General features: G+C 39.9%; 2 protein-coding genes across 6 annotated transcripts; both read left to right on the forward strand.

Annotated features, from left to right (window-relative positions):
* Nucleotides 1-751: 751 nt before the first annotated feature.
* Nucleotides 752-82,485, forward strand: PPP2R2A (protein phosphatase 2 regulatory subunit Balpha). Of its 4 annotated transcripts, none has more exons than XM_061425883.1 (10): nt 752-1,074; nt 2,919-2,993; nt 51,741-51,838; nt 64,455-64,620; nt 71,145-71,257; nt 72,820-72,997; nt 74,914-75,078; nt 76,154-76,323; nt 78,389-78,480; nt 79,325-81,489. In XM_061425883.1, exons 1-10 carry the CDS (start codon nt 1,068-1,070, stop codon nt 79,518-79,520), a joined length of 1,260 nt encoding a protein of 419 aa, XP_061281867.1. In that variant the 5' UTR covers nt 752-1,067; the 3' UTR covers nt 79,521-81,489. The 4 variants fall into 4 exon arrangements, with proteins under 4 accessions (XP_061281867.1, XP_061281865.1, XP_061281866.1 ...); XM_061425881.1 differs by lacking the exon at nt 79,325-81,489 and adding an exon at nt 81,496-82,485 and having other exon boundaries at nt 758-1,074; XM_061425882.1 differs by lacking the exons at nt 752-1,074; nt 2,919-2,993; nt 79,325-81,489 and adding exons at nt 33,352-33,455; nt 81,496-82,485.
* A 10,789-nt stretch (nt 82,486-93,274) lies between these two features.
* Nucleotides 93,275-118,647, forward strand: BNIP3L (BCL2 interacting protein 3 like). 2 transcript variants are annotated; one of them, XM_061425886.1, is made up of 6 exons: nt 93,275-93,524; nt 101,075-101,258; nt 107,052-107,124; nt 112,918-113,021; nt 113,136-113,285; nt 115,918-118,647. In XM_061425886.1, exons 1-6 carry the CDS (start codon nt 93,425-93,427, stop codon nt 115,964-115,966), a joined length of 660 nt encoding a protein of 219 aa, XP_061281870.1. In that variant the 5' UTR covers nt 93,275-93,424; the 3' UTR covers nt 115,967-118,647. The 2 variants fall into 2 exon arrangements, with proteins under 2 accessions (XP_061281870.1, XP_061281871.1); XM_061425887.1 differs by lacking the exon at nt 93,275-93,524 and adding an exon at nt 100,287-100,350.
* The last annotated feature ends 25,532 nt before the right edge of the window (nt 118,648-144,179 follow it).

Genomic DNA, 144,179 nt, shown 5'->3' on the forward strand with positions numbered 1-144,179 from the left:
AATAATCTAATCTTTGAAACAATCCTATAAGGTAGGATTGTTACCCTCATTTCCTGCATGGAGTCAGGATCTGCTGCGTGGTTTCAGAGCCCAGCACTTAACTACTGTTTCTGCACTTTTGGAGGAACAGATCTGGGTCACCTTTTCGACCATAATCTACTAACAAACTCAGTTTTTCTTTTTGAAACCATTCTCAACTGCCTTCACTTATCAAGGGCTCTCGCCTTCGTTCCCGGGCCCAAGAGAAGGTAATTTAATTCACCCAAATGGCACCCGCCCAGCCACGTCCTTCTCAGATTCGCGAACTTTCACCTTGGCTGAGCAGCGAGTCTGCACCACCGTCCCTGTATTTTATTGGTCTCGGGGCTGCCCGATAGTCATTATTTTAAGTAGCAATACAGTACGAGTATTATCTAAAAAGACACAGGACCCCATCAACTCTTACGAGCGAGCACGTTAACTGGACCACTGAGCCTGCCCCAGAGTGCAGGCACTGACGCGAAGGTGTGGGCACCGAAGCGCAGCAGGACCTCGGACTGGTACGGAAGCGAGCACAGGGAGGGTTACAGCCAGGGACCAGAAACGCGCGGGCCCGGCCGGCTGGGACGCAGCGGGCGGGGCGGGGCGGGGCGGGGCGGGGCCAGGAGCCCGCCGGGCCGCTCCCCCGCCCCTCCCCCTCCGCTCCCCTCCACAGCCCCGCCCCGCCCCTCCGGCCCAGCCCGGCGGCTCCGCCCTCCGGGTGACGTCACTGGCCAGGCCAGCCGGCGCCATTTTGAAAGTGGAGTCGCCTGCCCTGCCGCCGCCGCCGCCGTCGCTGTCGTAGCCGCCGCCGCCGCCGCCGCCGCTGGAGAAAGAGCAAGAGTGGGGAAGCCCCTGAGTGAAATCCACCATCCCGCCGGCTGGTCTGCCCGCCCCTCCTTCCTTCTCCCCCGACCCCTGCCCCCTCCCCCCTCAGGTGCCATCCGCCGCCATCCGCCCTCTCTACCCCCCCATCCCCAGGTGAGGGGGGTGAGTTCAGGAAGCGGAGACCCCGAGGAACCCAGCAGGGTCACCATTTGCAGCGCAACATGGCAGGTAAAGGAGAAATCACCCTCTCCACTGACAAGGCACCGCTTCCTTCCTCCTCCCTCCATCACCCCCTAGCGACCGCCTGCGCCTATCGGAGAGCCACGGGGCGCCCCTCGGATTTCAGGGAATTGGTCGGGTGGGGTGGGGGTGGGGAGGGTTCTGGGGAGGCGAGTGGTCGCTGTGGCATCGCAGTGGCTTTTAAAATGAGGGCTGGAGCCTGGGCATGGGTGGGGGTGGGGTGTGTGCCGGCGAGCCCAGGGGTAAGGCGTGGGTGGGGCGGGGTGGGGGCGACTGCCGATTTGTCCCTGCGGCCTGGGAGCCGGGAGAAACCTCCGCCCCCGCCCACCCGCGCCCCCCCCGGGGGGCTTTTTTGCGGCTCTTCCTTCCGGTAGTTCCTATTTTTCTCCCTTCTGCAAGCCTTCTCCGGTGTTTTTACGAATAAATCTATTTTGCACCGAGAAGGAAGAGTGCTTTACAAGTTAAAATACAATGGGGACATAGTGTATTTCTTTCCACTGTGGGTACGTATATTTTTGAGACTGTAAGCCTGAATTTTTTGGAGGGTCTGGAACCATTCTGCCTTTGGTTTCTTACCCTTTACATCCAAAGAGTGCAAGGCCTCTACTACAGCAAGTTGCGTGGAAAATGTAATTTAAACTTAGGTTTTGCATGTTAGCTTTTGTGCAGATGTCCTTTTCCCAAAAGGGTTTCATGGAGTTAGTTAAAATAGTTGTGGAGTTCAGAGATATAAATAGCCAACGGAAGAGAGATTTAGGTAAAAGCTTGGAGGGGGAAAAAGATGCAGAGAGAAAACCAGGTTGGAATATTTAGCAAAGAATGGAGGTGAAGGGGGAGAAAGGCAATTGCTTCGAGGATTATTTTTGTACATTTTGATGTTGCTGAATATCTTCATTCATCTAATAGAATCAATTCTAGATCCCGATCCAGTTTCTTGATAGATCCAGGACATTTCCCTCTCCGTGCTTGAAAGTGACATAGAAACATTCAGGGACTAAACCAGTTTTCTGTGCTTTCATCAATATTTAGACAGATCATTAAGTCTGCAAAAAAGTTAACACGTTGGATCGACTTAAGGTTTGCTGTGAATAAGTTGCTTTTTGGCCTCGTTGAATAATTAATGTGAAATTACAGTTGTTTTGCACAAGATGATGACAAATGAGCAGAATTCAATTCTTTGCAAGGTCCTTTGGCTTCTGAGGGATTAGGTGAAAGGGAGGGGAAACAAGCTTCCTGTGGCAGTCCCTTCAGCATTCAATTCAGTTTCTCTTCCTCTCAGTCTGGAGCCAGTGATTTGCCGGTAATGAACTGCAAAGAAATGGGTGGTGAGGTTGTGTTTGCTGTATGTGCGCCTGTGGTGATAGGGTTCATATGAATCACTGCTCCTCACCCAGGCAGTAATGTTCCTGAAGTTTTCTCTTCGTTCGGTGTTTTATGGTAGCTTAACCTTATTAACTCTTCTGCAGGCTTTTGTACCCTTAAAGAAAAACTCTGACTTTTGGTATTTACGTTTTTCTGGTAGGTCTTGCTTGAAGTGAGGCTTTTACTGTATTTGAGGGGAAGGAAAACTGGAAGGAAAGTTTTGCACTCATGTACAGTGGTGATGATAGTACATGGACAATAAATATTTCAGACCTGGAATCTCTCTCTTTTGAACACAATACCAACTATTGGGGACTAACCTTTTTCCAAATTAGTGCTCTGAGGTGGTGGTTGTATCTGTGGGTAGTACCAGGCGGTTAGTCTCATGCCAGCCATGGATACCATCACTGTGTTTACGAGAGTAAACATGAGCAGAACTCAGTTTTAATTGGTATGTTTTCTTTTTCCAGGAGCTGGAGGAGGGAATGATATTCAGTGGTGTTTTTCTCAGGTGAAAGGAGCAGTAGACGATGATGTAGCAGAAGGTAAGAGAGCTTTTAATAATGCAGAATTTGGATATAGAATCTTTTCAAAATCTCAGTTGCTGAAGGGCTTCCTTGCAGCTGAGTCTGTAATAGTTTAAGAACGTTTTATGTTTGTTGTCCAAGCAGTGGGAGAACAGTTTTAAAAGATAGTCTTAAAATATTTTATTGTTTATGTGTGTTTTATTTTTTTTCCTGATTAAAATAAGGAGCACTAGATAATGATGTATATAAAACTGTCACAAGAAGAGTCTAAGGTCCATATGGTAAAAGTGTCTTTGCTGTGTAAATTTCATGTACCAATAAATGATGATACATTTTCATGGTTATACACTGTATTTTTAGATAGTTGAAATAGATGCCATCAGCATTTAGCTCAGAAATATTCTTGATAGCATCTTTCATTTTTAAGGGGCGTTTTTAGTTTGTTTTTTTTTTAACTTGCCTACTTTGAGAGTGTGGTGTTGAAATTGGCATATTCTGTGAAGAAGTGCTGGCTCAAATGATGCCTTTAATTGTCTTTTAAAGGTTAATTTAGGTGGATAAGAAAAGACAGTGTAATGGATATAGAGCATGTCTTCTGTATTCTTAGAAACTGGATTTGATCAGTTGAATTTCTTAAGTATTTATTTTCCCCCCAGATTTGTTTATTAGCATATTTCAGAATTCTCAATTTTTGAAACTTCAAGATTTTTGATTTTTGATGGCATTTGAGATGGTCTTAGACGGAGGAGACATTTTTCTTAGAGTAGTTGTATTACGTCATTGTTCAGAAATATTAAGGTATGAATTTTAATAGTATTTTGTGTCTTGAATTACAGTAGGAATTGTCTAAAACTCAGATAAATTAAAATAGGTACTTTTCAAAAGTCTGTCTAGTGAAAATTTATAAATTCTCTAGATTGTATTGTCCTCATAATAAGGTCCTATTTCTGACCTCCTGTCAGTGTACCGTTTGTTCTGACAGTTTTTCCAGGTGATGGTAGGATGATGGCCTTGTGTTGAGCCAGTTGAATGCTTGGATTTGCTCGTGTCAGTGTCATTCTTGATTAAGTACCTGATCAGAGTTTGTGGAGCCGTGTGGGGGAGCCAGCTGGCTACCATGGCACTTCTGAGACAGCTCTCTCACGTTTCCTTCTCTTGAATCCTCATCCGTTTTGCAGATGAGAAACTGGAAGCTTAAAGGAGTCGAGACTCACTGCTGGTCATACAAATAGTGCAAATCAAGGTTTTCTGGTGAAGCCTGTGGCATTCAGCTTGTCCAGAGAAAGAAATCCTAAGTTCAAGGGAGGAGTCATGTGTTACTCATTTTGTAACTCCATTACCTGTTGAACAGTAGGCACTCAAATATTGGATCATTAGTTCTGTGCTGTTGTGTAATACCCACCAAGTTATGAAAGTCCTGGATCCTTGAAAAACATTCCTTTGTTGATTTCCATTTATTCCCTTTATCAGAGATCTGCAGGTCCTAAACACACTAGGAATCCAATGTGTCTAGAATATAAACCCTGCCCTGAAGGAGTTCATAGTTTGCTTGTTAAACAGGCAAAGACCACATGAATTTTATTTAATCAGAAGAAATTGATGATTTCAAACTTACCTAACTGAACCAAATGATAGTTTGTGACATATATGATGGATCAGTAGGAGTTTTCTTCTGCTTATACTTAATAGCTGCATTTTGCTACTGATGCATTACATAATTTTCATATGAGGTTGTTAAGTGTTACTTTTACACACAGTATACTCTTGGCATTTTAACATGCCGAAGTGTGGTATGTATTATTTTAATAAAAACATGATTTATTCTAGTACCTGTGTCCATACAAATGTAGTAAGTATAAAAAGCACTCAATTTTCAAAATACATAGCTTTAATTTGGGTATTTTTGCATACTGTAGTTTGCATACTATAGTCTGATATGTTTATTTTACTAAGAAAAGGTTTATTTTTCTGAAATAAAAAAAGATTAGTACATTTTCCCCTGGCTTCAGAGTGTGATCTGTAAATGATTACATCTGGCTCAGTCTTTGGCTTGCCTGCTTTCTGTTAACGATACATCCCAAGTTCTTTTCCATCAAAGGCTCCAAATTGTCTTTTCCTCCTACACACAGTCAGCTGTCATGGCATGCCCTTTTTACCTCTGTAATGCTTTAATCTTCTTTCCATGCCCACTTTCACCTTGGTTAAGGTTCTCAGTATTTCTCATCAGGATTGCTGTAACTTCCTAAATGATTCCTTGCTTCTTGTTAAATGTTTTGCTTCTAAGTTAATCTTAAATGCTGCCCAAGTTTATTTTCCTTAGACATTTGTAGTGGTCACTGTATCCACAGGATTATGAATGATATTTTAGCCTAGAATGTGAGGTGAGACTTCTCACCAATATGACTCCTACTTCTTTGTTCTTTGCCAACATGTTTTACTGTCCAGGTGAATGGATACTGTTCTTCAGACAAGCCCTGTACTTATTTTGAGGTCTTCGTTTTGTTTTTGTTTTTCTTTTTTGCGTGGGAAGACCCTTGGAATGCCTGACACTCCTCCCACTCTTCTCTTATCAGAATCATATTCATCCTTCACGTCATGTCTGTAACCCTTATACTCATCTCCCGTTTCCAGAAATATTTAAAATCGTCCTTCTTAGCACTTGGTATCTATAATATTTAGATATTAATCCCATCCTTCACTGTTGCTCTATAAGCTTAGTGCAGGACTGCTGTATCTTTGTCCTCTATGTGGGACTTTCTACATAAAAACTGCTATGCTTAGAACAAAGCCTGGAACCGGTAGGTGTTCAGTGTTTATTGAATGGAGGGATAAAAATGTACTGTTACGGGGTTATGAAGGAGGACAAATATGGATGAAAGATACGATGATTGAGACATACTTTTTACTTGGCAGCTTTTTAAGTGGATTGATGATACACATATAGCTGTATAATAGGAAGAAGTGAGGCGACCTTGAGTTTCTGTCCTAGTAACAGGCTAGTATATGTCACTCTGGGTTCCAGTATGCTTAGCCTTTAGAAAACAGAACTGGATTAGGTGATTTCTGTTGTTCCTGGTCCTCTAATCTTGTTAATTCTCAAAGATGTCTTAGAAAAGAGACAGCCTCATGTTGTTACTACTGGTAAGTTAAGTTGGTTGAGATGTTGGATTCTCTGGGGGCCTTAATTTAAAAAGAAGACAGTGGTCTTGGTTACTCAGGGCTCAGGATTTTTCCTTAAGTACATTTCAGAACATTTCAGGGGGACTTCCCTGATAGGTCATTTGGTAAAGAATCTGCCTGCCATGCGGGGGACTCAGGTTCGATCCCTGGGTTGCGAAGATTCCCCTGGAGAAGCGAATGGCTACCCACTCCAGTATTGTTCCCTGGAGAATCCCATGGACAGGGGAGCCTGGAGGACTGTAGTCCATGGGGTTGCTAAGAGTCAGACAGGACTGAGCGACTGTCAGATTTCAGAACTGAGACAGAATTTTGACATTTGATCATGTTCTCTTATTGTCCTTTGGTCCAAGTAAGCCCTTCAGAATGTTTACAGCCAGTGTTGGGGTGCTTATTCTGTGCCCTGTGCTCTTCAGGCACTTCAAGTAGTTTACCTTTGATGTAGCTGCTTGTCTTGGAGAAGGATGCGGCACTAAAACCCCTAGCACTCACATAGTCTCATGTCATGTAGTTTTTATTTTAGCCTTCATGGTAGCTTTAACTACATTTTATCATATCTTCTGCTTTAAGTTTTTCCTTTGTTGATAGCTGTTCTCTTATGAGATAGTAGTTTGAGCACAGACTCTAGTGCTAGGCTGCATGGTTGGAATACTACCCAGTTGCCTGATAGCTGTGTGGTCCTGGGCCAGTTAACTCAGCCTCTTTATACCTGTTTTCCCCTCTGTAAAACGAGGATGACAGTAAAATGTGTCCTATGATGTTGTTTTGATGATTAAATAAGCTAATGTTCCTAGAAAAGAAACCTAGCACATAGTAAGGGTTTAGCTCTTGTTATTACTTGAACATTTATGGGGAGTAAGGGAGAGTAGGAAACTGGGCAGTTGTCTTTAAAGGCAACTAAAAACTTACCAGCCAAAGTGAGGAAAATGGTGTGTGTGTTTTTGAACTCTGTATGAGTGGAGTCAAAGAATATGTATGTATAAGTGGGATGGTGAATTGACCTGAATGATGGTTGTACAGATGTTCGTAATAATTGATTAATTTTAATTTTCTATATTTAGTAGACTTCACAGTAAAAAAGGTTTCTAAAAAATCCAATACTGTACTGAAGGATTTGAATGAAAAACGACAGTCCCTTCCACACTCTGTCTCATATCCTCTCTAGTCCCTCTCCTAAGGGCAGTTATATTGAACTCTTCTAGCTGTATTCCATTGGGCTTAATTACATTTTGTTTGGTAAATAAAATGATATTTCTGTTTCTCGTTGATTTTAAACATTTCCGATTGACTTCCTTCCCTGGTAGATGAAGATTTAGCTGTTGATGTGGTTGTCCCCTTGCCCCAGTGCTGCATCACGTGTTATGGTCAAATTAGAAATCAGTGCTTGCATTGTCATGAGGATGCAAATAATTCATTCCTGAGCCAACACTACTCTGCGATGTTGCTCACTTTTTGTGCATCCCTTTGTTTTCTCTGAAGCTAATGACTGCCTCCTTTATAATTTGCCTAGTTCTTTAAAAAATGTTTTTAAAATACTTCATTGTGGAGATTTTGAACATTACAGGAAGTAGATGGATGGAATAGTGTGATGAACTCTCATCACCCAACATTGACATGTGGCTGGTGCTGTGGATCTCTTGACTCCTTCCCAGCTCTTATTATTTAGTAATAGAAATACCATTGGTTTTGTTTTTAAAATCTAGATTCAACAAACTTGAAAATAAAGTTCATCATTTTAATGTGAAACAGTAAGGAATTTTTCCTAATGATTTTTTGCAGTGACAATTCTCCTAATTCGTTAATTTGTTCAAATTTGACTTGTGAACATAGGATTGTTAAAAATTCAGATACATGTGGGCAATCTGAAGTGTGTAATTTTGAGTAAAAAAAAAAAAAATTTAACCAATATGGTTATTTTAATTATTTTGATGCAGATTTTCACTATTTAATATTGAATATTAAATAATGAATTTTTATTATTTTCATTAAGTGTAATTTTTCTCATCTCCAAGTTTGACCATCTTAAACTTTCTTTCATAGGGTATTATTTTAGGGTATGATTTTCCTACATGAGCCAGTGAAACTTGGATCCAAATGTATTGCGTCTTTTCAACACTGCTTCCTGTTTATTTTTGGACTTAGACTTGTGGACTAGTTCTTGGGAAAAAAATTTGCAGTGGGAGAATCTAAATACTCCCCAAGTAATGAAGTAAATAAAATTTAAGAAACAGTCTTTGGGACATCACAGAATTTCACAGTTTTAAATCCATTCAGCATGTTTAATGCTATAGTATCACAGAACTTAACATCATTTGTGGTCTATGTTTCTTAGAGTAGTATGCGTGTTAGATTTACGCACTAGGGTCAGTTAGTAGAAAAAACTAGTAGAACCTAGTTTTTTGCAAATTTTAGAGTATTGGCACATCGGCTGTATTCCAGAACTTAATGACTCGGGGTGAAGGTCTTAACATTTTCACTTTGTAACACACGTGACAACTTCTTTCTCTTAACAGTAGCATTACTGCTGACAGAAGTCTGGTACTAATGCAGTGCCATTGCATAGAGTAGTCACTTTGCCCATTAAACAACATGGATGACTGTATTTCTCTAGTAGTAGGCAGTATCCTTGTTTTCTCCTAAGGTACTAAGGAGTTTTTTTGTACTCCTTTATTGGTTTAAAAAAGGAAAAACGAAGTAATGGTGTTGATTGTCTCAGCCTATAAACCAAAAATGACACTTAGGTTTTTCTCAGTACTCTCTTTTAGTGAACTATACTTTAAAATTCTTGAAAATTGTGGAATAAGCAGAATGATGAGAGATTGAAGCAAAGAGTTAATTTTATTAAATCAGTAAAAAAAAAAAAAAAAGATTGCCATATATTTTGTGTTTATATATCTGTATTTGCCCAGTTTAGTTGAGTTGCAGGGAGAAGGGTAAACTTTATTTTAAGCTTCTTATGTTGTTAAATAGGAAAACGAAAGGGTTGTAAATAGATATTTTAGCTAATGCCCTCAACTGTCGACTTTTTTCCTTTCTCTTGGGTGATAATGGAAATTAAAATTGAGTAATCACAGGTTTGCAAGTTGCTCCCTTAGTAGAAGGAAAGAGAAGTAAAGGCCTGGTCATACATAAATCAGATCTCTTAATTATGTGCCGCGTGTCGTTGTAGGTGCTTTATGTATGTTAGTAGTCTGTGAAATACATAGATGCTGTTGTTTTTCCACAGAGACAGGAAACAGGCCGGAAAGGTTAATTTACTAACTGTATCCTTAAGCAGGTGGTGGAGCTAGGATTCTCACCTCAAAACTTTAGATTTCCCTAATGTAAGTTTATTTACTTAAAAACTTGAGCTCCTTTTAGTTAAGGTGAAGGTGTTTGAGATTGTTGGAATGTGACTGGTTTAGAGTTAATTTATAATGCCTAGCAGATTATTGTTTTGAAGTAATTGAATCCAACTTGGAGATTTACTGAATTTTCTGCTAATGGAATTCTTAAGCTAGAACATGTAATGTATGTCCTTGTACATTGGTGCATTGTCAAAACAGTGGTCATTCCATTTTGAAGTGTGGTTTGGCAGCCTCTCTTTCTAAAGGTCTCTGAAGTTAAAACTATTTTCATAATCATACTAAGACACTATTTGCCTTTTTCATTATGTTGACATTTGCGCCAATGATACAAAAGCAGTGGTGGGTCAATCTGCTGACTTCTTAGCCTGTATTAAGGCCTTGGCACCAAAGGGTGGTAACAGTACCACCACAGTCATCTTCATTGCATGTATCAGCCATTTGAAAATGCACATTTTACTTAATGTCTTTGATGAAGCAGTAAAAATGGATTTTGTCAAGTCTCTACTATTGAAAGTCTTGACTCTTGAGTACACGTGTTGAACATTCTGTGTGGCAAAATGGAAAGTACACCTGAAGTGTTGTAAACCAGAATACAGTGGTTGGAGGAAAAGCATTAGTGAGTGCAGTTTGAGTTTCAAGATGAACTAACTAGCTGCTTTTGGGGGACATCATTTTTACTAGAAAGAGCTATGTGTGTGTTAGTTGCTCAGTCATGTCCGACTCTTTGTGACTCCATGGACTGTAGCCTACCAGGTTCCTCTGTCCATGGAATTCTCCAGGCAAGAATACTCAAGTGGATTGCCGTGCCCTCCTCCAGGGGCTCTTCCTGGCCCAGGGATTGAACCCATGTCTCCTGTGTCTCTTGCATTGGAGGCAGATTCTTTACCATCTGAGCCAACAGGGAAGCCCCCTGTACTGACAGACTGTTGAGACTTGAATATTTGGCAGACATTTTCTCAAATAAACAGTGAATCTGTTATTGCATTGGACAGTGTTTGTTGCTCTTGATAAAATTTAAGTTTCCAAGCAAAACTCAGAAAGTGTTGGAAAACGTGCATCTCCTGAGCTTGATAACTTCTGAATACTTACAGATAATTTTAGATGAGATCAGTAGTAATATTTAATGACAGTGATTTTTGATACTGTGTAATGAAATGTGTCAACATTTGGAAGATCTACATAACTGAATCAGTATTTTACAAATGGCCAGTACCTGTGATGTTAAAGAATTGTGCATAAGCTGAAGTGTAAGAGCAGTAGGTTTTTTCAGTGTATGTAATTTTATTTATTTATTTGTTGAATTTTGGCTCTGCTGGGTCTTTGTTGCTGCTTGGGCTTTTGTGGTGAGCAGGGGCTACTCTTGTTGTGATGCATGGGCTTCTCATTGTGGTAGCTTCTGTATTGGAGCTGGTGCTGCAATACAACAGAAGCTGGTGCTGGTGCTGGAGCTGGTGCTCCAATACATACTGGCTTCTGTAGTTGCAGCACATGGCCTCAGAAGTTTCGACTCCCAGGCTGGATTTTAATATAACAGACAACTGATAATGGTTTCAGATTCCACAAACTTGTAAGAAACTGTCACATGTTGAGTTTTGCAATAGTATCAAAGGGATATCTGTAACTACCTGAAAAACCTGGAAACTGTTCCTACCTTCCCAACCACATATCTGAGTACGACTGGATTTCTTCATATATTTAACCTACACAACATGGTGTAGTATGTTGACTGCAGAAGGAGTTGAGAGAATCTCAGCATCTTTTGTTAAGTGAGACATTGAAAAGATTGCAGCAGTGTAATCACTGCAGATGGTGACTGCAGCCATGAAATTAAAAGACACTTACTCCTTGGAAGGAAAGTTATGACCAACCTAGACAGCATATTCAAAAGCAGAGACATTAGTTTGCCAACAAAGGTCCGTTTAGTCAAGGCTGTGGTTTTTCCAGTGGTCATGTATGGATGTGAGAGTTGGTCTGTGAAGAAAGCTGAGTGCCAAAGAATTGATGCTTTTGAACTGTGGTGTTGGAGAAGACTCTTCAAGGAGACTCTTGCAAGGAGATCCAACCAGTCCATTCTAAAGCAGATCAGTCCTGGGTGTTCTTTGGAAGGACTGATGCTAAAGCTGAAACTCCAATACTTTGGCCACCTCATGCGAAGAGTTGTCTCATTGGAAAAGACCCTGATGCTGGGAGGGATTGGGGGCAGGAGGAGAATGGTACGACAGAGGATGATACGGCTGGATGGCATCACTGACTCGATGGACGTGACTTTGAGTGAACTTCGGGAGTTGGTGATGGACAGGGAGGCCTGGTGTGCTGCGATTCATGGGGTTGCAAAGAGTTGGACACGACTGAGTGACTGAACTGAACTGAAATGGCATTCTTCACACTAATTTTGGAGGGAGGGGAGATAGTCTTTTTCTTTTTATAACTTCTTTGTTAACATGTAGGGCTGCTTATTACATTTTTAAATGAATAAATATTTTAAAAGGCCTTCGGGGGTCCTCAGATTTTAATAGTGTAAGGAAATCCTGCTATCCAGGAATAGCTTACAACTGTGGGTTTAGTCTGTTAATTTCATTGTACCTTTGCTTTAGATGAGTCTCCTGAACAACAAGATAAGTGAACAAACAGAAAGAATCATAAAGTGCTGCTTTTGTGTGTGAATGTTTAAAGCTTTCCTGTAACTTCAGATTGTTTCAGCGTACTCCCTTGCTGTTCTTTAGGTACCAAATTAAATACCCCTTAAGTTTTTTAGGGGTTTTGTCACTATCTCTGATGAGGTCCACTATCATTAATGTAGGATTAAAAATTCCTTAATGCCTGGTCTACTGCCATTTCTGGGTTGGCTGCCTGGTCATTGGAGATGAGTTGGTTCCCTTGCCATTGTGTTTTATTTTGAACCCAACATGTAGCAGTTTTTATGTGTGTTTTTTTTTTCCTTCTCCCCTTCTGAGAGCTACACAGAATTGGCATGGTAACTATTTCTCAACTCTTAAGGGAGAGGAAAGGAGAAGGAACAGTGTTTTTTAAATTCTGCTTTAAAGTGCAGCATAATCCTATTTTTAAATAGTTGCTGAGTTTTCCATTCTAAGAATGCAGTCTCAACTATTTATTGCTTAGTATTTTCAGTATTTTTGTGGCTATTTTTCTATCCTTTTTAAAAATTTGTCAACCTGTGTACGACTTTTAAAACTAGCTTTACTAATTTTCCATCCATGTTTAAACACTGAGTTTATTAAAAAAAAAAAACAACTAATTTTTTACTACTATGGACATTTTTAATGTTAGCTGTAGCTGACTAAGATGTTGTCTAGATCTTTGCCTGTGACATACATGGAATTCTTGGCAATTTATTATTGAATGCTTCAGTGTGCCACTGTACCAAGGTCAGACTTTTGTAATTTTAGTTTCTGTATGTTGCTTTTCTCTCTGAATGGTCACATATTAACTGGAATTTTCTTTTCCGAAGTCCTTGAATGATCTCTTTTATCCAGTTTGAGGGGATTCATGGACCAGTGACCCTGTTTAAGAACCTCTGCTTTAATCTAAAAATTTGTCTGTGGCTAATACGCCTATATGGTTAATTTGGAGGAGTCAAGGATATTTTATATGAGAACGATAGTTTTTAGTAATCCTATTAAGAGGATTATTCTTTCTTAGGAATCTTTTTAGTACTTAAACTCTCCTGATATAATTTTAGAGGGATGAATTTTCTAAGATATTGGACTTGACAGCTTTAGTGTAGTCCCATCTTAATTTTTTTTTCAATTAAAAACTGTTGTGTCTTTAACCGTGGATCAAAATATTAGAGGAACATATTGGATTTTTTACTTGATTACTTGTTTATACTTCATTCAGAAGGAATCTAAATTTTCTTTATTAGTCTATTAAAAACCGATTGGTGGGAACGTTTTTTAAATTATTTGAACTTCTGAAACAATGTTACCTTTTAGAACTTGCCATTGTAGAGTTTCAGGTCTGCTCTGTGTGAAAGTGGAAACAGCCTTTTTGGTGTTAAACATGCATGCACACACACCCCTCAGCTTCCCACCCCGCCCAGTTTATCTCAAGCTGAGAGTCTTGTGGGCCTGAAGTAGGTGTGTTTTTAAAATAGCATAAGAGGAATCTTTAATATTTTCTGTTGGCTAATAGATTGAGAGGGCTGTATTTCAAGAAAACAAGCTGTGGTAGGCAATCAATAATTCTTGTCAAAGTCTTTACCCAGGGATGCAGCATTAAAAATGATTATTATCAGACTTGGTAGTAGTGAAGGGATTGCTTCTAGTCTTCTTTCTTTCCTTGAAAGGAGAATTATTTTTTTCCTAGCAGAAAAACTTCTTTAAGTATTTTTTTAGTGCCTTGATATTTTTATGTATTTTGCACTGTAAAAAACCCCATGAGTTTACTCTTGTGGCCGCTTTTAAAGGTACAGTTCAGTAGTACCAACTGTATTCACATTATTGTGAAGCAGGTTTCCAGAACAGGTTTTCATCTGCAAAACAGATACTGGACCCTTGAAACAACTCCCCATTCTCTCCTCCCCTCAATCCTGTATCCATCAGGCTACTTTCTGATTCTGTGAATTTGACTGCTTCAAATACTTCATACCGATGGGATCATATATTTGTTTTTTTGAGATTGGCTTATTTCATATCCTCAAGGTTCACCCATGTTGTAGCATATGACAGGATTTCCTTCCTTTTTAAGGTTGAATAATATTCCATTGTATGTCTATCCCACATTTTGTTTTTCCATTCATCTTTTGAACAGACACTTAGGTTGTTTGCACTTCGTAGCCATTGTGTGTGCCCAGCCTCTTTATAGATACACCTGGGGTTCTCTGGGGGAAGAACATTATAAGAACTTTCTGTAAGTGGTTGAAGGTAGACAGGAAGAGCCCTAAGCAGAAAATGGAAGTGTCAGATTAGAGGATATTGAAAAATACAGGTTGTTACTGCTGTGATACAAGTCTGTTATCCCAGATTAACAGTTTGGGGACAAGAACTGGGTTATTTTGTAGGCCATTTCAGGATAAGATTAAGCAAAATCTACATTTTTGACCAGAGTTTCACCTTATTTGTTTTTCAGTTTCTGGTTAAAAGTAGAAAATCCCATGGATTTTGTGTCACATTTCATTACTGTAAAACTAACAATAAAGACAGTACATTGTTTTGTGTGTATTTTAATTAGGCAAAGTCTTCAGCATAAAAGGAAAATTTGATAACTACATTGCATTTCTTTGTAATGAAGTTGTAGATAAGTGATGACCAAGGTTGCATTTCTTAACAAGCCTTTGAGGTAGACATTGTCATTTTGTACAGAAGGACACTGAAGCCAAAAGAAGTTGAGGAATGTTAATCTAAGATTATGAGTTAGTCAGAAAAACTATTCTTTCTGCCTTTTAGGCTCCCATGTTGCTTCTCTGTGGTTCACTTTTAAAAAATACTATTTGATTACATATAAATCACTGGTAATCATAGGGAGTAATGCTCAGGTGAGACCCTAATTATTCATCTACCAGTCAATAAGTGTTTGTTGAGTGCCCAGTATTTTGGAGAATGTGAGGGAAATAGAGGACATGGTTCCATCACTTTAGGTATATTAAGAAAGGTCAGTTTTATTACAGTAAGCATTCTCCATAACACTGTGGCCTTTGGTATTAACTTGTTCATATTACCAGGAGATCCTTGACTAAGCCCATGTAAAAGTTTTATAGATAATGCTGGGAGTAGTAAATTATTTCCCGCGTTTCAGGTTGAGGTTACTCTGCCTGATACTGAGATGGTGTTTAGTAGAATACATAGTTGTTCAAAAAATCACATATATCTCAAGTCTTTTTAAGACACAACTGTGGTTACAAATGGTTGTGAGTTGGATTTACTAATGAAAAACTGGAGATTTCTCCAGGCAGATGTTTGTGGTAGTTTACATGCCCTTTTGTCTCTTTCCTTTGTATCCTATGTTTCAAAATCTTCATTTGAAATTTTGGCAGTTCCTTAAAAAGTTAAACACAGATTTGCTATATACATATAACCCAGCAATTCTACTCCTATGTATATACCTCAGGGAATTGAAAACTTGTGTCCGCAAAACTTGTACCTGAATATTTATAGCAACATTGTTCTTAATAGCCAAAAAGTGGAAACAGACCTCATATCTGTCAACTGGTGATGCATAAAGAAAAGGTGATGTAAGCCATTATTATTGTTGTTCAGTAGCTATGAGACAGTAAATTTCTGTTGTTGGAGCCACCTGTGGTATTTTGTCATGGTGGCCCGGGTAAACTAAAACAGGATTTTTGTTGTTCAGTCGCTAAGTTGTGTTCGACTCTTTGGGACCCCATTAACTGCAGCACACTAGGCTCCTCTGTCCTCTACTATCTCCCAGAGTTTCTTTGCATGTCCTTTGAGTCGGTGATGCTATCTAACCGTCTCATCCTCTGCCACCCTCTTTTCCTTTTGCCTTCAGTCTTTTCTTTTCCAGTGAGTTGGCTGTTCGCATCAGGTAGCCAAAGTATTGGAGCTTCAATATCCGCCCTTCCAATGAATATTTAGGGTTGATTTCCTTTAGGATTGACTGGTTTGATCTCCTTGCAGTCCAAGGGACTCTCAAGAGTTTTCTCCAGCACCATGGTTTGAAAGCATCAGTTCTTTGGTGCTCAGCCTTTATGGTCCAGCTTTCACATCTGTACATGACTACTGGAAAAACCATAGCTTTGACTATACTGACCTTTGTCGACAAAGTGATGTGAGGTCTCTGCCTTTTAATATGTGTCTAGGTTTGTCATAGCTTTCCTTCCAAGGAGCAAGCACTTTTTAGTTTGTAGCCACAATGGAACATTGTATAGTCATAGAAAGGAACAAAGGCCTGGTACATGCTGCAATGTGGATGAACTTTGAAAACATGCTAAGTGAAGAAGCAGTCATAGAACCCACATGTTACATGGTTCTGTATGAAATGTCCACAGTAGACAAATATGTTGAGGCAGAAAATAAATTAGTGGTTGCTAGGGCTTTGAAGTGGAGAAGGAAATGGCAACCCACTCCAGTGTTCTTGCCTAGAGAATCCCAGGTACGGGGGAGCCTGGTGGGCTGTCGTCTCTGGGGTCGTACAGAGTTGGACACAACTGAAGCGACTTAGCAGCAGCAGCAGGGCTTTGAAGGGTGGGAGAAAGGGAAGTGGCTACCAGCAGGTACAGCATTTCTCTAAGGGATGATGGAAGCATTCTGGAATTAGAAAAGTGATGATGGTCACAAAATTCTGTAAATTTAGTAAAAACTACTATAATGTACACTAAATTTGAAAACATAATAATTGTAAGTAAACTAAAAAATAAACAGAGACAAAGTAGGATTCTCTTCCTTAAAAAATTTCTAGAGCCAATTAAAAAAACTCCCATTCACAAAAGAAAAAAGTAGTACTTCTCACACACACACAGCACATCTACATCTGACTTTCCCCTCTGTAATAACCAAATCTAGTTTGCATATCTTTTTTACAAACCAAATGTAAGACAGTTATTTTTGTGTTTTACTAACCAGGATTTAATATAAACACCTCCCACCACCACTGCATACACAGACACATACAGTGGTGAATCCACACGGTACAGGAGGTGTACAGTGAACACGTTTCTCCCTCTTACCCATTCTCCTAGGTCCTACGTCCCAGGTACACTGCCAGAACTTTCATATTGATTATTGCAGAAACATTTCATATTTGATGTTTTTGAGTTAATGCAGCATGTTCATCATTTTAGGTTTAAAGTGGGTAACTATATTCCAGAAGCCCATGATGGGCACGGTCTGTGGGCCGGATGCTTAGAGAGGATCTAATAAATGCCCAAGTAGCTACCGTTTCTTTAACTGCTCTGTGATTTCTATAGCTTCAGTCTGAAGAGTCGCTGAGAAGAGTGTACATGTTTGAGATGTGAATCTAGATATGTGATCAGTGTGCTATAAATACAGCTAAGTAAAATTTATAATAATTAGCTTCTAAGAGATCAGTGTCTTTAAAAATAACATTTGGGTTTATTGATTCCTGGTGTCCATGTCTTACTCCTTTTTAAATTAGACCTTGAGCTGTTTTTAGTTGAATTTTACTGTTCCTGGTAGAGTCTGAAGCCACCTGGTCTTTTTGGTGATTCTTTCATTAGGCTTATTCTAGATGTTATAGAGTAGGCTGGTTCCCAAGGACCTAATTTTTTTTCTTTAATGTGTTTTTCTGACTGTTGAGTAAATACGTAGGTCCTTTAGTTCGTATATCCACTATCTCTAATTCTCAACTGAATTTCTTGGGAATTGGTTAACACTGTATAAAATGCCAAAATTTGGTTAACGTTAGTGCACTGCTCAGGTTGATGAGAACATAGCTTCATCAAACTCTTGCTATGTGGTTATTTGCTAATGTTAAAAAATTTTATTCTTTCTTAATATGTTTTAAAAAATAAGTGCTCAAGGAACATAAAGTGAAAGTCACTCAGTTGTGTCCAACTCTTTGTGAACCTGTGGACTATACAGTCCATGCAATTTCCAGGCCAGAATACTGGAGTGGGTTGCCTTTCCCTTCTCCAGGGGATCTTCCCAACCCAGGGATTGAACCTAGGTTTCCCGCATTACAGGCAGATTCTTTGCCACCTGAGCCACCAGGGAAGCTCCAAGAAACATGGCTGATTGCCTATAGTGTAAGCACTTTGCATGCATTGTCTCGTTTAATCTCTGAGGGTGGGTGATATTATCATTTTCATTTTGTAGATGAGGAAATCAAGGATTAGATAAAGTATCTTGACCAAGGTCACACAGTTGGTAAATGGGAGAGCCAGGGGATGAACCTGGTTCTTTTGATCTCAAAACCATCATAAGTTAATGAAGAAAATTACTTGTAATCTCACTATTTTTAGGTAACGTCTGTTAACATTTTCGCATAGATTTTTCCAATGTACAGTCCTTTTTCTGCTGTGAATATGTGTTTTCAAAGCTGGCATTACATGTATAGTTATGTATTAAGCTTTTTTCCCCAGTTAACATTTAAGAAGATAAATGGCTGTATGATACTTAATTGGCTGTATGCTGTGCTGTGCTTAGTTGCTCAGTCGTGTCCGACTCTTTGTGACCCCATGAACTGTAGCATGGGAATTCTCCAGGCAAGACTGGAGTGGGGTTGCCATGCCCTCCTCCAGGGGATCTTCCCAGCCCAGGGATCGCATCCAGTTCTTCTGCATTGCAGGCAGATTCTTTACTGTCTGAGCCACCAGGGATGCCTAATATATTTAATTTGGACATATTTATAATTTTTGCTATTATAAGTTATGATGAACATCCTTGTGGGAATCTTATTATTACTTTAGGGCATATTTCTAGCAGTAGAAGCTAGTAGTCAAAAGGTGTGATCTTTTTTTTAATGGCTGATGGTATGTACATGGCCACCCACTCCAGCATTCTTGCCTGGAGAATCCCATGGATGAGGAGCCTGGCAGGCTACAGTCCATGGCGTCACAAAGAGTCGGACACAACTACAGCAACTTGGCATGCGTGCAATGGTATGTATTACCAAATTTCAGTAGAACTTGGTGTTGATTTTCCCTTTCTCCACCAGTGAATGGTAGTGCCCATTTCCTGACCTGTTGACAATGTCTGGCACAATACTACCATTCAGAAAAATCTTTTCCACTTATTTGTGCATGTTTTAAGTGTGTAGATTCTGTTCCTGTCCTTTGTTGTTCTTTGGGGACGCTTGTCTTTTTCATATGTATGACCATCCGCACCTTACCCCCTGCCCTTCCCGCACCCCGCTCCCAGTCATGTGATACCTGAGCGAGGTTGTATGGAAGCACAGAGAAGAAATAATTTGGGTCTAGGGTAAATGGGTGAAACTTTCTAAAAGAAGTGGTTTTGTTTGACAGGCAAAGGAAGGCCAGAGGGTAAGAAACCAAACATTTGAGAACTACTGTTGTGTTTTCTGTCTATAAATGGGGATAATTAGTAGACTTGCTTTGTTATTCGGATTAAACACTTGTGTGTCCTTAGTTTTGACTACATACTAAGTGGTCAGAAAATTTAGGTGCAGTTATTTAGCTATTTAACGCTAACAGGTTAGCGATTAACATAAGAATAAAAGCCTATTTGAGCCCATAAATTTTTTTTTAAAAAGCCTAATTGGTTTTGAGACTTGGGGCAGGTTAGGAGGGATTGGGGGCAGGAGGAGAAGGGGACGACAGAGGATGAGATGGCTGGATGGCATCACTGACTCGATGGACGTGAGTCTCAGTGAACTCCGGGAGTTGGTGATGGACAGGGAGGCCTGGCGTGCTGCGATTCGTGGGGTCGCAAAGAGTCGGACACGACTGAGCGACTGAACTGAACTGATAGACACTTTGAACCAGGGTATGTTGCCATGAATACAGCTGTAATTTGGTTGGGTTAGGAATTTGGAAAATCCAAACACACAAGTGGGAAGATTAGTTTCATCAGAATTGGGGTTAGGCTGGGGTTTGACACTTTGCCTATTAATTTAACTAAATCACTCTGTGGCAACAAAATTTCAAACCTTTTTTTTTTTTTTTTTGCTTCCTTTTCCCATTTATCTCAAGTTCCTCCATGTTTTGTTCTTCCCTCTGTATACTCTGCATCTTCTCTGAAGAATACTACAGTTTGGGAGTGAGGGGGAACTTGAGACAGGCAGTAGAGCCCAGAAGCACCCTTCACCATCAGTTTCATTTTCCCTTGGCATTTAAGAGTGGAGTTTGGGACACCTGAGGTTGTGATATGAGGAAAATCCTCTTAGAAGTATTGATCCTTTAATTACTGAGGCTCTAAAAAGCTTTCTCATACCCCCCACTCCCACCCCCCTCCCATGTCGGAGGCAACTTTATACGTGCATTATCCTTCTATATTGTTTAAGTGTTCTCAATATTCTTTCCCTCACTCTTTAGCTGTTTCTATGATGATCTGAGTCTTTTACCAAACCTTGAGTAGACTGATGAATATATGTATGACTCAGAAAAAATTCTACACGAGTCTGAAGAGAAAGTTTTATTATACCAGTGAGCACCCTTATTTGTCTCCTCCATTCTATTTAGAAGTATGCTGTTTGGTTGTCGGAAGGGATGGAGTTAGCCCAGTACAAGTACTTGTCAAGCTTTATGTGCTTGTGAATTTCCTGGGTGGAGCCTTTGATTTTGCGTTTGTAACCAGCTCCAGTGATGGCCATGCTGCTGCTGCTCTGGTGGACTGTGGTCCACAGATTGAGCGACCAGGCGGTTTATAGCCCTTTTTAGGGGAAGGAGAACAGGTAGGGTAGTAACTTAATTTGTTGACTTAGCATTTCTGACAGACTGAATAGATCCATTGTACAGTTGTCACATCAGTTAACGTTTGTTCAATAAATGAATAAACACCTCCTGGAGAGCTTTGTACTAGTGTTAACAGAACAGCTTGCATCATAGTACTATGCTTCAGCTATCTAATTGTTGGGTTAAGTTTGTGTTTGCAAGTGCAGTTTGGCTCAGGCCAAGATCTTACTATACTTATAGCCTTGCTTTTGCTAATGATTTACTTTTATAAGTAGATGGCCTTCCAGTTCTGTGAAAAGGATGAGTTTAAGAAGTGAAGTCTTAACTCCTTAATTGGTTGTTTCATTACCTTTAACACAGATTTTTAATAAGTATAAATGAGCAACCATTTAATTTTTATGTTTGTGATTCCTCTGCTTCACTAGCCTTGAGTTACCTTTTCATTCTCTACCAGAATTTCTCACTCCCCAGCCACCTAATCTTAGTTTTATTTTAGGTTGATTTTCATTTTATGCATATAGTTCATGTATATAATTTAACAAATCAGTAGTTTCACAATGCTTTTGAGGAAGATTAAAAGTTTTCTGTCCCTCCTCACCTGGACTCTCTTAGCAGTTTCTTCTGGTATTTGTTTTTTTGTTTCTAAACAGTATGCTCATACAGTTGTTCTAGACATCCTGAGATGTAAATAGTAGCTAAGAATTGAGCTCTGTTCTGCTCCTGTTACCACTCCTGCTGTTTCCTCAGGATTGTTGTCCCATTATCATTGTTTACACCAGTACTCAGAGTTGTAGCAGGCTGAATAATGGCCTCCCTCCCCCAAAGAAGATCTCTACTTTGTAGCCCCTGGAATGAGTGCATATTACTTGGAAAAGGGATTTGAGATGTGGTTACATTAGGAATTTTTTGAGATGAGGTGGTTATTTGGGTTTATCCTACTAGGCCCTGAATATAATCACAAGGGTACTTGTAAGCAAAAGAGGAGGAGATTAGGATCTAAGGAGGAAGTAGTAGATGCAACCCCAGAAGCAAGAGGTTGGAGTGATGCAGGAAAAGGATTGCAAGCCAAATGATGACCTCCATCAGCTTCCAAAAGGCAAGAAATCCCGTTCTTAGAGCGTCTAGAAGGAGCTAGGCAGCCAATACCTTTATTCCAGTGAAACTGATTTTGGACTTCAGGCTTCCAGAACTGTAAGAAAATAAATTTGTGTTGTGTTCAGCCACCCGATTTAAGGTTAATTTGTTACAGTAGTCATGCGAAAGAAGTACAGAAGTAGACATTATTATGTCCATATAGATACTGTTCACCACTGTCAGATGATGAATTATATCGTTGCTGTTACGACATTGTTTTCTCTAGAGTTTTTAATTATCATGTCTTTCCATTTGTTTTTTTGTTGTTGTTGTTTGTTTCAATCTGCCATCCCTGTTTTCTTTCTGCACCTTTCAGCAGCTTTTCAATATAATTTTCTACATGGCTAAAAGAATCAGATAATCAGTTGTTTATCTCCCCTTGACCCCTGGAGTTCTCCATAGTGTTGTTTCAGTCTGGAGTGATTCATTTTCTTGAATCTGTCATTGAATCACCCTCAAATCCTCTAAGAGACTAGCTCTCCTGATAGTATTTTAAAGTACATCAGGATGTTCTACCAGTTTCAGTTTTTCCTTGAACTCTGTCCCTCTGAGACAGAGGGTGCTTTCTAGGTTTATTGCATACCTTTGGGATTTTTCTTTGTTCTTATCATATTCACATCACCGTTGTGGGAGTTCCTTTTGTCTTTCCTGTGTTGAATCTTCCAGTTTTGGGGTGGCATGTTTTGTTTCGTACCCCTGCCCGCCCCCCCCCCCCCCCAATTGGTAGAAGTTTTTACCTGCTTGGAAAGGATGTCTTTCTGTTTTCACACTTTTGGGTTTGGCTAGTTATTGGGAATCACTTTTCCTCAGAGTTTGGAAGGCATTTCTTCTGTCTGTTAAGAGTCCAGTGTGGCATTTAAGAAGCCTCGTGCTGTTCTGCTCACTATTTTTTTCCCTCTCTGGACAATGTGGCATGGTGTATCTTTTTCACTAGTTAGGCTAGTACCCATTGGCCCCTTTCAACTTGTAGATTCATTTTCTTCGGGTTTTTTTTCCTTCTCTATCTTATTCTCTTATTCTTTCTGGAACCCCTGACATGTGAATCTTGGACTTTCTGCATTGGTCCTCTAGTTTTTGTGGGGGTTTTTTTCCCCCTTCTATTTTCCATCAGCTTTACATTTTGTTTCTTTTTGGGAGAGTTCCCCACTTTTGTTTACAACTATTTCACTGATATTTACAAATCTGACTATTTTTTAAAAGCTTTTTGTGGTGTATTCCTTTTTCAGCAACCTTTGTTTTGTAGATTGGAGTGTCTTTGAGAGGATCAATTCTAATCTTGGCATTCTGTTTCCTTTGAGTTCCTTTTTTTCTTGTGTTAGTAGACTGCAGTATCTGATGATCCTTAGTTGTGAGATGCTCAGAGGAGATTGGAAGGGCTGTGTTCACTGGCAGAGCGAATCAGCTGGTGGGCTCACTGTAAGGTGATGAACTGGGTACTCTCAGTGTCTCAGCAGAAGGAATCCCATTCACAGGGAGTTCTGTGTGTGGGGGGGCATGTCATGTCTTAAGCCTGGCTGCTGACATTCTGAGAGCCAGGAAGGTCAGCTCATGGTTGACTATGCATGCTTTCACTAGGTCTCATTTTCAGTTTGTTACTTGGCCTTCAGCTCCAACCCATATCTCCTCTGGCTCGGTTTCTTCAGAAACTAGTTCTCTCCTTGAGAATTAGACTTCTCTGCCTCTTAAGTAGATCCTTCAACCAACAGTCTTATTTTGAATCTCATGTCTCACTGTTGTATTCCTGACCCCGGGCACCGTCTGCTTGGCAACCCCCTCCACATGCTCTTTGTTGTCAGTTTCCTTTATTTGCTAAGTTAACCTCTTTCCGTCTTCTAGCACATTTGTTGTCTTCTGCTGTTTGCCCACATGTTCTTTTGTTCTTAGTGTCTCAAGCTGTTTTTATTCATTGTCATTTTAGTGGGCTCTAAAGGGGAGCGATAAATGAAGTGTTTTGAATCTTTGTATGTAACAGGTAGATGAATAAACATAGGTCTGTTTCCTCCGTGTGCCAGGAAAGGACACTTGATAATCACTTTCTCTGTCTTGCAATAGGAGAATTCACAGTAGTATTTCTCATTCTTTTAGTGTAAAGGTAGATTTAATTGTTTTCTTAGATGTAAATTCTAACATTGTGTCCTTTTATTCTCAATATAATAAGCCTACAGCAAAAAAAGAGAGAAATTAAGATACACTGTTTTCAAAACAAATTTTAGACATTAAGTAGTCAGCCAAAATGAGTGAAGTTTTAAAAAATTTACTATTACCGTTTTTAAACTTTGAAATGTATTCTGATATGTTAAACTCTACAAGGACCAGTTCCTTACTGTGATACCTTCAGCGCCTGCAACAGTGTCTGCATATGTAATAGCTGCTCATGAGATAATTTGTTGACTAAAATTATATGTGAAATTTGCTCACATTTTTAAAATATCAAGAGAAAGCTTTTGCTCTATTAGAGATGACTTTTACTTTTTTTTTCCAACTCCTAAAATCACTTAATTAATTGAAATATTTGTCCCAAAGTAAATAGAATAAAATTGTAGTCAGTTATTGACTGCAGGGCAGCTGAGTTCATAATTTTCTCCTGGGAACATCACTTACTGAAACCAAGACAGAATTGAGGGAGTGATAGTTCTTCTCCGGTTTTCATCCAGAGCATTCATCCCCTGAAACCAGCACTGTACATTTGTTCACTTAGTGCCAGGGCGCCTCTGCCTGCCTCTGAGATCTTGTCTGTCATCTCATCCTTGTGTTCCATGAACATACACAGTCTTGTCCTTGTTGAAGGTTTTGAGTTTGCTGTTTTAACCTGGAATATCTTAAATTTTTGCATGGCTTTAGTACCTGTGTAAATTGAGTCCCCTCCCAATTCCAAAGTGTACTCAGTGTTATCTGCTTTTCCCCCCTCCTTTTCCCCATATTATTATTTGAAATAATCTTACTATTTGTTTGTTTATTGTAGGCTTCCTCTCACGTTTATAAAGTTTTCATGCATGAGGCAGTGAACTCTTGTTTCTTTATTTCTACCATTTTATTCTTAACATCTTGAGTAGTCTCAGGTATGTAACCGTATTTGGCACTCAGTGGGCATTTGGTAATTATTTGTTGAATGGGTAGATAAATTGTGCAGAGTATTTTCATATGTCATCCCATTTATTCAAATATATGTAAAACTTCAGTTTTTATTTTACCCAAAGTATATATTTGTGCTTTTATTTAATAACAGAAGATACAGCCAGCTAAAGAAGTTAATAGCATTCATATCATTCTAATCAGCTTTGTGAACCAGTAAAATGTTCAGCTGGTAAAAAATCTGCCTGCACCAGGAATTGAATCCACATCTGTATTGGCAGACGGATTCTTTAAAAAAAAAAAAAAAAAATCCGCCTGCAATGCAGGAGACCCTGGATTGATTCTTGATCGGGAAGATCCTCTGGAGAAGGGATGGGCTACCCACTCCAGTATTCTTGGGCTTCCCTGATGGCTCAGCTGGTGAAGAATCCACCTGCAATGCAGGAGACCTGGGTTCGATCCCTGGGTTGGAAAGATCCCCTGGAGAAGGGAACAGCTGCCCACTCCAGTATTCTGGCCTGCAGAATTCATGGACTGTATAATTCATGGGGTCACGAAGAGTTGGACATGACTGAGTGACTTTCACTTTCACAAAATGAGACCCAGAAAAATACCCCAAGTCATACAAGCTGTTACAGACCATGCTGCTGTAAAAGACCCAAATACACAGTGGTTCCTCAAATTGCAAGCTTATTTCTCTCATAAGCCACCAGTGGTAGAGAGGAGTCATAAATGCTTTTTTATGACTGCACAGACAAAAGGTACTGCGCCCCAGGGTTAAACCCTGTGACTTTTTTATGATAAGCTGCTTTTTTCCCAGGGATTATCCAGCACCCCGGGTTTCTTCTGTCTTTGTCTTTACCCTTCCACAGTGTGTTGCTCTTGTCTGCATGGCCAGGTCTGGGTCACATCTGTGCTTACTCCTTGTGAGGTAGCCAAAGAGAGGAAGACAGGGAGCTTTTTTAAGGATGTGACATGGGAATTTTATACTTATATCCCATTGTTCAGAGCTTGGTCACATGGCCTTAGGAGAGCCCAAGAAATGTAATCTCTACTTCCCTGTTAAAACTGTGTGCATGGTTTTGCTAGGGGTATGGGTGAGGGGCTGTGGGGAGTACCAGGGTCTTCTGTTACTAAGCAAAGTGGAAATGGCCACTTGCAGGGTCATTGAGTTTGTTATAGCTCATCATTCTTAGCAGTGTTACTCAGTGTTGTCGCCTTAGTTCAGTGCTCTTTCCTTCCTACCTACCTCATCTGCGCCTTTAACATTAGATATTTTCTTCAAGGCATAAAAAAGTTCAAAAATGTTACTGTAATTTTCATTGTCAGATAAAATATTGATTATTTGCAGAACAGAATAGGTTCTAGAGTAGTAACAGTTAACAATCTTTTAAAAATTAAACTTTTAAAAGTTAAAATAAAATTAAATCTCTTTAAAATTAGAACTTTTGGTTGTGTCTTGTTTGAAGTGGGGTTGAGTAGGCCTACATCTCATTTTTAAGAGGTGTGACTTCATCTTTCCCAGTCACAAGTGCCCTGTATAGCTTGGTTAGAATTGGGCAGATTATCTTTCTGTTTTAGTAAGGGTTTGAGGGAAATATGCCAACTTAAATCTTGGTTTTCATGCTGGTTAGTTAGGAAAAAGCCAGTGTGCCCCCCACCCCTGCTGCCCCTAGCCGTTATAGGTGGCTTCATAGTTTTAGGACTCAGTTATATGTGAAATGAGGTCAGATAGATATTAGATCTATACAGTGAAATATGAAGTGCTGTCTCCTGGAGGCAGGAACCAGAAGGGTGGTTGGTTCCCTGAAAGGCTTTGCAGCCCATTAGAATAAGACCCAGAGAGGAGAGCACTTCCTTTTTTTGCTATGATATAAGAGAATGTATCTGGAGTTGCTGTATTCACTCAATCCCTTCCTTTTCATCTTTTGTTTTGAAATATTTTAAGCCCGCAAAGAAGCTGAAAAATAAATTTGATAACCATTCTTTATTTATATTCACGAATTACATTTTGCCACATTTGGTTTATCTATACCTGCATTCTGACCCCTAAATTTTTTCGAAAGTAAATTAGAAAGCATGATGCTTTACCCCTAAATAATTCAGCTTTTATCTCTTAAGAACAGGAATATTCTCTTACAACCACAATACCATTATGTTACCCAAAAAATTTAGCAGAAATTTATTCAGAAATGCTCTCTATTACACAGTCCATTTTTAAACTTTCCCAACTGACTTAAAAATCATCCTTAAAATTTTTTTTGTTTTCAATTCAGGATTGAGTCAAACTGTTTGGTTAATTTTGAAGAGTCAAGGCCTATTATAAAATACCTCATTTTCTGGATTTCACCAATTGTTTCCCATAATGAAATCCATGCTAAACATTTCTGGCCAGATCACTTGGTCATGTAGTATATGCTAAATCTTGCCCAAAAAAAGGCCGTTTCCCTCTTTTGTATCAATAAGTGAATCATTGATGGCCCTTGCCTGAGGCAGTTATTACATTGGTGGATGCAGAACAGTAAGTGAAGTGCTAAAGTGTTTGAAAATCCTGTTTGACTCAAAACATACCACCTAGAAATCTGATCAGATCAGATACAGGGTTTAACCCTGGGGCGCAGTACCTTTGTCTGTGCAGGATGCTGCTTGTGTAGGTTAGGTCCTGTGCAGCAGCGTGTGGTGGCCTTGTGTTAACTTAAGGCATTTGTGTTAAGTCCCTTCTTAATTATGTTTTCCACATATTCATCAGACAAAGAAACTGATTTCCTTTTGTTCAGTACCAGAGTATCAGATCTGAAAATTCGTTGACATCTGATTGAAAGTTTCTTTTTTTTTTAATGTTTTTCATGTGGACCATTTTTACAGCCTTTATTGAGTTTGTTACAATATTTTTTCTGTGTTTTTATTTTTGGTTTTTTGGCCCCGAGGCATGTGGGATCTTAGCTCCCTGACCAGGGATTGAACCTGCACTATCTGCATCGGAAGGCAAGGTCTTAAACCACTGGATTGCCAGGACGTCCCTTGAGTTTTTGTTGGTTCTCTTCCTATTCTCTCTGTTAGTTTTGTAAGCAAATAGGGCAAATAAATTGTCTTCATAGGAATGAGGATAGGGTAAGAGGAATAATATGGTATAGGAAAATCTTTTTTTATTGTTAAACCAAAAATGGATATTTTGGTTTGTGAGGTAGAATACTGTTGGTGTTTTGACTGAACCTGGGCAAACTTCTGGAGATGGTGAGGGACAGGGAGGCCTGGCATGCTGCAGTTCATACAAGGTTGCATGGGGTCGCAGAGTCAGACACGACTGAGCGACTAGACAGCAACATCTGTCTTCTAAGTGTTGTGTGTCCATCCCATAGCGCTCGGTGCCCCCTGCTGGACACAGTGGCAGGGACGTCTTTACAGCCCTCTTGTGATTAGTTCATCCCACTGAGCAGCTGTGTGTTGTGATTCCTTAAAGATATTGTTAAAGTGTTTCTTTGCTTACTAAGTTTTCTAATTTGTATCCCACTCTTTGCAACCCCTCTTGGAATTCTCCAGGCCAGAATACTGGAGTGGGTAGCCATTCCCTTCTCCAGGGGATCTTCCCAACCCAGGTGTTGAACCCAGGTCTCCCACATTGCAGGTGGATTCTTTACCATCCGAGCCACCAGGGAAGCCCAGGAATACTGGAGTAGGTAGCCTATGCCTTCACCAGTGGATCTTCCTGACCCAGGAATCGAACCAGTGTCTCCTGCATTGCAGGTGGATTCTTTCTTTACCAGCTGGGCTACCAGAGAAGTTAAGTTTTCTAATTAGTCACATCTTAAGCTGAACTAAGTTTGGTGACACTGCATTTTTTTAGAAATCAGCAAAATATAGTTACTTAAATTGCCATAGAATAAGTCTGGGAAATGGTATAGATTGAAATCTTTGTTTTATCCAACAACGGAATTGAATTATATGACTCGGAAAATCAACAAGCATTTCTTGTTGTATTTATCAAAACAAGAGTCTTTGAAAGAGTGTGTAAAGTGCTTTAGTTAAACAAATAGCTGTGTTGACACTCAGTGGAGGAAGATGATCTAAGCTTATGTGTTAAAACAGACAGACAGACACACTGAAATGACCAACAAGCATAATGGGGAGAGTGCAGTCTCCTTGGAAACCCTGGAAGTGCCGTAACAAAGCGAAAAGAATTTTGTCAGGAAACAGTGCAAATGAGAAACAGAGTGAGGAAAGTCCTTACTGGCCGCGTTGGGTGCGTTTATGTGGTTGAGAGGCCCTCCTGTGGTGTGCGCTACAGGAACCTACTTCAAGCAGCTAAAGCTAGAATTGAAAGTTGTTCATGGGGCAGTTGGTTGGTGAAATGTTTTGTACTTAAGCTGGGTTAAAAGCTGAATGGTAAATTTGAAAAGTGATCAAATGCTGAGCCCAGAAATAAAATGGAGTAAACCTTGTTGGTGTCCTTACATTGGTCGTATCTGGAAGCCAACTACTTGGATATATTAGCTGATCAGACATAACCCCCTGCGTTCTGTTTCATTTATTTAATAAAAAACTTAAATAGTACTCACACACACACACAAAACAGTGATACAGACTGGTTCTTACCAAGGAGAATGTGACAAGTGGAGAGGGGTTGGCTCCCTGTGGCTGTAGGAGAGAGACTAACCGTGAAGCACAGTGTTGAAACTCCCTGCTCTGAGCCCGCCACCTTGGCTTTTTAATCCTGCTTCCTGACTGCACATGACTGGCTCGAGCAGCTGACTGAGGATAAAGTGTGGCAGATAGCTTCTAAGGTGGCCCCAGTGATCCTGCCTCCTTGTGCTCATATCCTGTGTGTTATTCCCTCCCCTGAGAATGGCTGGACGTAGTAACTTGCTTCCACAAGTGTGGCAAAAGTGATGGGATGTCATCTTCAAGGTTAGGTTACGAAAAGACTTTGGGTTCCACGTTGGACTGCTGCTCATTTGCTCTGAGGGAAACCGTCTCCCATTTTGTGAGCTTCCCTGTGGAGCTTGTGCAGCAAGGAGCTGGTGTTTCTGGCCAGCAGCCAGTGAAGACCTGATGCCTTGCCAGCAGCCGTGTGCACGAGCTTGGTTTACAAGCCAATCCTTCCACCAGCCTGCATCAAGCTTTGAGATGACAGAGACCCTGGCTGACACATTGCTGCCTTTTGAGAGATCCTGAGCCACACGTGTACCACTCAGCACACCCAGGTTCTTGATGCCAGTTTGTTGTTTTAAACTGCTAAATTTGAGGGTAATTTGTCAGGCAGCAATTGCGAGCTATCAATAATATAGGAAGTAACCATGTAAACATCTCCCCATGCTTAAAGATTTTAACTTGGTTTTCTGAATGTTTTTTGACTGAACCCAGTACAGTTCCCAGTGTTGCATAAACGTAGACCTTTCTCTTTAAAGTTAAATACATGAAAAGATAGACTCAGTCTAAGAGAAGGTGACAGATTTATTGCAAGAAATAAGAGAAAACGTTGAAATTTAAAGAAAAACTAGTTAGTATTCTCAAGGAGACTCATGAGCATTTGAAGAAGTAACAGAGAACAGAAAAAGTTCTTTGGTGAAATATGTGATTCTTAACCTATTGACTCTTCGGAGGCAGGCAGGTAGGTGCAGGGCTCTAGAAATACTCTTGTAACTCAGGGGAAATAAATAAAGATGAATAATGTGGACACAAATATAAGAAACACAAATAATAGATTTCCGTTTAGAATGAGAGTTCAAAGTGAAAAGTCAGAACAGATCAAATGGATTCAGGGAACATACTTTGCATTTATTGAGCACTTAGTGTATACCCTGTGTTGGGCAAGTTGAAACTCATTTAAAATTGTCTACACAGCTTCCACGTGGTAGGATCTGTTGATATTACCCTTTTACAGATAACTGAAATGCATACCAAGAAAATAAGTGGGATCCACACCTAGAAATAGCCTAGTGGATTTCTAAATTTTAGGATGTGGAAATAAATAATTCAAGTATTGAGACAGGAAGGAAGGTATATCAGGTAGACATCGAGTTTGTCTTCTGTATGCTAGAATTGTTCAGTTAGTGGTAGCCACTAGCCTCATGCAGCTGTTAAATTTAATTCATTTCATTCCCTCAGTTTTGCTCCTCTCAGTTCAAGTACTCAGTAAGTAGCTATGGGTGGGTGGTGGCCACCATGTTGAACAGTGCAGAATAGAACATTTCTGTGATCAGAAAGCCTTGTTGAACTATGAAGGAGTACCTTGTTGAACATGGCCATGCCATTTTCCCATGGGACTTAACAAAGAGATGTATTCATAAGGGGCAATGACAAAGGAGAGCAGTGTAGCCTTAGGTTAATTTAGCTTGTGTTTCATAGTCCAAAACAGAATTGTGAAAAGCTAGACTGTAGCATTTTGCCTGATTAAAAACTTGGGGGGCCCTTTTCTGGTTCCCTCCTTTAATCCAAATCTGCCTACTCAGTGGCTTTATTGAAAGGTATAAGATCAGAAAGAAGAGAGTGCTGAAGCTCAGGGGAGCAGCTAGGCCTCTGACGTGAAAATGCTCTCTTCCTCACTTTTGCTGTGTTGGTGAAAAACAGTGGAGTAGCATCTAGAGAACTTAAGAGGAAAGCTGTGTAACCCAAGAATCTTTGGTTGGTGAGACTGTCCTTCACATAGGGCAACAAAATAGCATTTTTCAGGCTTGTAGTGACTCAAAGTATATCACTCAAGTGCTTTTCTTGGAAAAAAAACACCACTCTCAGTGCACCCAGCCCCCTGAGAAATCAGCCTCTCAGGAGCATGGTGAGTCAGCTTCAGTGTTTGCTTAACCCTCTGGTTCCCAGAATAACCCAAGACATAGATTGAATAAAAGTAAGGGGAGATCTTCATCCATGTCAGACATAAAGAGGACGCCCTCTGTAAACCACATTTCAGACTGTCAGAGCACTGATTTCAACCTTGCCAGCTTAGCGCCAGAGCTGCTTCTCCTGACAACTGTAGAATAAAGCCACAGAAAATAACTTTTATTCTAAGGATGCCCATCCACTGAAATCAAGATTGGAATCAAGCTGGAATCAAGATTGCCAGGAGAAATACCAATAACCTCAGATATGCAGATGACACCACCCTTATGGCAGAAAGTGAAGAAGAACTGAAGAGCCTCTTGATGAAAGTGAAAAAGGAGAGTGAAAAAGTTGGCTTAAAGCTCAACGTTCAGAAAACTAAGATCATGGCATCCGGTCCCATCACTTCATGGCAAATATATGGGGAAACAGTGGCTGACTTTATTTTTCTGGGCTCCAAAATCATTGCAGATGGTGATTGCAGCCATGAAATTAAAAGACGCTTACTCCTTGGAAGGAAAGTTATGACCAACCTAGACAGCATATTGAAAAGCAGAAACATTACTTGGTCAACAAAGGTCCATCCAGTCAAGGCTATGGTTTTTCCAGTAGTCATGTATGGATGTGAGAGTTGGACTGTAAAGAAAGCCGAACACTGAAGAATTGATGCTTTTGAACTGTGGTGTTGGAGAATACTCTTGAGAGTCCCTTGGACTGCAAGGAGATCCAACCAGTCCATCCTAAAGGAAATCAGTCCTGAATATTCTTCGGAAGGACTGATGCTAAAGCTGAAACTCCAATACTTTGGCCACCTGATTCGAAGAACTGACTTATTGGAAAACACCCTGATGCTGGGAAAGATTGAAGGCGGGAGGAGAAGGGGACGACAGGGGATGAGACTGTTGGATGGCATCACTGGCTCAATGGACATGGGTTTGGGTGGATTCCAGGAGTTGGTGATGGACAGGGAGGCCTGGTGTGCTGCAGTTCATGGGGTCGCAAAGAGTTGGACACGACTGAGCGACTGAACTGAATCCACTGAAACCACTTTTGTTGAAATCACCCCAAAAATCTGCATGTCACCAAATCAAAGTTTAATTTCTCAGCCTTTGCTTGATTTCTGTGCACTCTAGGCACAATTCATCACTGTCTCCTTTATTTATTTATGACCGCAGCATGCGGAATCTTAATTCCCCAACCAGTGATCAAACCTGTGCCCTCTGCAGTGTCAGCGTGGAGTCCTAACCACTGGACCGCTAGGGAAGTCCCTATTACTGCCTCCCTTTAGAAAGATCCTCTTACCTGGCTTCTAGAAACGTCTCCTTACCACACCAGTAGCACCTGGGTATTCTTTCCTATCTGCTTTCTCCTTTTCAGCTAATTGTGGGAGAACCTGAAGGTTTAGTCCTGAGGCCAAACCTCTTGTTTTCTTATTTGTACTTGTTCACTAGGAAATCACATTTAGTCCTTAAATGCCTCTATTAATTGATGATACGCTAATTTATATCTCCTCTTCCTTCCCTAAACTGTCAAATCTGTCTAGCTTCCTAGATGACATTTCCACTTACGTGTCTGGTCGAAATCAATACCACAGATGGAAAATGGAATTCTGGGCTCCTTTCTTAATCCAAAGCTGCTCTTTTCCTGGTATGTGTCTCCTCAGTAAATGGCACTGGCTGTTCCATTGGATATGGTACTAAAACCTTGGAATCATCCTTTGACACCTCTTTTGAGACCTCAGCAAGTTTTGCAGTGCTGTCTTCAGAATGTATTCTGAATTCATCCATTTCTTTGGCTGCCACCTGCGTTCAGACCATCGTTATCTCTTGCTTAGGCTACTGCAATAACTTAAGAACCAGATAAGGGTTTTAAAACAAATTTAAAACTCTGCAGTAGCTTCTTATCACTGTTATGACAAAGTCTTAGTCCTCCCTTGGCTTATAGGCTGAATATGGTTTGTCATCTGTTAAATGTGCCATCTCTCCTCCACCTTGTTCTGCATTAGTCTTATCAACTCATTTCTACTTAGGTCCTCTGCTTGTAATGCTTTCCTTATAAGTTAGGATGAGTGATTCCCTATTCATTTTGGTTTCTACCTAAGTCATCTCAGATAGGCTTTCTCTTACTACCCTACTGTGTTTGTATAGTACTTAGCACTACCAAATACATTTTATATTTATCTTTAATTTGTATAATATACCCCCATCTCTAGAATCTATGGTCCATGAGACTGGGGATCTTTTGGGATGTCTTATGAACTCCTGTATCCCTAGCACTTAGAAATGCTGGCATAACCGGGAGTGTCCAACATAGTTGTTTAAACAGTATAGTAGAAACAATGATTACAGTGTAAATACAGTTGAAAAGAAGGTCAGGGAATTATCACCTTGCGCAGACTAATGTAGAACTGTGAAGAAAAAGATTTAAGACAGGAAAAATGAGCAAAAAGAATGTTCTGAGCTAATTTTTTTTTTTTTTAGTAACATATGATGTATCCCTTTTGGTTCAAGAGTTTTCATGAAATCATTCTTGACATAATCTTTAACTTAGCTAATGGAGCTTAGCTTTTTTCTTTTACCTGAAGTTGGACCTGCGAGTTGGGTTGTTGTTTAGTTGCTAAGTCGTGTCCCAACTCTTTGCGACCTCACGGACTGTAACCTGCGAGACTGCTCTCTGTCCAAGGGATTCCCCAGGCAAAAATTGGGGTGGGTTGCCATTTCCTCTTTTTCAGGGGACCTGCCACGTAGATGCTGTTAAATAATAACCTGCTGCTGCTAAGTCACTTCAGTCGTGTCCCGACTCTGTGTGATCCCATAGATGGCAGCCCACCAGGCTCCGCCGTCTCTGGGATTCTTGAGGCAAGAACACTGGAGTGGGTTGCCATTTCCTTCTCCAATGCATGAAAGGGAAAAGTGAAAGTGAAGTTGCTCAGTCGTGTCTGACCAGCGACCCCATGGACTGCAGCCTTCCAGGCTCCTCCGTCCATGGGATTTTCCAGGCAAGAGTACTGGAGTGGGGTGCCATTGCCTTCTCCGAAATAATACCTAATGTAAGGTAAATATCTGTCCACTGATAATAGTAAGTATTAATACATTCATCCAGCTTGAGGAGCTGGACATTGTGCTTGCTTTCGTCTTCGGTTTTCCACACGTTAGCAGTGATCAAGCCTTGCTTTATATACTTCATAAATAGATTTTAAAGTGTGTAGACTTCTGTCCCCTCTTTTGCCTCCATGCTTTAGTTTCTTCATCTCTTAAATGGATATATTAATATAACCAGCTTCAGAGGTTTGTTGTGAAGATGAAATACTTAACCTGAATTTCAAATGTTGGCTACTTTTGATAACATCGTTACTGTGCTAATACTGATTCACTTGGGTCCTAGTCATCACATAGCAGGATTTCTGGAATGACCCTGGGTTTGTCTCTATACTGCCCCCTGCTTACTCTTCTCTTAATTCCCAGGCTGCTTCAGCTGTGAGTAATCTAAGGTGCATATCTACCCAGTGGGCTTCCTTTTGTCATTGGAATAAAGTCTGTAATATTTTTTTCTATCGTAAAGTTCTCTTAACTTCTTTCTCTAAAATATTCTGCCTCTTTATACACAGTCTGTAGGTGAGCTGAAGGAATCCTGTCGGAAAACACATTTGCTTTGGTTGTGAGTCTGCTAAGACCTGTCCAGTGAAGTGCTTCCTGATTCTTGTAAATGGCCGTAATAATCCTAGTTTGTAAAGATTTTAGAGAGATATCAGCAACCAGATAACCATTCTGGTTGTAAAAGTATCTTAATACATGCGAAGATGCAGGAGCTTTGTGCAGTATTGCTTGTTTGTATGATCTCCACGAGAAACTATTTACAGTCCATTTTGATAAGGCAGCTTAATGAGATGATTTGTTTAATGGACTTAATTATGACTTCTTTAAAAGTTGGTGAACATCTAATGAATATGGTAACTAGGTTTAGAATGGTCAATTTAGAGCTCTTCTTTCAGACATTGTATGTAACATTGATACACCAGGGCTTGTTTGTTAAGATCACCCTTGTAGACTAAATGTATTAGCAACTGTGTATCTTTCTGTGCTTTGTTGCAGGAGGGTATGGTTCCATTCCATTTTATCCAAACATGATATCAGATTATCCAGGAACAAGTTAAAAAGAAGGGAGACTGGTTCCAGAACACATCTCTGGAATTACCCTATGGATCCTGACTCTCATGGCAACATTACAGTGTAGATTCTGTGTGAGCATTGACAGCCAGTGGTCTTTGTGGAGCTTATCTCATAACATGTTCCAGGTCACTGAGTCAGAGGCTGGGGAAAGGCTTATAGGCCGCTAGCACTTTACGTTGTTTGTGGAAATGATAGTGTATTGAGGGGGTATTTGGGCCGAGAGATAGGAGTGCAAGATCCTGTTCTCGGTCAGTTGTGCTTCAGCCTGAGGCCTCCTAAGTTGTGCAGAGAAGCAGCAAGCCAGGCAGTTGCAGGACTTTGTTCCTAGCTTGGGCTTTAGCCTCAGGCTCCTGGGAGCTACGCTGGACCATTTGGAGAACTTTTTTACTTAGGCTAGGATTCAGCAGAATAGAAACGAATAAGGCTAAATGCTTGTTTCTGCTTCATGCAACAAAGCCCAGATTCCAGCCCATGTCTTTTTTTTTCTCCAAGCAGTGTGCCTACTGTGTGCCTCATTCAAGGCTTATTTCTTTGCATTTACTGCTTGTTTAGCCCTAAAAGCAACTCTGAGGTAGGTCTTTTTAAGATGAGGAAGCTAAGTCTTTAAGGTGCTGTTACTTCCTCAGGATCATATGGACAGGAGTAGTAGTGATTTGACAGTGGGGAAATGACCGGTCTGGCTTCTGGTCATTTGCTGCCCAAGTTCCCTGCAGATGTGGCCCCAAGGATGGGGTGCAGGTGTGCTAAGTTAACAGTCCCTCAGTCCTTGGAGGTGGGTTCTTGAATGCGGCTGGGAGCAGCCTCCTCTCCCCTCTGTGCTAATGTTCTCCACTGGAGGGAGGAGGTGGTGCACTGGCTGCAGCAGGGAGTGCTCACAGCCTTTCAGATGACAGTGATGTGCCCTAGTCAGTGCCAAGCAGGAAAGAGGAGTCAGGGAGGGAGAAAGGAAGAAATGGTTGGGGTCTGCTCACCCCAGGAGCCGGTAAGCAGGTCATGTCATACTCAGCCCTGAGAAGCAAGCAGTTCCTAAGGGGATGGCACACACTTAGCTTTCCCTTCGGAGTGCTGAAATAAAATGTTCTTAAGTTTTGAACACATCAAATTTGTGGGAGGAGTGTCCTGACCTTGAGGGGAAAATGTAATAAGAACTTTGAGCTCCCTCTAGAGGTCAACAGAGATAAATGAACATCATAGTAATGTGAAGGGAAATAACTATACTTAAAGCTTGCCAACCCTTTATCAGGAAACTAGCATTTTATGGCTGCATTATCCAACAAAGTATACTGTCTTATACTGGGGAGGAATTAGTTACCTTTGGGAAGAAATCTGGGTGAATTATATTCTAGTTAGCTATGTGGGGCCAATCCTGAAGTCCAGTGTTTGCCACATAGGTTGTATTAAATGAATAGAGGAGAAAAGATTGTAAAAATTGGTCATGTTTCCAAACAAGATAACATGCTTCTTAATGAGAGCTCTAATTGTTGAAACAAACTGGATCAAATGAGAATTCATTTCTGTGCTGTTAACGTGCCAGAATGCTTGACAGCAGGCCATGACTGTAACAGAGAGTAGTTTGCTGCTGTGTTTTAACCCCATCTCCCCAACATCTGAAAAAAAAAAAAAAGCAGTGAGTACCTGAAGATTAGAATTAAGAAATCCAAGTGTGTTGGCTAACACACACAGCTTCTTAACTTCTAGAACCTCAGCTGGCCAAATGAGAATCTGTTCCAGGATGTAAATCTGTGTTGTGTCGTCGCTAAGTCGTGTCTGACTCGTTGGCGACCCCATGGACTATAGCCCGCCAGGCTCCTCTGTCCATGGGATTTCCCAGGCAAGAATACTGGAGTGGGTTTCCATGCCCTCCTCTAGGGGATCCTCCCAACCCAGGGATTGAATCCATGTCTCCTGGATTGGCAGATGGATTCTTCACTGCTGTGCCACTGGGCCATGTAGAAATCTTAGTCACGGTCAGTTATTCCAAGGATGAGCGTTAGTTATGGTGCTAATCTTTCTTTTAGTTATTCCTTTTGTTTTCAGTATGTTTATACTTCAGAATTGAGAGTTCAGTTCTTAAAATTTAGTATGTAACTATAGAATGAAAGAGTTACAATACAAGTCATCTTTAATTTGTGGTAATATTAAGACTATCTGAAAGTTTACATTAAAAAGACTATTCCAAAGTTTCTCAAAAAGCAGAATAGGAAAATGTCAAAGGGACCCAGGAACCAACCTGAAAAGAGTTCTCAGTGGCCAAATCTGGAACAGTTTGAGCAGCACAATAAATTACATACTATTAGATTATAACCCAAAGTATGACGTTGCTGCTGCTAAGTCGCTTCAGTCGTGTCCGACTCTGTGCGACCCCGTGGACGGCAGCCTACCAGGCTCCCCGTCCCTGGGATTCTCCAGGCAAGAATACTGGAGTGGGTTGCCATTTCCTTCTCCAATGCGTGAAAGTGAAATCGCTCAATCGTGTCCGACTCTTAGCGACCCCATGGACTGCAGCCTTCCAGGCTCCTCCGTCCATGGGATTTTGCAGGCAAGAGTACCAGAGTGGGGTGCCATTGCCTTCTCCGAAGTATGACATTAATACCTGTAAATTCTTACTGATAAATGATTGGTTGGATAAATAAATGAGGGGGAAGAGACAAATTTCCCAGACAAAAGAATTCTAGATAATTTAGCTGCTCCCCCCTCAAATAGATGGAGCTTAGTTAATGCATATGCACTCAGTCCCTTTAGTGATTTCCTTCTGGAGTACCTTAAGAGGGTGAAGTGACTGGTGGAGAAACTTAGCAAACCATACCTTGGCCAGATGATCTAGATTATCATCAGTAAGTCATGCTGGTAGGATGTCCCCTTGCTATGATGTGATAAAAATGGTATCTCATCTCTGTGATCTTTCTGCCAGTAAGCCCCATAATTGCAGCCTGGCCTTGAGGAAAACACATTGCAGTCACACTTGAGATACTTGCTGCAGAGTACCTGACTAGTACTCTTCAGAACTGTCAAAGTCATCAAAAATAAGAAACGTCTGATAAATTGTCACAGACCATAAGAAGCTAATTGCAGTGTCCTGGAGCTGAAAAAGAACACTAGGGAAAATCAAATGAAATCTGAACAAAAGTGTGTACTTTAGTTAATAATCATATTCAAGTGTCAGTTCCTTAGTTTGTGACAAATGTAGCATAGTAATGTAAGATATAAACAGTGGGAGAAACCACCTGAGAGTAGATGGGAACTCTACTGTCTTTGCAGGTCTTCTGTAGATCCAAAATTATGCTAAAATAAACTTACAAAAGCCAAAAAGATCCAGCTCAATTAACTCTTGTGTTAGTCAGCTTTTGTTCCGTGACATTGGAAAAATGGGGAACTTTGCCGCTTTGTGTATATGTATTAAGCAGTCTCTGACTTTGTGTAAAAGTGAGGAAGATGCCATTTCCTGAAGTTGTGTGATGACAGATGACGTGAGAATCTCTGGTGCTTCCCTGCGGCAGCAGTGGCTCATGTTGAGCAGAGCAGCTTCATTGTCTGGGTTCATTCCTATTTCACCATCGAGTAGCTTAGAACTAATTGGAAGTAAATCACTATTGTTAATTAGTTCCACATTAAAGAAGAAATAAGTCTGGGATCAATTTTTGTCCTTGTGTGATCTTCAGTAGAGACACATGGTCCTGGGTAGAGCTATGCAGCTTTTGCAGAAGGGTTGTCCTTTCAGTCTTTAATTTCATATGTTAGATGTTTATGCATCCTAATAAAAGTTTGTTATTTTCCTCCAGCCATTATTCTGTTTTCTTCCTTCCTTAAATATGTTGAGTTTAAGTGTCAGAGTACATGCTCTGACATTCTCTGATGAGATCATCTATCCATATTTCTTTGCAGATAAGAAATCTGAAGTTCATAAGGATTAATTGACTTACTCCTAGTCAAATTATTACTTAATAGCAGAGCTGAGACTGTTTCCCCAGGTATCTTGTTGCTCTTGCTCTTCATGGTTAATGAAGAGCCAGAGCTTGTAGTGAATGTGGAGGAGGATTAGAGCAAAATGTGAAAGGATATTGGCAGAGTAAGAACATTTGATGTTTCTCATATATTCTTTAACATTTTAAATAATATAAAAGCATTAGTGACTATACATTAAAAAATTTGGGGGGGTTATTTCAGTAGGATGACTTCTGGAACTGATCATGTTCCAAAGGAATGAGTGTTTTGTGGCTTCTGATATAAACTATGGAATAGTTTTCTACAGTAATAATTTATACTTTTGTCTACAATGTAGGCAGGTAACCTACATTGTAGATAAAAGTATAAAGTGACTGAACACATAGAGCAAATACCAGCCTTGTGAACAATTTGTATTTTCCCTGTAGGAGATAGAAAATGGTGTCTTATTAAAAAATGTATTTAATTTGACTGGCTGTTTCCTTATGTTTTACTAGTATTCCTCTTCTGTGAATTGTTCTGCTGCATTGTAAGAACTGTTTCTAAAAATACAAGTGTTTTTCCTAGTCTATTTGGCTTCTATTTATTTATGCAAAAATCACATTTTTCTTTTATTACACTTGTAGATTGTAATCTTCCGGTGTAGCTCTACCTCACCAGAATTCTAATGTGAATTAATGCTTTTTTAAGAAACTTTTCCCTTATGGGGCACATAGGGAAGGGCTGAAGGAACTAGGAGAGGAAGGAAGGTATTTCAGGCAAGGTAGACCACATATCCAGGGTAAAGAAGAGGTAGTGAGGCCTGGGCATAAGTATATATGTGGGAGGTGTAAACATGAGCTTCACTGGAGAATGTGGTGAGTGCTGTGGTCCTTGGAAGTACGTTGGTATGCTTAAGGGAAGGGTTCATATTATGGAGGAGATGGGATGCCACTCAGTACTTCACAGATCTTGCTGTAATCCTTAGAGGACCTTGAAGGTTTTGGAGCAGGAAAGCATTTTGTAACCTGTAAGTAAAACAGAAGAAACACATTTTGGCATGTCTGAGATTCCAGGATTTTGTTGTTTTCTTATGGTACAATTTACATCCTGTGAAATTTATCCTTTATGTACAGTTCTTCAACTTAGTCAACATAAAAAGCAGTTTTATCACTCCAAAGAGTTCCATGTCCCCTTGAAGTCGGCCTCTACCCTCCCTCTATCCCTCTGCTGCTGCTGCTAAGTCGCTTCAGTCGTGTCCGACTCTGTGCGACCCCATAGACGGCAGCCCACTAGGCTCCTCTGTCCCTGGGATTCTCCAGGCAAGAAAACTGGAGTGGGTTGCCATTTCCTTCTTCAGTGCATGAAAGTGAAAGTAAAGTCGCTCAGTCGTGCCTGACTCTGAGTGACCCCATGGACTGCAGCCGACCAGGCTCCTCCGTCCATGGGATTTTCCAGGCAAGAGTACTGGAGTGGGGTGCCATTGCCTTCTCCGCTCTATCCCTCTAGTTGTACCTTTTCCAGAATGTCAGATAAATGGAATCATATAGTGTGCAACCTTTTGAATCTGGCTTCTTTTCGTTAGCATGATGTGTTTTGAATTTTATTCATGTTACTGCTTGTATCTATAATTTGTTCCTTTTTGTTGTGGAGTGGTACTTCATTGTACGGATATATGCCACATATTGTTTATTCATTCACCAGTTGAGAAACATTTGGGTTGTGTCCAGTTTTTGGTGATTACAAATAAAGTTGCTGTAAGCATTTGCATTCAGAATTTTGTATGAATGGTAGTTTTCATTTGACTTGGTAAATATCTAGTGATTGCTGGGTTGCATTGTGTTTGGCAGTGCTGAAAAACTTGTTTCTTCCCACAAAGAGGGTTGCATTCCTACCAGCTATATGGGAGGGTTGCAGTTCCTCAATACCAGCACCAGCCATTGTCAGTTTTTAAATAAAGGTTGTCATTTGAATACTGTGTAGTGCTAACCTCACTACTTTTTTTTACTTTGTAGAGATTAGTCAGTTTGTTTCTATGTTACTGTTACGTGAATGAGAAAATGTATCTGTACCTGGTCTCCTATCTAAGCTCTGGTCACCAATTCCATAATGCTCTGATGGATTTGTTTATGTTACACCAATAGGATAAAGCATGATTTGTAACTTTTAAAATATATATATTATAGATAACATTCTTTCTCAGTACAATAGATTTTTTTTTTTTTTTTGTACTGAGGACAGCAAGTACATGTGGACAAACTTTGGAACGGTATACTGGACTGAAATTCTCTCAGAAGTGGGGTTAAGAGTGAATGATTATCTTTTTTCTTTCTTTCTTTTTTTTTAAACAAAGTAGTAATTTGTGTGATCAAAAAAAAAAGTAAATTTTAATTGTAATTCCATTACTGAAATTGATCTTATATATGAATACATCTGATACGTATTTTGCAGTTTGCGTGTTTGCTAAAATATTGTTCATTTATTACTTTATGGTTGTTACTCCTTGTGGTGGGATTTCAGGTTTTTTATTTAAGTTTTTATGTTAGTTTTATAGTGATCCTTGTATCTCTTTTTTTAAAAAAGAACAGTACTATCTTAAATACTTATATACTTGTGTTCCTGTAAATCTTTAAAAATATTTTTATTGCAGTACTGATTTTTGTCCTTGCCCTTAGGGTTTTAAGGTTACTAAGTAGTTGATTAGAACCAGTAGTTACTTATCAGTAGCTAATTTTATTGTGCTTAGACAATGTGGTCTTTAGAATTCCTTAAGGGACTCTATCAGTAAATGTGAGTTTTTTAAATTGCAAAGCTCATTTGAAGAAATAACATATTTTGTATTGGTATAAATTCTGTATGTGTTTCAGTTACATTTTTCATGTGTCTGTCCCTTCTTTTCCCTGCTTTCCTGCCTCCTGCCCCACCTATTTTTAATCTGTCAGGCATGGAAAATGATTTGTCCAGCTTCTGGACAATTATTGTCAACTCTTCTACTCCTGGTAACCCTGAAATATATAAAGTAACAATCTTTGCGCATAAAGATTTATGACCGTTACATCTTCACTGTACCTTTTATCAAATAAATATAAACATAATATAAACTTTTGTCCTATTGAATTCTTTTTTTATCTAATTTTACCAATGAGTGAAGGCATTATTGGCATTTACTAGTCATAGGCTTGAGTGTACTAGCTGTTCTGAAGTTTTCAGGACAATCTTGAACTAGAAAAAGTTGTTCCATAGTCTTCATGGTTTAGAATATTGTGCCATGTTTGTGGTGTTGAAAAAAACTATTTTCTAAGCCTAAAAACCCAACTCTATTTTTGTTTTTTTTGCATGTGTTTATATACTAAAGTTTACTTTGTAAATTAGGGAAATATTATGCTTTGAAATGTCGGAATTCTTCATGATTTTACAGTCATATCCTAAAAACAAGACTAATTTATTGAGTTGCCACTACTGTGTACCTTTGTAAGTCTGCCTTTATACCTTGGTTTGATTATTCTGCATATAATGTCATCATGCTGGAGGACTTCCATCCTGGTCATTTTTTCAAATATTCCCCAACTTTTCCCCTGGGACTGCAGTGATACGTATGTTGGAACACTAGATCTTCTCTTGCTAGGCAAGTCTTTGTTCTTTTTTTCCCCCTCTGCATCATTTTTTTTGACTCTGTTAGGAGACCTTCAAGTTCTTGATCTTTTCTGTTGCAGCATCTAATCTGTTAATCACATTCAATGTATCTTTCATTTCAGATAGTATACTTTTCATTTTAACATGTTCCTTTGTCTTAAACATATGGAGCGTATTTACGACAGCTGTTTTAAAGTCCTTGTCTTCCAGAAATGATTCGTCCATCGTTTTTAGCATTTCCGGTTCTGTTTCTATTGGCTTATTTTGTCACATTTTCCTGCCTTCTTACATTCCTGATGATTTTAGACCCCAGACAATGTGAATTTGCATTGGTGAGTGTTGGATTTTGTTCTTGCACATAATTATTTGAGATCAATTCTTCAATGTGAAGCTTTGTCAGGATTAATTCAGTTTGGCGCTGACTTGGTCTCTGAGGTGATTCTCTTCTGAGGACTCCACTCGATGCCATGTTAATTACATTTGTCTACTCTGGCTGGTGGCTCAGTTGGTAAAGAAACTGCCTGCAATGCAAGAGACCTGGGCTTGATCCCTGGGTCAGGAAGATCCTTTGGAGAAGGGAATGGCAACCCACTCCAGTATTCTTGCCTGGAAAATCCCATGGACAAAGGAGTCTGAGGGACTATACAGCCCATGGTGTCGCAAGAGTCAGACACAAATTATCGATTAAACCATTGTCAACCAGCCTCCTCTGGCTGAGTGGGATCTCTGTTTATTTTGAGACCTTTTAAGCTTCCTGATAGTTCTTTTGTAGGCCTTGTGGAGTGTTACACCATTACGTGTGTGCGTGCGTGCATGCTCAGTTGCTTCAGTCGTGTCCAATTCTTTGTGGCCCCATGGTCTGTAGCCTGCCAGGCTCCTCTGTCCAAGGGATTCTCCAGGCAAGAATACTGGAGTGGGTTGCCATGCCCTCCTATCCTCAGATCAGTCTTAAACCCTTTAAAGATTCTAAGTGATTTCTGTAGATCCCTTGAACTTTCTCTCTGTTCATTTTCTAGTCATTCCCAGCTAGAGGTTGAATCCAGATGGTCTTGCTTCCCCATGGCCAGAAGCAGAAGACCAATTACAGATTTTTAATTTTGATTTTTCTCTTTCACTTTGAAGTGCTAAAAGTTGCTTCATGTTTTCATTGGGTATTTTTTGGAGACAGTTTATGCTGGTAGCCTTAATGTTCTTTGTTAATGTTTGTTTTTACTGAAATATAACAAAAAGGAAAGAAGACTGATTACCTTGGTAGAGTTTTATAGGTAATTAAGTACTGTTTGCAGAAAGATAAGATTCAGCATATCCAACCTGCTAATAAGCTCGTTTTCTTCCAGACCTGAAAGTTTCGTTTGATACCTAGAAGGCCATGCTGGCAGCGGCTCTTGCAGCAAGTCTTTGCTGACACTCACTTTCCCCCCAGAGCAGTCCCTTTTGAGATAATATTCAGAATGTAGAATTTTAAGAAGCAGAGGTTATTCCTAGAATTCTTGTGAACCTCATATTTTTCTCTGTGAATATTTCAAACCTCTTGTCTTGAGATTTATGCTGTCTCGTGATGCATAAGGCAAATGTGCCTGAATTTTTGGAACTATTTACTGTAATAATGTTTATAGTATTTTCTGAGTTTTAACCTTTTAAATTTTCTTCTCTGTTGCTTGGCTTTAAAGACTAGTCGTATTGAGGGAATTGAGCACAGTGCCCTGCAAGCAGTGTATAAATAGGAGCTGCTTTTATAGAGGCTTTTACTACTGATGTCTCAGTGACAGCACAGTGAGAGTGAAGTAAAGTTTTTGTGAGCAGGTGAATTTGCAAGATAAGATACAGTTTGCATTGTTTTCTGGGTGCAGTAAAGATAAAGTTGAATTTAGGATTAAGTAAAATGTTTCTGATCTGACAATTTTATTGAAAGAACACTGCACATTCCTGTTTCATTTATATATATATTTAACAATAAAAATTCCAAGTCAGCAAAAATTAAAAAACAGAGAGTAAGCCTATTGACAAAAATAACAGAATCAGGTGTGTCAACAGTCAGTGGATGCTTTGTTAACTGTTTCAGGTGAACCTTTGGGGACTGTATAGCAGAAGGTTAAATATACGTGTGAGCAGTTTCTTCCAGTTGATTTCCTCCCCCTCTATTTTTAAAATAAAGGGAGCTTCTTTATATATTTACTCAGTCTTTATGTCTTAGAATTCATTTTATAATGCTTACAATATTCCTTCTTTGGTTCTTTTAAACATTTACTAAATCTTTTCTTGGTTAGCTGTTTACCTGTTGTAATAACATTTTGCTTATAAACCTCTTTAAAGGGTACAATTTAGACTCTGGATCACCCAGCCCCTGGAGTATAGCAGGTGCTGGAAAAATGCTTAGTTTTATTGTAGGGCCAGACCAGTAATTGTAATGAGATCATTAGTAAATAGTGTAAAGTTGATGTAGTTTGACCTTAAATGTTTTTTTGAACACAGGCACTTTGGCAGTGAAAAAGAAGCAGTAAACTGAACACTTATATTATTTATTTATTCATCATCCAGTGGCTTACAGGATTTTATGCTGCCTCCTTATACGTAATGATTGTTCACACCTGCTAAATTTGAATCCTGGCTTTGACACTTGACAGAGGTGTGAAAGGCAAGTTATTTAATGCCTCAGTGCTTTTGTACACTCTCCTATTAATTGAAAGTGATGTCTCTATCATAGTGGCATTATAAGGATTAAATGAGAATATATATATAAATGCTCATTTAATACAGTGCTTGGCATATTATAGTTGAATCTTTCTGTAGATAGAGTGTGCTTTGACACTGGTTATTCGGGTCTCTGTCCCCACATAAATCATATTTGTTCTTTTAATGTTAATATTCATTTATTCTTGCTCGGAGAATCCAAAGGACAGAGGAGCCTGGAGGGCTACAGTTCATGGGGTCACAAAGAGTTGGACACGACTGAAGCGACTTAGCACAGCATTCAGTCGTATTAATATACTTGAACTGTGGTTGACAAGCATCTTCTATAAAGGACCAGGTAGTAAATATTTTCAGTCTGTCTCAACTATTCAGCCCTGCTGTTGTCAATTGAAAGCAGCCAAAGACAATATATAAACAAATGGGCATGGCTGGGTTCCAATAAGACATTCTTTACAAAAATAGCTGGCGGGCCATAATTTTCCAACCTAGGTACTAGAGATTGCGTTTATATCTCCTCATTATTGGATGTTTGAAATACGTTCGTCTTATTTCATTATAGACACATCTCAGATATTCAGGATGTGGCTCTAGATGACTGCAGTAAATAGAGTCACATGAATTGTTCGGTTTCCCAGCACATAAAAAAGTTGTTTACACTGTACTGTAGTCTCTTAAGTGTGAGATAGAGTTATGTCCCCAAAAATGTACATATCTTAGTTGGAAAAATACTTTATTGCTAAAAAAAAAAATGCTAACTACCATCTGAGTCTTCAGCAAATTATAGTCTTTTTGCAGTATAATATTTATGACCACTGGATCACAGATCACTGTTAAAAGCATAATAATGAAAATGTTTGGCATATTGAGAGAATTGCCAAAATGAGACACAGAGATATTAAGTGAGCAAATGCTGTTGGAAAAGTAGCTTTGATAGACTTTGTCTACACAGGATTGCCTCCAATTTGTTAAAAACATAGTATCTATGAAGTACAGTAAAGGGAAATACAATAAATGAAGTATGCCTGTATATAGGTAATTCACCTATAACCATGTTGGTGCTAATTTTAATTGGTTTCTTTCAGATAATTTGTTTGAACTGTAGTCCTCAAGTGGAATTATAAAATCACTGAGTAACCCATAAAGTGTCTTACAGTGCAAGAGTTGACGTATTTAGAGAATGTCAGAGCTAATAATAATTTGAACACTTAATATATAGTAATTATTGTTAATTACTACCATTTATGCATATATATTGTCTATTAATTTTCCATCATGAGATTTTTATGTTGAGTGAGTTGTATTTTTTAACCATTGGCTGGCTGGCTGTGTCCTTTTCCACTGATTAGAGTACATAAGAAATAGAGAAGGTGAGTAACAAGGGAAAGGTGTGGTGTGCCTGATGAAGTAAAGACAGACCAGAAATAGCGTTGTCATCCCCACCACCACCACTTAACCATTCTTGCCCCCAAAAGAAAGCAATCATATCATCTTCTTAGGATGAAACCTGGATGCTGATGGTTTAGGAAAAAAGGGTTGAAGAAATTGAGTTCCATTTTATATAACACATTATAAATTTATTGGTTTTTATTAATACTATGTAGAATTTCACATCAAAGGTCAAGAACACTGTGGTTAAGTTTTCTTGCCAGCAGTCAGATTGTGCCTTTCAAAGCCTTGTCTTTAAGGTGCCTAGAATGCTGTGTGTTGACTGGATGCACAGTAGAGGGTCCTTGACTGATGTTCTCATCCAGAGTCCTTCCTTTTCATTAACTGTATTTGAATGTTCTTTTATATGATATTAAACAGGCACTGTTTTTTCATTGTGAAAAAGCATTTGTACTGGTCATAGGAAGGATTCTTAGGAATCCTTTATGAGAACAGACATAATTGATGTGTTATACTGGACCCTGCCTCGAGTTCAGTAACGTGACTCTTAACGGTGAGGTTAGTGTCCTTGTCTTTTTAAAGTATGTGATAGTTATTTTAATCTCAAGAGTAAAGTGTTAGCAAATTTTCAAGGCTTTCATTAATACTTTGTTTTAAGAATAGTGTGCAGGAATCCGAATTTTCATGAAGTACATTCATATTTTCAGCCTGCTCCTTGAGGTAACAATCTGGGTGTGTGCGTACACAGTAGTTTTATTTTACCTGTTTAAAGTTTCAGGATTCTCTTAGCTTCAGCATTCTTGTCTTTTAAAAGTCAGTGTCCACTCTGTAATGTTTTAGACCTAGACTTTCCAGTACTGTAGCCCCTAGCCATATATGGCTAAAGTTAAAAATTCAGGAGCCACACGTGGCTCGTAGTTACTGTATTGAATAGCACGGATATAGGACCCCTCTATGGTAACAGATTTCTGCTGAACGGTGCTATTGTGCAAACAGTGCTATTCCTGCAGTCATCTACTGTGTAATTTTTTTTTTAATGGTATAGAAATCAGAGCAATGAAGAATATTTTCTAGAAGCAGGGTTATTGTTATTTTCAAAAACACGAGATAGCAGTACTTGACCAGTCTCATGGAGAATCTCATGGATTGGTGGGCTATAGTCCATGGGGTCGCAGAGAGTCGGACACAACTGAGCGACTTCACTCACTCACTCACTCATCTGGGTATCGCTCCTCACGAAATGGGAGCACTGTTTTTAGAGCCATGCTTCCTTATCTTTTCCACATTGTGGCATACTTGAGAGCAAAAATGTTTCTATGGCACTCTGAGGTCAAGTGTGGGCTCCAGGCTGGAAGTCTTAGGTTTGGGTGGTTGCAAACCCATATCCCCTTCCTGGCATACTAGTGTGCTGCAGAGAGGCACATACAGCTCAAAGCTCAGTTTCATAGCGTACTCCTTAATGGATTCCTGGATAAAATTCCTCTTGGACTGTAAAGCAGGATTTGATTTTATTCTCCCTGTTACTCATCCTTTTTATATGTCATATTCCCAAGAAGACCTTGTGAGATCTAGGCATTTTACAACTGAGAACAACTTTGAAAGCATTCACACACTTGGGAGATTTAATAGGTGCTTCTGTACTTAGTGGCTCTCTCACTTTACGTATGGATGGCCAAGCCGGCAGAAGTCATGGTGTGTCATTTCTCCTTGATTTGATAGGAGGGAGGAAGGAACACCATGACATGTACCTATTTAATTTCACCATACAAGTCATGAAAATAATTTACCTATCTGAGATATGACCATATTAAATACATGCAGTAAAAAAATTATAGTGAGGAAGCCATGAATCTGCATACCTCTCCCCCAGATAAAATTCCACTCTACTATTCACCTAAGCATCAGTGGCTTAGTTAGCTATTTCTAAAATGTTATGTTTGTTCATTGGCTTTTGGCAAGATAAATAATCACAAAACAGTAGTGCCTTGTAAATAGCTGAAATGAGAAAATTATTTGCCTTTCTCTCTGTATTTCCCACCCTCAAGGATTTAATGTGGGTTGACTTTTATGGTGTAAATCTTTGGCTCTTGTCGTTTCCTGACAGTCAGCCTCTCGCTTTAGGTCAGTTGTTTCTAGGGTTCCTCAGGCCTGTATGACTTCCTGTTACTCCATTGAGTGAACTGGATAATGAATCTGGATTTTGGTATAAAGTGTAAGCATTTCACCAAGCCAAGAGTATATCCTGGAGTCCAGAGGTCAGGAGTTTTTGGTATAGCATGAGTTTTTAGCCAAATTAACTAGTTCATTTCATGGGAAATACAAAGTATGAATGCTGTAGGGGAAACTGGCTGAGTTGGATTTAAAAGAACAGGAGAACGTTTGCATCTCCAAAGTGGTGCCTGTCTGAGGGATTTGAATTTAAAGATAATTTTTACTATGTATGGGAGTTTTTTTCCCCCTTATTCCCTGATTTTATAATCTGACCTACAAGTAACATGCAGCCATTTGCTCTGTCAAATAGTTAGCACCTGCTTATTTTCTCTCTGTAACTGTACTATAATGTGCTTTTAGTGCAAGGACTGTGTGATTTTAATCCCTTATTATACTCAATACAGAAATAAATACAGAGCACCTAATAGAATGGCTTTTAAGTACTGGTTGATGTAGGGCTTTATAGAGTAAATAGTACAATATATTCAGTTTTACATCTTGGTGTTACATATGCATGTAGCATAAACACTAGATTTATTCCTTCCTCCTGATAGCACCAACCATGGTGGGTTGTTTGGGCCAAAGGTTTTAAGCTGGAGATGGGGTGCTGTCCAAGACCTTTTGAAATTACATGCAAATTTTTGTGTGTACTTAAATGTGTACAGTTCCTTGGGAGAGTGTGTATAACTTTGAGTACATTCTCAGAGAGTTCCAAAAAGATAAAGTGCCTTGGACCTAGACAGTGGAGGAAGCAAAGAAAGCTTTGCAAAATCAAGCTCAACTTGGAAAAAATCACTGAAATGAAAATGATAAAATGCAGTGCTGGTCAGTTTATTGATGTGCTACATTGGTCAGTAAGTTTTAAAATTTAAAGTATATAATGTTCTTTATTATATAAGTGAAGTTGCTCACTGTAGCCTACCAGGATCCTCCATCCATGGGATTTTCCAGGCAAGAATACTGGAGTGGGTTGCCATTTCCTTCTCCATTATTATATAAAGTCACTTTTAAAATTCTTACAGTGATCTAATGTTGGCAAGAAAACAACCCTTCTCCCATAGTAAGAGTTTGATTTTTTATGTAACATGCGTTTGATGGATGTTACATAAAATTTAGCATAATGCTTAGTAGTGAAGAACTTGTAACAGTGGGGAATTGTGTAGTGTGATTGCTTTATCTTAATGCCCAATTCTGTAACTTAGATTTTTTTCTTTAGGAAAATGACTGGTGTCAAAAAGCAAGGAAAAAAACCTGATAATTTTATTTGAACTTGACTGTGAAATTAGCACCGACTTTGAGTGTAACATGACTGATTCTAGTAGCCCCTGCTGTGTCTATGTGCATTTTGAAGGTGCATAGCACAAAGCATTGCTAGTATAAGTGTGTTCTATTTACAAACATTTGTTTGAGGCCATAATTTGAATTTATTTATTTATGATAAAGTTCTATCTGAAATTATTTTTGCATTTAAAGAATTTCCCCATTTTAGTTATATCTGTCTTAATTTTACAGTCCTTTGGGTTTGTGTATATCAGCTTATCAGAAGTATATAAGAAAAAATTAGCACAATAATTATTAACGTTTAATGTGCTATCATGGAATGTTTCATGAATTGTTGATTTCTTTATATTCATGAATTTAGTGAATTATTAATAAAGCACTGATATTTTTTGTTATGTGCCTGTTTTTTTAAAAAATAGTGTCATTGGTTTACTTTGGGAAGAGTTTTGTGGGGGGAGTGAACCAAATATTCATGACTCAAAATTTCATGAAAGAACTTTAGATTTACTTTATTTCTGAGGGCAGGTTGATATATAGACTTGGAATATATTAGGAAAACATGCTGAGTTCTTACTAAGAAACTCTTTCGTGAGTTGGGAGAGAAGAACTAATGTCTTTTTTGTTTGTTTCAATTATACAGCAGATATAATTTCTACAGTAGAATTTAATCATTCTGGAGAGTTACTAGCAACTGGAGATAAAGGTGGTAGAGTTGTCATCTTTCAGCAGGAGCAGGAGGTAAGTGTTTAAAGTTTGGTATCTAAATTTCAGTTTGCTCCTGGGACTGGAGCTTATGCTGGAGAATCTCATCAGAGGATGTTGGCAAATTTTTCTTTAAAAATTTGTTGTATATCAAGCAGAATATTGAATGTGTAAGTAGCTCTAGTTCTCTTAGCTTTGTGTGTCTGTGTACATGTGTGTGTTGTTTTGATTTAATTGTGAAAGGATTTGGTTAGAGAAAGGAGTGAGAAGTGTGTTATACAAGATTTTAACTGATTTTACAGCCTTGGCCCTCACTTTTTTTTCTCCTAAAATTCCATAAAGTAAAATTGTTTTGACCTCTTCTCAGTGAATAATTTTCCTTGTGTAATTAGGGGTGGGAGCCTGGTTTAAAGGAAAAAACTGCTCAACTATTTTGATATCAGTTTATACTAATACAATTACTGCAATTTAAGTATAAAGGTTTTAAATGATAGTTGCATGTATACACATGTAATGTACGTAATTTATAAGCTTAGTTACCCTTCTTTAAAGTGGATCTGAAAATTGTTTTCCTTTCTCTTTGAAGAAAGGGATTTCTCATTGCAGAATCTGTGATTAAAGTAGGGTTGGTTTGGTTTTGTGTAAAACATAGGCACACTTCTAAATCTGATTGACTAGATTTCTCACTAAAATTTTATACTAAACAAGATTTGTCACACTAGATTTTCCCTTAGTCTCCCTCTACATTTGTAGATCAAAGCTAATTTATCATTTGCTTCCAAACATTCTGTCCCTGTCTATACTATCTTCAAAAAGAGTTGAAAGTACTGTGGATAAAATGCAGGGTTTTATGAACAGATGTCTAAATCATAACACAGAGTTAGCTTTTAAAGGATTGTGAAATTCCTTAAATAAGCAAGAATCTAGTAATAATACTACTACTTTGCACTTCTATAGCGCCTTTGACCTGAGGATCTCAAAGTGCTTTACAAACACTAATGAATTAATCCTCACAACACCCAGTGAGGTAGGTAATTTAATTTTAAAAGAAATGATTAATAGTGTCTGATTAGAAGGTGCACAAGCACTAAATATGTCTCCTTTTATTATTTTTCTTTTTGGTTGGAAGGAAATATGAAAATAAGACTCAAGGTTTTCTTGGCAAAGGATGTTTTTGTGGGAAGTGGGGGCAAAATCAGTTTTCTGTTCTGTTTTCAAGCAGCTAAAAACTTGACCATAACAATCTAGGAAAACTTGGAGTCGAAATAGAGCCTTACAGATCATTATAGTTTACCTTTATTTCCACATGAGAAAGCAGATTGTTAAGAGATCACTTGATTATCCAGACTCACAACCAGAACCCAGAACTTCCAGCATGTCCCCTCTCGGTGCACTCCAGTGCCTTTCAGGTTAAGTCACCAAAATGTGAGTGTTAATGTTGTTCTTTAGAAGTTAGAGCTGGATTTCCTATAGACATTCTCTGCCCTTCTGTGGTTTGGTTTGGTTTTTTACTGAAAATTAATGACATTCTATATATTTTTGTTTTAAAAACAAAAGGTATTTGGAGATAAACATTTAAATTTAAGTTTGCTTCCCAAGCATTTCCATCTTGAAGGGCTTTACATTGTGGGTTTCTGAGCCTACATTTTTAATGGGGGCTTTGTGTTGTTTAAAAGTATAAATTGTCATTCTTAACTGCATGTAAGTGTTCAAGACAGAAATCCATTATCTAGAACTTCAGATTAGTAGTATGTCTTTTGAGAATTACTTAGTGTAAATTTCAGTGTATTTTTTAGTGATAAATAATAAAGATGATAATTATTCTCCTTCTTGAAATTGATGTTGTTAATGTTAATTTGATGCATTTCACCCAATATATTTTCTACATTTTTAAAGCCCTTATTCTGGAGCTTCTAACATTATGCTGTCTTCAGGACATTCAGTACCTATGTTAATTATAAATGTATATGCCTTGTATCAGTAGCTAACATATTTAGGTTAGATTTTATGAGTTCATAGCTAAATGTCTGTAAAATAGTGTTAGAGTTTGAAACTTGGAAGTGAACTTAGAGATAGTCTTTTTCTAATGTTTAGGTAAATTTCAGCAAGTTTACATAAAGTTACATTGCTCAGTTTAATAGCAAAGGCCTGGGATTAGAACTTGGATCCCTAAATTTCAGTAGCTTCTTCTAAACACCACAGCTATTATACATACATTCCAGGGTACGCTGACACTTAACAAGTGAGCAGTTTTAAGAACCTGCTAGTTCTCTTTGCAAAATACAATGATGTTTGAACTGTTGTGTCTACAGTGGCAGGGTTCCTTGCTAAAATTCACTTGACTGGAGACTTAAATATTTCCACTCACTCCTTTTATAGACCCTACTTAATTAAGAAGAAAAGGTCATGCTACAGTAGCAGTGAACCTTGCACATCAGACTTTGATGGCTTTATCCCACCTTTCTGTCTCACTTTATTCTTAAGGTGTGGCAGGTCCCCTTCCTGTCATCTTGTCGGGCACACTTTGCTGCCTGTCCATCTGTTCCCAAGGCAAAGAAACTGGGTGCTCATTTACAAGATTTTCATTTGGTTCAAGTGTATTTCAGCCTGGTGATTCTGTAGCATGGTCTACTGTTTTGTGTGTGTGTGTGTGTTTTAAACTAACATGTTTGAATGATTTTCTTTTTGACAGAATCTCTGATAGAAGCAGGGCATGTAGGGAAATTGAGGCACAGGGTAGATCGAGTTTCCAGGAGGCATCACACCCATCACACAGTCAGAGTCCAGACTTTGGAGTTTCACCCAGTGCTCTGTGTAGTGTGTCCTGAAATAAGGCACCCATCTTGCTGATTTTCACAGCTTGTGTGTATTAGGTTGGTACAAAGTGTGGTTTCAGACAGTGAATTTTAAATCATAACTAGGGTCATACACATATTCATTAATCAAAATAGGAACCACTACAGTCAACACATTTTTGCCAAATAAGAATGTTTATTCCTGTAGTATAAAAATCCATACTTGAGCATTTGACGAACTCTTGGAAAGCATTTTCTGCCTCCTGCTGGTTGTGGAAGCAGTTTCCCTGCAAAAACTTGTCGAGTTGCTTAAAGAAGTGGTTGGTTGGCTGGCAAGGGATCAGGTGAATATGGCAGATGAGGCAAGACTTTGTAGCCCAGTTTGTTCAACTTTTGAAGCTTTGTGTTTTGGAGAAGAACTGGGCCCTTTCTGTTGATCAATGCCAACTGCAAGTGTTGAAGTTTTTGATGCATCTCATTGGTTTGCTGAGCATACTTCTCAGGTGTAATCATTTCATCAGGATTCAGAAAGCTGTAGTAGATCAGACCAACAGTAGACCACCAGTGACCATTACCTTTTTTTGGTGCAAGTTTGGCTTTGGAAAGTGTTTTGGAGCTTCTGCTTGGTCCAGCCACTGCCAGTTTTCATATACAGTCCCCTTTTTGTCGCATGTCACAATCTGATTGAGAAATGGTTTGTTGTTGTTGTGTAGAATAAAAGGAGACAACACTTCAAAACAACTATTTTTGGTCAGCTCATAAGGTACCCACTTACCTAGCTTTTTCATCTTTCCAATTTGCTTCAAATACTGAATGACCATAGAATGCTCCATGTTAAGTAAGTTCTTCTACAGCTTCTCATGTAGTTGTAAGAGGATCAGCTTTGATGATGACTCTCAATTAATTGGTTATTGTCAGCGTCCCATGGCCAGCCACTGTGCTCTTCATCTTCAAGGCTCTTGTTTGCAGGACTTGTTGAACCACTACTGTACTGTATATTCGTTAGCAGTTCCTAGGCCAAATGTGCTGTTGATGCTGCGAGTTGTCTCCACTTCTTTATGACCCATTTTGAACTCAAAAAAGTAGCTCGAATTTGCCTTTTGTCTGACATCATTTCCATAGTCTAAAGTAAATATAAACACCTAGTAATAAATCATTAGCAGAAAAAAACATAAAGTAGGAAATGCACATTAAAATGCTATATAACATAACCACATTTATTTACGGATGTATCCCAAAGAAAGGCAATGCCAAAGAATGTTCAAGCTACCGCACAATTGCACTCATCTTGCACGCTAGCAAAATAGTGCTTAAAATTCTCTAAGTCAGGCTTCCACAGTACATGAAGCAAGAACTTCTAGATGTTCACGCTGGATTTAGAAAAGGCAGAGGAACCAGAGATCAAATTGCCAACATCCATCGGGTCATAGAAAAAAAAAGAGAGTTACAGAAAAACTTCTGCTTTATTGATTACGCCAAAGCCTTTGACTGTGTAGATCACAACAAACTGGAAAATTCTTCAAGAGATGGGAATACCAGACCACCTGACCTGCCTCCTGAGAAATCTGTATGCAGGTCAAGAAGCAGCAATTAGAACTGGATACGGAACAGTGGACTGGTTCCAGATCAGAAAAGGAGTACATCAAGGCTGTATATTGTCACCCTGTTTATTTAACTTATATGCAGTATACGGCATTCGAAATGCTGGGCTGGATGAAGCACAAGCTGGAATCAAGATTGCCAAGAGAAATATCAATAACCTCAGATATGCAGATGACACCACCCTTATGGCAGAAAGTGAAGAAGAACTAAAGAGCCTCTTAATGAAAGTGAAAGAGGAGAGAGCAAAAGTTGGCTTAAAGCTTAACATTCAGAAAAAGATCATGGCATCTGGTCTCATCACTTCATGGCAAGTGGATGGGGAAACAATGGAAACAGTGACAGACTTTATTTTGGGGGGCTCCAAAAGCATCGCAGATGGTGACTGCAGCCATGAAATCAAAAGACGCTTACTCCTTGGAAAAAAAGCTATGACAAACCTAGCACCACATTAAAAAGCAGAGACATTACTTTGCTGACAAAGGTTCATCTAGGTAAATCTATGGTTTTTCCAGTAGTCGTGTATGGTCGTGAGCGTTGGACCATAAAGAAAGCTGAGTGCCAAAGAATTGATGCTTTTGAACTGTGGTGTTGAGAAGACTCTTGAGAGTCCCTTGGACTGCAAGGAGATGAAATCAGTCAGTCCTAAAGGAAATCAGTCCTGAGTGTTCACTGGAAGGACTGATGGTGAAGCTCCAGTAGTTTGGCCACCTGATGTGAAGAACTGACTCATTGGAGAAGATCCTGATGCTGGGAAAGATTGAAGGCAGGAGGGGAAGGGGATGACAGAGGCTGAGATGGTTGGATGGCATCACCAACTCGATGGACATGAGTTTGAGTAGGCTGCAGGAGTTGGTAATGGACAGGGAAGCCTGGTGTGCTGCAGTCCACGGGGTTGCAAAGAGTCTGACACAACTGAGGGACTGAACTGAATTGACTGCAATATCAAAACAGCAAAGTTCAACAGGTGCAAAACTGCAGTTACTTTTGTAACAGCTTAAATAATAGCTTTTAACATCAAAGTGGATGGGGCAGTATTCTTTCTGATGATGGTAATGTGGAGGGAGAGCCCAAGCAGCTGTCAGACTGTGGTGTTCCATACTTTTTAAGGAATCTTTATTTCTATGGGTGCTCACAGGAGGTGGTCAGCACTTGTTGAAGTAACTGGTTTCCTGTTGGCTTTGGATTGCTCAGACCTTCTTCTGGTTTCTCTGAGGCTTTTTGATACATATAAGCTAAAATGTTGGGGGAGGGTTAATATTTTTAATAGACAGTTAAGAAGAAAGGTGAACAGAAAGGTTGTTCTTACTGATTTTTCTGGATTGTTATGCAGCCTTTGTTCTCTGTTTTCTACCACTGCTGGTTACTTACTAGGATTTCTTTCTCACTTTTCTGTTCTTAATGTAGTGTTCCTAAAACTTAACACGGTTTAGGTTTCCCTGGTGGCTCAGCTGGTAGAGAATCTGCCTGCAATGCAGGAGACTTGGGTTTGATCCCTGGGTTGGGAAGATTCCCCTGGAGAAGGGAAAGGCTACCCACTCCAATATTCTGGCCTGGAGAATTCCATGGACTGTCCATGGGGTCACAAAGAGTCGGACTTGACTGAGCGACTTTGACTTAACTAACATGGTTTAGAAGAAACCTTTAGCATGTTTATCTCAAAAGATGGATAGTATTGTTTATATGTTTGTATTCCCTTTCTACATTATTTGGAAAGACTAGAATGAGACTCAACCGCACGGTATTGTTTAATAGAATTTAATATCATATATACAAAGGGCTTGGTTTAGTGTATTCATTAAAGTGAAGGGATAGAACCTGCTGTTTTAGGGTGACAGGGTAGCGTTCTCTTGGGAGTTGAGTAGTATGGGGGCCCTAGATTTGCAACTCCTGGCAATGCAGTTTGCTTTTACCAATAAAGAAATGGAGGAGCTCAGACAGATAACTGGTCAGAAGTGGTACAGTTAACAAAGAAGTGAACTCTTACTCTAGAACCCTTGCTGTTACTCCCGATTCCCTGCCCATTGCATTCCCTTTTCTGACCCGGGTTTAGCAACAACAGTTGATGTGCCACACTCTCTGCCAAGCTCCCTAAATCTTATTAATCTTCACAGTAAAGTAATGGAGATGTTATGCTTACTTACTACATCTCAATTTATTACAGATTTATAAGTGAATTGAGACCTAAGTTAAATGCCTTTTCTAAGATCACACAGCTAGTCAAGTGGGTTAAAAAAAGAAAAGCTAATTCGGTATAAATTGGGATGAATATCCACAATGAAAAACAAGTCTTAACTCCTCTGAGTAATGAATCTTATAAATCAAGAAAATCCGTTTCATTTATAGTAATGAGAAAAGACTTGGTCCTCAGACTTTTTAATAATAGCCATTAAGGAATGATGTCCTCTCTGTAGAAGTTTAGTGACAGAAAAGTTGGAGTTTGGAAGCCTCGAGAGTTTAGAGACCTGGGCTCTAGTCCTCATTCATATCCATTAACTTGTCCAAGCACCTCTCTTGTTCAGCCATCTGTTCTCCAGATTCCTAGTTTCAGTTTACCTCTTAATATTCCCAGTAATTAAAATTGCTCTATGCCTTTTATTCTGTGTCATGGTTTAGAACTAAATTATCCTGGGTAGTTGGTCCCATCACTTCATAGGAAATAGATGGGGAAACAGTGGAAACAATGTCAGACTTTATTTGGGAGGGCTCCAAAATCACTGCAGATGGTGACTGCAGCCATGAAATTAAAAGACGCTTACTCCTTGGAAGGAAAGCTATGGCCAACCTAGATAGCATATTGAAAAGCAGAGACATTACTTTGCCAACAAAGATCTGTCTAGTCAAGGCTATGGTTTTTCCAGTGGTCATGTATGGATGTGAGAGTTGGACTGTGAAGAAAGCTGAACGCCGAAGAATTGATGCTTTTGAACTGTGGTGCTGGAGAAGACTCTTAGAGTCCTTTGGACTGCAAGGAGATCCAACCAGTCCATTCTGAAGGAGATCAGTCTTGGGTTTTCTTTGGAAGGACTGATGCTGAAGTCCTTACTTAGTCCAATACTTTGGCCACCTCATGCGAAGGATTGACTTACTGGAAAAGACCCTGATGCTGGGAGGGATTGGGGGCAGGAGGAAAAGGGGACAACAGAGGATGAGATGGCTGGATGGCATCACCGACTTGATGGACATGAGTTTGGATAAACTCCAGGAGTTGGTGATGGACAGGGAGGCCTGGCATGCTGCGATTCATGGGGTCGCAAAGAGTCAGACACAACTGAGCGACTGAACTGAACTGATACAGTCTGAATCATAGCACTTTAACCTTTTTAGATTTTATAACATTTTAAAGCATTACATTTAACCCTTTGAACAACATGGAGTTAATCCCTGTATAATTTATGGTCAGCCCTCTGCATTCCCTGATACATAGTACAGTTGTATTTACTATTAAAAATACACATGTAAAAGCAGTCCTGCACTGTTCAGGGATCAACTGTATTAACTGTAACTTACACATTCCCATGGTTGGTTGAATCCACAATATAGAGGACCAAATACAAGTTGTACCTGGACTTCCCACTGTGCAGGAACTTGGCACCATAACCCCTATGTTAATACATCTTTGCGTACATTGTTTTTCATTAGGGTATACTTTGAAGTGGAATTGTTGAGTACATCTTTTAAGGCTTTCAATAAGTATTGATAGATTATTCTCCAGAAAAGCTGTGTAAATTTATACTTCTCCCTGTAGTGTATAATTTTTGTCCATATTCTCATCTTTAAAGCAATGACCATTATCATTTTTTAAATTCTTCACCGGTTTAAAGGCAAAACATTATTCTTTAATTTTGCGTAGTAGTGATGAGTAGTTATATATTTGCTGACCATTTTTTAGGTAAGCTACCAACTGTTGACCTTTTCATCTCTCAAGGGGGAGAGTGTTAATATTTTTACTAATTATTTTTAAGGACTTGAAAAGATAGTAACATTTTTTACACATGAAAGGTAGTAACCTTGTCTTACGATGCACTTTTCTCCCTAGTGTGCTTTTTTTTTTTAACTTTTAAATATTTTTCTTCTTACCTTGTCAGAAGTCAACCTTTCTCTGCTCTTTGCTTTCACTTTTGTATTTAGAAGCGCCTTTTCACTTGAGAATTATATAGAAATTCACTACTGTACTTTCTCTTAGCTTCTTTTATGTACTTTTTTTTTTTAAAGAAAGATTTAATAAAGACTTAAATATCAAGTAGACAACTTCTAAATTTCACTTTGTGACCCACACTGAATTGGAGTTGAAGAATGGCTCCCTCTGAAATTTATTTTTGTGTAAGAAATGAAGTTCTAATTCTCTTTCCAAATGTTTGTTTGGCTCTAACACCATTGGATTTTACTGCTGTTTTCTGTTTTGATTGGTTGAATCTCAGGGGCATACTTGAGTTCGTGACACTGCCACTGGAGGACATGGCCAGGCCCTTTATTTAAGTAAACCTGCATATAGGTGTGCAGTAGTGCACACATGAACTTTGATTTGCATAACGTGCTGCCATTCACCTCTCACTTCATAGATAACTGTTTGAATGTGTTTTTGTAATTTTCATTTTGTTTTTGTGTACTGAACTGTATTTATTTGTGGCAAAATATAACATTCAACTTCCCAGCAGTTTCCATGTGTACAGCACAGTCTTGCCAACCACATGCACATTACTGTGCAGCAAAACCCCCAGAATAACTGGAACCCTGTACTCACGGAACAGCAGCTTCCTGCCCCCCTCCAGTCCCTGGCTGTCACCATTCTACTTCCTGTTCTGTGAGGTTGACTGCTTTAGATAATCCATATATGTAAGTGGAATTGTGCAGTATTTATCATTAATGACTGGCTTTATTTTTTTTTTTTAGCATAATGTCCTTAAGGTTCATCCATGTTGTAGCCTATGAGAGGAGTTCATTTATTTTTTTAGGCTGAATAATTTATATGTATATACACATGTGTGGGCACATACCCACCTACCACATTTTCTTTATTCACTTATCCGTCAGTGGACATTTAGATTATTTCTACCTCTTAGCTATTGTGAATAATGTCTTTTGAGATTCCTTTTTTACTTCTTTTGGATATATACCCAGATTGCCAGATCATCCAGTAGTTCTTTTTTTTTTCCCCTCGATGTGGCATACGGGATCTTAGTTCCCAACCAGGGATTGAACCCATGGCCCTTGGAGTGGAAGCATAGTCTTAACCTCTGCAGTGCCAGGGAAGTCCCTATTATTTATATTTTTGAGGAACCCCCATACTATTTTCAAAGTGGCCACACAATTTGTATGCTATTTTGTTTGTTTGTTTGTTTGTTTGTTTTTAACTCTGTTGAAATATACACAGAAAAATGCACAAAACACTAGTGGATTATCACGCAGCAGATACTTCAGTCAGGAGCTAGAACTTCCCCACTTCCATCAACCCTCCTCATTCCCCTTCCAAGCCACTCCTTTCTCTTTCCTCTTCATAAGTCTTTTAACACTTAGTTTGGCCTGTAGTTTTAGAACTTTTTATAAATGGAATCTACAGTAAGCATTCTGTGTCTGGCCTTTTTGCTCAGTTTTTGTTGGTGTAATAATTTGTTCTCTTTCATTACTGTTTTGTGGTCTTCTGTATTACTGTACCATAATCTATCCATTCTGTTACAGATGTGGATGTTTTGGTTGGTTCAGTTTGTGGCTGGCTATAAAGAATAAAAAGTTGTAAGACAACATAGTAAAAAGTTAAAAAAAAAGCATAGTAAAAAGGGAAGCCTGGTGTGCTGCAGTCCATGGGGTCGCAAAGAGTCGGACACGACTGAGCGACTGAACAACAATACTAAAAAGTGGTTCTGCCCATTTTATTCTCATGAACAATGTATGAAAATTCTGGCTCTTCCACATCTTTGCCAATGCTTTGTCCTTAATTTTATAACTTAAGCATTTTGAGATTATGAGGGTGTCTTGTTATAGTTTTAATTTGTACTTTCTTGAATAATACTGAGGTTCAGCATCTTTTTATGGGTTTATGGGCCATTGGATGTCATCTTTTGTGAAGTACCTACTAAAATTTCTTGCACTTTTTTCTACCGGATTGTCTGTCGTTTTTCTCAGTGATGTGTAGGCTTAGCACCTTTTGAATATTAACCCTTTGTCAGTTGTATTTGTTGGAAGTATCTCCCATTCTATGACTTAGCTTTTTATTTTTCGGAATGCTATCTTTTGATAAGTAGAGGTTATTAATATAATTCAGTTTATCTATGTTTTTCTCTAGACTTAACTGCTTTTTCTTTCCTGTAAAAGAAATACTTCTCTACCCCAAGGTCCAGGAAGATAATATATTCCTGTTATTGTTTAGATCTGTGCTTTCCAGTATGGTAGTTACTAGCTCCATGTGGCTATTTAGAATTTAATTAGTTAAAATAAATGTGAACTTCACTTCCTTAGTCACAGTGGCTACAGTGGTGCTCAACAACCACATATGACTGGTGGCTACCATATTGGACAGCACAGATAAGGACTGTTTCCATTGTTGCAGAAAGCTCTCTTGGATAGTGTTGTACTAGAAGCATTTACAGTTATATTCCTGATAATTCACCTGCAGTCAATTTATATGAGTGGTTTAAGGTGGGTGTAGTAAGGGTCAGGGTTTGTTTTATTATATTGAATAGATGAATAACCAATAAACCGAAAACTATTTAGTGAAAAGACCATCCTGGCCCAGCAGTTCCACTTTTGTCCTAATTCAGGCCTACCTGAATTATATGAACTTCAGTTTCTACTCTTGACTAAAGTTTCTTATACACAAGTTACCTGAAGGCTGAGATTCTCTGTTATTAAATCTCTGTACACCTCTGGGACCCAGTGTACATAGTACTGTAGTCTTTTGCTTACATTGAAAATAGCATTCATATTAAAAATTGAATTGAAAAAAAAAAAAAATTGAATTGCTGTTTATTGTAACTTTCTTGGAGAATAATATGACAAATGTTTTGAGACTGAATAATTTTCAGTGGAAGATATATGGAATTTCTTGTAAAGAGATATTGGTATATAGCTATTAAATGGGTTGGGTTATTAGATTTGGTGTAAGAGTATTATAATGAGACCGAGATTCTCAGTTTGAATTTTACCCTTTCCACATCCCCAGTGTGCATTATGTTCTGTGATGTGTTCTGCATTCTCAGTATTGGTGAATGCACTCAATAATAATTAATCCAGATACAACTGTGACCATGAGTGATCAATCCAGATAATCAAACTACTGGAAGCAACAACCTAAAACCTATGCTTATGAGATAATGATTCAATAAGATTTTCTTTTTATAAAGAGTAATAATAATGACCAATAGGCTATTCTTAGTATCACATCATCTTAAACATTTCATTTGTTAATTCATATTTAGTTGAAATAGTTGATTATAAATACTAACCTTTCTTTTAAACGAATTTTCCATTGGTTCTTTGAATTAGACATTTAATGTTTTTGTTGGAAATGTTTTTGATTGTGTGATGATGGATTAATAAGTCAAACTCTAGAAATGATTACAGTTTTCATTTTTGCTAAGGTATTAGTGTTAACTGAAGAAGTTCACAAGTAGTCTCTATCCAGTAGCTTATGTTATATTCACTTGCACTGATACTAAATAAATCATTGGTGTATGCTAGGCTTATAATTAAGAAAGATAATTTAAGGAGGGTTAGCATTTTTGGGTAGTGTTGGATGTGGTCTCAGTGAGTAATACAGCCCTGTAAATGTGGTCTTGAGTAGGGGAGGTTGGGGTCAAATGTTCCATTGCACTTATGAGGGCTCTTCTCTTCAAGAGCTTCCAGCAGTGAAACGACCTAAAGACAGGCATGAGAAAGGCAGAGAAACAAGGTGTGCCTCATCCTTCTTTCTGCTGTTTCTGATGAGTTTTTCTTATTTAGTCTTTACTTTTTCGATGAAACTTGTTATGTATGCTCAGTAGTCCTCTATTAAGTATGTCATATATAACGGTAAAGTAGCAATCAAAATGATACATATTTTAATATCACTTTTCCTAATAAATTGGGCCTAATTAAGTAAAGGATTTATCTAGCTTTTCCTTTTTTTCTTTAAAGCATTTGTATTGATTCCTTGGAAGCTTTAAATATAAAAAACAATAGAATTGTATAAAAGATGATACAGGGTCTGTTAGAATTGATTAAATGTTTGATTAATTTGAAATATTTCTCAACTGGTCCAAATATTTTTGTTTCCATTTTAGAACAAAATCCAGTCTCATAGCAGAGGAGAATATAATGTTTACAGCACCTTTCAGAGCCATGAACCAGAGTTTGACTACTTGAAAAGTTTAGAAATAGAAGAAAAGATCAACAAAATTAGGTGGTTACCCCAGAAAAATGCTGCTCAGTTTTTATTGTCTACCAATGGTAAGTGTACATTTTTTCTTTTCATATACCCACTATGTACACATATCCTGTGGGTTTCTTTCCCCTTTTCAAAGAGGAGTAGTTGTTAAGAGGGCTCTGGAGATAGACATTTGGAAATATTCTTCTTCATATAGAATGTAAACTCTTTTTTGTCTTTTCCTTTTTTATTTTCTTTCAGTTTTTAAATTCTCTGAAAGAGCTCCTTAGGTGTCCTTGTCTTTAGTACACACACTGTTTGTAGTAAAAAGAATGAGGTTTACATCTGCTTTGGGTCAGATTCTGTTCCTGCTCCTTCTTGGCTTAGGAGCCTTGGGCAGGTTGCTGACCCTGCTCGGGTCTCCTCGTCTGCACACTCAGGGTGGTGGGTTTGCATTACCATCTGGTTATGGGGATGACTCCTGGTGTACACAGTGAGTGCTCAGTATGTGTTCATTTCCTTCCCTCTTCCTTTTTAACTGTGCCTAACTCTCCAAAGAGTATTTCATACTATAAATGCAAAACACTGTCAAAGGACAGTCCCCACTCCAGAACACTGTATAGAAGAGTGCTCGTCCTACTTGATCCTCGTTCAGGAAGGACACAAACTGGAGTTGCCTCATTGCCATTCTGTCTTGTTTCTGTAGGAAGAGTTACTAAATGAAGGTTAGAATTATATAATGACTCTATAAGAATTTAAAGTCCTTTATGACAAGTTAAGAAGTGGGTCATTTCTTTTTGTTCTTCTTATTTTCACCTGAGTTGTGACTTGGCTTATCCCTGCGGATTTGGGTCTAAAGAGAGTCATTAGCATGGTTGAGGAGTACTTCCAGATGTTTTGGGTAGCCAGTCTGTAAAAATTTAAATTAAAAGCTTTTTGATGTTGGAACAAGGATTGGGGAAAGACTTCCATTTTCTCATCCCCTTGGTATTAGTAAAATCAGATATTAGCACCTAGAACTCACCATTCTTTAGCACTTGCAGAATCTAAACTCAGGTGACTTTGGTTGACACAGTGGAAAACATTAAGTGCTGGAGAAGAAAATGGCAACCCACTCCAGTACTCTTGCCTGGAGAATCCCATGGACAGAGGAGCCTGGTGGGCTACAGTCTATGGGGTCGCAAAGAGTCAGACACGACTGAGCGACTTCACTTCACTTCGTCACCTTAGGCCTTCTCACCCACTGTGTCAAATTCTTGGAAATGCATTCCATAGAATGATACCACAGGCTGATAACATGAACTGCATTTTCCTCTCCTTATTAAAAAAAAATACATAGAAATAATGATTTAAAGCTTGTAATTTACAACATTATAAATGGAGGCTATATGTTTATTCATGTTGTATGTTGGTTTCTAATCTTGGTTCAGTTTTGATTTGTACAGTTGAGTTCTTTCAAAGAGCACTTCAGGTACTGCTCTTTGACATCCACTGTGTATTATTGTGGAGAAGGAAATGGCAACCCACTCCAATATTCTTGCCTGGAGAATCCCATGGACAGAGGAGTCTGGCAGACCATGGTCCATAGGGTCACAGAGAGGCGGACATGACTGAAGTGACTAAGCATGCATGCAATATGTGTTATACAATTTAGGCAGTTTCTACTTTGGAAGTAAATGTCCCAGGAAGTGTGTTTGCTCATAGTAATTTTGGCAGTTCATTTCCTACAGGCTAAATTGTTTTATAGAGGGGAATTTTTAAAATACAAGCTGAAGTAGCATAATGAAGTCCCATATACCAAACACCCAGCTTCAGCAGTTCTCAGTTCATCACCAGTTGTGTTTCGTTGGTACTTCTTACCCTGCCTTCTCAGTATTATTTGAAAGCAAACCCCATTTCATCTCAGTTCTCATTTGTATCTCTGCGTGTTATCCATGCAGGTTTCCTTTGTGATTTGAAATAAATAAGGCATCATATAATCAGCCCAGCCTTTATAGACACTGACCTCGACAAGAGCTCAGTGGCAGGAGAAACCACTGGAAATTCCAAGGTCAGGGGTTACGTGAATCTAAGTGCTGTTTTTGTGTAGACAGAATAAACAGTGTTCCCCAAATAGGATTATGTAAATTTGAAAAATCATTGATTAGTAATACAGCTTATTTTTAAGAGCAATACACAATGCATTGTACCTGTTTGGGGTTTTTTGTTGTTGTTGTTGTTAATGAATACTAAGTAAAACACAACTTTTGGGATGGTAGCTGTATTATTTTTTGTGCTAAAAGTAGAGTCCAATGTGGAAGAATGTAACAAGTATGGAAATTTTACAAACCACAGTATCTGGGGGTGCTGAGAATAGGAAAAGCGATGAGAGGAGTAGGACTTGAGCTGCATCTGAAAAGCTTTATTCTTTGAAAAGAGAGAAGGCAAATATGGAAAAATGTCAACTTCGGTTAAATCTGAGCAGTGTCTCTGTATTATTTGGTAGAGTTTTCTCTGACAGACAGCATAATATCTGTACTTTCTCTCTTCATAGTGTAATGGGTCTTTATACTCACAGAAAGGTTAGAAAACTGCTGGGGAGACTGAGGGAGAATAGGACCAAACATTCCAACTTTGAGTGATCAAAATTAGTCTTCATCTTTGCATTGGCTTTCTGTGATCGTCGCTATTCAAGTATTTCCCAGATTGTTTTTACTTAAATAATTTCATAGTCCTCTTCTTATAACTTTATTCATTTAATGTTTATTCAGGTGACTTTATTCTCTTTCTCTTTAACCTCCTTTGCCTTTCTCTGAATTCTCTTCAGTTTCTGTATGTTGCAGAAACATCCAGCTCTAAAATCTGTTGACCATGGGTCTTTGAATATATAATTAATAAAAGTTCACTTGTGAATAGCTTGTATTAACAGCTTATTAATAAGAAGCTTTTTGGATTGTATGTAAAAGCCGCACATCCACTTGGAAAGGAAACTTGGTAGCTTTGGTGTTCCCTGTTCTAACCCTCTGTGGTGAGGGGAACACCAGGACTCTGAACTTCTGAAACACTTGAGATATCAGTATTCACAATGTCGGGGAACACTGTAGAGCAATGGTTCTTAACTTTTTGACTGTAACAATTCTCTGAGGAATCTAATAACCCTCTTCACAGAAAATGAGTATATTCACATACTCTTGTGTGCAGTTTTTTGGACTTTGATTATTCTCATGTACCTTCAACTACAAGCCCAAAATTCCAGGTAAAAGTAACTGCTGGACTTCTCTGGTGGCTCAGTGGTAAAGACTGCCTGCCAATGCAGGAGACACAAGTTCGATCCCTGGTCCAAGAAGATCCCACATGCTGTGGAAAAATTGAGCCCTTGTGCCACAACTACTGAGCTTCTGCTCTAGGGCCCATGGGCAGCAACTACTGAAGCACCCTAGAGCCCATGCTCCACAACAAGAGAGACCACCATAACAAGAAGCCTGCACACCGCAACTAGAGAGTAGGCCTCTGCCCCGCCCCCCAAACCGCTTGCTGCAACTAGAGAAAGCCTGCTCACAGTAACGAAGACCCCGTGTAGCCATAAATAAATAAATCTTTAAAAAAAGAAAGAAAGCAACAAACCTACAAGCCCAGCAGCACAGCCCCCCCCCCCCCAAAAGTTCCAAAAAATACTGTAGAACATATAAGAATTTAGATTTTTTTTTAAATTCCCAACCTGCCTTTTCACAAGTACTGCACTGATATTGTGTAGTACTTCTCGGTCTTTTGTTTATGCCATTAAAAGTTTTTAGCATTCTCTTAAGTCACAGATTTTATCACTTAAAATTTTTTGTTCTGAAGTTTAATTTATTTCAAAAATCTGTTTGCCCAGTTTATTTTCTTTTTCTTTCTTTTTTTTCTATAACACTACTAGGAACCACAAACTAATTACATCTTATTTGAAATGTTTGATAAGTTTATTGTGATTTCTTTATCTGGATCTTTAATAAGGATGATGAATTTGAGCAGGCCATAAGAAATCATGGGAATGTGTGTGTGATGGTGTTGGAGGGGTTCATCCTTATAATCTTTAGATGATAATTTCTTCCAAAATGTAGAATTCAGGCATGGCTCATTTATATGATAGATTTGGGGACAGGTTAAATACTCTAAAATTTGTCATTCTTTACCTAAATTATATAAATATATGTAAACCAAATGGCACATAGAAAACACATATAACTTAACTGCTGCTAAGTCACTTCAGTTGTGTCTGACTCTGTGCGACCCCATAGACAGCAGCCCACCAGGCTCCCCTGTCCTTGGGATTCTCCAGGCAAGAACACTGGAGTGGGTTGCCATTTCCTTCTCCAATGCATGAAAGTGGAAAGTGAAAGTGAAGTCGCTCAGTCGTGTCCAACTCTTAGCGACCCCAGGGACTGCAGCCTACCAGGCTCCTCTGCCCGTGGGATTTTCCAGGCAAGAGTACTGGAGTGGGGTGCCATTGCCTTCTCCAACTTAACTGCAATATACCTGAAAACTCCAGGTACATAGGGTTCAGATGAAATAGTTAGCTGCAAGCTAGTAAAGTTGGCAGTTGCTCTCTGTGTACATGTCATCTCTGCTGGGGCACCCACAGTGGTGCTTAGCGTGCTCTTCTCCACTGGGCAGAGGGGTGGCCAGGCTGGAGGAGTCCCTGCTATGTCTCTGTATGGAGCACTACAAATTACTCTATACACTGCCTTTCAGATTCTGGTATACTCATTTGCATATGAAGGGCCATTAAGATGTGGCATTTTTATAAGTCCAGTTTTAAGCTTATAATGGGCATGCATACTCAGTTGTGTCCGACTCCTTGCAACCCCATGGGATGTAGCCCTCCAGCCTCCTCTGTCCATGGGATTCTCCAGGCAGGAATACTGGATTGGGTTGCCATTTCCTACTCCAGGGGATCTTCCCGACGCAGGGACTGAACCTGCATCTCCTGTGTTGGCAAGTGGATTCTTTACACTGGGCCACTTGGGCACACAGAGTTAAATAAATGTGCTTGATTCCATCGTGATGTAAATGGTTGGTTGAGTAAATAAGTGGGGAGAAAGTGCTTGTTACAGAGAATTCCAAATAACATGTGGATGGATACTCCTCCCTGCCCGGACTGTAACTTGTTCTATTAGACATGGATGGATTTAATGCCTCATTTCCAAAGCGGGAGAGAGTAAGTGTGCAGTGGAGAAACCTGGCAGTTTCTTTCCTAACCAAGTGATCACCGGTGGAAAAGTCATGTCAGTACTATGTATATATTTACTTCACTCTGGGCTCTTCCTGATACCCCATGATCTCAATCTGATCATGAGGGGAACAACAGACATGCCCAGTGGAGGTACATTCCACACACTTTGCCACTGCTTCTCAGAACTGTCAGGATGAAGAAAAATAAGAAAGGCTGAGAAATTGTTGCAGAGAGACTAAGGTGCCATGACAGCTAAATACGGTGTTGTTTGGATCCTGGAACAGAAAGAGGCGTTAGTGGAAAACCTGATGAAATCAGAGTAAAGTCTGAAGTCTAGTGAATGGTAACGTGGAATGTTAATTTCTTAGTTTTAACAAATGTACCGTGGTTGCATAAGATGCTGACATAAGGAAAAAACTGGGTAAAGAGTATATGGAAACACTCAGTGCAGACTTACTTCAGAGGTAAAGTTTATTGTAAAAAACACTATTTTATATATTCTCGATACTGAATCATTTTGTCTTGAAGGACTTGGGGATGTATGCTTTTAATTGGTAAACTATTTTCAGGGCCTTGTACTTACTTCAATCACAAATGTAACTTTTACTCTAAATAGTCCCTGGTGGCTCATATGGTAGAGAATTTGCCTGCAGTGCAGAAGACCCAGATTCCACCCCTGTGTTGGAAAGATAGCCTGGAAAAAGGAATGGATACCCATTCCAATATTCTTGTCTGGAGAACTCCATGAACTAGGAAAAACTGAGCCTGGTGGGCTATACAGTCCATGGGGTGGCAAAGAATTAGACATGAAGGAGCGACTAACCCTTAGGCTATTTTAACGACTTTTTGTGTGTGTAAAAGTTAAATATTAAGCATTATGCATATATAGACATATGACTAAGCATGTGCTTAGTCACTTAGTTGTGTCCGACTCTGTGACCCCATGGACTGTAGCCCACCAGGCTGCTCTGTCCTTGGGGATTCTCCAGGCAAGAATACTGGAGTGGATTGCTATGCCCTCCTCCAGGGGATGGACACACACACACACAGACACACACGGTTTCCCCCACCCCCTCTAGCGCACGCACACACACACACAGAGTTCCCCCGCCCCCTCTAGCTATAATAATTTTTGAAGGATAAGGACCTGGCTGTGACCTGATTTTAATATTAAGTGATATTTAATGAGTGGCATTAACATAGATTTTTTTTTATTTCTGTGCTGTTTTTATATGTACAGATGTTTTTATTCACCTGGTAGTAGAAAGTTTATGTTTTGTTGAGTCGGATCAGGGACTTTATTCTTGGGATCCTTTTGGGTGAGATATGAAATCACATGTTTAAGTATACTTAAAATGTGTTTCTTCTGTCGAGGTTAATCTCTCATTTTTTAAGACTTTCTTTATTTTTTCCCAGATAAAACAATAAAGTTATGGAAAATCAGTGAAAGGGACAAAAGACCGGAAGGGTATAACTTGAAAGAGGAAGATGGAAGGTATAGAGATCCTACTACAGTCACTACACTACGTGTAAGTACATGTTAAAAAAAATCTGATTCCAATGAATAGTCTTCTGTAGTACTGTTATTATGTAGTCTAGATCCTCAACAGAACATGAATAGGAATAATTACACTCTGCCCCTTCCCAAGATTGTGTGACCAGACACAACATTAAAGACTCAAATTTTAAACAGACCCCGACCTACAGATGAGTCTCATCGTGGCCAGGGCCGAACCAGGACTCAACACAAGACTGTGTTTTGATTTGTTTTGTTTTTCACTATGCCACCATGCTCTCTTTTGTTCTTATGGTTTGGTTGTCAGCTATTAGAAGGTTAAGTTTCAAGATTAACTTTCTTTGGAGATCAAAAAAATAAAAATGGACTAAATCTTCTAGTTGCAATGAAAAATACCAAGAATTTGATTCTTTGGGCTGATTTCCTTTTTAGCCACTTTAAATCATAAACATTTATTAGCTTTGCAAGTCTTTCAAGCAAAAGATTGAAACTAGGAAAAACTATAAATTCTGATAGTATTGCTCTCAGTTCAGTTCAGTCGCTCAGTCGTGTCCGACTCTTCGCTACCCCATGAATCACAGCACGCCAGGCCTCCCTGTCCATCACCAACTCCCGGAGTTCACCCAAACTCATGTCCATCAAGTCAGCGATGCCATCCAGCCATCTCATCCTCTGTCGTCCCCTTCTCCTCCTGCCCCCAATCCCTCCCAGCATCAGAGTCTTTTCCAATGAGTCAGCTCTTCGCATGAGGTGGCCAAAGTATTGGAGTTTCAGCCTCAGCATCAGTCCCTCCAATGAACACCCAGGACTGATCTCCTTCAGGATGGACTGGTTGGATCTCCGTCCAGTCCAAGGGACTCTCAAGAGTCTTCTCCAACACCACAGTTCAAAAGCATCAATTCTTCGGCGCTCAGCTCTCCTCACAGTCCAACTCGCACATCCATACATGACCACTGGAAAAACCATTGCCCTGACTAGACGGACCTTTATTGGCAAAGTAATATCTCTGCTTTTGAATATGCTATCTAGGTTGGTCATAAGTTTTCCTTCCAAAGAGTAAGCATCTTTTAATTTCATGGCTGCAATCACCATCTGCAGTGATTTTGGAGCCCCCCAAAATAAAGTCTGACACTTTCCACTGTTTCCCCGTCTATATCCCATGAAGTGATGGGACCGGATGCCATGATCTTAGTTTTCGGAATGTTGAGCTTTAAGCCAACTTTTTCACTCTCCACTTTTCACTTTCATCAAGAGGCTTTTTAGTTCCTCTTCACTTTCTGCCATAAGGGTGGTGTCATCTGCATATCTGAGGTTATTGAGATTTCTCCTGGCAATCTTGATTCCAGCTTGTGCTTCCTTCACCCCAGCGTAGGAAGGCAAATTTGTTTTTCATTTTTCTTCCCCTGTCAGCACTTTAAACAACCAATATCAGTTACTTTATAAAACTAAATCTGTGTAGTATTATGCTGTTTAATATTACCTCAGAAACTGGAGTAATGAAGTCTTCTGAACCTTCAGTTCTCTTGTAGAAAGTGAATATTTTGTAATCACTTCTTTTTCATGTCTTATTGACAGGTGCCAGTCTTTCGGCCCATGGATCTAATGGTTGAGGCCAGTCCACGAAGAATATTTGCCAATGCCCATACATATCACATCAACTCAATTTCTATTAATAGTGATTATGAAACATATTTATCTGCAGATGATTTGCGGATTAATCTTTGGCATCTGGAAATAACAGACAGGAGTTTTAGTATCCATTTGGTTTCCTTTTTCGGTGTTGGGTAAAGAAGGCATGTTATCCTCATACTGGATTTATTTTCATTCTCTCCTTGGGGTGTTTTGATTCTTACATAATAGCTTATTATTTTATAGCACTTTTTTGTGTTATTAAACACTGGGTGAAATTATTTGATAAAAGGCTTATAATGTATCAATTTAAAAACTGGATTCTTGGAATTTTAACGAATTTTTCTCTCTGTACCTATGAAAATAGAAAAACTTTTAATAGCTGTTTCTTGTAACAGAAACAAATATGTGGAGTATTATCTTTAAAATATTTTTAATTATAAAAGTATTCTCATTAAGGTTGGAAAAAGATCCGTGGCATGATGCATGATGGTCTAAATACTTCTCATTGTTTATGTTATCCTCCTAAAAATTTTCTGTGATTATGAGATATACACACACACATATATAGAAATGTATATACATGTTTGTTTTTAAGTACTTAAGTTGTTGATAAATGTTAATTATCACACTACTATTAATGTATATCTTTCCAAATAGATATCATTTGAAAAATTAACACTGTACTATAATTCATACTCTACCAGTGCAAGCATACCTCGGAGATACTACAGATGCAGTTGCAGACCACAAGAATAAAGTGAATACTGCCCTAAAATTAAGTCACACAAATTATTTGGTTTCCCAGTACTTATAAATGTTAGCGCTACATTGTAGTCTATTAAAGTATGTAGTTGCATTATGTCTTTTTAAAAAAAAAAATATGTATACCTTAGTTTAAAAATATTGCTGAAAAATGCTGATCATCACCTGCACCTTCAGCAATCGGTAATCTTTATGCTGCTGGAGGGTCTTGCCTCGTTGAAGGTTGCTGACTGATCAGTGGTGATTGTTGAAGGTTAGGGTAGCTGTAGCAGTTTCTTTGAAATAAGACAGCAGTGATGTTTGCCACATCAATTTTGACTCTTCCCGTCATGAATTATTTCTTTGTAGTCTGCAGTGCTGTTTGACAGCATTTCACGCAAGTGGAACTTCTTTCAAAACTGGAGTCAGCCCTCTCAAACCCTGCCACTGCTTTATCAGCTAAGTTTTTGTAATGTTCTCAGCCCTTGGTTGTCCTTTCAGCAGTTGACTAAATTCACCACCTTGTGTGTGTAGTTCATGGCACCCCCACACGATTACAGGATCAAAGATAGCTGAGCTGATCACAGATCGCCGAAACAAATGTAATAATAATGTAAAGGTTTGAGCTGATGATGTTGGGAAAATGGTGTTTGATAGGCTAGCTTGATGCACAGTTGCTGCAAAACATCAATTTATAAAAAATGCGGTAAATCATAGGTGAAGTGCAGTGAACTGATAGGTGAAACACGGTAAAGCAAAGCAAAGAAACAAGGTCTGCCTGTAATGCGTAAAAAATGCCTGCTTTCCTATACCTTTCGCGGTCTAGTTAGTGAAAGGGTCTCTAGTTGTTTTCATTTGCGTCTTTCATCCTTAGTAGACTTCAGCATGTTTTCATATTTTTTCAACCATTTCTTTTTGTTCTTTTCCAAAATTTTCATTGGATTTGCATATATTCTTATTGGAGGTTTTTTTTTTTTTTTTTTAAGCACCTTTTTAATATCAGGTAAATCAGCTCCATTGTTTGTGTGCAGCTTCCCCATTGTGCTGCCTTCCAGATTTTTCCTTTTGTTTTGTTTGGAAATATGGTATGTTCTTGATATTTAGGATGATGGCCTAGCAATCTTTTCTTTATGTCTTCTGGGATTTATATCATACTCAGGAAAAAAAAAAACCCTCTACATTCTAAAATAGAATTAATATGTGTGCTTAAGTCTGAATGAGCTGTAGATTTGAGAAATATAAAATTATACTTGACCTTTCTTTTAAGTGGAAATTCCTTAATAAAATGCTCTCCAGATATTGTGGATATCAAGCCTGCCAATATGGAAGAGCTGACAGAGGTGATTACAGCTGCAGAATTCCATCCCAACAGCTGTAACACATTTGTATACAGTAGCAGTAAAGGAACCATTCGGTTATGTGACATGAGGGCATCCGCCCTCTGTGATAGGCATTCTAAACGTAAGTTTATTTTCAAATGATAACATTTTCTGTTTGTCTTCAGACGTTGTAACTACATGTACATAGGTTTTCTTGGTGACTCAGACAGTAAAGAATCCACCTGCAGGAGATCTGGGATCAGTCACTGGGTTGGGGAGATCTCCTGGAGCAGGGCATAGCAACCCACTCCAGTATTCTTGCCTGGAGAATCCCATGGACAGAGGAGCCTGGCTGCCTACAGTCCATGAGGTTGCACAGTCAGACAGGACTGAGCGACTAAGCACAGCACATGGGTCTTAAACCTCCTGTACCTTTTGGTAAGCTGCCTGACTCAACCTGAGACTTTACAGGTTCTCCTACTGGAAAAACAGAAGACTATCTCTGGGGCACATCTGTTGAGTCTCAGTAGATGTACTTTTAATAGAATGCTATTCTTTGGGAACTTGGGTTTGGGTTCTCCAGTCCTGTCTGCAAGAACATTTCCTTTCTTGCCTGCCTCCCTCTTTTTTCTCCCCACTCCCTTCCTTCCTGTTTTGGGCTTCCTAGGAAGATTTTTTCCTGAGAAGAGGTTTCTTTGGCTCGTTTAAGTTTGAAGAGTACAAGGTTAAGAAATTCAGGGGTTGCATTATTCTTACCTCCATGTTGAATTTTTAAAAAACTTACTGTTACATACCTCTTATCAATCTAATTTTACCTGACCACTGAAAACCGTGGGTATGCATGGGAGTGGCGAAGGTGGTCTGTGTCTTGTGGTGATGGTATAGGCAAAGTCAGTGAGGTATATGTAGGACCACAGAGCTGACACATGTCAGATGTGGCAGACAAGTCTGGTTCTGGTGAATTAGCCACATGACTCTGGAAAGTGCTGTGCTACATAATGTACTTTGCTTCTTCAGCTTCTGTATTCTCATTCTCCTAAGAAACTCTCTCAGGGAGGTTACAATCTTACAGATGTTCTTTGAGATGTTTTCCAGTTCTTTATTAGCCTGTCATTTTTAGCTCACTGCTAGGAAGTTTGTGAATAATGTTTTGTGTAAATGCTTTGTCCAAGCCAGAGTAATTACAGATGGTCCCAACCTTTTTTGCTTGTTTTCAGTGTTTGAAGAACCTGAAGATCCCAGTAACAGGTCTTTTTTTTCTGAAATCATCTCTTCAATTTCTGATGTAAAATTCAGCCATAGTGGTCGATATATGATGACTAGAGACTATTTGTCAGTCAAAATTTGGGACTTAAATATGGAAAACAGGCCTGTGGAAACATACCAGGTATTTGGAATTCTTTCAATGAGTATATAGCCTGTATGTGTTAACCCTAGTACAAAGTGTATGTTCACCATTGGGCTTTTTCCTTCAGAGATCCATGAATACACTGCTTTTCCTTATGTTAAATTTATATCTACTTTTATAGATTGTGTTTTCTATTTAGTTTTACAATTAAAATGTAAAGCTACCAATTTGTTTCAGTGATAACTTTTTTTTCCTACTGTTATCTACATTTGAAGTGAGGATGGAATTTAGGTCTCTACCGAGGTCTGGGGAGAAGACGGGGGAGAATAGCCAGGCCTTCACTAGAGGCATCCCAGATGGAGTGTGGACAGTGCTAGTTGAATTAGAGGTTAACCCTGGCGTGTTGCCCAGTCAGGTGAACTGGCTGGTAACTGTTGTCTTAAGCTGAAGGAGAGGGGCATATGAGTACCCACCAGACAGCTTTGGGGGCTGCCTGTCTGTCATAGAATGTCAATTCTGGATTCTCCCTGTCAGCCAAGCTGCTCCCGTGGGTCCCTTTCTTCTGGAGAAGAGAATGAAGATGTGCACAGCTGGGACAGGGTGCAGTTTTTCTACCTGTGCTGGCCTGGCTTAGTGATTGGAGTAGACTCACATCATACTCAGTGTAGCAGGTGCAGATTCAACTCCCACTGAGTTTGTATAAGCATCTAGCTGACCTGTTATGTGATTGAAGGGTAATGTTAACATTACTATTTGCCTCACATACTCATGGTGGGTCCTAACCCACAAGTGTTGTAAATCCTCTGTGTTAACAGATTTTCACTTAAAATGTCACACACAGTGGTCTGAATCATTCCATTAAAGATAAAACAGACACTTAAAATGAGTTAGGTTGTTTCATAGAGAATTCTAAGCATTGAGAAAGTACTTGTTCTTTTCTATCATTACTTCATTTTAAGGTTCTCATTTAAATGAAAAAGAACAGTGAGATGGAGACTCTTTTTTTTCCCTTATGATCACAACATAGTAATATTAATATAGAAATGTATCATTTCTAAGAATACTTTAAAAATTTATTTTCTAGTTGATCCCTTTGTGGAAAACTAATGAATATAGAATTGTATTTAAAAAAACAACTATTTTCATTAGCTTTGGGTACTATGTAAGAAATGGGCTTCCCAGGTGGCTCAGTGTAAAAGAATCCACCTGCCAATATAGAATCCACAGGAAATGCAGGTTCAGTCCTTAGATTGGGAAGATCCCTGGAGGAGGAAATGGCAGCCCACTCCAGTATTCTTACCTGGAGAATTCCATAGACAGAGGAGCCTGGTGGGCCAGTCATGGGGTCACAGAAAGTTGGACATGATTGAGTGACCGAGTACATATTGTGTGTAAGCAATAACAAGTGTGTCAGATATTTCCATGATGCATACATGAAGTAACCATATAATTTATCACTGGATCAGGGCAGGGTCATGCAGTGCATAACATATGCATTTAATGGTGCTGTAGGCTTCAGTTAGTTATGCCCCAAAAACGGTAGTTAAAAAGGAAGTAAAGCCACAGTATTATATGTTTTTTAATCAACAATTAATAGAAAATCAAGTGTTGGAAAATTCAAATATTGCTATATATTCTTTAATCAGTGTCTTACCTGTGCCATTTTAAGATGTTTTCTGGCCTCCTATTTTAGTCAAACTTACAAAGAGTAAATGTGCCATCCCCAAGAGGGTATATCTCTCAGTTGTATGAATGAAAAATGTGTATTTGTGGAACGGGGAGCTCGGTACCTTTACTATTTCTCAGAGAATTGAGTTTTTGTTTTGTTCTGAGAATTGAGTTTTAATGAGATTAAAGTATGTATATGATCTAAGAATTCCATGGACAGAGGACCCTGGTGGGTACAATCCATAGGGTCGTAAAGGAGTTGGACCCGACTGAGTGAGTTTCACTCAATCCATGTGTCTATATATTCCTTCTTAAAAAGATACAGACTTGTTGAATCATTTTCCAGTTTCAAGAGCAGTAGATCATGTGATATAAGCTAAGTACCCATGTGTTTGTGTGTGTGTATAATATTTTTTTCTCCCCTGCCCCGCCCCAGGTGCATGAATACCTCAGAAGTAAACTTTGTTCACTGTATGAAAATGACTGCATATTTGACAAATTTGAATGTTGTTGGAATGGATCTGACAGGTAAATTGATTTTAATTTGAACTGAACATCTTATTCAAATGTGAATTGTTAGAGGAAAGAAATTTACTATTTCACTCCTAGTATGATTGCCACATTTGCTAATGGCCAATGTGTTTTTCAACTGAGATAAATTACATTTCCCAACTTTATTTTCCCCAGGGTTTCCTTGAAATCTTACAGCAATATTGGCAGATAAAAATTAAACATTGTGTTTCATTAAGTAAATGTGAAAATACACTAGAAACTTATAATGTTATTATATAAATGTTAATTTATCCCTTTAATGAACCATATCAATCACTTTTTTTACATACCAGTAGTTTAAATGGTGAAATTTCAGTGTGTTTGTTACTTTGCTGTTAAATTGGTTTTAGAAATATTTAGGTGATAGATACTTCATTTGGAGTTTTACACACCAGTTTTTCTGGATACTACATCAATACCTCATAGAAGAGAAGAAGTAATTACTATGTATTATTTTAACCATATTACCATGAGTGATTAGGCTTGTTATAATCCACAGCTTTGCCATAGTACAGTTTCTTTTTACTGTGCCATCAAAATGTGCATCATTATTTCAAAGGATAAGTCTTAATCTTTTCAGTTTGGTTGTCAGTATTTATTCAGTTCAGTCAGTCAGTCATGTCCAACTCTTTGTGACCCCATGGACTGCAGCATGCCAGGCTTCCCTGTCCACCACTAACTCCTGGAGCTTACTCAAACTCATGTCCATTGAGTTGGTGATGCCATCCAACCATCTCATCCTGTGTCATCCCCTTCTCCTCCTGCCTTCAGTCTTTCCCAGCATCAGGGTCTTTTCCAATGAGTCTGTTCTTTGCATCAGGTGGCCACAGTATTGGAGCTTCAGCTTCAGCATCAGTCCTTCCAATGAATATTCAGGACTGATTTCCTTTAGGATTGACTGGTTTGATCTCCCTGCAGTTCAAGGGACTCTCAAGAGTCTTCTCCAATACCACAGTTCAAAAGCATCAGTTCTTCGGCACTCAGCTTTCCAACTCTCAACATCCATACATGACTGACTACTGGGAAAACAATCACATTTGACTAAACGGACATTTGCTGGCAAAGTAATGTCTCTGCTTTTTAATATGCTGCCTAGGTTGGTCATAGCTTTTCTTCCAAGGAACAAGCCTCTTTTAATTTCATGGCTGCAGTCACCATCTGCAGTGATTTTTGAGCCGCAAAAAATAAAGTCTGTCCCTGTTTCCATTGTTTACCCATCTATTTGTCATGAAGTGATGGACCAGATGCCATGATGTTAGTTTTCTGAATGTTGAGTTTTAAGCCAACTTTTTCACTCTCCTTTTTCACGTTCATCAGGAGGCTCTTTTAATTCTTTGCTTTTTGCCATTAGGGTGGTGTCATCTGCATATCTGAGGTTACTGATAGTTTTCCCGGCAGTCTTGATTCCACCTCGTGTTTGATCTAGCCCGGCATTTCGCATGGTGTACTCTGCATATAAGTTAAATAAGCAGGGTAACAATATACAGCCTTGATGTACTCCTTTCCCGATTTGGAACCAGTCTGTTGTTCCATGTATTTATTTACCATTCATTATGTTCCAGGAGAACAGACAATAGTAAAAGAAAACATAATTCTGAAATTACTAAACCTACCTTCAAGATATTCATTAGAGTACTTTATTCAACAATAGTTTTATCACTGAAGCCTGATAAGTGATTCAGGTTTCCTGGTGCTATTGAAGATAACAGAACTTGAATCATTTATCTGTTGTCTGATTTTTTTAAATTATTTTTATCTGGTTATAATATGAGGCCACGTAGTAGGCTGGCCACAGTAAAGCTGAAGGAGTAAGCAGGCTTCGCCTTTGACCACCACTGCCCTGCCTGAGGCATCAGGGGAACAGAAAAGGGAAGGTGCTGCTGGAGTAGGATGCAGCGCGCAGCTACACCAGCTCATTCTCCTTGTGTTTGAACAGCATCTTACACTATAGAAAAATTGTTTGTTTCCCTTAACATAAAAATTTTTTTTGGAAAGATGCTCTCCTATATAATGACTGTGTGGGCATCTAAGGCAGAAAAATTCACATGGATGCAGTACTGCTGTCTAATCCACAGATCCCTGTAAATATCACAAGTTCCCTCAATCGTGTTCTTTGTCCCATCTCATTGTCTCCTTTAATCTGGAACAGTTCTTCATTCTTCCCTTGTCTTTCATGATCTCAGCTTGTTTTAAAACCACAGGCCATTCATTGTATAGAATTTTCCTTCATTTGAGTGTTGTCTAATACTCCCTCATGATTAGATTCAGGTTATACTTGGCAAGAATACCATAGAAATGCTGGCTAGCAACACCTTTTAAATAGCTATAGACTAGGTGTCAGAATCCATTAAAATCCATTAAAACCTCACAAATGCAGGTAACATGGGAATGCCAGTCTAAACTACAGAAATTATAAAAATATCTGTCAAAAATATTTGTTTACAATATATTGTTTAGGTTAAGTGAGTTTTTTATTAATAAAAATCATATATGCTACTTGTTTTATATTCTTTGATGCAGATTTCTTTAAAGCATTCATAAGCTGTTTTCTGAACCTGACGTGTCCTGGGAACATCAGTAGCTTATAATGTAAATCAGAGAATAAAGCTTTGTTTTCTTAGAAGTGTATACCATACTTTTATGTTTTGTTGTTGGTTGGCTGGTCTGGAGGACTGCATAGACTGGGGTTGTAAATGTTTTCAATTTAGACCATTCACTACTACTTACAAGCCTTACTTGAGGATGCTTTCAACTTTGGTGACAGTTTGGGCAGTCATGAAAGGAGTCATGAATAGACATCAAAGTACTAATACCGTATTCCTAGTTTATTCCAGTGATCGGTCTCTGGGTTGGTGCCAGCAGCCCTCTCCCTAAACCCAGATCTGCTTGCAGTAGCTCCTGCTTTGGAGCATTAGGCTGAATTTCACCAGTGAAATGTTCATCGAAAACTCATTTTCATTATTTGACTGGATGCTCTGTCTCCTTTTCCAGTGTTGTCATGACTGGATCTTACAATAATTTCTTCAGAATGTTTGACCGGAACACAAAGCGAGACATAACCCTGGAAGCATCACGAGAAAACAATAAACCTCGCACGGTTCTGAAGCCACGCAAAGTGTGTGCAAGTGGCAAGCGAAAGAAAGATGAAATCAGTGTCGACAGCCTAGACTTCAACAAGAAAATACTTCACACAGCCTGGCACCCCAAGGAAAATATCATTGCTGTAGCTACTACAAACAATCTGTATATATTTCAAGACAAAGTGAATTAGGGTTGGCCTTCCTAGCAGAAGAACCCACTTCCTGCTTAGTTGAGATAGTTGAATCTAGCATTCGTACTTAAAAAAGAGAGAGGTCCATTGTGGCGCCCCTTTTCCAGTGTTTGACAATGTGCCATTCGACAACACATTTTCCATAGCTACATGGAGAAAGCTCTGTGGATCCCTCCCTGTGGTGTTCTCCATGTCTGCTAGCCATTTAGGTAAGGGTAGGGCACTTTTAATTTAAATGACTTCTTGCACCATCTTGCCTAATGGACTAGATTGGACTGTGTCAACATTGATTTACTCCACTTTTTATGCCTTCCATTGTGATGACGTCAAACACAGTGAAAGCCTTCAGTCATGCTTATGGGATTTAATTGTGTATCCTCATTACTGTATCATTTGTGGGGTACACCCCTCCTCCCCTTTTTTAAATTAAATACAGCTCATTCTTACTGTGGCTTGTAGCATTCCTCCTCTCTGGCTCCTGGACTCTTCCCCTCCATCTCTTCCCCTTGCCCCTCCACCCAGTCTTGGTGGTGGTATAAAAAGGAAAGAACGAAAGCACACGAGTCAGTTTGGGGTCAGTGGTAAAGGGGGTACATGTTGCGAACAAATGTTTTAATAACAGTTGGCTGTAATCACTCCTTGCCGTGTCTGGCACTGAAAATAAGGAAAAAAAATACTACTACTGAATAAAAGTGACAAAGAATGGAGAATCTGGTTTCCTTTTTCTTTTTAATCTACCTCTTTAAGCCAATATTTTGTGTCATACCTTTGGGTGCAGTCAAGTGAAATGAGGTTCCACTGTTTAATTGGTATTTTTGTTAATTATTTTTAAAAAGTGTTCTTTACATGGAGAAGGAGAGGTATTGGTTCTGTATGAACATATTTTGACTATATATTGGTATTCCTAAAGATATCACGATCTATATACATGCTACTAGAGATTTTTTTTAATTGTAGTTATAAGGGTACTGGATACATTGTGTCTACACTTAATTCATTATCTGTTAATGAAAACTGTTGTAAATGGGAACCACATTTGTAGAACTTCATTTTTAAAGACTTTTTACAGTGCTTAATTTCATTTTTGCATTACTGAATACTAAGTCAAAGACAAACTTTTTAAACAAGTTAAAACTTTTTTGGTTATTCAGTCATACCATAACAAAACTATCCTCAAGTGATTTACATAGACAACATTGACACTGCACTAATATTTGGGGGGGGGGGGGCGCATATTTTACTGCTGTCAAATCTGAATGAAATGTACTTTGCCATAGATGTTTTTCTTCTATTTTTGGTTTTCCAAAGCAATTAATATTAAAGACAAACTTTAAAGGTACAGTGTTCCAAAAGTGCTTAATGGACTCCAACAGCTGCCTCAAGTAAAAATTTAGTAATGTATATGATTACATTTTCCCTAAATGGTGATACCTTGTCCAAAGATGAAGAGCACCCCTATTTTAACAGGTAGAAGGAACCTTGTGTCAATCTTGCAGAAGCTTTAATGGAGAAAAAGATGGACTTTATTTTTAAAAGATAAATGAGTAGGCATTCATATTAACAGAATGGTAGTGTGTTTTGGTTGAGCAGTAGTACCGCTTTGAATTTTAGAGGACCCAAGTGCTTATCTGTCCACTACCTTGTCGTTCTGTTCTCATCAATGAAAAATGATTCAACAACTCCACCGTAACCCCTCCACAGGTATACAAGTACTGTGTCTTGTAAGTTACATTTTTAGCACACAGGAGAAATGATATGTAATAAAATTACTGTTATCTTTTGGACTTAACAAATCGGAATTTGTATTTAAACACTGATTATATGTCTGATAATTCTTAAAATAATGGCACTTTTCCTAATTTACTTGGGGATCTTGGGTACATTTGTACTTTGTGTTATTCTTCATGCTTGACTTGGAAGTGGGCTATTCCCTGGCTACAAGCAGACACTGATGACTCTGATCAGGCAGTTTTCCAGATCTTTCCCTAAAGAGAGATTGTTTCCCTAAAGTTTGGGTGTAGGTGTTGAGATAAACATCGTCAGGCAGCTCTCGGAAATTCTTCTTTGATTTAGCAGTAGTTATGATGATTCTCCTCCATGACACTAAGGGTTAGTTTTATATATTTACAAAAAACATTGCTTAAAAATTAAAATGCCTCTATAAAATGAATGCTATTATAAATATTCTTAATCAATTTTTAATTTCTTTGATGTAGCAAACTATAAGCCCAGCCACTCATGGTCATGGTTAATCCTTTTATTAATAAAAGTTAAACTTGGTCTTGTCAAGTTGCTTAATATTCTCCCATTCTCTTGACACCTATAAACATACATATTCTGTCCCTCTCGCTCAACCTTTTTGAAAAATAATAGTAGGAGAACTTTCATTCTTTTAATCTTGATCTTTAGTGGCTGGGCAATAGTTATTATCTAAATCTCTGTATCTATATAAACATGTTCATGTAACTGTTGGATGTTAAGCTTTCTTCTGTGAAGCCCTTAGACTTTTGGAATAGAAAAGTGCATTCACACTTTTTCCTTTCAGATTAAGTGAGGATTTTTAAAAAACCTTAAATGTGAGAATTATTCTGGTCATAGACATTCCTAAAGAAAACAATAAAATTGAGGTTCTTACCTTTTTTAACAATATTTATACAAGTAATGTGTTTATTCTTGGAAAATTATTTGTGAAAACGAAACAGTTAACTGATAAAAGTATTTTTAGTGAAATTTAGGCCATTACCTTGCTGGGGGACACTAAATGGAGATAGTAGTGTGTACTTATAGAAGAACAAAACCAAGCTCCAACCTTCAGAATAGAAAGGTAGTGCTAGGCAATCAAGAATGAAGCCCATTTACTATAGTATATAAGAGCACTACTATTTTAGGTACTTACACGTTCAGATGGTTTATAATTAAAGCTGTTTGTGAGAGCAAAAGAGACACCACGGTTTAAAAAGGTTTTTTACAAAAAAAAAAAGTTCTTTACACACCCCTCCTCTCCAAAAAGCCTTGGAAACTGATTCTGCTTCATCTTACAACTATGCATATAAGGTCAAGACATCTTTAGTATTAATCAGAAGTTCAGAGAAATCTTGGGATTCTCAAATGTTGTAAGTGTAGTAATTGAGTTTTGTCTGCTTGACAGATTATTGCATAATGGTTTTAAACTATGTGACCTACTACGTAAGAATTGCATGCCTAAAGTTAATAATACATATGAAAAGGCCACCTTAGCACGCTACCTGTAAAAAGGAAGACACTACAAAATTTAGTTTTCTCCAAAAGAAGGAATTCAGCAAACAAAAATATGTGAATAGCAGCCAGTTATTTGAGGACTTTCCCACTAGGGGGCACTAGGTGAGTCTTGACCAACATTTAGGAGGTGTTTTTGAGAATGCATAAATGAGATACCAAAAGAGCTTCATTATTAAGAACCAAACTGGGAACCAAACAAAGGGGAAGTTAAAAGTGTATTTATGCCCAAACAAAACCACTATTTAACACAACCCTAGAGTGAGTGACTGAGGGGCGACCCAGATGTCAACTGCTATCTGTCCATGGTCTGCCTTACTGCAGAAGTAGCAAAAATGACACTGAAAATTATGAGCTGCCTTTTCTTTTAGTCAGAGATTACTCAGCCTGCCCCCTTCTTGCAAAATCAGATCCTTATGTACCATAAAGAAGACCAGGAGTTTCATGTTGCTCTTAACTCTGGAATGTCTAAATTCCTTTAAAAAAAAAATTTAACTTTTTTCTTCTGAATACATGTTCTTCAGAAAGAATAAAAAATACCCAGAAGTAACCATGCAGAGAAAATTCCCATTCATATTTTTATGTACTTTTGTTGGCTCTCTTCTGGGCATACTTGAAGCCAGATTTCCCCTTCGAATAGCCTCAATTTGTGGCTGATACATTACTTATTTACTAGTCCTGTCATCAAGAGAGATTTTTATTTTCATTTTTGCAAGTGGAAGTATTGGAATAGTGAACATACACACCAGCCTTGGTGTGTAAGATTTTTAGGATACATTCCTAGAAATTACTGTATTAAAGTTTGGTACATATTGTCAAATTTCCATTCCAAAAGTGGAAGTTCTGTCACAAATATACCCCTAACTAAGGATAAAAATCTCATGTTTTATCTTTGTCAATCAGAAAAAGTAAAAATGATAAGCCAAATTGTGTTTACATATTTTTAGTCAGATATTATTTCCTATAATCTGGCTACAAGACTATCACCCATGTGCTTTATAAATATTCCTCAGAATGAGGCTTGCTTTCTTTTTCTTTTCACAGAGCTTTTTGAAGAGCAGAAGTTCTTAATTTTCACAAAAGTTCACTTTTTCAACTATTTCTTTAATGGGTTATGCTTTCGGTATCATATCTAAGAAATCTGCCTAACAAGGTGACAAAGTTTTTTAAATATTTTAGAAACTTAATAGTTTGCAGTTTTTACATTTAGTGATGTGAATGTGATCCATTTGAGTTGGTTTTTATGTGTTACATATAAAAATCATATGTACCATACATAGATTAAGGTTCATTTTTCTTTGCACCTTTGTTGAAAATCAGTTGACACACCATTAGTCTATTTCTGAACTATTCTGTTAAGTTTATGTCTGAACTTTCACTCATACTACATTGCATGATCACGGTAGCTTTGCATAAATGCTATGTTCTTTTTGAGAACTTTTGCTAATTTTAGATCCTTTGCCTTGCCATATACAATTTAGAATCAGCCTGTTGACAAGAACAAAACCACTTGCTTGGATTTTGCTAATGATTTGCATTGAATCCGTAGACCACTTCAGGAAGAGAGGACATCTTAATATGTGCCTTCCAGTCCATGAGTGCAGCAGCATATTGCTCCATTCATAGAGGTCTTTGATTTCTTTTATTAGTGTTTTTAGATTTTAGCATAAAGATCTCACAAATACGTTATCAGTACTTTCTGGTTTTCTCTGTGTGTGCTTTTATAAATGGTACTTTTAAAAAATTTTCAATTTCCAAAATGTTCATTGCTAATATCTAGAAATACGATTGATTTTTGTATATTGACCTTGTATCCTGACACTTTGCCAGATTACTTATGTAGATTTCTTTAAAGTTTTCTACATAGCCATGTCTGCAGATTATTATTATTTATAATAAATGTTTTATTTTTCCCAGTCTTTTCAGTTTTCCTTTCCAATGCCTTTTATTTCTTGTCTTGCTGCACTGGTTAGACCTTCCAGTATGATGGTGAAAAGAGTAGTGATGCTAGACACAACCTGCTTCATCACCGATACAGGGGAACAAGCATGCAGTCTTTTAGCATTAAGTTTAGTAGTTGTAGGTTTTTGTAGATAGTCTTCACCAGGCTGAGGAAATTCCCCTTTACTCCTAGTTTTCTGAGCGTTCTTAATCATGAATGGATGTTGGGTTTTGCCAGATGTTTTTTCTGTATCTATTAAAAATGATCATGTAGTTTTTCTTCATGATGTTGACATAGTGAATTACATTGGCTTTTAACTGTGGAACCAGCCTTGCATTCCCAGAGCATTGCTGGATTCTTTTGCTAGTATTTTGTTGAGTATTTTTGCAAGGTTCATGAGGGATATTAACATATAGTTTGTTTATCTTTCAATGTCATTGTCTGGTCTGTGTAGTATTGACCTCATAAAATGAGTTTCTCTTCTTACTTATGTTATCAAAGACTGTAGGCAGAATTCATATAATTTCTTCCTTCAGTGTTGGATAGAATTCACAAGTGATGCCCTTTGGGTCTCTTTAGAACGTTAACTGAGTTTAATTTTTTTTGAAGACATAAAGTTATACAAATTATCTATTACTTAAATGAGTTTTGGCTGTTTTCCCTTCAAGGAAATTGTCCATTTTACAAACTGTCAGGTTTAAGACCACAGTTAATAACACTCATTTTTTAATCTGCTCAAAATACTATAAACTGGGATTTAATTTTTTATTTTATAGTCAAACCAAAGAGTTATTCATTTGTAGTTAGGTCTTCCCCAGCTTAAAATGAGAAAAAGTTATTTTATGTTCATATTTATATTTGATGCTTTTATTTCTTAATACATTTTAATTTCTATTACTGGTGTTCTTGTTCTAATTCTGAACTCCATTAAAGGTTATGAGAGAAAAATTACTACAGGTGAAGTGTTCACTTCAAAATACCAAATAATGTCCCTCATTAGCATTAATTAATCTTGACCTATACATCAAAGAATTACTTTATTGTTTAAAGGGACCTCAAACTTCATTAAACCAAACTCCTCATTTTAAAGATGACACAATATAAAATTGTTGTGTTGAGGGTCATGTTAATTGTGAGTCACTACAAAGAAAACTGCAGTATCTGTCCCTTTCAAGAATTGAAATGTATTATTGTTTTATTATCCTCCGAATCTCTCAGCAGAGTCGGCAGAATGAACCATCACAATTTGAAGTTTTCCAAGTGACATTTTGCTTCCTCACAGGATCTTTGAAAATGTATTAGCCCCAATCCAGATCAAACTCTTGCTGCCCAGTTTACTTAGTACTGCCTGAAAGGATCCACTGATCAGGCCAGGTAGCTGTTGCCTTCAGTAGGAAAGAACAAGGTGATTAGGATGTGGTGAAATGCCACACCAGGAATGCTGCCAGTCTAAGAAAATACTATAAAGTTCTTTCCTCCTCTGAGCCTCTTCACTGTCTCAGCTGGCAGCTGAGTGCTGATGGGCTTTGCAGAGAAGCTGATCTGGTCACTGGATGAGAAGGCCTCTCAGAGCTCATGCTTTGATTCTACCATGTTTGCTTCCTTTCCTCCCTTCTGAAACCACTGAGTTCACACCTCTTCTGCTTTAGGGCCAAGACAAGGCAAAATTATTTGTAATTGGGTACAATATGCAATCAACACTCAATATAATTTATAATGGGCTTCCTGGGTGGCTCAGTGGTAAAGAATCCACCTGCCAATTGATACAGGAGACGCAGGAGATGTGGGTTGGAGCCTGGATCAGAAAGATCCCTGGGAGGAGGAAATGGCACCCCACTCCAGTATTCTTATTTGGAAAACCCATGGACAGAGGAGCCTGGTGGGAATACAGTCCATGGGGGTCACAAAGAGTTGGACACGTCTGAGCAACTGAGCACACACACACACAATAATGGTTTGCAGAGTACATCATGGTTATGTCTTACAAACATCTCATTTGATGCCTACTACATCCCCGAGATGGTGAAAGAGGATTACTTTTCCTAGCTGACCCTCGATCAGGCTCAGAGAGGATGTGACTTGCCCAGCATCTCATCACTGGAAAGCCTGGACTCAATCAGTTTTTCTTACTCTGGGTCCCATGTTTTTTGCTCTATCTTATACACGATGCCTCTCTGATATTAAAGACATATGTATTTTTACTTAATTTCCATTTCATAATGGTAATGATGATGATAATTGCACTTTACTAAGGATTTTACACAAATTAACTTATTTTCTCAAAGTAACTTGCCCAGAGCCACATGACTCGTAAATACTACCCAACTGGGTCATCTCCAGACCCCACAGTCTTAACCACTTCTTTAATAGACTGCCAGGAAAGGAAGATAAAAATCAAGTCTATCCACAGTTCTTCCTCTCAGATACATTTCTTTTGGTTTCATATAGATACAAAAGCTGGAGGGCTATTCATACTGTTCTGTAAACTGTTTTCACATGATGGCCCACATTTTCCCATCACTGATCAACATTTTCATTCTTCATGACTACATGACAAGGAAGTAAGTACCACTGTTACTGACTTTCTGTTGGCCACATCTAGATTTTTTATCTATGTTTTTTTGTGGCCAGTAATACTGCAGTGATTATCCATGGACAGACCTCTTTGATTATTTTGTTAGGCCAATTTCCCAAAAGTGAAAGTTCTAGACCAATAGACTACATTTAAAATCTGGATGCAGTCTGCACCAGAATGGTTGTAGACAAAGATTTGTTACATAATGAGACAAGTTAAGGTCCTAATTTAGCTATCAGTGTTATAGGTACCAAAGCAATTTCCAAAAATTGTGGACCAAAATGTCCATTTCCTGACTGATTTGTATCACTTGGTCCTTATTTTTTCAAAGGCAATAACAATGCAGTGTTCTCAAACTTGACAAAACTTCAGAGATCAAGGGAAAACATTTTCTGCATGATACAATTATGGCTCTTCTCTTGAAAGCAAAGTAAAACTATAATTTGAGAGAAATCACTCCCTGGATTAACATACCAGCATTTAGGCAGCATTTTTTTTTTTTTAGTGTCTGAAAGGAAACATTCTTTCCTACCAATGAAATGGTAAATAATTACACCTAACATACTGAACTTTGCATAAGCCCATAATTGATAAGTAGGAACTCTGTGATCTATAGTAAAAAAGTTCCAAAGGAAGGGTGCCTGGCAGTGCAGCTGGTTAGGATAACGCAGACTGTATCCAGGTGGGATCTCTAAATGTGGGTAAAGAGGAATCTGGCTCAACTGGAACCATTTTTCTAGACAGTGCCTTGGAGGCTAAGAAGCAAGACGATAATCAGAATACGCTGGCAGCTTCATTCACATGTGTGTGGAAATGAAACGGGAGCATGGTAGTGGTGAGTCTGTACTTGGCAGTCAAATGGTTCCAGGTCCAAGTACCAGCTGTATCGCCATCATGTGTATGGTACTTAGCAAGTGTCATGGTTTTCTTATTTATAAAATAGTAACAATACCTAACTCCTAAGATGGTTGGGAGAATTAAATAGGAAATTAGCTCAATGAGATAGTCATAAAGCCTGGCTCAGATTAAGTGCACAATAGGTTTAGCTGCTGAGCTTCCCAGGTGGCACAGTGGTAAAGAATCTGTCTGCCAGTGCAGGGTACATGGATTTGATCCCTGGTCCGGGAAGATCCCACTTCCCGAATAGCAAGTAAGCCCTTGTGCTACAACTATTGAGCCTGTGCTCTAGGCCCGTGCTCCGCAACAAGAGAAGCTACCACTTCTCTTGCGGTATGGGAAGCCCGCATACCACTAGAGAATACCCCGCTGGCCACAACTAGAGAAAAGTCCCTGCAGCAACAAAGACCCAGCACAGCTAAAAATAAATATTTTTTTTTAAGTTAAAAAAAATGGGTAGAAGTACATCAAAATGTTGCTACTACTACTACTAAGTCGCTTCAGTCGTGTCCGACTCTGTGCGACCCCATGGACTGCAGCCAACCAGGCTTCTCCATCCATGGGATTCTCCAGGCAAGAACACTGGAGTGGGTTGCCATTTCCTTCTCCAATGCATGAAAGTGGAAAGTGAAAGTGAAGTCGCTCAGTGGTGTCTGACTCTTAGCGACCCCATGGATTGCAGCCTACCAGGCTCCTCCATCCATAGGATTTTCTGGGCAACAGTACTGGAGTAGGATGCCATTGCCTTCTCAAAATGTTGCAACTAAACACAAACATCAACAACAATAATAAAACCCAGAATCATGATATCAGACAAGGTTGGACTGAGGACAAAACTATGACCAATTCATAATGATAAAGACACAGTTATGAACATCTATGCATTAAATAGTGAAGCCTCAATTACAACAAAAGAGAAGAAACAGAAACATATCAGGAGTGAAATACTAACTGACCTCTTGAAATACACAGAGGGAAAAAATACAAAAAACTTTAATTATTAAGGTAGTTCCAATAGATATGTCAAATGTGCTGTCTTCAACACAGGAATCATACCTTCTTTTCAAATATTCATGGAACATTCCCCAAATTAACCATAAATTAGGCGCCAGAGAAAACCTAAGAGAAATCGCCAAACTAGTAGTACAAAAACATACTCTGAACAGAGAAAAATTCTTAAACACCCAAATAAATAATGAATGGAATAAGTATCAAATGTAAGAAGTTAGGAAAAATCAGACATAACTAATGAGCATAGCGTTTCTTTTGGAGGTGACATAAATTGAGAATTAGATTGTGGAGACGGCTGCACAACTCTGTAAATAAAACACTGAACTGTGAACTTTAAATGGGTTAATTGTAGAGTATGTGAGTTATATCTCAAGTAAGCTGATAAAGGGCTTTCCAGGTGGCTGAGTGGTAAAGAATCCACCTGCAATGCAGGAGATCAGGGTTCAATCCCTGTGTTAGGAAGATCCCCTGGAGAAGGAAATGGCAAGCCACTCCAGTACCCTTGCCGGGAAAATCGCATGCACAGAGGAGCCTGGTAGGTTACAGTCCATGGGGTCGCAAAGAGTTGGACACAACTGAGCGACTCCACTCACTCACTCAAAATGTGATAATGGTGTACTCTCAAATCAGTGTAGAAAGGATGGTTTAATAAATACTGTTGGATCAACTGCGAAGAACTGAAGTTAAGCAATTTACAACATACAAAAATAAGTTTCAGATGGACTAAGGTATAAGTATAAAAATCCAACCTATTAGAAAAAAATTCTAGGGAATAGATTAAAAATCATGGTGTGAGGGTATTCCCAAGTCATAAAAATAACATATCCGATTGCCTGAAAATTTTAACGTCAGCATAGTGAAATACTGGACTTCCCTGGTGGCTCAGTTGGTAAAGAATGTCTGCAAAGGAGAAGACCCGGGTTGGATCCCTGGGTCAGGAAGATCTCCTGGAGGAGAGCATGTCAACCCACTCCAGTATTCTCGCCTGGAGAATCCCATGGACAGAGGAGCCTTGTTGGCTACAGTCCAAAGCCAATAGAGTCGCAAAGAGTCGAACACAATTGAGCGACTAACACTAGAGAGAACACACTATAGTGAAACAAGGTTAAAAAAACAAATGACAGACCGAGAGAAATAGATGCCACACATAAATGAGACCAAGGAAACGACAAAGACACGGAGATAGGACGTAGGTGGAGGGTTAAGGAACATGGTTTAAGGTTAACCCACCTATAGGAAACAACGTTTCACATGTCCTGTTCCAGAATGGGCCAAGTGATGCGATTTATGTGATTATATTCTTCTCTGTTTTCCTGAAATTTTCCATTTTTAAAATAATGATTGCGTGTTGTTTGTAATTATGTGTTTTTTTTTAAATTGTTTAACAACTAAAAAATCTGGCCTGCCTTATATTGTTCCTTGTTTGGCGTGTCAGTGTTCCACCAGCTTGATTTTAGATTTATGACGGGGAGGCACCTCCCTTGTGTCACCACGATACCTATATAGGTAAATATCTAAAGAGTCCTTACGGAAATTAAAAAAGAAATGCTCACGGGTAGGATAAAACAATGATCCCGCAGGTGTGGGAGACCTGCGTGTCAGCACCTGAGGCCCTTGCACTTCCTCATTACACGTCTCCTCATCCTCTATTCCAGTTACAGCCGCATACCTTACTCCATCCTGCCAGTCAATGACACGCAGGAATTCATTCCTGGCGCGCGCGTCAGCGCGACTCGCGCGTCAGCGCGACTCCCGCGTCTCCACGTACCTTGCTCGCCTGGGCACGCCCCCGCCCCGCCCCGTCGCTTGTTGTGTTGTCCTCACGTGGTCGGGGCGGGTCCTGACGTCACGTGGGGGAGGGACTGCGCAGGCGCGGAAAGGGGGGCGGGGGACTCGGCTTGTTGTGTTGCTGCCCGAGAACCGGAGACGGTCCTTGCTGCGGGGCCGCAGCTTTTCCAGCCGCCAGACAATGTCGTCTCACTTAGTAGAACAGCCGCCGCCCCCGCACAACAACAACAATAACTGTGAGGAAGGCGAACAGTCTCTGCCACCGCCTGCCGGCCTCAACAGTGAGTGCTGGGCCAGCGGACTCGGTTAAGGGGATGGGGGAGGAGGAGCTGCTCGGGTCGCCGCCGCCAGCTCCGCGCGGGGGGCGGGAGGAGAAGACAGCCCATTGGTCAAGGCCGAGGATGTGCGGATGACTGACAGCTCCCGTCACAGATCTGGAGGAGTCGCTTCTGTCTTCCTCCTAACCTGGCTCCGCTCTCTCCTGGGGTCTTGGATGGGGAACGGCTTGGGTTCGCGGTTGGGGAGGATAGTTGGGCGGGAAGACGAGGGGGTCGAGCAGATCCCACCTGTGGTGGGCCCCAGAGAGGAGCCAATCGGGGTGTGGAGGGGTGGGCCTTGCGGCGCGGGAGGGAGGGTGGGCGGAGCGGGCAGCAAAGGGGACGTGGGCAGAGATGGGGACGTGCGGCTGGGACGCCGGGGGATGGACGCGGGCAGCAGGCCGAGAGGAGGGGGCGGCCGAGGGCGGGCGGGAGGTCAAGGGTGCTGGGAGCTTGGGCCAGGCCCGGCTGACCCCACCTCTCTGGGTCGGCCTTTCCCCTGGGCTCGGAACGTGAGCCCTCTTGTTGCGTTCTTTTGTTAGCACAGGCTGGCCAGGAAAATTATTTGGTAATTTAGTGGTTACTTGTATCACGTGAGGGTGGGGGTGAGGAGGCTATGCTACTTTTTTTTAAAAAAGATGTTTCAGAGTTGCTCAAGTAATTTTTTTTTTTTAAACGATCGTGTTGTGTGTCCTGTAAACCTGATTATGAACAGCCTCTTGAACCGTCCAAGATTGCACAAATCTTGGCGTCTGGGGCAATGGATTTTCAGAGACGGGATTAAAAACTCATTCGTTTTTAATGTGTTAAAAGTGGGCTGTTGAAAGTCAATGCCAATATCGAATTACGAATTACGACCAAATACGGTTGCTTTTCCTAACATTCTGGTGCTTAGACATCTTGTTCTGAGGTTTTTCCCAGTTCCCTTTAAAGCTCGTTGAAAGTCTTGGGAAGGTTCTTGCCTAACCTTCCTGTAATTTGCCTTTTGAAAGAGGTAGTTGGGACAGTTAACATATGGCCACATAAAGTCGTTTAAAAATCAGTTGGATGCTTAAATGACATTAAAAGCACTGCAAGATCTTTGATCAGGGAGAGGTGTTCAACATGGCCCAACAATTATTTTAAAGAAGAGAGTTCCTTTCCTCACAATATTGAGATAGAATTTGAGTATTTAAAAAATGTTTTCAGTGCTTATTTTTCTTGCTCCATCTTTTGATTAAGTGATTCCTTAAATGTTGACTTTTCAAAAATTTGAAGTGTCTTATGTTCTGGAATGTAAGGTTTATGTATTATTTCCTACAGTAAATTAGGATTAATTTCGTTGTCTTTTAATGTTATTTGCCTCATATTAATATGCATTTAAAAATTATTAATTAAAAAGAATTTTTTTTAAACATACTCTTTTAAAAGCAAGTGATTTTAAAACGGGAAGAAACATTAGCAGTAGCTGTCCACTGTTCTTTACTGGTAAAGAAACAGGTCTATTTAGAATGTATAAACAACAAAGTCCTCCTGTATAGTACAGGGATCTATATCCAGTCTCCTGGGATAAACCATATTAGAAACAAATGTAAAAAATATATATATATTTATGTGTGTAACTGAGCCACCTTGCTGTACAGCAAAAATCAGCACATAAAAAGAGAGAAACAAGTCTAGAGTCAGGTGTGTTGTCCAAGTTCACCACAGGCTAAATCCTAGAGCTGAGGTTTTACTTTCACCCGATCTAGTGTTCCTTTCAGGACACTTCTCTTCAGTGGCCCACAATCCCCTGATCTTGTGTGTTTCTTATTTATTCCCTGTGTTATATCCCACCTAATGTACAGAGGTGACCTGCCTATGGATCTCTTTGTAGTATATTGTTTCTTGATTGCACTCCAGTTTTTCTGTGATACAAATTAGCTGTTTGGTTAGTATATGTCCCTGGCATCACAGAAAGCAAAGGAATTTTTCTTTACCTTTGACCATGTAACAGAAAAATGGGGTTGGACTCCATGTGATGATTTTCCTCCCTGTTCTGACAGACCCCTGAGGTCTTTGATGTCCTTGACCAATCAGGTGCTGATACATTTGTATTAGCTGTTACAGAAGTGCAAGGATGCTCAGCCTGTATGTATAGTATCAAAATGTTGCTTCGGGAAATCTGCTAGATAGAAAGTGTTTTGTTGGAGCTAGGGCGAACTGCTTTAAATGTTATTGAAAAGCTTTTAGATGGTGCCACATTTCATTATGCTTCTCTTGCCTTTCACTCTTTTTTTTTAAGCCTGATACACAAATCTGGACTGAACAAAACTAGAAGGCTTATTGATTCCTTCAAGTGATTTTTGGACACTCTGCAAAACAACTTATTCAGGCGTCTAATACTACCCAAATTGCTGATAAGTTGAAGTTCTTTGTTGGGCAAAGTTGCACAAGTCTGAAAAACAGGAGATGAACTCATTGTACAGATAATCTGTGGCTTGGGATTTTATCTGTAGTTCAGGGGTCAAAGTGGGGCTTTAATAGCAAATTATTGAAATTTTTGGAATAATGAAACCTTTCTCTGACTTTTTAAAAAAAGTTTATCCGTGTAGAGGGACTGTTTGCTTTCATTACAAATCAGTGGAGAAATATCTGAACTACTTCCAAAGTTAAAAGAATATTTTCCAGTTGCTACTTTTAGTTTAGAGAAAGTATCAATTTACTTAAGGATATTGGACATTTATGTCATAAAATTCAGTAGGTAAGATGAGGAAAATTACAGTAGTAATCCAGTTTTTGTTATTATTTCATGTAGGCAGTACAGCCTTTTTTTTTTTTTTTTTAATCTTTTAAACATCTTCAGCTATGGTGTACTTGGTTCCCCAGGACTACAAGAAGGCCTTTAAGGCTATGATACATGACACTTCAGTGCCTTATAATACTGTTTTGTTGTTACTGTTGTTTTAAAGAAAAATGTCAGTGACTGTTCTCAGCTGGATTCCAGCATCAGGTACTTTAAGTAAAAGACAGGTTTTGAGGAAAGAAAATAAGACATAATGAAATGTGTTACCCTGGGTTAGAATGAGTTGCACATGGGATTGAAAACTTGGGGAAAGAGTGAGAAAAACTCTTTTTCCTTCTCTCCCTTCCCACATTCTCTCACTTTCCCATTTTCCCTTCTTGCAAGAGGATTGAACTGGTGCTTATAAAATTCTAAAGAGCAAACACACCAAGCAGTCATGAATGTAATCACAATTACTGGACCAGCCTTCACAGTGTGGAGGCATGCGTCTCTGAATCCTCTTAGCAGTTCTCACACTTCAACTAGAAAATAGCTCCTGTAGTGTGTATATGTGCAACCTGACACAACAGAACCATGGTTAGTTTGTAAGTAGTCTTTTAACATAATAGGGCCTCCAGTTTTTAATTTTAAAGCTTATTTATTAGGAAGAGAATTCATTGAGGTTTTTCTTTCAACTTTGTAATACTTGGACAGCACAGTGCTCATATCTTGCCTTGTTTCCTTTCCAAGGAAAAAGGGACTTGGTAACCTTAGACCAGGCAGGAATTCTGAGGCTGCAAATCAGGAATGAAGTAGGTGATGAGAAAAAGGCATATGTAGTTCATCTATTGAGAAAGACAAGTCTGCCTTTATTCATTTTTACTCAAAAGATAAAGCTACTATGTAAACATTTAATGGATATCCGTGTCTAACTTGCTCTTCTCTGAATATTTCCATAGATGATATTTCTGGAAGAGAATTAAGAGTTAACGACAATCTCCTTTTTTAAGGCTTTTAATGGATATTGCCAGATTACTTGGCAGAATGTTCACGGAAGTCCTGGGTAATAACAAAATATTAAGAGACAGTCATTTGGGTAATGATTAACCATTGCCATTTGGATAATGGTTAAAGCATGGTATATCTTTATGATGGGATGCAATGCAAAGGAATAAGGTAAAGCAACATATACTGACATTGAAAAACATCAAGTTGTTAGGTAAGAAACACTGGTTACAGAAAAGTAGGTGCAATACAGTTCCTTTTTTTTTTTTTTGTAAAAGCAAAACACAAAAAAATGAAGTATTCTCTGGAAGTCTCCAAATGAAGCTATTTAAAGTAGTTTCCTTTAGGAGTAGGAATGGGAGGTTGGGAACAGGGTTGAATTTGTCCTTCATGTACTGTTTACATTTTCAAGGAATGCATTAATTTTGTAATAGGTGTTTTTTAAAAGATAATGAGTAGAACTATAATAGTAACTAACACACAGCACTTTATTTTTATTATTCCTGTGATCCTCCCAACAACTCTATGAGGTAGATGTGTTTTGTTTTGTTTTTGCTTTTGCACTGTGTGCATGCAACCCTTCTGTATTCTTTTAATTTTTTATTTTATGTTTGAACATAGCTGATTAACAGTGTTGTGATGGTTTCACATGGACAGCAAAGGGACTCATCCATACATACACATGTATGTATCCTCGAAACGTCCTCTCCCATCCAGGCTGCCTCTGTGTGTGTGTGTGTGTGTGTGTGTTTTAAATTGAGGTGTAACTGAGATACAACATTGTATGAGTTTCATGTGTACAAAATAATGGTTTTATTTATTTATTCTAAAGTGACCAATACAGTTGAGTCTAGTTAACATTCATCATCACAAAGTTACAAAAAATTTTTTCCTATGGTGAAAACTTCTAAGAGCTACTCTCTTTTCATTCAGATACACAATGCAGTTATTAACTGTAGTCATCACGCTGTTTATCACATGGTGGTATTACCAGGACTTACGCCAGAGGTTTCTTCTTCCTTTGAGATGATATCACGCAGTAGAGGTGGTTGCTTCCCAGGTGGCGCTAGTGGTAAAGAACCCGCCTGCCAGTGCAGGAGACAGAAGAGACGCCAGATCCCCTGGAGGAGGAAATGGTAAACCACTCCAGTCTTCTTGCCTGGAGAATCCCATGGACAGAGGAGCCTGGGGGGCCATGACTGAGTGACTGAGCACACACACACATTAAGGCTGTTGCAGGTCATTTTCACCAAGCCTTTCTAGGTGTGTCTCCTCAAGTTCCTACACTCTGATTACTTACATACGTTTAATGTAGAAAGTGGAATTTACATATGGGTTTGGAAGTCCTTCAAACAAAAAGCAAGGTCTCCAAACCCTCATATTGTTACAGCCTTTTTTCTCCCAATCAGCTGCTTCCAGTGAACGTTAATTATATTTTAGGGAAGACTGGCTTTCACAGAGACCCTTCTAGAACTCCTGGTTCCTTAGTTCTACTTCTACCAGAGCAACTCTAGGCTTTTATTTGTCACATTGGGCTTCTGAACAAGAAGAACTGGTCTTATTGGTGTAAATTAGGTTTTTTCAGTCCTAGAAAAGAGTGGGAGTAGAAAACAAAACAGTTTGTTCATCATATACCTTTATCTGTCACTCTTTTCAGTTAAAATACTTTCTTGTTGTTCAGCTGCTAAGTCAATGTTCAACTTTTGCTACCCGTGGACTATAGCACACCAAGTTCCTCTATCTGTCCTCCACTATCTCTCTGAGTTTGTTCAAATTCATGACTCAGTGATGCTATCTAACCATCTCATCCTCTGCGGCCCCCTTCTCCTTTTGCCTTCAGTCTTTGCCAGCATCAGGGTCTTTTCCAATGAGTCAGCTCTTTGCATCAGGTGGCCAAAGTGTTGGAGCTTCAGCGTCAGTCCTTCCAGTGAATATTCTGGGTTGATAGCCTTTAGGAAAGAAAATATTTTGACAGAGCTGTAAACTTAAGGGTGCTTTTAGTGTATTTCTTATGCACTCCATATGCCCTCCAAGCATAAGCATTTAGTTAAATGACCTCCAGTGTTAGATCTTTCTTAGCTTTGCTAGTGGAATTTGTTCATCTGTTTTGAGTCCTGTCCAGTCTGTGTACATTTTTGTGTGTGGACAGAAGACGACCTCAGAGATGTCTCACAATTGTGTTGTTTGACAATACAATGCCAAAGACTTGGTGGTGATGATGGGATTCTGACAGCCACTGGGACTGCCTTGGAGGGAAAAGGAAGGAAAAGGGAACTTCATTTTTATGGAGCAAACACTGTACATTACAAATATCAACTCTTTTAACTAGTGCATAGACAAACATCTCCTCTTTACGAGACACTTTTCCTGTATTCCTCTACTTAGTCCTCACAGCAACGCTGGGAGGAAGGTACTTTGTTATCATTATTTTACAGATGAGGCAACTGAAGTCACAATAAGTGGGAAAGTCAGATTTCCAGCCAGGGCTACCTTTTGAGCTTTTCCTTTGTAGACCGGTCATATTGAGTTCACTTCTGAGTCTAGATTAGCCATCACCTCATTTAGGGTGCAGTTTAGGGTTTGAGCCTGTTACTCTGACTTACTGATAGGAGACTGTTCAGCCACAGAACTCCAACACTTGTGCTTGGAGTTTACAGGAACGATTCCACCAACTTATGTGATTACCTTTTATAAACAAAATTCGTTGTAAGGAATGGAAATTATGAGAAAAAATATACCACTCTTTTCTTTTGTTGTGAAGTTGCTTTATTGGCTATTGTCAATTCTTACTAAAATTAAAGGACATTCTTGTAGTCAGCAAACTCATGGAGCCATATTTTCAAGACCAATCCAAATGTCCGGGGCCCCGCCCATTTCCTGTGGCTCCACCCTCTTTTCCGTCTGAGGCAGTCAGTGTTGCCCATGCACGCTCCGCCCCCGCCCCCCCCCACCCCCCCCCCCCCCCCCGCCCTGGCTCGGCCTCATGAAAACCCTAGGCAGTGGAACTTGTGGGAGCGAAGAAAGAAAAGCCAAGTTTGCAAGGTATGTTTAGTGCATAGAGAAAGGAGAAGGAATGGAAAGAATACGGTATAAAGGAAGGGAAGAAACTAATTTGTGGGACAGGAAAGCGTTTTTTAGAGCTTTTAGCATTCTCACCTGATTTAACAAAGAGCCAGCTGCATTCATTTTTATGCTCCAGACTTGCACACAAATTGACATGTTTATGATCAACTGAAGTTGCCTCTCCAGGAGCTTCTCAGTTGTTTGTACTAATCAGGGCACAGTTGCTAACTACTAAGATAAACTTTATGAAATTTCTAAGCCAGATAGAGACTGTACAACTAAGTAGATAAAGGCAGACTATGGAAAATACGTATATATGTAACTAAAATATTAAAGGTAAGCAGCCTATCTGGTAATAAAGTAGCTATTTATTTTCTGAAAGCAACCTAAAAGTTCTCCTGCAGTGTTTATTGTACGTAAGTTTTAACCAGAGAGAAAACTGGCTGAAAGACATGTTTCTAAGTTCCTCATTTTAGAGTTCCAGCTTCTTCTACATCGGTGGATTGCACAAGAACCTTCAGGAACAGAGCGGTGTAGATCTTCTGACTTTTATTGCTCTTTGTTTATTTTCTTGAGAATACTTGGACCTCTGGTTCCAGGCGAGCCAGAATTCTTATCTGAATTCACCATGGCTGCATGGTACATGCACACTCAAGCCCGCTGTTTGCTGTGGTTGACGGCAGTTATCTGACTTGTCCAACAGGTTCCTGGGTGGAGCTCCCCATGAACAGCAGCAATGGCAATGATAATGGCAATGGGAAGAATGGGGGGCTAGAGCACGTACCCTCCTCATCCTCCATCCACAATGGGGACATGGAGAAGATTCTTTTGGACGCACAGCATGAATCCGGACAGAGCAGTTCAAGAGGCAGTTCTCATTGCGACAGGTGAGTGAGATCCATGTTCTGGTGGAATTCCAGAAATGGGTGGGCTGCCAGGTTAATTCCCATTAGAAAAAATAAATGAGTTACATCCTCATTTGACAAAAATATAGCTCCCAATTTCTTGGCAGCATGTGTTTAAATCAGACAGCCAGTTGACAAGGACATGAGTTCCCACTTTTTCCTTAGATTAAATCAGTTAGTTTCCTTCTTCAGATTGTATCATTTTCAGATATTTACCAGGCAGTGATATGTATGTTTACTTAGAGAATTAATCTTTCTCCCATTTCCTTTGTCTTTTCACAGGTCTCTTTCTGCCTCGTATACAGTTATCTTTGTATGTATCTGTCCTCCCTTATGTAGTCTGTGAGGCTTTAAAAGGCAGGGGTCCAGCTTCACTCTTGACAATCATGGTGCTGGCATATAGTAGCCACTCACTAAATGTCTGAGTTGCAGGAACTACAAGCTGATTCAAGTTATACCAGTATTAGTCTGATGGAGGCACCAACCAGGGTCTGTAAAGATAGTTAATTTTGAAGGCTATTGAATTTCCTTAAAGCTCAAAAGAAGTTTTATTTCTTGTTTTCCTATATTTGGCTTGGGGAGACTAGTTCTTCTGATGAAGGACTGCTTATTGTGAGGGAGTTCAGGATACAAATATATATGAGGAGAGTGGAACTGAGTTGTTAGTGTACTTCTCAGTACAGCCTTCTCTTTTTTCCAGAGGGACTAGGAATTAAATGACATTAGCGGTATATTGAACAATTCTTAGACTGGTGACAGCTGTAGTATTAGCACTTTGGGTTATTGGATGATCTTCTGGCTAATGAGAGTTCACTGACACTGGCCATATAGAAAATGCAGATACACAGGAAATAGATTAAGGAGCCATCTTGAAATGTAAACAGTGATTATCTGTAGAGGATGCAATGCTGGCCATCGGTCTTCAGAGTTTTTATACTTTGTAAAAATTGTGCATAGTACATGCTGTTGTTTCTTACCAGAAAATGTAGAAAAGGAGAATCAAGAGTTAAATCATATTCAAAGTTCCTGCATGACAGGTGATCCACTGCTATTACTGAGGCACAAAGGACTGGTGTGATGGCCATGTGGCACACCCTCGCCCCCAACACCTCCTCACATCGCTCACATGTCCCTGGGCTTCTGAGGAGCCAGGATAGCTCTTGTTATGAGCAGATGGCGTGCCTCTGAGCAGCTTGCCACCAGGTATAGGAGCTCCAGCAGAAGTCTGTTTTTGTGAATCACATTTATATTATGTTGTGGGACTCACTGATGGGCTTCTGAAGTCTTCTGCTGGTTATGGGCCTGCTGATAAGGCTTTTGTTATATGTTCAAATATGCAATCCTGCATCATGGGAACTCGCGAGTCCTTTAACTGGCCGTTCCCTTGGTGCTGTCATTGAGCAGAGAAAAGATCACCTGCCCACCTTCTGGTCATCTTGTATCACTTATGTGTGTGTTTAGTCAAGAAGTCATGTCTAATCTTGTGCGACCCTGTGGACTATAGCCCACCAGGCTCCTCTGTTCATGGGATTCTCTAGGCAGGAATACTGGAGTGGGTTGCCATTTCCTCCCCCAGGGGATGTTTCTGACCCAGGGATGGGACACACGTCTCCTGCATTGGCAGGTGGGTTCTTTACCACTGACCACCAGGGGTTGCAGTTATATTTGTGATCTAATACAAATTCATCTTCCCATGAACGTGTTCCAGTTAGGTTTCTAAACATGTTAATTGATGTGTGGTAGGTGCTCTTAGACACTTTTGTGTTCTCACTGACTCATTTTCAGGCTCTGGGTTACCAGTCACCCCTCAGAGGAGGCCTCGGACTCTAGCTCAGTGATGCTTTCTAGGGATATCTAACACCTAAACATTTAAAAACATCTTTACAGCTCATGTCATCAAAATTGCCAATGTGTCTATACTTGGAATTGTTAAGAACTGTTTCTTGTAGGCGGAAGTGTTTGAAGAGTGTTGGCTATAGTTCCAAAGTTAACTTATGTGTATTTTTATTTATTTTAAAATATTTATATATTTATTTTTAAATATTCATTTATTTATTTGGCTACATCAGGTCACTCCAGAGTGCACAGGCTCAGTAGTTGTGGTGCTCAGGTTTAGTTGCCCTGCAGCTTGTGGGATCTTAGTTCCCGGACCAGGGATCAAACCCATGTCCCCTGCTTTGCAAGTTGAATTCTTAACCGCTTGACCACCAAGGAAGTCCCTATGTATATTTTTAATTTAAAAATTATCCTGTAGCTATATGACTGCCACTTGGGGAAGGAAATGGCAGCCCACTCCAATATTCTTGCCTGGGAAATCCCATGGACGGAGGATCCTGGGAAATCCTATAGTCCATAGGGTCACACAGAGTCAGACATGACTTAGTGACTAAAACAAACAAACATGATTGTCACTGCAGTGATTATTAGAAAATAACCTCTGTGTGTTTGCTTTGTGTTCCAGCCTCTTGTTGGAGTTTCCAACCTGTACACTAGATTCACCCCAGGAGCTTTTAAAAATACTAGCGCAGAGACCCTGTCCCTAGAGATTCTCATCCTGTTGTCAAGACAGGAGAAAATTTTAAAAGTTTCCTCAGTTCAGTTCAGTCGATCAGTCGTGTCTGACTCTCTGTGACCCCATGAATTGCAGTACGCCAGGCCTCCCTGTCCATCACCAACTCCCAGAGTTCACTCAGACTCAAGTCGATCGAGTCAGTGATGCCATCCAGCCATCTCATCCTCTGTCATCGCCTTCTCCTCCTGCCCCCAATCCCTCCCAACATCAGGGTCTTTTCAAATGAGTCAACTGTTCGCATCAGGTGGCCAAAGAATTGGAGTTTCAGCCTCAGCATCAGTCCTTCCAATGAACACCTAGGACTGGTCTCCTTTAGGACGGACTGGTTGGATCTCCTTGCAGTCCAAGGGACTCTCAAGAGTCTTCTCCAACACCACAGTTCAAAAGCATCAATTCTCCGGCGCTCAGCTTTCTTCACAGTCCAACTCTCACATCCATACATGACCACTGGAAAAACCATAGCCTTGACTAGATGGACCTTTGTTGGCAAAGTAATATCTCTGCTTTTGAGTATGCTATCTAGGTTGGTCATAACTTTCCTTCCAAGGAGTAAGCGTCATTTTATTTCATGGCTGCAGTCACCGTCTGCAGTGATTTTGGAGCTCCAAAAATAAAGTCTGACACTGTTTCCACTGTTTCCCCATCTATTTCCCATGAAGTGATGGGACCAGATGCCATGATCTTAGTTTTCTGAATGTTGAGCTTTAAGCCAACGAGCCAGGATAATAGTGCACGCCAGATTGTTCAGATCAGCCTACCAGTGAAATGCTGAGTGTTAAGCTAAGTGAGCATACTTTGAGCTTGCCATGGTAAGATGAGTGTAGAGAAGAACAGTGCTTCTCTGGGATTCTTGACTTGATCGTTTGGCTGCCTTGTCCTCATCATCATGGCTGTGTGAGGCTGGCCCCTCACCTGATCTGTGGCTGTGAATTCAGCAGTGTTAGCAGCCTCATGACCGTACACTGAGGATAAGAGTCCCTCATTTTACTGGGTTCCTGTACTATGTAGCCTGAGATTTCTGTTCCAGTTCAAGACAGAAATTTTCTAAATACATTGATATGGTGGTTTGATATAGAACCAGCTTTTCCCTTTTCCTACCCTCATCGTAGAATCTCTTATGTCAGTTATGTGACTTCCCTGGTGGCTTAGATGGTAAAGAATCTGCCCACAGTGCGAGAGACCTGGGTTGGGAAGATCCTCTGAAGAAGGGAATGGCTCCCCACTCTAGTATTCTCACACGGAGAATTCCACGGACAGAGGAGTCTGGTGGGTTAGAGTCCTCAGGGTCGCAAACAGTTGGACATGACTGAGCGACTAATACTTTTCACTTATGTCAGTTATAATAGTCAAAGACTCCTAGACCTTTGGAAATATCTGACACATTTCTGGGGATCTCACTTTCTAGTCAGTCTCACCAGCATCTCTATGTATTACCATCGTACACATGCTCTTGGCAGCTCTAATCAGTTCAGTTCAGTCGCTCAGTCATGTCCAACTCTTTGCGACCCCATGAACCACAGCACTCCAGGCTTCCCTGTCCATCACCAACTCCCAGAGTCTACCCAAACTCATGTCCATCGAGTCAGTGATGGCATCCAACCATCTCATCCTCTGTCATCCCCTTCTCCTCCTGCCCCCAATCCCTCCCAGGGTCTTTTCCAATGAGTCAACTCTTTGCATGAGGTGGCCAAAGTATTGGAGTTTCAGCCTCAGCATCAGTCCTTCCAATGAACACCCAGGACTGATCTCCTTTAGGATGGACTAGTTGGATCTCCTTGCAGTCCAAGGGACTCTCAAGAGTCTTCTCCAACACCAGAGTTCAAAAACATCAATTCTTCGGCACTTAGCTTTCTTCACAGTCCAACTCTCTCATCCATACCTGACCACTGGAAAAACATAACCTTGACTAGATGGACCTTTGTTGGCAAAGTTATGTCTCTGCTTTTTAACATGCTATCCAGGTTGGTCATAACTTACCTTCCAAGGAGTAAGCGTCTTTTAATTTCATAATAGTCATTATCAATTCCTTTGAGCAAGTTAAACCTGGAGCATCCTTCATGCCCACTTGAGTTTACATGTGGGGAGGTGGGTTGTGTAGTGAAAGATGTAGTGACTCGCTATGGTTACAGAAGGAGTCATCGATACAGCTAAGAATAACCACGTTGTAGTCATCTATTGTATCAAGTACAACTCTTGATCATGTATCTTTGTCTAAAAGTTTATAATTCTTGTACTTGTTAAAGGTTATCACTTGTTATAAGCTTTTATAATTCACTCTGAAATATCTCAGAGTTAATATTTCTAAAAACAAGTAAAATAGTGGTTCTCAAACTTTTTGGTCTCAGTACTCCTTTACACTCGTGAAAACTATTAGGGACCCCAAAGATCTTTTATTTATGTGGGTTATATGTTTTGATATTTACTGTAGTAGAAAGTAAAACTGAGGGCATTAAAAAAATATGTATTCATTCAGTCAATAATAACAAACCTACCATACCAAACAACAAACATTACCATAAGTAACTTTTTTAAACAGAAAGTAACTGTTTTCCATAGGCAAGAAATTTGTAAGAATAGTGGCATTGTTTTATATTTATGCACATCTCTTTAATATCTGACTTAATAGAAAACAGCTGGATTCTCATGTGCTTTTGCATTCTGTCATGATATTATACATAATGCAGCCTTTGGAAAATTGCACTGGACTCTCATGAGCAAATGAGCATGAAAGAGGCAAATAAATCCTAATGGTGTTGTAAGAACAGTTTTAACCTTACAGACCTTCTGAAAGAGTCTTTAAGAGCTGTTTTCACACTTTGAGGACTACTGGTGAATTATTTAACGATGAGAGAGCATTGAGAAAAAGAATCCCAAACTGGAGTTTCTGATTTGAAGATCCTTTTACCATTATTGGGAAAAGGAGTAAAAATAAGAAAATGTCACAGGCTTTTCTGTCTTTAGGTAATATTTCCATTGCATATTTATCACTGTGAAGGAATTTAACACCACTGAAAAATTCTAGATCATTTGGACAGTAAGAGTGCTCAGTTTAATTTTTATTACACAGCATTATGGTATACTTTCTGATTTGCTGCTTTTTGAAAGCCATACTACTGTAACTTTTAATTTTCTAATATCCAGTAGAGGCTAATTTACTTGACAAATTGAAAGAAAACTAACGGCTCAATGTCTTTTTCTTCCAGCCCTTCCCCACAAGAAGATGGGCAGATCATGTTTGATGTGGAAATGCACACCAGCAAGGACCATAGCTCTCAGGTGTGTGTGTATGTTTGTTTAATTTTGTGATTTACAATAATTAGGAAAATACAAATCTCTAAGTCTGTTTTGCTAAAATACAGTAAAGATTATGAGTAAAGACTTTAGTAAAGACTTTAAAAAATAGTTTGAAGCTCTTTTAACTTATTGAGGTTCTGATGTTGAAATTTACTTATGCCTATGGTCATGAATGTGCTCCTTTACAACCAAGAATTTGGGATCTTGTCACCTAAAAGAATTGGGAAATTCTTTTGTCTCTACCATTCTGATATTCCAGGCTAGTGTCTTGAGTTTATAAATATTTGAAAACTGAGATTGATGACTAATTTAAGGTCACAGAATAAATGAAAGCTGTTGTAGAACCAGGTGTGAAGCTTTTTTTACACCTAGAATCAAGTCAGTGACTGTTGCGATGATTTTCAGCAGCAAGAGATAAAACTCACCTAAATTACACACGCCAAGTTCCTTAAGGTGAAGAAGTAAATTTTCACTAGGAGTTGACACTGTTGGAAATATAGGTGGATATAGTATTGAAAGCTTACAAAGATTTTTATTATAAACCTTGTGATAAATAAGTAATGGATGTTAATGAAGTAGAATGTTCATAACCAGCCCTTGACTTTATTGACATGTCAGATCACCTCCCAGTGTCAGATCACCTCCCAGTGTCAGAGTGCAAATTCTTGAGAACAGGAAGCATTGTTTTTTTTCTCCCACATTAAGGTACTTGAAGAATGTATGTTGAATGAATGTTTCAGTGAATGCTAACAAAAACTGTTTTGTGGGGTTCTCACTCTGCAGTGTCCTGACTCCCTTTGCACTGGAAATATTTTGCATGTTACCTGGGATCCACTCAGTGTTCTTTCTGTTTGAGAAGCTGCACACTTTCTCCTTTTGTTGACTGTGCTTCATTTGTGCTGTTTTCTGAAACCTAGAAAATCTATGGGACTGACTACTAACGATTTTACAGTGAGCTTTATGTTGTACAGAAGCTTGTAGCAGCAAGGCACTCATGTAGGGATCTGGCTGCCTGTGATTGTGGAGTTGCTCGCCTCTGTCCATCGGTTTTGTTGTGTGCAGTTAGCTGTAGCTAACAAGGAGGAAACTATATGACGCTTCCATGCCAGGGGTGGGGTGGGGGTGGAAAAAGTGTACTAAGGAATCCCAGGATGGAGAAGTGAATTAATTGTTTGCTTCAGTCTTTTCCTGAATTAGCTGTCTCCATCCATATAGCCTTTTCTACAGACAAGTCGAAAGTCCAGAGTTAGTATTTCCCTAAAAACATTTTAAGGAACATTTGCTCGATGGGAGGTTCCATAAAGTAGTTCTGAAGTCAGATATCTGGGAAATACACTGCAGTCCCCAGGTTCACTCACCTTCCCTCTCCAGTGGCACCAGGGCATGAGAAACACATTAAAGGCTCTGTAAATTCCTGCAGTAAAGAAGTCTTGATTTCCACCAAGTGCAGGCGTTCCTCAGTATTCTCAGGGGACTGGTCCCAGGACCACCACCACCTACCCCCAATACTACAGTCTACGGATGATCAAGTCCCTTCTGTAAACTGGTAGTGCAGTCAGCTTCCATACTCGAGGATGTGTGACCCACCGATACTGAGAGCTGACTGCTTCCCGAACTTACTTGACCTTAGACCTCCCTCCCCCTCCACACACACCTTTTCCCCCTAATAATCTACCTGATAACTAACAACCACAGATAAGAACAGTCCTGGCTCATGGGGTGGCAGGTGTACAATTAGGCTCACCTGAGAATTGTATTTTAAGTGGAATTCTAGAGCCGACTGCATCCATCCTAGAATTCCAAAGGAATTTGTGAAATTCAGGAGAGAAAAGAGTTTGGTCTCTTGTCAGATTGTGATAGGATCGCTCTTGTGATCCCTATTCAGAAACAAGTACCTAAAAGAACTCTGTTATCATCAAGCACTGCGTAAGTGATGCTAACAATCAGATCAGTCTATTTAAGCCAGGTTATATTTTTTGAAAAGCAGTCTAACTCCTGTAGAAAAACATTATATCCTTCAAAGTAGGACTCTTAGTAAGGGAGAAGTCAATAGGTGTAATTTACTTACACTTTCAAAAAGCTTTTTATATTGCTTGTTTTTAATTGAAGAAGTGATCATTTAATTACTTTAGGGTTTAAAAGGATGAATTTTTTCATAAATGGGAAGGAAGCTTAGGGTTAGGAAACAGTTAAAAACAGTTAACAAAGGCCTATTACTGGCTTTTATTGAATATTTTTATATCGTCCACATGAAGAATACATGACTTTTTTAGCCTTTTTAGGAAGACAAAAGAAAGGCGCTCATTTATTAGAATTTTTTTAAAAATTTTAATTGTAGGCTAATTGCTTTACGATATTGTGGTGGTTTTTGCCATACAGTCACATGAATCAGCCATGGGTGTACATGTGCTCCCCATCCTGACCCTCCCTCCCACCTCCCTCCACATCCCATCCCTCAGGGTCATCCCAGTGCACCAGCCCTGAGCACCCTGCCTCATGCATCGAACCTGGACTGGCAATCTATTTCACATATGATAATATACATGTTTCAATGCTAGTCTCTCAAATCATCCCACCTTCGCCTTCTCCCACAGAGTCCCAACAGTCTGTTCTTTACATCTGTGTCTCTTTTGCTGTCTCACATATAGGGTCATCATTACCATCTTTCTAAATTCCATATATATGTGTTAATATACAGTATTGGTGTTTTTCTCTCTGACTTACTTTGCTCTTTATAATAGGCTCCAGTTTCATCCACCTCATTAGAACTGATTCAAATGCATTCTTTTTAATAGCTGAGTAATATTCCATTGTGTATATGTACCACAGCTTTCTTTATCCATTCATCTGCTGATGGACATCTAGGTTGCTTCCATGTCCTGGCTATTGTAAACAGTGCTGCGATGATCATTGGGGTACACGTCTCTTTCAATTCTGGTTTCCTAGATGTGTATGCCCAGCAGTGGGATTGCTGGGTCGTATGGCAGTTCTATTTCCAGTTTTTTAAGAAATCTCCATACTCATTTATTAGAATATTTTTTAAAGTTTTTCCCACATTATTTTCAGTTCAGTGAAAGAGATGACAGTATCCCCATGAATAAACTGGAAACACGAAGCTTTGTCTTAATTAAGTTACTTAGCTAAGGTCCCCAAGGAAGTAAGTGATAGGGCTGAAACCCCGGCTGTCTGGTCCTGTGCCCCCTGTTGTACTAAAGTAAGCTGATGAATGGGATTGATTTCAGGAGCACTCACAAGGTCGTGAGAATGAACTGAGACGTCAGGTGAGTCGTTCATGGTACAGGGAAGCCTAAGATGTAATGCGTTTAGGAGAAAGATTGTTCAAACTGAACTTTTAGGATGATGGTCCTCTTGAATCTCACGTTTGTAGCAGAAAATGGACCACAGATTGTCTCTCAGAGGCAATTCTCAATGTGTTTCTGGGACCAAAGAGGCCAGCGTGGGTTGGAAGATGATACAAACTGAAAATGCCTTCCTTTTCTCTCCTGTAAAACTGTGGTTTATCTGTACCGTGGTATGGAATTTAATATCCATGTTCAGAGACCTCAGAGAGCTTGGGGTGGGCCAGAGAAGGAAAATGTAAGCAGTTAGAAAGTAAGGGACTTCCACATGATGACACCCTGAAATGATCAGAATCTTCTATTATAATAGACGTGGATGTGGGACGAGGGGTATTGATTTGGATAAAGGCATGACTCGCACTTCATTAGATGAAGCACATTTTTACAGTATTCTAAAATTCTAAAAATCAGAAGGCAATTTAAAGCCTAAAACTGGTAAATTTACGGTTAATAAAAGTAAGCAAAAGGTAGTGAATGAGGAAAGGTTACAGCCCTTATTCTTAAGGTCAGCATTCTAAACTGATCAGGGTTTTGTTTTTTTTCCCCTAAATCATAGTCTGAAGATCATCATCTCTAAGAATTAGCATAAAATCTTACTATATTTTCATTCTTTTGGAAAGGATGAAATATTACCTTATTCACAAATGTAAATCTAAATCTTTGAGTGGTTTTAAAAGAGGTGATTGAGACCAAGGATAGAAACTCAAGTGACCCACAGTGTGTTGAATGAGACATTGTGACAGGCTGATCTCTAAGTAAATTGTAGCAGTTGATCAGTTTTGATTTAGTGTTTTCAGATTTACTCCAGAGAGCCAACTCATGGTTCCCAGTAATCTCAAAACCCAGTGGGAACAAGCTTAATCCTAAAGGCTGCATTGTGTCGTTCAGGGGAATTTGTCAAGCCCAGCAGAACTAAGAATGACAGTACCAGAGCAGCAGAAATCCACAGGGATTTAATTTCAGTTTGACGGCAAAAGGGGCCATCTATACCTAGAGATTCTCTGAAGTTACCTTCCTGGGGCAGCTGTTTCATAGAGAATTTTCATAACTACCTACTGAAAAGAATGAAAGTTTGGGTCAAAAAGTTAACTGTCCAAACAAAAGAACATCAAAATAATTCTTAGCTTCGAGATCCTTTGGTTTCAGGTCATTTGAGACCCTTTGGTTTTGGGTCATATTCCTGAAAACTGAATAAATAAATCTGTGTCATTTTTCAGAAATTGTTCATCCCTGTGGATTCTGTTGAAAGAGAAGGTATTGGAAATGTTGTGTTCTCAGGCCGAAAGTTTAGGTTCTCATTAGCAAGAAAGAGATTTGATATGAAAGATGTCAAATTCTTACTCAGTATTAAATTACTTTTTAAAACTTTTGGCTTATGTAGTTTGTTGTTCAGTCATGTCCGACTCTTTGTGACCCCATAGACTGTGGCCTGCCAGGCTCCTCTGTCCATGGAGTTTTCTAGGCCAGGATACTGGAGTAGGTTGTCATTTCCTTCTCCAGGGGATCTTCCCGACCTAGGGATTGAACCAGTGTCTCCTGTGCCCTCTCATTGGCAGGCAGATTCTTTACCTGTAGTGCACCGGTTTTGAATAAAGTTTGGGAAATATTTGGATAGCAATTTGTCTAAAAACTATAATCTCCTTCCAGGGAATAAAAAAAAACTTAATCCCTAAGAGTGGGGGCTATAGAGACAGTTTGCCTGGGTTTGAATACGGCCCTGCTACTTACTACTCATACAGTCTTAGGTAGTTATTTATGTCTCAGTTTCCTCATCTGTAAAATGGAATAGTAATAGTTCCTTTTTTTAATAGGGAAAAGTGCTTAGTACATGGAAAGTGCTTAGATTGATACTTGTCTCTTGATAAATGCTTAATAAATACTATTTATTTTAAAATATTTGTTAATAATTATTTAAATTGTTTCTGCAACACCTCTCCCAGTTTTTTTTTTTCTGTTTGTTAGCATATACTTTTTGATATGTTCCCTTTAGTGTTTAATTATGAAAACTTTCGAATGCATACAAAAGTAAATAGACCCTATTATGATGGCCATCCATACACGTACCATTCGGATTCAACAATTATCAGTGCTTTCCACACTTCAGTTAACATGTTCTAATGTACACTTTTTTCAGATTCATATTCTTAAATTGAGATATAATTCAAGTTTCAGGTTCATTTTATGTTTATATAACCACAGTAAAACTCACTCAAGGTTTTTTTTTTTAAAGATATTAAATACTCTGATCTTAGATTATTTTATCAGCTTTTTTAGAAACATGGCATGTTTCTTACATAAAAATTACTGATGCCCAAGTCTTTGATTCTTGTATATTTTCTGTCCGTATTTGTCTTCTGTAGTAGGAAGGCTCTATCTTCCCTTTCTCCTTTTTTAAAGTGTGCATTCTCCTCTACAGTCAGAAGAAGAAGTTGCAGAAGGAGAGAAAGAAGTGGATGCTCTGAAGAAAAGCGTAGACTGGGTGTCCGACTGGTCCAGTAGACCTGAAAACATTCCACCCAAGTAAGTCGGTGCATGTCCCTTTGCAGTGGACACGGTACAGCAGCGTGGGCCCGCCAGTGCCCCAGACACTGTCTGACGTGTGTCTGACACCTTCCTCTGCGTTTCTTCCCCCAGGGAGTTCCACTTCAGGCACCCTAAGCGTTCCGTTTCCTTAAGCATGAGGAAAAGTGGAGCCATGAAGAAAGGGGGGATCTTCTCCGCAGAGTTTCTCAAGGTGTTCATTCCATCTCTCTTCCTCTCCCATGTTTTGGCTTTGGGGCTAGGGTAAGTACTGGTCAATGGCTGAAGTTTTTTCCACTCATTTTCTGCACAGATTTGGTTTTCAGGATGTAAGGAATACATGTGAAAGCAGTTTGTGTAGTTTTCCTTTTCATGTGTTAGCACAAGTGGAGTGAGCTTAGAAGAACGAGTCGATACGATACACTATTGATAACACGTTCCCCCACTCTGAAAGAACAGCATTTCTAGGAAAGCTTCCGTAAGCTAAAATGGCACAAGGTGAAGCAGCAGTCACCTGAGGACACGTCTTGCTAGCGGGTGCAAGATAAAGCACAGATGCTCACAGACTCGGTTCACGTCTCTGGAGGCCGGGTGCTGAGATGCTGTGTGGTCCCTAGGAAGGAGCTTGGCGGGGCAGTTCTCACTGCTTGGGGCGCCCTGTCTCCCTAACAGCTCTCTGCAAAACCAGTCCTAAGTGGTATTTTCACTTTTTGCCTTTTTTTTTTGATACAAGTGAAACTCCTCTTCAGATTTCTTTCAGTGAACAAAAACACGTACTAATGTAGGTCTAACTTACGTAGTGAAGTGACATAAATCAAACTTTCAAAAAGTGGGGTACACCTGTCCCAACAAGGATTTGTAATGGTAGAGTTTTTCCCTCATTTGAAAACAAGTTGTTTCTATGATTTAATCCCTGAAATGATCACTTTTTTAAGTGAACTCTTCTGTATTTGATTTTTCTTTTTGGGTTTGTTGCTGTTGTCTATAAATTACTCAGGATCAGCTGAGTTTGAAAGTAGATGAACCTTTAGTGTGTAAAGCTGGGGTTGGTGTGAATATTTCTTGTGGGAAAGCACACTTCTATTGAATAGTCCTTGAGTGAAACTGAAAAATTGGTTGATACTATTAGTACGATTCTTCTCTCCTTATAGTCTTTTTTTTTTAATTCTTCTAAAATTGACCCCACATTTACCTGTAATTCATTCATTTTTCTGGCATGTCTTTTAAATTCCTTGGTTTTTTTTTTTTTAATTTGAACAATTGAGGAAATATATTTTTTAAATACTGGTTGGCCAGAAAGTTCATTCTTAACATAACACCTTGTGGACAAAACCCAAACAAACTTTCTGGCCAACCCTGTATTTTAGGAGTTAGGCACTTGGTGTTACTTATATTCAGGATATATCCGGCCTTCTCTTTGAGCATGCCCAGTGGGTCATTTTCTGGGTAGAATGCACAGAAGATACAGCGTCTTTTAACTTCCCTATAAGGAGCTCAGCCTGTGGGAGAGATGTTCGCAGTCGTGAACTTGCAAACACACCTGACTGTCTCACACACCTCTTGTGTCTTTCTGGGTGCCTGCTTCCGTGAGGGTGAGGACAGCCTCAGCGCACAGCAACACAGGGAGTGTGTGAAAGTTGTGTGGCTGGCGTGGGGCAGGCTCAGAGCTCAGACTCCCCGCCCCGGGGTTGACTGCACAGGAGTTCATTTGCCCTCGGGAAGCTGGCTGGCTTTTGCACCTTGAATTATCTTCCTTTTGTGAATCTTTGGACTGTTTCTTTTGCTGGTGTAACTACTGATACAATCAGATGGAGGAAAAAAGGATTTTGGAAAGTATTATTGGGGGACTTCCCTGGGGCCAGTGTGTAGAACTCTAAGCTTCCAGTGCAGGGGTCCAGGTTTGGTCCCCAGTTGGGAAAGCAGATAACCCACACGCACGCCACAGCTAATAAGTCAGCACGCCGCAGGGAAGATCCCAGGAGCTGCAACTGAGACCCAGCGCAGTTAAAATAAACGTAGAAAAAATTAGTTTCATTACATTGGGGTGTGGGCTGGTTCTGTATTTTTCCTTAACTTAACTTCCCTTCTGCTTCTGTTCTATAAGGGTAAAACCCTTGCTGGGCATGGGAAAGTGATATAAGGCCCTTAAGAATTAAACTGGTACACTGCCGGGGAAGGAGAGGGGTGAGATGAATGGAGAGAGTAGCGTGGAAACCTACATTACCATATGTAAAATCAGTAGCCAGTGGGAGTTTGCTGTATGATGCAGGGAGCTCAAACCTGGTGCTCTGTGACAGCCTAGATGGAGTGGGGAGGGGAGGTTCAAGAAGCAGGGAACATGTGTATACCAATGGCTGATTCATGTTGATGTATGACAGAAACCAACACAATATTGTAAAGCAGTTAACCTGTAATTAGAAGTAAATAAATTTAAAGAGAAGAAAAGAATCATGAAACATTTTTTTAAAAAAGAATTAAACTGTTAGAACATTTATAGCACGGGCAGCTTTGTAGTTAGGTATATTGCTGTATTTCTTAGCTTAAATATCGGTAGAATTTTTTGTCCACCACAGCAGACCACCTCAAAGGAGGTTGGCTCTGCTTGTCTCTTCAGAAGCATCTGTTTTCTCTGGCTTGACTGTGTCTAATCACTGCCCTTTGCTGTCCAGTCCTGCCCCACGAGTAAACATAATCACATAAAACCAGTTTAGCTGGTTGGTGATTAGCTTCAGGTAAGTCAGTGATGATTTCAGGGTGTCGGAACCGTGCATGTAGACCTTTAGAAAGCCCTTTTTTGCAAACGGCTGAAGACGTTCCTTTGTACAGCAGTCTGTGGACAAGTTGGTATAGAGCTCTTGAAACAGATGAAACACGACACACTCTGTTTCCCTTTCAGCATCTACATTGGAAAACGACTGAGCACGCCTTCTGCCAGCACCTACTAAGGGAGGAGAAGAGTCCCTGGGCCAGCGTGTGACTTGTGAAGTGGTGTCTTGTCACAGTAGTTTATTTGAACTTGAGACCATTGTAAGCATGACCCAACCTCCACCCTCTTTTTACGTATCCAAGTTCCAGTAACTCTCAAATCCAGTATTTTATTCCAACTCTGTTGAGGCATTTTACTAATAACCTCATTCCCTTTTTGGCCTGTAAAACACTTTAGAATTTCCTAATAAGAGTTTACTGTCGTTTAGAAATTTGCAAGGGCTTCTTTTCCGCAAATGCCACCAGCAGATTGTAATTTTGTCAAGAATGCCATTGTCTTCTCTCAGTACCACCAGACCTAGACCTGCACCATTCGTGGTATAAATCTTACTCTTACCAGATAACCCACCTGTCTCTTCTAATGGGACCAGGTTGCAAATGATATGAAAGCTTTGTTGTTTTGTTTTTCAAGACAAAGGCAAGCTTCCCTAAGCTTGAATTTATAGTTATGAAAAAAGAAAAGAAAAACAAATAAAACAGACAAAATATGACACAAGGAAAAAAAATATCCTGGGCAATAAAAAGTTATTTTAAACCAGCTTTGGAGCCACTCTTTGTCTAAGCCTCTTAATGGCGCCTTTGTAATTTGTCGGAGGCAGGCTACGTAAATGATAGGTATAAAGTACAAGAACTAGAATACATTAGGAGATTTTAATACCAGTAGGTTATAATGCTGTCTTTTCAATAGTGTAGATAAGGGATGTCTCAGGCCTAGAAAGAAATCTATGAAATTGCTTTGGGGGTTTGTGTGTGTGTGTGTGTGTGTGTTATTTTTATGTTTATTAGCTGCATGTGAATTTTTCACGACTTTGAATTTTCTTTCCTTTTTTATTTTTTCCTAAGAGGCTTTGGAATGAGTTCCAATTTGTGGTATAAATACAGGCTTCTTGTTTTAGGAAGCATCACTTACACTCTGAAGCCTTTCAGCTCTGAAGACAGTTGTCTCAGAGTTATTTCAAGCTCTTGGGAAACTTGGAAAACCAGACCTGGGTTGTGGGAACAGTTGACAGAGTTTTGAAGAGAAGCCATCGGTTTTCTTCTGCTCACTCCCTTTCTCATGTTTGCCATACAACCTGCCTGAGACGATTCCTGTGATTCCACAGGCGCTGGCCACTTCCTCCTCCCGTAGCCATCTTTCCAGTTCGACTCCGCAAGTCCCAGAACATTCAACAACTTCCTCTCATGATACACTTTTGTGTTCGTTTCTCGAATGTGAAGCTTTAGGACCAAATTGTTAGAAATCATCAGTTACCATTTATCTCAAGGAGGTTGATTGGCTCTCTGAACACACAGCATGACTCTGAAGGGATGCTGTTATATGTGTCATATATAAATAATTACTGTTTATGGTATAGACATTGAATATTTAGAGAACCATAGGGAAAACCAGGTCAACTTGAATAAAAGCACTCTGAACCACCAGGTTTGCTAGTTTGCAGAAACTATCTGTCTTCTCTCTCACATCAAGTTTTGTAAAGTTGATGTGTTATAGTGGAAAATAACGTATAGCTTAAACAAAAAAAATTAGTTTCTGACCTCTTTATTCAAGAATACATCTGGATATCTTTAAGGAAGATGGTATATCCAGGTAGTCTTCTGAATTCTTTGACTTTTTCTTTCTAGTTTTTGTTGTCTCAACAATTTTGGCCATCTTTTTACTATGCCTTGTTTCTGTGTCTTATTCACAAATCTAATAACACCTGATTTGCCTTCTATAACCTATTTATTTCAAGTCTTCATTTTTCTTTGGGAAGAAAGTACATCTGCTGGCTCATTGGACTTCGAAAAGCCTTGAATAAAATTGGAAAGGCCGATAAACTTAAGTGAACTAAAGAGCTAAACTGTTCTGATAACACAGTTTGTATTACATTGAGTATCATGGGAGGGAAAGGTAAAATTAGAGAAAAGCAAGTTTATACAGACAACACAGGACTCTGTTTTGAGATTCAGTAGTAATCCTATCAGGAGTGTGATTGAGTACATTTGTGGGGTTTTTTTGTTTGTTTTCCAACATTGAAAATAAATGTAGTTCTGCCCCTTTTCTTCAAATAGCTGTGAAATTTTGGACTATTACTTAGAACATGAATACATGATCACAGTAGAACTTAATCATAAGATGAAATCATGCAGTATTTATCAATAACCTTAACGTGTGGGATAAATGTTTATGCTCCTCACCAGATTTGTTTTGACTGGAGCCAGATTGTGTGATTGGAAAGGAGAATTGGACAATGAACAGTTGACATGTTTTAAGATCAACGTTTAAAAAGCTTTATGCCTGTACACAATTTGGGGACAAAAAGGCAGGCTTCCTTTTCCTACATTTGATGAAAACTGGCGTAAGATATTTGTAAATATAATCAAGAGCAAAACTGCACAAACTTGCACATTGACAAGTGCAGCAAGTTATTCTGATTGCAGTAAAAACATTGACTATTCTAAACAATGAAAACTGAAGATTTAGCCAGTCAGATGAATCTTCAAGTGAACCAGTTGTTGAAATTATCGGACTTAACTGAGCCAAAGTGATTATGCATTCCTCATCTATTTAGTTAGCACTTTGTATCATGATATACAGTTTACAATCCATGTATAACTTGTAGCAACAAACATTTTGTGCTATTAAAGCTATCACAAAACCCTTTCTGTCAGTATATGATTTTATGTCCCGTGTGTTGCCTGGGAGCTGAGGGGAATACCCGTCGACATACACATTTTCCATTGAGTTGCTCAGATTCTAGAGGACCTGCAGTGTGTCCGGCTCACAGGAGTGGATGATGTCCCTGCCCTCCTGGGACTGGTACTCTGGGGTTGGGGAGACAGCCATCACACGACGTGATCATTCATCATGTATGAGGTACCACGGGGTTCTGTGTTTAGAGCAGGGCTCCCCAGCCTCCGGGGTCTCATGCCTGATGCTGATCTGAGGTGGAGCTGATGTCTTAATAAGAGAAAGTGCACAATGACTGTAATGCACTTGAACCATCCTGAAACCATCCCCCCTCCCACCCCTGGCCTTCGGAAAAACCGTCTTTCACGAAGCCAATCCCTGGTGCCAAAAAGGTTGGGGACTGCTGGTTTAGAGCATTTGTTCTGCCAGAAAGCATCAAGGCATTGCTCACAGAGGAGGGAATCTACTGAAGGATGAGTAAGTGTTCACCAAATACAAGAGAGATTACGCACATGCCTGTAATTGACACGTGAAAAGACATTCCGGACATAACCAAGTTCATTGTGGCTGGAAAACACGGTAGGTAGAGAGGACACTGAAAGTGTTGTGAAGCGGTGGACCAAAACCGAAGTTTACATGCCCTCTGAGGGGTTGAACTTATTTGAATAGAAAGATATCTTTCAAGGGGTTATTTAAAGCAGGAAAATGTTTGAAGACAACCTTTAGATGGTTATGAAAGGTGATGAGCACCAAAGGCCAGGAGACCTGTGAACTCTAAGGAAGGAATAATGCCGTGCCCTCAGCTGTAACTCTAGGCGGGGGAAGGTGGGCTAGGATAGGTTTGAGAGACAAAGCCAAGTCAATGATAAGGAGATGGTCGAGAGAGGAAGAAGGCATGTGTGATCTTTTTTTTTTTTTTTTTTTTGGCCTGAATGTTTATTGATGCCGTTAACTGAGAAAGGGTGGGAAGAAGAATGGAGTGGTAAGGGGAGAGAGATGATTTCAATTTTGAATACATTTCACCTGATTTGAGCTTACCCAGTAGACACTATTTTTTAATTTTTTCCTTTTTTGGCCTTGACAAAGCACCATGTGGGATCCTAGTTCTTCTCTCATGAGTTGAACCCGTGCCCCCTGCAGTGGAAGTGTGGCATCCTAACCACTGGACCACCCACCAGTGAAGTGCCTGACACGTTGTATAGAACTACAACTCAGGAGTCAGGTGCGGAGTGGAAATGAAACAGGCACACTGAGACACACGTGTGTGTATGGTACCATATTTGAAGATTTGGACATGAGGACAGATGAGAGAAGTCAGGAAAATAGTAAAGTGCAGCGTTTGAGCAGAAGAGAAGCTCAAAAAGGTGAGTGATGGAAAATAGTGTGGTGGGAGAACCACCCTTCCCTGAAAAGAGATGGTGACCAACCCTGTCCAATTTAAGAGGGTGAATTGAAAAGAAGCTTGAACTTGGCAATTAAATCACTGCTAATCTTTGCAAGAGCATTTTCTGTCAGAGCAAAAGAGAGGTCCCAGGTTAAATTGAATTGGGTCAAAGAATGAATAGCAACTAAGAAAGTGTTGACTCTTGTCAGTCAGTTTGGAGATGAAGGGGAAGATTTCCAAGAGGAGACCAGCTGATTGGATTGTTTGCTTAGGTTGGGGTATAGAAGGTGGGAGGGGTGAATGTAGGATTAGGAGAAGGCACAAAAGGAAATACTAAAGATGCAAGGGAGCAGATAAATAATGGTCCTCTGGGATCATGACCTGGAGAATCCTGTGGACAGAGGAGCCTGGCAGGCTACAATTCATGGGGTCACAAAGAGTCGGACATGACTGAATGACTAAGCATGCACAAACAGGACCTTATCCAAGACAAAAATTAAGAATATATTTAGGACTCAGGAGATTAACCTTGGAAAGAGGGAGAGGAACCGTTGGAACCATTCAAAATTCACTGAACCGAAATATTCACAGTAGGAAATGACGAGATAGGTGAGAAAAGGTGAAGAGAGATCTGTGAGCAACACAAAACGGAGGAAATTCACACATGATGGGCTCTATTTTTCTCCATGAAGGCTAGGTCTTTAAAGGTGTGGATGGTGGTAGATGCTGAAGGAAGATGGAACTGTTTTTCATCAGTATCTCCTGATCTGAAAGCAGCTGGAACTAAGAGCAGGAGACTCCTGGAGCCTTTTAATTGCTCCTGGCATCTTCCCCAAGCATTCCTTGACGTTGAGTCAGCTGGAAGACCAGACCAGGTTCTGCTACCTTTCAGCCTGGAAGATGCTTTTGCGTTTTCAGCTGTCTCAGATTGGACTAAATGATGTCTTGGGACCTTTTAATTATGTAATTGCTGTCAATAAATTACAGTTCGGTCTAAAAAGCAGAATTGAGAATAGCAGAATGATGTATAGGCGTTACGGACATCTTAGAAGTATTCCTTTATATATTTGTTGGTGAAACAAGAAAGGATGTTCTTCTGAGTCTCCCTGCGTCTCTTGGTAAATGGACAAAGTAATGAACCAGAATGCAGAGGAAAAGCTATATATTCTGGTTGCAGAAAAGCAAGGATTCCAAATAAATGATTTAATAATTAGTGAATTAGTAAACCCCATTCCTGATATTTAAATTTTTGTGTGTTTTAGCCTGGGATTGTTTATTAATAGCTCTGCTCTGTGAGGGGTATGAAGTTCAAAGTCACAGCCACTTTTCTAGATTAATTATAAAACAGTGAAAACTTTGGAGTGGAGAATTTGTAAAGATTACCATGTCATCTACTTCATTTGTTATTATTTCTTACTTAGAAACACAAATATAAAGGTCATGAAATTCATCAGTTTATAAGTTCAAAGAAAAAGGCCTCATTTCTCCAGCTGAAAAGACAGAAAGCACTCAATCAGAAGTCAGTGGACCATGCTAAGTCCTATAACCAGAAAGAGCATTTGAGCTGTTTCCAAGAGTTTTGAGTGTTAATGGATAGTTAAGCTGCTGTTCAAGTCTTTGACTTGGAAATGCAAATTTGAAGTTTGCCTGAGTGAAATGAGGCTGGAAGCTTGGAGTGAGGGAAGAAGAGCTACAAGTCACATCACAAATCGTTTGCTTACCACTTAGTAAAAGATACACACACACATACCCGCTGCTGCCCCACTCCCCGCCCGCCGCAGCCCACAGGCAGCTTGTATCATTTCTGGAAATGCTCAACAAACAAAAATGTCTTTACTTCTTCAACCTCAATGAATTAACAGGCTTTTCAAAAAAAACAAAGATCTCCAAAAATGATTCTTATGCACAGCAAGATTTTGACTCACTGATTCACAGGTACATGGGAAGGATGTCCACAGCTGTAATCATGGCAGATCTCTACTGGACTCCAGATCCACATAGCCAGCTACCATTGATATTTTATTTTAAGATTGTTAACTTCTTTTTAAAAATTTTTGGCTGCACCAGGTCTTCGTTGCTGCACTTGGGCTTTCTCTACTTGCATTCGATGAGCAGGGGTTTCTCTTCATTGTGGTGCTTGGGCTTCTCATTGCAGTGGCTTCTCTTCCTGCAGAGCATGGGCTTTAGGGCATGTGGGTTCAGTAGTTGTTGCACACAGGCTTAATTGCCCTGCAGCCTGTGGGCTCTTAGTTCCTGGACCAGGGATTGAACCTGTGCCCGTGAATTGCAAGGTGAATTCTTAACCACTGGACCACCAGGGAAGTCCTACCACTGGCATTTTAAATTTCTTATGTCCTGAACTCATCTTCTTCATCTTCCCTTCCACATCTTCTTATGTTGTCTGTGAATTAACACAAGTATCCTATCAGTTGCCCAAATCCGAAGTTCTTCAGTTATTTTCCTTCTCCACTTCTCCAGTCTGTCACCACAGGCTATTAATTCCACCTTCAAAATAGCTCCTCCTACTTCTCCCCACCTTCCCCTCCCTTAATTCAGGCCACCTCCCAGCCCCCTTTGTTGGGCCACAGTGGGAGCTTCCTGACTGGTCTCCTTGACAGCCAGAGTTAATTGTTCTCAAGTACAACTCTGATCAGATCACGGTGTCAAATGGTTCCCTGTTATCTTAAGGGTAAAGTGTCGTAAGTTTGCTGGCAGGATTCCTGGCTGGCTTAGTGGTAAAGAATCTGCCTCCCAATGTAGGAAATGTGAGTTTGATCCCTGGGTTGGGAAGATCTAGAGTAGGACATGGCAACCCACTCCAGTATTCTTGCCTGGAAAATTCCCTGGACAGAGGAGCCTGGTGGGCTACAGCCCATGGGGTCTCAAATAGACTGAGCTGAGCAGGCGAGCTTGCTGCTAGGCCCTTCCCATCAGGCTGTGCCTGTCTCAGCCTCAACTCTCCAGTGGCTCCCTCCTCAACACAGGTCAGACTGACCAGATCTTCATGCTCTTCTAACTCTTGGCCCTTGTGAATGTGGTTTCATCTGCCAGGATGGCCCCCTCACATTTGGCATTTACCCCCATTGCAGCACAGTTCACCCTGAACTATGACAGTCTGTTTCCATGCCTCAGAGGCCCTGAGGCTCTCTCAGTTAAGTGCTGTATCTGGTTTGTTTTCTACAGCATCCCCAAACTGACAGTGCTTGTCACCACATGCATGCTAAAAATAGTGAAAATCACTGAATTTTGTGTTCAACACATATACACAGAGCTAGTTTCAGGCTAGTTTTATTGAATTTGTTGTTGTTTAGTTGCTAAGTCATGTCCAACTCTTTTCGACCCCACCGGGCTCCTCTACCCATGGAATTTCCCAGGCAAAAATACTGGAGTGGGTTGCCATTTCCTTTTCCAGTGGATCTTTCCGACCCAGGGATTGAACCTGTGTCTCCTGCATTGTAAGCAGATTCTTTATCACTGAGCCACCACGGAAGCCCATTTCTTCCAAGTGAATTTTGTTTTTTCAATACACACACACACAGCTAGTTTTAGGCCAGTTTTATTGAATTTACCTGAAGTGGAGTAGCAAATATTTCGAGATAACTTAAGAATTAGGGAGGATTGAGGAGAAGGAAATGGCAACCCATTCCAGTATTCTTGCCTGGAGAATCCCATAGACAGAGGAGCCTGGCAGGCTACAGTCCATGGTGTCGCAAGAGTCGGACACGACTTAGTGCACTGTCTCACCCCAGAGATCCTGCCACATATACCACAAAACCCAAACATCCCCCAGTGACCTTGGCCCCACTGTTCCAATCACTCCCAGGTGGGAATTCAGGCACATGTCCACAGAGGTCACAGACAACATACATACGGTTCTGTTATGTCCCATATATTACCCTTTCATGTCCCAAGGAAGACATTTTCTCTTAGAGATTTTCATTTAGTGTATCTTTAAAAAAATCTTGTGTTAAACTTGCCTCCATCTTTTTCTTGGGTAAGGACAACCCAGAAATGGCCCTTTTGTGTCTGTGATGTTGCCATTCACAGCTTTCTTGATAGGCCTAGTACAATCTTGAGAACAGGGTTGCTGTACGCTGAATGTCAGACGGTAGCTCTTAGCTTTGCCTATCTTAGGTAGTTATGCTGTGCATTTTTTATTGGTGTACCATGTTTGATTTGTCCCGAATACCTTTGAAGTTTTTCTGAGAAATGAATAATGCAACATGAACTTATTAAAATACATTTTAAGCCTTTAAAAAAAAAAAAGAATTAGGGAGGATTGAACTCTAGGGAAATTGTATAGAGTGGCAACAGATTTTTGAAAAGTTTCATTTTGGAGAGAGAAGAGGAAAGAAAATAAGAAACACTTAAGAGAAAGAACAGAGCTTATGGAAATCTCTTTAAGCTGAATGGGCCAAGCTGATTCTTTAGCCTTCTAATTAAACCCAGAATCTATTCCCCATATTGTACAATATACCCTTATAACTTATTTTATACCTAACAGTCTGTACCTCTTACTCCCCTGCCCCTATACTGCCCCTCCCATCTATGCCAGTAACTGCTAGTGTGTTCTCTATATCTTCCAGTCTGTTTCTTTTTTTGTTCTATTCACTAGTTTGTTGTATTATTTAGATTCCACATATAAGTGATATCACACAGAATTTGTCTTTCTCTGACTTACTTCACTGAGCATAATGCCCTCCAAATCCATCCATGTTGTTGCAAATGGCAAGATTTCGTGAGAATTTTTAAAGTCAGTGTTTCTAACACATTGTCTTCACTGCCTGCTGAGAAAAACTGCATCCGGTGAGGATTTTCTTTTTGCTGAGCATTGTGGTTGCTGTTAGTTAATAGACTCCTATATTAGGTAATTTTATAGATGAAGGAATCAGGGCTCAGAGGTCTTAAATAATTCACCTATATTACATCATTCATAAATTAGAGTTGAGATGCTAATTTAAAACAAATCACTTTTCAGGGCTCTTTTTAAAATCAAATGTCTGGGATTTCTTAAGTGTCTATTTATATCCTGAAAATCACAGCCTCTAACCCAAACATTAGATTTCTGCAATAACTAATTTTCTTGAAAATACTTGCCAACTGTTCTAATGGTGCATATGGACTCAGTCGCTAAGTTGCATCTGACTCTTTGTGACCTCATGGACTATAGCCCGCCAGGCTCCTCTATCAGTGGGATTTCCCAGGCAAGAATATTGGAGTGGGTAGCCATTTCCTCCTCCAAGGGATCTGCCCAACCCAGGGGGGTCAAACCCACGACTCCTACATGTCCAGTATTGGCAGGTAGATTCTTTACCAACTAGCCGCCTGGGAAGCCCAAATCTAGGAAATAACAGAATTGAATCAAACCCTGGGCAGTATTGTCAGAGTGAGTGGCACATTTTGTTATATTGGCAACATTAACATGCCTTGTGCAAAGATAGATTTTTTTGAAGCTTCAAGCCATCCATGTGGGCATCGCCAAGTTCAGCATCGGGAATAAATCTGAAAAAGAAAGCCTATACACATTTTACGATTTCCGAAAGTTAATTTTCATATCATCTGTGCCTTTATCCATGTTATAACGTTCCTGCCAAAGAATCTGTATTTTGGGTGCAGTGTAATTCAGGCTGAGAACAGCATGAAGAAACTGTCAGTATCACTGGCTTCTTAAACATTGCCGTGTTAGCCATGTGATTTAATAAATACATCGCTTTTTGAGATGAAGAGTGAGGGGCAAGGGAAGGAAGACTGGAGGGAGGAAGGAAATATGAAAACACTGGGGGACCATTTAGCACTGACCAGAAATTGAATCTTATATTCTTTTTTAAAAAAATTTTTATTGGATATAGTTGCTTTACAGTGCTGTGTCAGTTTCTACTGTACAGGAAAGTGAATCAGCTGCATGTATGCATATATCCCCTCTTTTGGGATTTCCTTCCCATTTAGGTCACCGCAGAGCACTTAGTGGATTTGAGCTCTTACATTCTTTAATCCTCACAATAGCCCATATTGTTGCTCTTGCGATTTTACAGAAGAGAAAATCTAGGTTCAATAAATGACCCAGATCTCACCCACGTTCTTACTCATAGAGCAACTTCTGGATTCCTTTGGGTTTTAGTCTATGAGCCTGGGAGCCTTAGATCCAGGTGAACTGCCCTTGCTATAATGCTAACTCCCTGGTTGCTGGGTCAACTTTTTATTCTTTGGTGGATGTGATTTTAAAAAAATGTTTATTTGGCCGCATCGGGTCTTAATTACAGCATGCAGTCTCTTCATTTTGGCACGAAGACTCTAGTCGTCCCACACGTGCTTAGTTGCCCTGCAGCACGTGGGATCTTAGTTCCCAGACCAGGGATCGAACCCTCACCCCCTGCATTGCAAGGCAAATTCTTAACCACTGGACCACCAGGGAAGTCCCTTTTTTTTTTTTTTTTCCTAGTGGGAAAAGAAATCAGGTATTAATGCAGTGAGCACAGTCTTAAATGAATTTCCAATATCAACAAATGCAGTGTTTCCAAACTTTGGTTTAACTTTGGTGACTTTTGCCACTTAAATGTTGAAAGTGAGTCACTCAGTTGTGTCCAACTCTTTGAGACCCCGTGGACTGTAGCCCCCCAGGCTCCTCTGCCCATGGGAATTTCTCAGGCAAGAATACTGGAGTGGGTTGTCATTCCCTTCTCCAGGGGATCTTCCCAATTCAGGAATTGAACCCAGGTCTCTTGCACTGCAAGTAGATTCTTTACCATCTGAGCCACCAGGGAAGACCTGTTTAAATGTAAGGTAGATGTGAAGTTTGAAAATTGTCCTCTGTAAGTATATATAGGCTCTTCAGTCCACAAAGACATCTATGGTCCTTTTGTTTCATGCATTCCTTTAACCAGCAAATATTAATAGTATATGTGTTTCATGTCAGGAACTCCTCTGAGATGCTAGATTTATAGCTGCTGCATTCATTAGTCACCTCTGACTAGTGGATTGTGGTATAGTCTGATGCACATACGGTCATTTAAAAAGTTCATTACAAGTGACAGAACCATGGAGAGGGCTGGAAAGCCACACCTCTGAACCAATGAAGTTCCTAAATCCTAGGACTACATTTTTCTGTCTCTCTCTCTCTCTCTTTTTTTTAACTGATGGTCATTTTATTTTATTTTTTGTGGTTTTATTGGAGTACAGTTGACTTTCAGTATTGTGTTAGTTTCTGCTGTACAGCAAGGACACTTTTCAATCCTATGCCAGGACCTCACTTAGCAGCCCCTGTCACTGCCAGGACCAAAACTGTTTCTGTCCCAGTCACTCACTCTTGGAGCCACCACCACTGCTTCTGCCAGAAGGAGAGGAATGATCCTGCCAACTCTGCAATTCTTCCTGTGTGATCAGTTCTTGATCCCAAATCCTCTGTTGATGTTCCTGATGGGGGGATGCTCATGTCTCAGGTTCAGGGGAGCCTCGAAAGGCAAATGGGTGGTCTTTGGCCTTCCTGCCTCTCCCACCAGGATTCACTGAATTGTTGGTTCTTTATTTTTTTTTTTTTGGTTCTTTATTTTTTTGACTGTATCTTGAGGTATGCGGGACCTTAGTTCCCCAACCAGGGACTGAACCTGGGCCTCCTGCAGTGGAAATGCAAAGTCTTGGACCACCAATGCATAGTATATCAGTATGCTCAGTATATCAGACCCTTTGCGACCCCAGGAACTTTAGCCTGCCAGCCTCCCCTGTCCATGGAATTTTCCAGGGGAGAATAGCTCAGATGGTAAAGCATCTGCCCGCAATGCAGGAAACCTGGGTTCGATCCCTGAGTTGGGAAGATCCTCTGGAGAAGGAAATGGCAACCCACTCCAGTACTCTTGCCTGGAAAATTCCATGGATGGAGGAGTCTGGTAGGCTACAGTACATGGGGTCGCAAAGAGTCGGACACGACTGAGCAACTTCACTTCACATACTGGAGTGGGTTGCCGTTTCCTCCTCCAGGGGGTGTTGCTGATGTCTCCTGCACCTCCTGCACTGGCAGGTGGAGTCTTCACCAAATGTGCCACCTGGAACCACCAGGGAAGTCCCTAAATGGTTGATTCTTTTTGTTTGTTTGGTTGATTCTTCTAAGCTAGAAAGTTTAGGTGCCACGTCACTGAAAGGAAAGACAAATGGCGTCTATGACTGAACAAAACAGACATGGAAATTTCCTTCTAGCAGGGAAACAAATAATCATACATATCATTGCAATAAGTGTGAAGAACAGGAAACCTGGAGAGCCTATCATGGAGATTTAAATGAATGTGAAGGAGCAGAGGAGGTGGCATTAAACTGAGCCCTGGAAACCGAGAAACAGCTGCAGGAAGAAAAGGGTGGAGGAGATCTTTGTAAACATAGGGAGCAGCATATGCTCTGAAGATAAAAGAAAATGTGTGTGAATAACTGAAAGAAGTCAGAGTGATGTGATTTAGAGTGTTGGAGGGAAACCAGAGAGGCAGACAACAGAACATGCAGAGTCTTGGAGGCCAGGCTAACAACTGTGGACTTCACATGAGTTCAAGAATGTCATTGAAGAATTTTAACCAGAAAATCAACAGGCATAGGTTTGCATAATTAAAAGACCACTCTTTCAAATTTAGAGAATGAACTTGAGAAGGACAAGAATGGGTGTGGGTTGACCAATTAGGACAAAGAGATGATAGTGGTTTAACATGAAGGTGTCTTCAGTGGTAAAGCAGGAGACACGAGTTCAGTCTTTGGGTTGGGAATATCCCCTGGAGGAAGAAATGGCAACCCATCCAGTATTCTTGCCTGGAGAATCCCTTGGACAGAGGAGCCTGGTGGGTTATAGTCTATGGGGCTGCAGAAAAGCTGGACACAACTTAGCGACTAAACAACAGAAAATCTGTGGTTGAAGAAATGGGAGAATAAAGGGATTTGAGGAATATCTGGGAAGTAATATCAACAGGTTGGAATGAATAATTGGCTATCACCCAAAGATGAAAAGGGTTACTCTTAGAGTGCCACCAGGTGAGAGTCCAATTTTCTGAGGGACAGTCAGCCTAGTGGTCCAGAATGAGATGGAGTGCTTTCAGACCGCCAAACAGACATGCACACCAGGTCACTGGATGGATGAGTCTGGAACTCATAAGAAAGACCAACCTAGAGTTTGGTCTTAATCAGATGAAGCCACAGAGTAGGTGCCACCTAGAACAAGGGTCCCCAGCGTCTGAGCCAAAGACTGGGACTTCCTATCAAATCATCAGCAGCCTTAGACTAGAAGCAAAGTGCACAGTATATGTAATGCACTTGAATCATCCCCAAACCATGCCCCCACCCCCGGTCTCTGGAAAGATTGTCTTCCACAAAATCATTCCCTAGTGCCAAAATGGTTGGGGACTGCTGGTCTAGAGGGAGAGAAGACAGACAGTCTAGAAAGAGCCCAAGATAAATGGCAACGTGGAACGATTTGGACAGGGGGGAAGCTAAAAGGAGGTTGAAAAGGAAGAGCCAGGGAGGAGGAGGAAAGCCAGGCGTGGGAACTGAGAGAAGAGTGTATTTATAGAGCAGCGATGCCAAATGTTGTTTCAAGATCAATTTACATGAGGGACTGCAGAGCGTTTGCTGGTTTCATCAACATGGAAACACTGATCGGAACCGCAGCCCGGTTGGAAAGTGGCTGGGGGTGGGAGCTGGGCTAGAGAGCTTTACTGAGGCGGAGGAACAGGCACAGTCCTTTCTGGAACATGTGGCCACAAAGGAGAAGAGATAGGATGGTGACTGGGGCATAGGACTTGAGGGAGGTTTTTTTTTCTTTTTTAAAGCTGAACAGATTTCAGCATATTTAAATATGTAAGAGAAGGATCTAGTAGAAAAAGAATTTGAAGATAAAGGAGAGATACAAGTGAGCAGGGTTTTTCTCTACTCCCCTTTTGCTACATAAAGATCACTAGAAAAACGTTACAGATGAACCTGTGTGCTGGCAGGAATAGAGAAGCAGATGTAGAGAACAGACTTATAGACACAGGGTGGGGAAGGGGAGGGGAGGACAGTTGAGAGAATAGCATTGACATATATACAGTACCACATGTAAGGTAGATCGATAGTGGGAAGCCATTGTACAGCACAGGGAGCTCAGCTGGGTGCTCTGTGATGACCTAGAGGGGTGGGTTGGAGGGGTGTGGGTGGAAGGGAGGTCCACGAGGGAGATTGTTATTTAGTCTCTAAGTTATGTCTGATTCTTTGTGACCCCTTCGACTGTAGCATGCCGGGCTATGTGTATACACAGAGCTGATTCACTTCATTGTACAGCAGAAGCAACACAACATTCTTAAGTAATTATACTCCAGTAATAATGGGATTTCTTTGGAAGGATTGATGCTAAAGCTGAAACTCCAGTACTTTGGCCACCTCATGCGAAGAGTTGACTCATTGGAAAAGACTCTGATGCTGGGAGGGGTTGGGGGCAGGAGGAGAAGGGGACGACAGAGGATGAGATGGCTGGATGGCATCACTGACTCTATGGACGTGAGTCTGAGTGAATTCCGGGAGTTGGTGATGGACAGGGAGGCCTGGCATGCTGCGATTCATGGGGTCACAAAGAGTCGGACACAACTGAGTGACTGAACTGAATTGAACTGAACTGAATAATAAAAAAAGATCAATGGCCCTGAGAAAGAAGAAGCTGCCTTGAGATGTCTCACTGGGACTCTCTCCTCCAAGCCCCTGAGTGCTCCATAGCCCAATGCCTAGCATTGGGGGGTGGGGGGCAGAGTGCAGTTTTTCTGAGTACAGTGATGTGGTTACCTTCAATACCATTAAACCAAAAAATATTGCTTCTAAGTGATTTATTTTTTGACTGCACCTTGAAGCATGCAAGATCTTTATTCCCTGATTAGGGATTGAACCTGGGCTCCCTGCAATGGACGTGCAGGGCCCTAACCACTGGGATGCCAGGGAAATCTCTAAAATGATTTTTAAAGGCATATGTGGACAGAGAAGCCTGGAGAGCTGCATAGGGGTTGCAGAGTCAGAAATGACTGAGCGACTGAACAACAACGAATGTGCAACTACCTCCAACCATGCAGTCACACCTGGTCTGTCAGTTTGAGAGCACAAGGCAGAAAGCTAAACTGTTCTTCAAAATCCAGGCAGAGGAATTTGGGGTGAGTGTAGAGATCAGGTCCCTAGGGGATGGAGAAGTAGCCGGAAGAGGAAAGAGGCCACAGATATTCTCTATCTGAGAGGCACTTTGGAATGTAAACCTCTTTTTCCCCAAACAAAATCTCCAGTGAAATCTGCCCTGCTTGTCCCAGAGACTAAGTAGATTATTTGGGGGTTCTCAAAGTGATGTTGTGTTTCACAACTGAGTCAAAACTGTGATTCAGAGAAAGCTGAACTTACCAGATAACTTGTTTTTCTTCATGAAAAAAAGTTTGGTTTCAGTTACATAAAGTAAAGCTTTTTAGTGTACAGTTCTTCGAATTTTGACCAATGCATAGAGTTATATAACCACCACTGTAATTAACACACCAACAGTTCCATCACCCACCCCCAAATCCGCACATCCTCATATTGTTCTTATTGTTCTTATAGTAAGAACAAAATCCTGGGGCTGCCTTCCCTGGTGGCTCAGTGGTAAAGAATCCACCTGTCGGGAGACACGGGTTCAATCCTTGATCTGGGAAGATCCCACATGCCATGGAGCAACTAAGCCCAAGGGCCACAACTACTGAGCCTGTGCTCCAGAGCCTGGGAGCCCCAACAAGAGAAACCACCACCACAAGAAGCCTGCATGCAGCAACAAAGACCCAAGAGAGCCAAAAATAAATAAATAAAATTATACAAAGAAAATATATAAACAGGTCTTTAATGTTCTGCACCAGAGGATAGTTGAAATACATCACAGCTGGAGAGCCTGCACGCTGCATTCAAGACCCAGTGCAGCAAAAAAAAAAAAAAAAGATATGCAAAATAACAGAATGAATGCTACCAGCCAACTGAAAAAAGGCAAGCACTATCTGGGAGCTCCTTTATGCCTTTAAGAAACCCATCTCTACTGTCATTTTCATAGGATCTCAGGAGGTAACAGAGGTAGATAAGCGTGTTGGATTTGCCCTCTCCAATCCGAGGCCTCTATTTGACTTTGTTGAACTATGTAGATGTAGAACTTTGATAAAAATAAAGCTAAATAAAAGTAAAAGAAGCTCAAATTTACAAACCATCAGGAAAATTGCAATTGAAATAAACATGAGTCACTGCTTTATATACAGCAGACTGGCAAAACTTAAAGAATTCTCTCATGACGGGAGGGGAGGAGAAGATTTTGGGGGCCATTGGGAGATGATCTGGCAGCATGTACCATTTGATGTATATATATATGGTTTTTGGTCTTTGAATCTGGCTCTTGAGAATCTTTCCTGTGGGAAAAAAGTTCCAAGTTTGTAATGACAGGAATACAAGAGTGTTTGCCTGTGGTGTTTGTAGAGGCCAGAACTAGGAAAAAACAAAGGCCTGTAAGTGGGGAGGGGCTGCTCCAGTGGCTCAGTAGTAATGGCACAGTCTGCCTGCAATGCAGTAGACGCAGGAGACGTGGATTTGATCCCTGTGACGATCCTGGAGGAGGGCATGACAACCTACTCCAGTATCCTTGCCTGTAAAACCCCCATGGACAGAGGAGCCTCTAGGGCTACAGTCCATGGGGTTGCAAAGAGTTGGACAGAAGTGACTGAGCATGAGCCTGTAAGTGGAGATGGCTGAGCCATGGTTCACCCACATTGTGGAATGTTAGTTAAACAGCCATTAGCTAGACATCAACCACAAGAAAAAAAAAATTGCAAAAACACAAATGCATGGAGGTTAAACAACCAGTAGATCACAGAAGAAATCAAGGGAGAAGTTTTTAAAAAATACCCCAAAATGAATGAAAATGAAAACAACAGTCTGAAATCTATGAGATGCACCAGAAGCAGTTCTAAGAGGAAAGTTTAGAGTGATACAAATCTACCCCAGGAAACAAGACAAATTCTGAAATAAACAACCTGACCTTGAACATAAAAGAACTAGAAAAAAAAAAGGAAGCAAACAAAACCCAAAGTAAGCAGAAGGAAAGAAGTCATAAAGATCAGAGTAGAAATAAATGAAACAGAGACTAAAAAAAGATTAGTGAGACTAAGAGCTAGTTCTTTGAAAAGATAAACAAAATTGATAAACCTTTATTAAGATTCATCAAGAGAAAAACAGGATCCAAATAAATAAAATCAGAAATGGAAAAGGAAAGGTTTCAGCCAACAGGACAGAAATATAAAGAATCATTATAAGTTAATGCAAATAGTTATACACCAATAAAATGGACAACCTGGAATAAATTGACTAATTCCTAGCAACAATCTCCCAAGATCGATCCAGGAAGAAACAGAAAATATGAACAAATTGCTAGTAATGACATTGAATCAGTAATTTAAAAATAAATGCCCAGCAAACAAAAGTTCAGGACCAGACAGCTTTACAGGTGAATTCTACCAAACATTTAGAGAAGAGTTAATACCTATCCTTCTCAAACAGACCAATATCACTGATGAACAGTGGTGATCATCTTGAAATGTATGGAAGTACCAAATCACTATTTTGTGTAAAAGGAAATAACAGCATTGTAGGTCAATTATACTTCAAAAACAAATTTATAGAAAAAATATCAGATTTGTGGTTACCAGAGGTGGGGAATGGGGAGGAGAAATTGGACGATGGTGGTTAAAAGGTACAAACTTCAGTTATAAAATAAATAAGTACTAGGATGGAATGTATAACATGATAAACATAATCGAAATTGCTATCTGTTATATATGAAAGTTGTTAGGCTAAATCCTAAGAATTTTCATCATAAGGAAAAACTTTTATTTTTAAATATATTTCTTTAATTTTGTATCCATCTGAGATGATGGATGTTCCCTAAACTTACTGGGATAATCATTTCAGTATGTATGTAAGTCAAATCATTATGCTTAAATGATTACATCGTAAATTTATACAGTGCTGTGTGTCCATTATGTCTCAGTAAAACTAGAAGAAAATAAAGAATAAATTAAGGTCATATCAGTTGTCTTGCAAGGAACTCCTTGAGGTATTGTTCTGTGAAAAGAAGTATGATGCAAAACAGACTGTAAATACTATTATTTTTATTTAATAGTGTCCACTTCATTTCTATATCAGTGTACATATGTAGATGTGGGTGTGTGTGGCACTGTTAGACTTTGGAGAAAAATGAGTAATAGGAGGTATGGCAATGGGGGACCTGAAATAGAAGAAGGTGAGGGAGAGGGAAGGTCATTGCCCCAAACAGCGAGTGTGGTATCATCCCATTTCCAGAAACCTCTGTGCACGTGCATGTTTATTTTTAAAAAATAGAAAAAGAAATTTCAACATAATGGACTTTGACCTATATTGCGTATTTTTTCTGAATCTTTTGAGAGGAGATGATATATTTTACTTTTGCATGTTAACATGGCAAATTATATTAGGAGATTTAATGCAAAATCATTCTCCCTTTCCTGAAATAAACAAAACTTGGCCATGATTTTTTTTTTTCTACTTGCTTATTTAAAAAAATTTTGGCAGCTCCACAAGGCATACAAGAGCTTAGTTCCCTGACCAGTAATCTAACCTGCGCCCTCTATGGTGGAAACTCAGAGTCCTAATCATTGGACCACCAGGTAAGTCCCAATATCCCTTGGCTATGATTTTTTTTTTTTTTTTTCCGATTGGAGGATAGTTGTGATAGCTTACTGTGAACAGTGTCGGATTTGTGATCTCCAAAGAAGAAGATTTAGCTTCAGGGCCAGGAACCAGCCTTGATCACTCAAGAGCTTTTGTGTAGCAGAGTTTTATTAAAGTCTGAAAAGGAACAGAGAAGGTGTCTGACATAGCCATCAGAAGAGGGGGTGGAGAAAGCCCCCCACACACTAGTCTTATCAAGGCCTTATATACTTTTACCAGACCCACTCCTACAACATACATCTTAAATTAACAAGATTAGAACTAAAAATAGAAAGGTCTTACCAGACCCACTCCCACAATATATGTCTTAAGATAATAAGATTAGTCAGAAGGTTTTTGTTAAGGAGAAGCTTGTCTTCGAGCAAAATACATTGTTATATTGACTAGGACAAAGCAATGTAGAAAAAAGTTTGTCCTTATCTCCTTGAGAGCCTCAGACCCCTTTCTCCTTCTTGAGGGCTCCGGATCCCTTTCTCCTCCTTGGGGACCCTGCACTTCTTATCAACCTGCCTAGGAATTGACTTTCTCATCCCCTCCCCCCAACCCTTTTCTTTTAGGAGAATTATGTTACCAAAGGAAAGAAGTGTCATTTTCATTCCATAACTACTTCCTGCTGCTGGGGGCGTCATCCCTAAATTGTTGAGGCAACATATTCTCCTAATCTTCATATTCAGGGTCTCTGATCCAGGGGCCCCAAGTAAAAATTGGAGGAGGTTATGGCACTCATAGGAGCTTGAACAACCGTTTGTAACTTAAAAGCTCTCAGACTGTTAGAAACAAACCTCATTTTACAGTTACCGATGTAAGGCAAAATAATCATTAAACCAAGTTAAAACATAATCAAAATTAAAAGACATCAGTCCATTTTAGGATTGTTAGATGTCATCAGATCCAGAAGAGGTCACATATGATTGTTGTTGGTGAAGGTATTCGCAGAGCTGACGAAAGTCCTTTCCTTGAAGTGGAGAAACTCACCATGGGAAGTTTTCAATTGATGAGGAGGTTGAGAAGCTGAAAGCTGAGTCACATAGTTAAATTCTGAGGCTTCAGGATCTATGACAATGCTGCTGCTGCTGCTAAGTCGCTTCAGTCGTGTCCGACTCTGTGCGACCCCATAGACGGCAGCCCACCAGGCCCCCCGTCCCTGGGATTCTCCAGGCAAGAACACTGGAGTGGGTTGCCATTTCCTTCTCCAATGCATGAAAGTGAAAAGTGAAAGTGAAGTTGCTCAGTCCTGTCCGACTCTGTGTGACCCCATGGACTGCAGCCTACCAGGCTCCTCCATCCATGGGATTTTCCAGGCAAGAGTACTGGAGTGGGGTGCCATTGCCTTCTCCGTCTATGACAATATCTGTGAGCAAAAACAGTCTCTCACAGAGATAGTCTCTTCTTCTTAGGAACAGTTCAAGCCCTCATTAAAGCCATGGGTGAAACTTTAAACCAACTGTCTGTGTTTCCTGAGTTAGTTTACATGGATGTCTTTTAATAATGGCATTAGCCTTTTCAAACTTTCCTGAAGATCGGGGTCTCCAGGAACAGTGTAAGTGATATTCTATTCCTAGAATTTTTGACACTCCATGAGTTACAGTAGCTTTAAAGATGGAGCATTGTTGCTCTGAACTTAAGATCAGAGTTTAAGATCCCACTTACATCATGAGAAGTCAGTACAGTAAGATTTCACCCACTCCTTAAACCTTCGGCTTTAGCAAATACTGCTTTTGTTGTGAAAATAGGTGAGGGTCTTTGAGCTTGATAACAACATGAACAGTATTTTGTGCCCAACCCACAGGTTTTTCATCAGCCCACACTCTAGGATTTACATTTTGACAATTAAAAAGAGCAGGTTCCATATTCATGAAAACAGAGGCCTGGACCTTGCTCAGTATATCCCTCCCCGGAAGAGGTGAGGGAGTCTCTGGGACGATTAGAAACTCTAGAAAATAGTACAGAGACCCAGTTGCAGCATAAAGGACAACTGAAATAATAACATTTGGCCCATCCAGATAATCTCATTATGGTAGTCAATCGGGAGGATCAGGGACTTCAGTGAACACTGACAAAGTTGCCCCAGTGTCCAAAAGGAATCGACTGATTGGCCCCCCACAGTTGTTAATACCTGGGGTTCCTTAGGTGTAATTAGGACAGGAGTTTGTGTGAGGACCCCCAGGCAATTTCAGTCCTGATTGTCCTGAGAGTCTGACCCTGGGGCCTGTGCCTCAGAGGGCAGTCTCTCCTCAGGTGTGGTCCTTTACAGACCCAACAGGGAGCCCTGGTGGCTTAGATGCCTGAGGGCAATCCTGCTTGAGATGCCCCTCCTTTTCATAGTAATAACAAGTCCCTTTTCACCTGGGTTCCTCTGGGCATTTTTCCACATGCTGTTTCATAGCAGATCTAACAGCCATGCTGGGGCTTCAGTCTTTTGCCTGGTTCTTTTTTTTTTTTTCTGCCTGGTTCTTTTTTTTTTTTCTGCCTCCTATTTTCCTCCTCATATTCTCTACTGTAATATACTGTCTGAACCAGTTGTAACCGTTTTTTAAAGACTGATTTGGTCCAAACACCTGTTTTCATAACTTACGGCAGATATCTGGAGCCAACTGAGTGAGAAATCTATCTTTTAAGATTATTTCTCTCTCTGAACTTTCAGAATCAATGTCAGTAAACTTTCAGAAAGCCTCCCATAGTCTGCTGCTGCTGCTAAGTTGCTTCAGTCGTGTCCAACTCTGTGTGACCCCATAGATGGCAGCCCACCAGGCTTCGCCGTCCCTGGGATTCTCCAGGCAAGAACACTGGAGTGGGTTGCCATTTCCTTCTCCAATGCATGAAAGTGAAAAGTGAAAGTGGAGTCGCTCAGTCGTGTCTGACTCTTAGTGACACCATTGACTGCAGCCTACCAGGCTCCTCCGTCCATGGGATTTTCCAGGCAAGAGTACCAGAGTGGGGTGCCATTGCCTTCTCTGCTCCCAAAGTCTATCTAGGAATTTATGAGTTTTATTCTCTCCCTGTTCTATGTCAGCCAGGTTGGCATAGTTTAAAGTCTTAGTGTGCACTCGCTTAAGTCCTTCAGGATTACTTCTAGCAAAGTGACTCTGTTATGGGAACTGCTTGGCTCCCAGTAGGGAGGAGGGCTATTTCATGTTCCTCTTTCCCCTTGCCTCATGCTCAAATCATTCATCTCCAAAAGTAGTAGCTTCCCCCAAAACTCAAGCTCTGGAGTCAGCAGTCAGCATCTGTCCGAAGGTGTTCATTACATCTCTCCAAGTAAGGTCATAAGTTAGTTCCATAAAGGCATCTTTTTGGATCCTCTAAATAGTCTTGACCACAATTAGGAGTGTTTGAAATTCTACCCAGACTGAGGCAACCCCTGCTGGAAGGGTGCCCTGATTCTCAGCCTGTTCAGTTGGGAGCCCCAGATAGATACAGGGGAAAGTTAGCAGACAGGAAGGAGCTGAAGGTTTCACACCCAAATCTGCACCCTTAGGACATAAGTCTGCCATGTCTTGCAGAGAGATAAAGAGCAACATATATGGCACTTCTGCCCATTTCTCTTCATTTCTACAGAACCTGTCTAGTTGTAAAACAGTATTGTAATTGAGAGACCCTTCAACAGGCCAGCGTTCCCTGTCTTCCAAAGGATACTGTGGCCATTCAGTATCACAGAAGAAGATCAGGTTTGTCTTTTTGTAAAAATTCTGGGGATCCAACTTGTCCCAGTTTTTTTTTAAATACACTGTAAAGGAGTGGTTCTGGAACTGCTAGCTCCCATCTGTAGGAGAGAAAAAAGTGGCATCCACAGCCATGGCTTCTTTCCACCGGAGGTGTTCCTCCTTGCTCTAGATGGGGGTATAGACAGATTTTCCACCAAAGCTTTCCTTCCCTGGCCGGACTTAGTCTGTCACTTCCTGACACAGGCACCTTACTTGTCCCTCCTGGTTCTACCACTGAGATGGGGTGGAGACGTACCAGGGGTAGACCTGATGGCATCCCAAATTGATTTCCAGTTCCTTACCACCAAGACCTTTGTTTGATGTGCCCTTTTCTTCTGATGCCACCTGGGGTGGAGCAGAGTAGCTTTCCTGGAATGTTTCCCAAGCTACGCCTACTAGGGGACGCATCCGTGCTCCATGTGCCTATGCACATTCCTGAGTACAGTCCTGACCACAGTAGAAGCAGTGAGTCATAAAGAGACGAACAATAACTAAGATGTCCCTTCTGAGTGTCACCATACCAGTATATGTGATAGAGAAAGAGGCTGTGGAGGGTTGACCAGAGAGGAAAAAGTGATTTTTGTCCTCAAGCTACCAGGACCAATCCTTCCAGTTCATTTCCACAGATTCCACAAAAGAAATATCTAAGGAGTTGAGACAGAAGCCATTGGAGAGCTTTCTCTAGTCCGCTAAGAGCTAGCTCTACAAAGGAAGAACCCCGCTGTACTTCCAATCTGGGATTTCTGATCTATGTTCTTAGAAACTCATGCTCGGTAGCAGCGCTTCCATCCACATAGTTCGGAGGCGCAGCAATGACAAGGACTCACTTTGAGGACTCTGGCCCCTGAGGCAGGCAGCCAAGAGAGTGACCTCTAGCCTGAAAGATGTTCCTGGAGCTAGAGCTCTGCCTTGCTCCCAATGTACTCACATAACTTTTGGCTCATAGCAAGGCTAGGCTCTTCCATACATGGGATATAGTAAAAGTACATAGTGACAGCATGGATCGCAAGTCCCTTGAAAGTCTGTGATCCAAAAGATTAGATAAGTAGTTCTAATTCCCCACACAATTATGAAATGCTCAAAGAGACCAGGAAAAGGCGCCTGAGAAAGGAAAGTTTGGTCCACACGCTTTGTGCCCATTTCTGGCTGCTCCACTGGGTGTCTCTTGGCATTGGCAGGTCGGTATAAACCCTGACAAGGCTCCCCTTTTGGGAGTCAGTCATTGCTTCAGTCAGTCAGTCAGTCAGTGCTTCAGTCATTACGAAGCACCTCGAAACTGCAGAGCAGGGCTTATCACTTGCTTTGCGTAGGGCGTGTCGTTCATTCACACAAGCACAGCATAGAGTTAGTAAAGTAAAGCAGAAAATGTGTATACTGAAAAAGCAGAAAGGCTAGGGCTCTCAGTGTCCTTACCTTGTCCTAAAGATCCTGGACAAGCCCCCAGGATGATAGCTTACGGTGAAGCTTCCCATTTGCTATTTTACACATGGTAGTGTATATATGTCATGCTGCTTTCTGAAGACTTTTGACATACATAACTGGATTCATTTGTACATGAGTGGGACTCATGACCTTCTCCTGAATCGCTAGTCTTTCCTCCTTCAGACTCAGTGAGTCCACTTTGCCTGAAGTTGGGTCACTTTCCTCTTCCCACCAAAGGACTGACCTCTTCCACCTCATGGACCATCCCACCTAGTTGCCTGGGTAGGTCTCCACTTTTGAAACATGGAGATCTCTCCGTGGCTTCCAGGGTGACTTGCTTGCCTGCCAAATTCTACTCTTATCCTAAAGTGTGTGCATGTGTACACACACTGATAAAAGAGAATTTCACATATTGAGGTCTGGGGAAGTCATTCTGGCTTATATAGGAATTAACTTGAAATGTTTGCTGACTACAACAGCCTTTTGGTAGCCTATCAAACATATATTGTACATCTGTTTTAATTTTAAAACATTTTACGTCTGGGCATTGTACATCTGGGCTTCCCTGGTGGCTTAGACCATAAAGGATCTGTCTGCAATCCTGCTGGGTTTGATCCCTGGGTTGGGAAGATCCCCTGGGAAAAGGAATAGCAGCCCACTCCAGTATTCTTGCCTGGAGAAGCCTATGGACAGAGGAGCCTGACCGGCTACAGTTCATAGGGTTGCAGAGTTGGACACAACTGAGCAACTAACACTTTCTCTTTTCTGTTTTAACTAACAGAGAAAAGGGCACATTGACCAGAAGTAAAGAATAGCCATGTTAAAAATACAGGTTAAATGCCTCTCTTCCTGGGATCCCAGTGTGGGTCCCTTTCAGTAAGATTTCCTTCCCAGGGCCTGAACTGGTACCGACAAACTGTGTGTGTGCTGATCTGATTTTGTTTTGCTTTGTTTAAGCCTTGAAAGAATGTACCCTGGCTTGTTTGATGGTCTTTGTTTTGACAAGAGAGTAAACTGTGCTGAAAATCATGCTTCTCCAGAGCAGTTCCTCAGAGTTACCTGGGAGGCTGTCATCCAGGCTATAGTCCTCAGTTTGGCTTTTCTATTCCTACTGTAGATTTTAAGCATGCAAGCAAAGTCACTTCAGTTGTGTTCGACTCTTTGTGACCCCATGGACTGTATGTAGCCCATCAGGCTCCTCTGTCCATGGGATTTTCCAGGCAAGAATACTGGAGTGAGTTGCCATGCCCTCCCCCAGGGAATCTTCCTAACCAGATTGAACCCAAGTCTCCTGCATTGCAGGCAGATTCTTTATTGTTGAGCCACCAGGGAAGGAGCCCAGGTGCCTCATGGCACAGCCAAAAAATAAAATAACTTAAAAGAAAAATGGGCACGGGGAGAGGGACGGATAGGGAAAGGCACTTCATGACGGTGGTGGGGTTGGGGGTGGAGAGGGAAGGAGAAAGAAGCGTGTGGGTGGAGTGGGAAGATGTGAATAAGATAAATGAACATTTCAGAGCTTAAAGTCTTAGACAAATGGATAAATCTCCTGAATAAAGCCCTTCCAACTTTTTGGGTTAGAATATGACTAATCAGTATTTAATGCTTAAATTAAAATAGGTGGTTTTCTTGATATGAATAATTACATTTGCAAACATGAATTTATCAATCTTTTCTCATTAAAGTCAAATTCTGAGTCTCCCCAACTGATAGACTTTGATTAGTCTTTTTGAGACCAAAGGAGTTTTCTTTTCTAATTGCAGCTAAACACATAACGGGCTTCCCTGGTAGCTCAGCATTAAGAATCAGCCTGCAATGCAGGAGACATGGGTTCAATCCCTGGGTTAGGAAGATCCCCTGGAAGAAGAAATGGCATCCCACTCCAGTATTCTTGCCTGGAAAATACCATGGACAGAGGGGACTGGAGGGCTACAGCCCAGGGGGTCACAAAAGGGTCAGACACGACTGAGCAACTAAACAAGACACATAACATAAAATTTTACCATTGGAACCATTTTAAAAATTATTATTTTTAAATAGACTTTACCTTTTTACAGCAGTTTTAGGTTCACAGAAAAATTGAGTGGAAAGTACAGACTTCTCTATGCCTGCTGCACCCTGCCCCCAGCCCTCAGGCAAGCCTCCCACACTAAAAACATCTCCCACCAGAGTGATAAGTATGTTACAGTTGATGGAACTACACTGATACATAATGATCACTGAGAGTCCATTGTGTACTTTTAGTGTTGAGTTTGAATAAATAGATAATGATACGTCTCTGTAATTACAGTTTCTTTTTTTTTTAATACTTATTTATTTGGTTGCACCAAGTCTTAGTCACCGTATTCAGGATCTTTAGTTACAACATGTGGGATCTAGTTCCCTGACCAGGAATCGAACCGGGTCTCTATGCATTGGGAGCAAAGAATCTTGGCCTCTAGACGACCAGGAAAGTCCCTACAGTTTCATATAGAATAGTTTCACTGCCCTAAAAGTTCTCTATGCTCCACCTGTTCTCTCTGTCTTCCCTAACCTCTGGTAACCAGTAGTCTTTTTACCCTGTTCATAATTTTGTCTTTCCAGAATGTCATATAATTGGAATTCTACCAAATGCAACTTTTTCAGATTGATTTTTATCATTTAGTAGTATGCATGTAAGTTTCCTCAGGTCTTTTTATGACTTGATGGCACCAAATCCTTTTTAGCACCAAATCATATTTCATTGTCTGGGTCTGCCAGAGTTTATTTGTCCATTCACCTACTGAAGGACATATGGGTTGCTTCCAAGTTTTGGCAATGATGAATAAAGCTTCTATAAACATGTCTGTGCAGGTTTTTTTGTAGACATAAGTTTTGAACTCCTTTGTGTAAATACCAGGAGCACAACTGCTGGGTCATATGTTAAGAGTATGCTTAGTTTTGTAAGAAACTGCCAACTTGTCTTCTAAAGTGGTTACCCCACCAGCAATGAATGAGAGTTCTTGTTGCTGCACACCCTCTCCAGCATTCTGGATTTTGGCCATTCTAACTGTTGGGCTGTGGTATCTCATTGTTGCTTTTTTCCTTTAAAATATTTATTTGGCTGCATCATGTCTTAGTTGCACCATGAAGGACCTTTTGTTGTGGCGCATGGACTCTAGTTGTGAGACAAGGGCTCAGTAGTTGCAGCTCACAGGCTTAGTTGCTCTGAGGCATGTGGAGTTAGTTCTTGCAATACCCTGGATTGCAAGGTGTATTTTCAGCCACTAGGTCACCAGGAAAGTCCCTCATCATTGTTTTAATCTGCATTTCCCTGATGACATATGATGCAGAACATTTTTACATATGTTTATTTGTCTTCTGCCCTTCTTCCATGGTGAAGTGTCTGGTAAGGTCTTTGGCCCATTTTCAAACTGGGCCATAAGTCACAAGGGAAAAGGGTGTTATTGAAGTTAAATAGTTCCCCAGTGGCTCAGCGGTAAAGAATCCACCTGCAGTGCCAGAGACACAGGAGGTGTGGGTTTCATCCCTGGGTCGAGAAGATCCCCTGGAGAAGGAAATGGCCACTCCAGTATTCTTGCCTGGAAAATCCCATGGACAAAGGAGCCTGGCGGGCTGCAATTCAGGGGGCTGCAGAGAGTCAGGCACGACTGAATGACTGAGGCCACACAACCATTTTTAAGTGTGCTGTTTAGTAGTGCGATGTGTGCGTTGCTGTGTAACAGTTCTAGAAAACTTCTTCATCTTGGAAACCCGAAACTGTATGCATTAAACTACATCACATTTCCTCGTTTCCTCCAAACCCCAGCCCCTGTCAACCATGCTTCTGCTTTCTGTCTTTATGAATTTGACCTCTCTAGATACCTCAGCTTAGTAGAGCCACACCCCGTTTGTCTTTTGCTGACTGGCTTATTTTCCTTAGCATGGCGTCCTCAAGGTTCATCCATGTTGTAGCATGTGACAGAATTTCCTTCTTTAAAAAGGTCGGATAATATTCAGTTGTGTATATATCACATTTTCCATTAAAATGTCAATGGATACTTGACCTGCTACCATCTCTTTGCTATTATGAATAATGCTGCTATGAACATGGATGTACAAATATCTCTTTGAGGCCTCACTTTCAATTCCTTTGGATATATACCCAGAAGCGGAATTGCTGGATCATATGGTAATTCTATTTTTAACTTTTTCTGAGGAACCTCCATACTATTTTCCACAGCAGCTACACCAATTTGCATTCCCACTAGCAATGTACAGGGGTTCCAATT

Source organism: Bos javanicus, chromosome 8, assembly GCF_032452875.1.
Source record: "Bos javanicus breed banteng chromosome 8, ARS-OSU_banteng_1.0, whole genome shotgun sequence".
Taxonomy (NCBI): Eukaryota; Metazoa; Chordata; class Mammalia; order Artiodactyla; family Bovidae; genus Bos; species Bos javanicus.

Bases quoted from the DNA above. Each gene is read 5' to 3' on its own strand.
- PPP2R2A (XM_061425881.1), top strand. The intron at 76,324-78,388 runs GTATTTGGAATT...GCCCCGCCCCAG, and splicing joins GGCCTGTGGAAACATACCAG to GTGCATGAATACCTCAGAAG. The intron at 78,481-81,495 runs GTAAATTGATTT...CTCCTTTTCCAG, and splicing joins TGTTGGAATGGATCTGACAG to TGTTGTCATGACTGGATCTT.
- BNIP3L (XM_061425886.1), top strand. From the start codon at position 93,425: ATGTCGTCTCACTTAGTAGAACAGCCGCCGCCCCCGCACAACAACAAC. The intron at 93,525-101,074 runs GTGAGTGCTGGG...CTTGTCCAACAG, and splicing joins ACCGCCTGCCGGCCTCAACA to GTTCCTGGGTGGAGCTCCCC. The intron at 113,022-113,135 runs GTAAGTCGGTGC...TTCTTCCCCCAG, and splicing joins CCTGAAAACATTCCACCCAA to GGAGTTCCACTTCAGGCACC.